The 143,092-nt window shown below is 47.9% G+C and overlaps 2 protein-coding genes and 1 long non-coding RNA gene across 9 annotated transcripts; 2 read left to right on the top strand and 1 right to left on the bottom strand.

Annotated features, from left to right (window-relative positions):
- Positions 1-1,758: 1,758 nt before the first annotated feature.
- On the bottom strand, positions 1,759-11,501 carry LOC110295559 (uncharacterized). The gene is made up of 3 exons (XR_002378096.3): positions 11,321-11,501; positions 9,655-9,728; positions 1,759-1,902 (listed from the first exon to the last, which is right to left on the bottom strand). It is a non-coding gene; the product is annotated as an uncharacterized LOC110295559 (long non-coding RNA).
- Positions 11,502-25,995: 14,494 nt separating this feature from the next.
- Positions 25,996-29,735, top strand: Figla (folliculogenesis specific bHLH transcription factor). Its single transcript, XM_085839648.1, has 3 exons — positions 25,996-26,208; positions 27,384-27,536; positions 29,497-29,735. The coding sequence occupies exons 1-3, from the start codon at positions 25,996-25,998 to the stop codon at positions 29,713-29,715; spliced, it is 585 nt and encodes a 194-aa protein (XP_085695774.1). The 3' UTR covers positions 29,716-29,735.
- An 8,702-nt stretch (positions 29,736-38,437) lies between these two features.
- On the top strand, positions 38,438-136,955 carry Add2 (adducin 2). Of its 7 annotated transcripts, none has more exons than XM_085840422.1 (16): positions 38,438-38,695; positions 94,241-94,339; positions 97,384-97,600; positions 98,488-98,626; positions 104,459-104,610; positions 105,023-105,103; positions 108,420-108,569; positions 110,305-110,448; positions 113,133-113,231; positions 116,461-116,637; positions 118,528-118,785; positions 119,818-119,937; positions 120,360-120,449; positions 122,189-122,342; positions 123,293-123,418; positions 131,053-136,955. In XM_085840422.1, exons 3-16 carry the CDS (start codon positions 97,418-97,420, stop codon positions 131,355-131,357), a joined length of 2,178 nt encoding a protein of 725 aa, XP_085696548.1. In that variant the 5' UTR covers positions 38,438-38,695; positions 94,241-94,339; positions 97,384-97,417; the 3' UTR covers positions 131,358-136,955. The 7 variants fall into 7 exon arrangements, with proteins under 7 accessions (XP_085696548.1, XP_085696547.1, XP_085696550.1 ...); XM_085840421.1 differs by having other exon boundaries at positions 94,238-94,339; XM_085840424.1 differs by lacking the exon at positions 38,438-38,695 and adding an exon at positions 38,825-39,010.
- The last annotated feature ends 6,137 nt before the right edge of the window (positions 136,956-143,092 follow it).

Here is a 143,092-nt window from a genome sequence, read left to right as displayed (position 1 = left end):
CTGTTGCATTGCGTAAATCATTACTGGTTTGCAGGTTGTGCCTGGGAACACAAATGGGAAATGACACAGAAAATGAGAGCCCGTTCACGGGAGGCCATGTGTACTGTGTTCTCCGGGAGGTAAAAGCAGGGCACTGTGGGTTTCAGAGTAAAAGGGTCACACCTTAGGGTGACGTATGATGACTTGTGAAAGAGGAGTCAAGAAGAGTTTCATGGGGGAGGGCTCAGCGACATGACCCATCAGAGCCATGCTCTCCACTGTCCCATGTGGGCAGGAAGAACTGTGGAGCTTTTGAGTAGAGTGAGAACTCTGCAGGTACCTCGGGCAGAGCAAGGCTGTGACCGAAGCCAGACTGCAGATGCTGAGATAAAGGAGCTGCACGGCTGGGTGAGGTGGGGAGGTCAGCTTAGGTCTGGGAGCTGCTAGCATGGAATGATGAGAGGGTGATGGGGACTGTGGGATTTCAGAGAGCCAGGAAATGAGGATAGAAGGTGACAGATCTGAGACAAGGCAAGCCTGGAGCAGGGTATCCTCTCAGCAGCGTGAGTAGGATGTCCAGAGGAGGTCGGCCTTTGGAAGCGGGCTTCAGTCCTAGTGTGTGGAACTTAAGAGACTGGTGCGATATCAGATCTGTGGAGCCATTGCTGGCAGCTGGAAGCAGGTTCTGGGGAGCCAGGTGAAAGTAGGAGAGGGACCTGGAAGGCTTCTGTATGGAGCAGGCCCAGGGAGCCTCAGAATGGGGAGAGCTGACTGCATCTGAGGAGGAGGTCTCTTGAGGGGAGCAGGGGACAGGGTGGAGTGACAGAGCATGAAGGCTGCAGAAGAACTGGTTATGAGCCTCACAGAAACCACACAGCAGGGACAGTGGGGATGGAATTCAGGATGGGACCCAGGGCCAGGCCCCAGCAGGAAGAGCATTCAGTTCTCCTGCTGGAGTTGGGGCTCATTGAGAATGCTGGCTTCATGAGTTTAGGCCATGGTGGGCAGAGACTGCAAGGTTTAAAGAAGTCATATAGGTTCCTGGGTGCACTGGTGCGCTCCTGGAATCCTAGCTCTGAAGGGTGATTTTCCTGGATGGTGACTTTGTTACCAACCTGTGCTACACAGGAAGACCCTCCCTCAAGAAAAACAAAAAAGTCATCTGATGGTTATTTCCATGGTGAAGTCTGTCCCGTCTGTCATTCTGAGGCTGGGTCTAGGGGTCGGGAGAGCGATGAGGCTGCTATGGGCAGAGCTGGGCTAGCCGTGCTGACACGTTGACAACTATGAAGTGCTTTGACCATGGTTTTGAGTTGTTCCTTTCCTTGCTTTTTTTTTCTCTTTGAATTGACTTTTGTTAACTATAGCTTACTTGTGAGTGTATACAGACTAACAATGTAGTTTTCTGACTCGCTGAGCAACCATGTGCATACACCAAAAAGAAGAAAACAGGACCCTGGCAGGAGCCTGGTCCACCTTTCCCACTTCCTTCCTCTGAGACTGATGCCCTCTTGCTCCCACCATCCCTTCCTCACTGTCTTTAGCGTTCACCCCCTAAGTGTGCCTCCTGCCATGATGTACTTCAGCACTGCTTGGGTCTCATCGTCTTCAGATACAATGGTTAGGTATGTAACTTCCTTGACTTAACATCTGCGAGGTTCATCCCCACTTGGACGTGCAGCTGTCTGATGGGTTTTTACACCTGGGGAACTGGGGGAGTGGGGGAGGGCAGGCAAGAGGGGTGAGATAATGTGACAGCAGTACAGTACCACACCGGAGGGCAGAGTCTTCTCTTCTCATAGGATAAACCACACAGGTCCCATGGGCAAGACTGAGGACAGGCAGCCGAAGACCCAGAGAGATGGTGGATCTCATGTTTGAAGTAGTCATGGTAACTCATGGTGATGATGGCATCAGAGTCAGCTGTTGGAGGAGGGAAGCAGAGAGGGTTAGGAGCTGAAGAACAAAGCTTGGAATGGTTTAGACATCAGGGAAAACATGGATGAATCAAGTCTTGTCCTCAGTGAGGGCCCAGGGAGGAAGAAACTGAGAGAAGTTCAGCTTATTTTGACCTCCATGAATCAGGAGGACAAAGCAGATCTCCCTCTCTTCCTTATCCACCTAGCAGACCAGAGCGTTTCCCTGGCGTGATCTGGGGAATCACGGTGGGGCCAGTTCATGAAGCTCCCTGGCCTGCCTTCCTTGGTGGATCAGGCATGGCTGGCTGGGCTCACTGGGAATCCTCACTGGGAATCTTTTGTCTTCTCAGACCCATCCATCCCAGACAGCCTTCTTGTCCAGTGTTGATTTACACACTCATCTTAGGTATCAAAGGATGATGCTGGAATCTATCCCAGTGGTGCATGCCTCCAAATACTAACAGCGAATGTGTGGAATTCAGGTCTGGCAAGTACAGGAACAAAATGGTCTATGGCTTCAAACTATTTAAAAGCTCAGTAATGTTCTCAGAGTGTCTTATCTGGTTGCCATTACAGCCTTCCTATAAGGTGCATAGTCTAACGCCAGCGGCTCTGAAAAGATGTGGTGACATCATTGCTGGGTTTCTAAGCCCTCAAGAAAAGTCCCAACTATTTGGTGCAAATGAAGGGACTTTGAGTACCAGAAGTTGTACACCAGGCACAGTATCTGAGTGCCATTTCTTTATATAATGAATGCTGAGATTATTCTAGAAGGGCTTTCTAGCAGGCCCAAGTATTACAAACATGGTGCCAACAGGTCTTCCCTCCCACACTTCCAATTCCTAGAGCTAGCCACCCAGGGCCATTTTCTCATTTGGCTAATTTCTTATGTCTAACTCATCCCTGAGGCTGGTTGCCAATGTCCAAGAATCAAAATTCATTATCTGGCTACACTAACATGTTGAATCAGGACTTACCAACTCACCTACCCCAGACTTTCCCTTTTGCTCTTTACAAGCCTCTCCTGCAGAGCCACCTGCTGCTGCCCTTATCCGATTCAGAGGCGGCCTCTCCCCACCACTCTGCTTGTCAAATAAAAATCTCCTTTGTGCTGAGGATTTGGTGTTGGAGTGTGTTCTGAGCCAACTCCCAGGACCATTCATTGGTACCATAACTCAGATGGGTCTACAGGAATGCCACTTAGTCCCCACCGACTTCGTGTACTTTCTGGAACATCCAGAGCCTATTCCCTTCAACCAACAGTGGCTAATTGGTGAGTTTGCCCTTTCTAGCCATCCTAAATATTCCCCAGGATATTGGCCGATGACCACTGTTCTTCTGGCATTCCAGTTCTGTCTTGTGGGGGTTGGGAGAATGCACCCTGCCATGGCCTTCTGATGCCATGACCTCAGATGGCCAGGAGGCACATTTTGTTCAATTTGGCTTGGTTGGCAATTTTTCCTTTTCACTTTTTGGTGACCTTTCTGCCAAAATCCAGTGTCTGTTCTTGTTTTGTTTTGTTTTGTTTTTCGAGACAGGGTTTCTCTGTATAGCCCTGGCAGTCCTGGAACTCACTTTGTAGACCAGGCTGGCCTGGAACTCAGAAATCTGCCTGCCTCTGCCTCCCAAGTGCTAGGGCTAAAGGTGTGTGCCACCACTCTTGGCTCCAGTGTCTGTTCTTAATCATCCAAAAATCCTGTCCGCAGGTCTCCTGGTATCTCCTCCCTCCCAGAGACCTCCCTATCTATCACTGGAGACCTGGGCTCTTGACTATGGCTCACCAGCCACCATTAGCAATGCGATCCACTCCCCAATCCCCATCAATTTGCCTCTGGGATGTATCTTTAAAAAATTGCAGGTGACTCGAACTCACACTGACATTTCTGGTCCATCTTAGCTCTCAAGAATGGCCCTTATACCCCCAGATCATCCAAGTGGCAACCTTTGAATTCTGTGGCCTAGGAAGATGGAAGGAGATCCTCTTTTACTACTCTCCCTCTCCACCTTCTCTCTCTGCAGATTCCGTCTCCACCTTCTGCTTGTTTCACGTCTTCCCCTTACACTTCCTGTTCCCCCCTCACATATTATTGGCCATCAAAACCAAATGCCTGTTATTTAAAAGATCACAGGCATTTTTCTCTCCAGCATGGAGATGGAGGTAGACAAGGGCTTTCAGGGTGTGCCTCTTCTCTCCCCAGGCACATCCAGAACCCTGCATGCAGAGGCCACATTTCCTTGGGGCCTCATGTGGATGTCTGTCTGCATATTTCTGTACATCTTACTCACTCTGGAGTTCCTTTGGACTCCTTGTGGAGAAAACGAGGAAGCACACCAAATATCAGACATCGGTCAGCACTGGGACAAGAAAGAGCATCCTCGGTGTGGGGCTTCCCTGTCTCTGGGGCTGACCTAAAGTCTCCAGGGCAGCACAGAGCTGCTGAGACAAAAGCCTCAGCTCGGGCCCAGTCATGGTAGCACACGCCTTTAATCCCAGCATTCAGGAGACAGAGCCATGTAGATCTCTGAGTCCAAGGTCAGTTTACAGAGCAAGTTACAGGACAGCCAAGCTTAAGCATTAAAGGATGTAATAGTGCGGAGAGCTTTTGGGGCCCCTTGGCAGGATTTTGACATTGGGCCAGGGACAAGGAAGTAGGCTTCAGGCAGGAATCTGACATTGGGCTAGAACAAAGAAGTAGACTTCAGGCAAGAATATGACTTTGGGCTAGGACAGGGAAGTAGGCTCAGATATCTTGGTCATCCTGATAAGCCCTTAGAAAAAGTGGCCTTGGGACTTGTCCATTGCCTTGCTTGTTCCTGGACTATTTGTGTTTTATCGTACTGCTTGACCTTATTACTTGCATGTAATTAAAATGGTATAAAAGCAGATTGGGAAAAATAAACCCGCCTCAGCTTCAGAACTGGCTGGGGGCAGACTACAATGTTGTCTAATTGTCTTTTTTTCTTTTAAATCCTTGCTCCTGCCCTGGAGAACCTGTTGACTGACTGAGCTGGCTTGGTCATAATAGAACAAGGGGTTCCTGTTCTAGTCCCAGTAAACGGAAGAACTTGGCAGCTTTGGCCATGTGGCTTTGACTTTAGAGTCAAGAGTAGAAGGGACAATTGATGCTGGTTAGCTGGAGCTAAGAAATTAGCAGTGATTAAGAAGAAACTAGTACCACTGAAGTGAAATCTTCTGGGGAGAGTTTTCTGAGAGCCCAGAGAAAATATTTTCCAGAGATAACTGAGGTTGCACCTCATGCTACAGCTGGACTTGATGTTTTGAAAGCATGAAGGGGTCATGGAGAGCAGCTGAGGCTTGAAATTGTGAGAGGTCAGGAAAGGCCATTGGTGAAATTGTAGCCTCAGTTGCAGTTGACAGCCCAGGACTGAAGGGGTCATGCAAAGAAGCTAAGGGTTGGTACTGTAAGACCCCCACCCCCACCCCACCGTCGGTCAGTGGTACTTACTTTGAGATGCCCCTGAGTGAGACCCCGAGAAGCAGAGCCATGCAAGAGCCAGAGGTTTATTGTCCGGTGCACTAGGGGTCACCCCTCCATCACTCCCTTGAAGCAAGTGATTAGAAGGTGACCCTGAATGGCTATTACAAGTAGTTTTTATACTTTTTAGGGGCACAGGTTATATCAGCAAGGTTACAGTTCAAACTTATTGGTTAAGCATATTGACCTTTAAATCTATTGGCTAGCAAGTATGACAAGTATTTGAACTCTACCTGGGACTTTCTAGAGGGTCAGGTAATTGTCAGTGCATTCTGAGAATTTTTCACTCAAGAATGTTCCTGTGGGTGGAGAATGGAACTTGGCCTAGCCTTGACTCCAGGCAGGAGGGGTAAACTGTAAGGAGGGTGTGAGATTGGGAAACCCCTTAGGGTCCTTCAGTACCATGAAGAGAGCCTTATGAGAGGCTATTGATGAAGCCTAGTTGCAGTGGAAGACCCCAGCATATTGAAGATGCCAGTACCATAGGGTGACCAAGAACAGAAACAGCAGTAGAGTGGATCAACCAGAGCTTGGAGTGCTACAGAGGGCAGAGCCGGAGAAGTGATGTAAGCCCTATGGTGAGGCTCAAAAGATCAAGTATGGATCAAGGAGCTGTGAAGTTGAAGTTGCTTTGGGTATCCCAGAGCTATGGGATAACAGTCAAGGAAAGCTGCTGACCAGGAACAAGGCCAAGAGAACAAAGCTTGTTGCAGTCAACAAGGATGGAAGGAGAGGGAGAGAGATATGAAGAGTCCTTTACCTCACACGTGGAGACTCGGAGTTTGGAGTTTTCCCAGATATTTTTTGGTCTTGCTTTGACCCACTATTACCTTGCTATGACATTTTGGAACAGTAATGCATATCCTGTGATGTTGGAAGTATGTGATCTGCTTTTGATTGATTTTATAGGGAATTACAGTTAAGAAGATTGCATGAATCTCAGAAGAAACTTTGAGCTTTGGACCTTTAAACATTGTTGAGACTGTTCTAGACTGTGGAGAGTTTTAAAATTGGACTAAATGCATTTTGCATCATGTTATGGCTAGGTATGGCCCCCATAAATTCACATGTTTGACAAGTCTATGGAGGCCAGGGAGTGCAATGTGGTTGTTTGAATATGCTTGGCACATGGGTCTTGGCCCTATTAGTAGGTGAGGCCTTGTTGGAGAAAGTGTGTCACTGTGGGGATGGGTTTTGAGGTCTCCTTCTATGCTCAGGCTCTGCCCATGCAGAAGAAAGTCTCTTCCTGGTTGCCTTTGAATCAGGATGTAGAACTCTTCATTCCTTCTCCAGCACCATGTCTGCCTGGATGCTGCCATGCTTCCTACCATTACAATGGACTGTGCCTCTGTAACTGTAAGCCAGCCCCAGTGAAATGTTTGCCTTTATAAGTGTTGCCATGGTCATGGTGTCTGAAGCAATGAATCCAAACTAAGAAACCAGGTAAGTCACCACTGGTACCTGACTTAGAAAGCCTTATGTACAAGTGGTCCTCACTGCATTTATGAGCCTGTGCAGTCAGCATCCCCACACTTCCAGATACAGGCGAGAGCCAGTTTCCCCCAGCTGTGAGGCTGTGTACTGGGCAGCCTGCTCACCTGTAAAATACAATGGAAGTTCAGGAGAAAATGCTCAGTTCTGCTCAGAATAAGCACAAAAGGAGTGACTGGTCCCAGTGGGTCTGGAGCTCTGTCCACTCTTGACTTTTGTGGGTCAGTACACCAGATGCTCTCCCAGGCCCTCTGAGGATGCCAGCTTTCCAGGCTACAGGGTCACATGGAGCACTCTGCCCTTACAGGTTCTCAAGGGGCTGCCATACTCCACGCTTTGCCTTAGAGGAGACCCTCTGTGGAGGCCTGCTCATGAGAACAGTCTCTCTGTCAGGCCCCCTGCTGACCACAGCATCCTTTGAATCTCCTCCGTGTAGCTTCTTGGGGCCCCACAGCTCTCAAGAGAACTGGCTAATCTGGCTGGGCATTTTCTACATCAGGCATTTTACAAGGGAGAAGCGCTGAGATGATGGTACCTGGCTCAGTTCACATCTGAAAAACACAGAACAGGGGAGCTACTCGTGTGAACCTCAGGCTGAAGCCTGAGGAGACCTGAGGATGCAGGAGCTCAAGTCCACAGCCCAGAGTCAGAGAAAGAACATGCATGTCCCAGGAGAGATGCAGAAAATCTCATTTTTCCCCCTGTTTTCCTCACGCAGCTCCTGCTGGCTGCATGCTTTCTACCTGTGTTAAGAGTGGACTTTGCCCACAGAGGCCAAGCACTCGCATACTGGTTTCCTGAGAAACACCTCATGGTTATATCCAGAAATAGTGCTCCATCCTCTCAGGTTGACACTAAATTCCATGATCATGACCTCCTGTCAGCTATAGTTGGTGGGTTGAAGAAGAGACCTTATGCCTTCAGACAAGAGAGTATCACAGGAGGAGTCCTGATGACTTAGCATTTTCTCATGTTCTTATTTTATAAGCGGACTTTAAAAATGAACAACTTATGGCTTTAAGGAAATGTTGTTCTGCCCATGCAGTGTGCCAGCAGCATAAGCGAGGCACACCTTTCTTCTCTGTACACTCAACAGGAAAAAAAAATAAAGGTCACAATTGCAGCCAGGACATTGGGATGATGGTTGGATTGCCTCTCCACAATGGGGTAAGAAAGATTATGTCTGGAGCACAGGGCATCTTTTAGGGCACCTCTTGGTACTGCCATGCCCTGAGATTAAAGTGACTTAATCTAGACAGGAGGACAAAGGGCCAGAGGAATGCTTCAGGAATGAAGGTGTGGATCACTCCTCCAGGGAAAGAGCCAAGACCTGCTGAGGTGCTTGCAGAGGGTGGAGGTAATACAGAATGGATAATAGAGGAAGGTAGTTATAAATACTAGTTGTGGGGGGGGGATTGACCAGTTGCAGAAATGAGGATTATAAGTGACATGAGTGTTTCTGCCTTATCTGGTTAAAATGTGTTTGTACAGATATTTGTGTTTTCTTTCCTTGATTTCTTTTGTCATGTCATGCAACATCAGTTAAGAGAATATCAGTGATTATCTTACTTAACTTGATACTAAAAGAATGTCTCTCAATGGATAATGTTTCTTATTCTAAATTTATAATGCACTGTGGTCATACAAGGTATAGTCATATCATGTTAGGTATAATGATGTCCTGGTTATTGTTTTCATTTGGAAATTAAGTAGGACATAAGGGGACATGATTGTTTGTCAAGCTGACACTTGTAATGGGTATTCTTGGTTCTGGAATTAACTAAATGTCTGGTCACACTGGTGACAGATGTACATCTGGAATTAACTAAAACTTAAATGTCCAGGCACACTGGTGACAGATGTTTTCTAATTAAATACTCTGACAAGGGAAGACCCAATTTAAAATCAAATCTTTGAGGTGAGAATATACACCCATAATCCAGATCTTTTGAGATGCAAAGACTCACCTTTTTTCTGCTGCTATCTAATAAAGGGCGTGGAAGGAGGAAGCTCTCTTCCTGCTCAGTCTTGGTCTAGCAAGTCCATTCCTTCACAGGCATTAGAGCCTAGGTCTTTAAAATTCCAGTGCTCACTGAAGACCACCTGAGACATCCAGCCTGGTGGACTGAACAAGAACTGGATTCTTGGGCTTTCCACTGGTAGACAGGCATTTTGGACTAGCTGGACCATAGCCAGAAAGCCATTCTAATAAATCCATTTAAGTAGATAGATGATAGATAGATAGATACATACATACACAAGTACCGATTCTACACGTTCTGTTTTTCTAGAGGAACTAGATTAATACAGTGTGTGTGTGTGTGTGTTATGTCTCATGTTTAGAACATCAACATTAAAATTGTTCCATTTATGTATACCTTAGAACCTAAACCAACTTTATAAATGGCCATTCTTCCTCACACTTCTAATTTTCAATGAATTTCCTATAGCAAACACCCTTTCTGGGTTCAGAGAGTATCGTCCTATTTATGTTTCTAGTGTTGTCAAGTCTACACATTCACACACTGAAAGACATCAGCATAAATTTAGTGTATTCGTTATGTTACAGTTAAGGCATTACCCTGATGTCTCTCCTAGGTCTACATGGAGGTAGATCCTACTGATCTCTGAGTTTCTTTTCTGGTCAGTTAAGTAATATTATATAGTCATTTTACTAAAAGAAGGGTGAGTGAATAATGACCTGGTTGAGAAATTCCTACAAGGGGAATTTAGATATTTTAAAGAATTCTGAACTAACTTTCACTTACCTTTCCAAAAAGAATTCTGAAAACAGCAAAATGGGTCCGGGGCACCCGTTGTCCACTGGAGCCAGGTTCTCTACCTGTTACATTGGATTGTGGTTAGCTGAATTGTGCGTTACCCTTCTCCTCAGGGAATGAAGGCGTCTTTATGATGGAAGCCAATCCACATGGCATTCCCTTTCTCTCTGCTCCATCTTTTGCTGTTCAACCTTTACACTTCCTAATAACTACCTCTATTTTCCCTCTCCCTATTTCCATTTCCTATTTCCTATTTCCTATTTCCATAACCTGAAATAGACACAAGGCAGCAGTCTCCACCAATAAGCAATGCCCCAAACTGGGACTGGACAGAACTTCTGTATCCCTGATAAAACTCAGCCTGGCTTCAAATACTAAGGTGACATAACCAGCAAGGAAGCAGAATGGGGACTGTATTCGAGGAAGAGTGGGTCTGCTAGGCTGGAGGGGGAAACAAGAGATAGTACTGTGGACAGAAGAAACTCAAGGGGGATCTACATTTAAATATATGTGCACACACATATATGTATATGCACACACATCCACATGGATGAACATGTAAGATGAAAATTTGGCTGGGGAGAAGCAAAGGATGAAAAGCTGAGCAGTGTGGGAAAGAACATGGTCAAAGTGGACTGATTCTGTGCACAAAAACAGAAGGGAACCCTGTGTTTTCAATGCTAACCATTAATACTAAGGAAAACACCATCCTAGTCACTGGCTAAAACACACTAGCTAAAGTGCTCACATTCAATACTTTCGCCACACGGCGGTTTCGGTTTCAGTCTTCTTCACACAGCTGATATCAACTCCATCAGGAGAAAGAAAGCCCAGAGGTCTTATGTGATTAGACAACCTGAGCCTCAGTCATGCCAGGTCAGGCTGGGGAGTCAGAGCTAAGCTGGCTTTTTTTTTTTTTTAAAGATTTATTCATTTATTATATGTAAGTACATATGTAAGTAAGCTATCTTCAGACACACACCAGAAGAGGGCGTCAGATCTCATTACGGATGGTTGTAAGCCACCATGTGGTTGCTGGGATTTGAACTCAGGACCTTTGGAAGAGCAGTCAGTGCTCTTAATCACTGAGCCATCTCTCCAGCCTTTTTTTTTTTTTTTTTTTTAAAGTTTATTTTTAGTTTTTAAGGTCTCTGGACTGTCTCCCCACCTCTACTCCAGTTCTAAAGAATTCACTGTATTTAGGGTTTCTTGTGTAAAAAATGTCTTGGAGGAAAAAGAGAGTGGATAATTGGACAAACGTCTGACTCTTCTGCACTAGGGTCAGGCAAGTTCTGTACTGGGATACTGAACCCCGAGGGAAGCTGCCGGACCTGAGGATACCCAGGAGATAAAACGCAGGACTTAGGCTGAAGTCTGGGGAAGGAAAGAGGACAGTCGCGCGTTGTGTCTGATTCTAGGTATTGCTCACTTGAGAATCTAAAAGGAAGTGCTAACCGAACGAAGCCCGGGAAAGGAGTTTTTAGGTACTGCTTGTTTAGACACAAAACTAACCGACTTGGATTCTGGGACAGGGAAAGTCCAGTCTGGCCACACCAGCTTCAGCGACTCCTTATTTGTGGAGACAAAACTACTGACTTTTGAAATCTGGGAAAGGGAGCAGACAGTTGCAAGAAGTAAAGTAAAAATTACCAACACCTGTAAGCAAAGTAGCAAAATCATCAGCAAGAACAGCAGAAACTCCCTCAAGTGACTCTCTCCGCCTCTAGCGTCCTGGAAGTGACAGAACATCTCCAGCTTACTGGTACCTAGGGCAGGGTGTCTTCAACCCAGATCTGACCCCTCATGCCTTCAGCACCCAAATAATGACCTGAGGATCGTTGGGCGCGAGCCTTCCTTGTGCGCATGCGCACTAGCCTGCAACCGGGGTGGGGGATGGGGGGACCGCGAAGGGTTTTTCCTCTGCAACTGGAGTTTGTATCCGCTGCGCCCTCTACAGGTCACGTCAGGTAGTGCGGACGTGCTAGGTGGTGCTTCCACCTCAGAATCTCAGTTTCTCAGACCAGGAGCGAAAGTTCAATTCTCCTCCCGCGCTGCCCCACATGTCTCTGTGTTCCTTATGTACATTTTATCATTGTTCATAATATTTACTTTCATGCATGTATATTCTCTTTCCTGACAAAATAAACACTATACATTTGCAGCATGTTCCCAAATGATGTGATGTGCATCTCTTTATATATATGCATATATATTCATATTCATTATTGTTATAAAAGCCTCAGAGAAGTTCACCGATTACAGTCAGTGTAACTAAAAGTGACGCCATTTATTTAACTGTTCAATATTTTGTGAACATATTCCTGTTTGGGACGTGTTTGTGTTTGGTTGGGTTGGGGCTTTCATCTTCTCTAACAGAAAATGCCTTGCCTTGAACATCATGAGAGGTGAACATGAATGTTCGAGACAGGGTTTCTCTGTGTAGCTCTGGCTGTCCTGGAGCTCACTTTGTAGACCAGGCTGGCCTCGAACTCAGAAATCCACCTGCCTCTGCCTCCCGAGTGCTGGGATTAAAGGCGTGTGCCACCACGCCCGGCGAACATGAATGTTTTTAACAATCCCATTGAACGGCCAAAAATGTTATCAAGCCACCCTTCTATTGAGAGCTGTCACAGACCAGGTGCCATGATAGCTATGTACTGTACCGTAAAAGGGCTAGGGAAACCTTTCTTGTCACCTCGCCACCAAAGCAGAGCCTTTTGTCTTCGGCTTCCCGCTGCTACACTTGTATTGGGGAAACCTTCCCCACTGGAGCTGAGCTGTAACACACGTTTGCTGTGACTCGGATAGACTCGCCTGGTGTCTTGCTCCCCCTAGTGGTCTGAGTCGTCCAGTCCACCCACAACAGACTCACCTATCGCTCAGCACCCTGTCCACCAGCTGCAGTTAGGTAAGCTTCACTTTCTTTGGTGTAAACATTTCCCTGTATCCGACGAAGTGACCCCTGGGTGTCCGGAAGGAGAGGTGACCCCAGCCACGGTCTTTAAGGCTGTGGCTTGCCCTGTTCACCTGCCGCCATCCCACCACCCTTAGGGCTATAATCCTGCAGCTTCTTCAGCTCTATCATGGGACTTCCTCTACACCCCCTATAGCCGGCCTAACCTCTCCCCCGTTCTCCCTTTGTGAGGGGTGGGGGTGGGGTTGCTGGGGTGGATGGCATGGTAAGAGCTTGTGTCTCCTTACTAAGTGATCTCTCTCAGGTAGAGGAGAGGTTGGGGTCTCACACCACTAATCCCTCTTTTATTAAAGAGTCCCAGTGTCATCAGCCTCACTTTCCATGATTTTTACACGATCCTCACCCGCAACCTTCTCTCCCCCAGCATAGACAGGTCTGGGGCCAGCCTAGGGCACATGTAGACAAAATCCACCAAACTAATGCTGCCCACCCAGTCTGGGCTGACAAAGAACCAGACAGGGATTCAGAATGGAACTACAAAATTCTGGGGGCATTTTAGCTATATTATATTTAACTTATAAATTTAATTTATATTTAACTTATAAATTGCCTCCTGCCCAGTCTCCACAAGGTGGTCAATTATAAAACAAACAAACAAACCAAATGAGCCCCAAGAGATCATCCAGGACAAACATGAAAACCTGTCTCAAGTTTTAGACCACCTTACAAATACACCTGTCTTACAGTATAGCAATCTGGATTCAGAGACCCCAGATGGAAAACAACTCCTTCTTCCAGAGTTTCTCCGATATTAGGGCCAAACTTAAACATCTAGAGAAAGGACCACCATTTTTGGCCTCACTCATTGTCTTACTAGTTTCTCTCACTTTGCTGCTTCTGAGCCAAATATCTCTACCACAAAAATTCTATCAATGACAGACCACCCTGGAAAGCTCTGTCCCCCACCTCACCCCCGCCGCCAGAAACCCTGTATAAACCCTCCCTTCTGCTCAGTCCCCTACTGCTTGTTGCCTGAGCAGAGGCAGCCAACTGATTTTCCCTTCCCAATAAATCTCTTGCATGAGGTTTGTTGTGCAATGTGACTTTGTGGTATTCCTTGGCTCCTGACTGCCAGCTGTACCACTTTCACAGGGGAAACCTTCCCCTGCCGGAACAGAGCTGTACCATTTTCCATGGGGAAGCCTTCCCCTGCCGGAACAGAGCTGTACCATTTTCCATGGGGAAACCTTCCCCTGCCGGAACAGAGCTGTACCATTTTCCATGGGGAAACCTTCCCCTGCCGGAACAGAGCTGTACCATTTTCCATGGGGAAACCTTCCCCTGCCGGAACAGAGCTGTACCATTTTCCATGGGGAAGCCTTCCCCTCCTGGGGCAGAGATGTAAATGCTTACATGCACAGCGCGGTTTTATGTTCTAGTAAACACCACAGAGAACAACAGAGGGCAAGATTTCCACAGCATTGAGCAGAGGGTCTGTGTCTCCTAGGATATCTCTGAATTCACCTATTGTGGAACTAAAGGACAGGACATCTGATGTCAGAGTAGTAGATTAAGTCCCAGGGTAGATTAATAAAGACCACGAATAAAGACCTTTTACTTGGTGTGTAATTTCTGAAAGTACCTCACGACCACTCATGAATGTTCACTGCATAAGCTGAAGGAAAACTCAAGAATTAGTTTCTTAAGAATGAGTGAATGAATGGGCAGATGGCTATTAGTTAAACTTTGAGTGACAGTCATATTTCAATCCACATGTGTTTATAATCATGAAAACTCAACCATAATGAAGAACTGATCAATATATATTACTAATTGGAAAGGTAAGAGGCATAAGTGAACCGAACAAAGTTTGCTTAAATTGAAGAGATTGTAAACACAAATAAGGCACATTCCAAATTGACATTAATTCATGCAATAGTTCTTTGGAAAATATAGAAAACAGTACGTGGCCCCAAGAAGAAAGAGGCACAATATAATATGCAAATGTGGCTTGAGTCTATCAGTAATGGAAAAACCCAAATGGATCTTTTACATCAAGTCTTCCAGAAAACACAAAGTTAATTTGAGGACATGCTCATCCTAAATTGACCCAAGAAAATTCAGACTTTTTTGATGGACTGAAAATAAAAATTGATCACAGAACACAATCAAATGGATTTGAAGGAAACATCAAAACAGTAATTCCATATGTTGAGATGAATTCATTCCAGAGATCCAATTTCGGTATACCCAAGCCAATGAACATAATACATCAAAGAAATGATATTTTATATGTATCATAATAAATGTGTGTATATTTATAGTGTGCATCATATTGCTGACCCTAACAATAAAGTGAGACATAATATCTCTGCTTTCTTCTGTAAAACATTATATAATTCATTATTTTTGTTTATTTCTGTAACTTCATTGTGTAGTCTTTTAAAATCAGACGATTTCACCTTATTTCTATGTGTGTGTGGATTTGTGCACGTGGGTTCAGTGCCTGTTGTGGTTAGAAGAGATGATCAGATGCCCTAGATCTGGAGTCAAGCGACTGTGCAGTGCCTGCTTCCCCTACAGAGCAATGGGTGCTGTTATACACTGTGCCGTCTCTGTCTCTCCAGCCCCATTGTGCAGCCTCAGGCATCAAATGCAAATAAGGGTCTCAGCTGCCTGTGGGGAAGGAAGGCCTTTCCAACAGAGCTGTTCAAAACACCTAGCTCTGGTTTGGATTATAATAATGTTTTAGGTACCACGATGTTGAAATAGAGAGTCTGTGCTCGCGTGCACACGTGCACGCACACACACACACACACACACACACACACTCACGCGCGCGCACGCGCACACACACATAACCTGGAACACCAGTGCCAATATTCCCAATGTAAGGAACTTTCCAAACCTGGCCATGATGAAACACATCTGTAATGCCAACACTTGGGAGTTGCAGCAGGAGGATCACCAGTTTAAGGGCAGTCAAGGCTACCTAGCCATTCTGTGTTAGATTGCTAAATCCTTCCAGCTTTGCCTGTCAAATATGGGCATCCCCTCAAGGACTATAAGGTCACCTTTACCATCTTGGTTGACATCATGACTCCAACACTGCAGTGAAGTTACTGGTCCCTTTTCACAGGACCAGTTACTGTATCACAAGTGAGTCTGGAAAGAATACGCAAAGATAATGGGGAGACACTGACTAAGACCATGAGGAGAACTGGGTGGGAGTGGTGGGTCCCAGATCCATTGCCATGGCTGCTGATGACATCCTGATCTCACCTATAGGCTGAGAGCTATCGGCCTTCAGTGAGTTTCTTGCGCCAGAGGCTGATGTGTGGGGACGTGACTCAGTTGGGAGAATGCTCCTATTTCAAGCCCAAAGCCCTGGGTCAGTTCCTAGCACTCCTGAAATCTGTCCTGGTGCTTGCCCATAACCCAGCACTGGGAGCCAGTGGCAGGAGAATGAGTTCAGGATCCTCCTGGGCTACCTAGGTTATGTGGTCTAGCCTGGGTCACATGAGTCTCTCTTTTAGTATACTATATAAAGTATGTGTTCTTTCAAAAAGGAGTTTTCCATCCCTTACCCACATTTTCTTTGTTCTTGTTGCAGGACTGCAGTCATGTCACCTCCCTGAGTAGCATGGTGACTGTCACAGATTTGTGATAAGCTGAATCCCACACACTTTCATCAGTGTGTGTGTGTGTGTGTGTGTGTGTGTGTAGATTCTGTGTATATTTGAGTTTGGTGTATGTATATATGTAGGATGGTGTAGATATCTATGTATATGTTCAACCTGTGTATATTTGAGTTTGGTGTATGTATATATGTAGGATGGTGTAGATATCTATGTATATGTTCAACCTATGTCACGTATGTTACATCTGTGTCATGTATGTTCTCTGGTGTGTGTGAATGGCATATGTGCCCATTCACAGAGTCCAGAGGAAGACACTGATGTGTCTCTATTAGTGAACCTTATTTCAGAGTAGAACAGTATATTAGGAGTTCATAGCAACTGGAAGTTGATTTTGTTAGGTGGTATATTTGCTAACAGGTTAAGATGGGATTTTCTAGCTGGGAACCAGTATGGACCTAAGGGCCCTGTGCACCCACTGCTGGCCGGCCTTGCCTACCTCAGGATGCCTGAGGACAGGTTGTAAGGTTTGTGAGGACACTCACAAACCCACTGAAGAAGGACAAAGGACTCAAAAGATCCCAGACATCGGCCTACATGACTGACTCTGCTCAGAGCGTTTCTGTGAGAGACAAAGTTTAAAAAGTGAGGCACAGAACTTGAACCCAACTGATAAACCATGTCAAGTGAAGTTTCTGACTCAGGTGAGCTTCGTTACTTTTTGCTTGACTGTAAGCCCAGATGCAATTTCAGGTAGAAAAGGAAGTTCCTGGTGCAGACAGCATGGTGTCTACTTTGTGAGATGCTTGACAGCAGGCTATGTGGTACCCAACACCATGGAAACTGGATCCTGTTGATGGGGATGCTCTGCCGGGCTCCCAGGAGAATCTTCCAGGATGCTGTTTGGATCTTTGCACTTTGATGATCACTGGCTACGGAAGCTCCAGAGTATCACAGGTCTGATAGGATTTCCGGATCAAAGTGGACCACCTCACAAGCTATGTGAGACAAGAGGAGATGACTGCAGCTCTGTGGACTGAATCAGGGTTGTCTCATGTGAAAGAGCATGAGGCAGCCCTCCTCCCCTCCTTGTACTCCACGTCAGCCCTTCAGATTGTCCAGTCCTGCAACCATGTTGTCCTGATGGCCAGTCATCCTGACTGAGCACTATGGCCACCAATCACAGCACAGTACACTATGAGTCTGTCTGGCCTAGAGAGGGTCTGCTTGCCTGAACATGTTTCCTGGAAGTCTGGAATTGCTTTGAAGCTGTAATGACCTTACTGCAGAAGGTAGTGCTCGCTTCTGTCCAGCAACAAAATGGGTGTCCTGCAAAGGGACGACGCGACAAATTCATCGTCAGCGGGAGACTACAATGCAAAGCTCACTAGGAACTGTGAGTGGGTGCACAGTCTCTTTGCTGCTTCTGCTAATGATGGCCTTGCCGAGAAGTGACGCTACCCAGAACACAGTCATTCTCCATAAAGCTCACAGAAACTCATGTTCTACTTATCTAAGTGCATTTTGAAACAGATCTGCAGTTTCTTAACAATGCTATTTAATTCTACAATAAACGTTGACTGGTGTGTCCTGCTCCTGGGTCTTCTCTCTGATCAGGCATCATAGACATGGTAACTGAGGTGTGTGACTGACCGCGAAGACTAGCAAGGTGCTGGAGGGCAGCCTTGGCCTAGCTGCTCACTTATTTCTCCTTTATCTCACCCCCCCCCCCAATTGTCTTTCTTGGTTTTGATTGTGACTGGATCTCAGTGTGAAGCAATGTCTGGCCTGCAGCTAGGTAGCACAGGCTAGCCTGGAACTTGCAAAGATGCACTTGCTCCTGCCTCCCAAGAGCTGGGATTAAAGACTTAATTGCTACTGTTATAAAGTTTAAACCTCATCCTTGGCGTTGTCTATAATGATTCTTGATTATATTTACTCCTCAATGCCCTCTCCCATGCTCCCCCAAATCTTTGCAAAACCTCTATCCTAAACACTCCCCTTCTGTCAAGTCTTATTTAAATGTACATTTATCTACCCCGTCTCTCTGAGTATGTATCTGCATGTGCGCATGCATGTGTGCTGTATGCCAGAGGCTTTGTGGGGTTCAAGATAACTTGCAAGAATCCAGTTCTCTTCTCCCACCCTGCGGGATCCTTGAATTAAACTCTGCTTGTCTGGCTTGTGTGGCAAGGGTCTTGTCCCATAATGCCACGTTGCCGACCCCATTTTCTGTGTTTGAACATCCCAGTGAGTTTAATTGGGATTTCTTGTTTGTGCATGCTTGTGGGATTCTATTAGGCAACTTCCCATTCTCTACACCCCCTAAGGAAAAAATGATTCCTGTCTCCCAAACAATCAATAGCTCCCTGCATGCTGGACTGCTGAAGGGCTCCATCTTGTGGAGCTTTAGTGGAAGTAACTGCAGTGGCTGGGTTTCATGAGTGCAATGGTCTTTACCTGTCTAGAAGAGAGGTTGTCACAGCACTCCTCCCCAGCCTCCATCTCTTACATTGTTTCTGTGCCATTTTATACCTCCTGAGCAGTAAGTTATGTGCAAGTGCGCGCGCGCGCGCGCGCGCGCGTGTGTGTGTGTGTGTGTGTGTGTGTGTGTGCGTGTGTGTGTGTGCGTGTGCGCGTGTGTGTTTGATATAGATATCTCATTTGGGGCTTATCACTCAATACTCATTCTCAACCCTTTGAAGAGTAAGGAGTTTATACATTAACCACTCCCCATGCAAAAGAAGCCCCTTTGACCAACAGGGAAAGCAGCACTAATCTATGGATTTACATATTTAGGAGGCAGTTTGTTTCCCTCTGGGCCTTTATGCCTTTTCAGAGTTCCAGATTGCATCCAGTGTCAGGGTTCAGTTGCCTAGACATCCACCCTTCTAAGGTCACATGCTGACTCTCCCAGGGCCACACCTAGGACGTCGAGTGAAGCTGAAGCCAACACTGAACTTTGCTTTATGAACTGAGCTGCTGTTCCAAGGTCGTCTAGACTTGTGCGACTAACATGACATCAATGAACTCCTTGGGTAGAGAATGATTCCTGATGGGACCCTCAAGGGTAGCCAGGTTAGCAAGCATTGCCTCAGTCATTCCTGCCTGAGAAAGATGAGCTTTCACCCGTCTCCGCAGTCAACACTCAACAAATGGATCTTACATGGGAGCCATCCTGACGACCAACCCATCACTACAGTGTGTCATGTTCTTACCACTGGCCCCGTGGATAGCTCCAGTACACGAGTACTGGAAGTCCATCTGTAGGTGTCCTCTCTGCGCATGCTCCCATTCCATCCCCGCCCTTGACCAGAAACTCTCTTTTTTCCACTTCTCCCATTCCGTCCTTCCCTATCATGCTCTCCCCTGCTGGTGGCTGGTCTGGCCTAAGTGAGGACAGAGGCGATCTCTCTTCACATGAAAGCTGGCCCAGGAGACACAGACCCTCCCCACTCCCCTGCTGCTGCTCACCACGCTGCTGGCCAGTACAGAGTGTTAGGAGAGGTTGCTCTGTTGGTACAGGACTGGGATGAGCATCCAAGGTCATCACTGTCCATGCTCCCAGATAAACAGATGAGAGGAAAAGAAACACTTCTGGTTTGCGGTGCTCTCCAGAGCATCACTTACTTTGAAGACAGTGCGTGGGCTCTAAGGAAGGCTCCGTGCTCAACCGTGAATTAGGCTTACCCGTGAGGATCAGAGTTCGAATCTCAGAGCCCACACGGTGGCTCACACTGCTCAGTGTTCCCTAGTTCCCGGGGATGTAACTCTCTCTGGGGACCTCAGCTGTCACCAGCAATGCATACCTACATGCAGGCCAAACACACACATAAAATAGCCTTCTAAAAAAAAAAACCCAAGAAAAATAGAAACCCATAAGTCCAGGGCTCTGGGAATGTTTCTGTGCACAGGTCTTGCTAGGTGTGCTCAGGCTTGAGGCGGATCCCTCTGCATTTCCCACACTGGGGGACTGACAACAACTCCAGGAAGGAGAGCTGAAGCGTCTGGAGTTCTGGTGGAAGTTGGATGTGCCTGGCTACCCCAACACAGCAAGACAGTGCGACTCGTGGGAATCTTCTCTAAGTGCACGTGGGTTTCCCCTCAGCCTTCAGCTGTTCCAGCCTCACACCAGACAAACACAATGGCACTGATTCTGTGGGAAAGCCTGCAATGTGTTGGCATTTCTCTCTCTCTCTCTCTCTCTCTCTCTCTCCCTCTCTCTCTCTCTCTGTCTTTCTCCCCCCCCCCCTTTCTCTTTTGTTTTTTTGATACAGGGTTTCTCTGTGTAGACCAGGCTGGCCTCGAACTCAGAAATCCGCCTGCCTCTGCCTCCCAAGTGCTGGGATTAAAGGCATGCGCCACCACTGCCTGGTTGTGTGTTGGCATTTCTGAGCAGACACTTAGTCATGGCTGTTTTGGGGGTGGGTAAGATTTCTATATAAGGCAGGCTGGTCTCAGACATTTGATGATTCTCCTGCTTCAGCTTCACTGAGCTTTGAACAGCAGTGATATTGATGTTCTGTTTAGACCAAAGCTAGAGATGCTCATATTCTAGAGTAGCATCTGAGGAGGCAGAGGTTCTTTCTCTAGCTGACTGGGGGAAATGAGTACCCACTCTCGAGTGTCTGCCCTGCATGTCTGTGACATGGATCGCTTGGTAGCAAGAGCCGGCTGTAACACCGACCACCACATGGTTTGTACTGTTGGTATTCTGGGTTCCCCAGCATTCTCATCCAGAGATTTCTGAAAGTGAGACCATAAGTGGACAGGTTTTGGGATCACACATGTTGTGATGGGAATCCAAGACAAGGAAAAAACCATAGACCCCACAGTCATCATGAAGTGACACCCAGACCTGGTCTCCTGGGGACAAGGGACAGTTTCTCCAGCAAAAGGGTATACACTGGAGGGACTGGTCATACTATTACAGAAACGTCTGTTTAAATGAGTGTGTATACACACCTTCGCACTTACAGGAGCTTTCTGCATTTGGGTGTGACTCTATGAGTGTGTATGCAGGTAAGGATCTTTATGAGTGTGAGCATGTACTTGTAGGTATGAGCATTCACGAATGTGTGCCCGTGTGTGTTCACAGTCATGCGTGCCTTTATGTGTAGATGTCGATGGGTCATGTACATGTGCTCATGTGTATGCAGACTAACAGGTGCCTGTTTTCAGGTCAGAGGGCATGTTTGGAGTTGGCTCTCTTCATCCAGCTTAATATGGGCTCAAGAACTGACCCCAGGTCATTAGGCTTGCACAGAAAGGGCCTTTACACACTTAACAATCTTCCTGACCCATGAACATCATTATTGGCGATAGGGACAGATGGGAGATAAGAAGTGTGTAGTGAGAATTCTGGAATTTTGGCTTCTTTAAAAAAAAAAACAGAAATATTATAAGAATGTGTTTTCATTTTTAATCCCAGGTGAGGGGTGGGGGGCTGCTTTGGACTGCCCACAGCAGCTGACCTTGGTTTGCCTCAGGCTCTAGCAGAAGTGTGTTTTTCCAGCTGCAGATAATTTCTGCAGTTGTGTGATGTTTGGAATTCTGGGAGCCTTTCAGGGGGCACATAAATGCTAGGACCCCGAGGGGCAGGGTCTGTTAGTTATTTAGAGGGATTGGTTGTGGTTTGTTAACAATTCTGCTCAAAGAAGAAACAAAAATAGAAATTAGATTCAGGGATTTTTCTAATTCCCCTCTCCCCTCTATCCTTGTTGCTCTCCTATCTAGTGTTAGGGGGTGAAGCTGGGAGTGGAGGTGGGGATAAAGGATGAGAAAAAGAACTCACAATGTAGCAAAGGCCAGCTACATCTGTGTACAGTATTCTGCCAGTCTCCACATCACTCCTCCATACTCTATGTGCTCCAGTTCTTGACCAGTCCTGATGTTCAGTCTTAGGACCGTCCTTCCCTGCCTCTGTGCCCTCACCACACCTAATAGAGGGGTCCTCCTACAGACTCCTCCCAAGAGTCAGTTGTCTAGGGCTCCACTGCTGCCCTGGGAGACTCTTACCACAGCTCAAAGGGCACTAGTGCCAGAGAGAGGGGTGAGGAGGCTGGGCTGCAGTTGGGAGGTAGGAGGGTCCATGCCCCAGAGGGATGCCTGTGGATTCACTCTGCAGCATGAGGCTGAGGGCTGCAGAGTCTACTGCCCAGCTGCTTCTCAACTCACTCCTCCGTGTGCTCCAAGCAGTTGTGCCCATTACTGTTTGGAGGTGTGCACTGTTGTGGGCACGGGTGCATGTGTGCCTAGCACATAGCTGTGGAGGTCAGAGGACAAACTTGGGCGATGTTTTTCAGGCATCTTCCAATTTCTGAGACAAGGTCTCTCAATGGCTAGAAACATTGCCATATGGGCCAGGTTAGTCACGGTGCCTGGCTTTTTCGTGGAACTCAGAGATCCAGACTCAGGTCTTCAGGCTCCTGAAGTTGAGCACTTTACTGACTGAGCCTTCTCCTCAGCCCTCCATTGCCTTCTGAGCCTCCCCAAAGCCCTGCCTGTCTTGCAGTCTTCCCTCTCAGATCTTCTGCAGATCTCAGGATGGCAGTCTTCATCCTCCTCACCACTGTCTGTGCACCTTCCATTGCACCTCTGGAAAAGTCACCTGAGCAGTCATGTCCCTCAGCCATGGCTCTCCCAGCTCTGAGAGACTTCTACACAGGTGCTCTGGCCAGCTTCTGCCTGGTCCTGTCCACCTGTCTGGACAACAGCAGAGCTCCTACATTATCTGCTTTAGAAACCGTCTTTGCTATCAGAGAGTCAATTTACCTCATGGGGCTGTGCCAGACAAGGGGATGGGTCAGCTCCATCTTAGTCTCTGTGGCTGGGAGAGCCAGCTTCTCGTGTCTGCTTCTCCTCTGTGGGATGGCAGTAGCTAGGGGAGACCCTCATGGGGCTGCTGTGGGGACTGGAGCCACTGCATAGGACCCTGCCTGGGCTCCATCAGTGTGATTCCCAACTTGGGAGTTGGAAGCAGAACTGGAAGCCATCCTTCATGACAGCAAGTTCAAGGCCAGCCTGGACTACATGAGACCCTCTCTCTAAAAGACAAGTCACTATATAGGATGGACTTAGAACCAAGTTTTCCACATAGACCCCATCATGCACGTGTCCTGTGCTCACTGTGTAGAAGATGGGCTGACTCCCTACTCACTCCACACAGAGTTCTCTCCAGCCTGGCCCTCAGCAGATGGGGAGACAATGCTGTGGAGCTTTACACTGTGCACACAGCTTAGTCCAGGCGTCTCTGGTCCTTGTCCTGTGCTGTGGCTCCCAGCCCTGCCTGAGTGGCAGCTCCTCTGCGGTCAAAGCACACACAGGGCCCTGCACTGGCATTTCCTTGTGACTCATGGCTCTGAAGGCCCACTGGAGAACAAAAAGGGTTTGACCTGAGGGTCCTTGTGAGGAAATGATCTCAACTGTTTCCTGGGGAGGAGACAGGACCAGCACCTGCGTGTCTGTTCCCTTCTCTGTCTCTGCAGAGATGCACTTTTGGCCCACCGTGAAGCTGCTGGTGTGGCCCAGACAGTCACCCCAGCTTGCATCTGGTGAAGGTGCAGGGAGGGCAGCTGGGGAGAGAAGGTGACTCTTTACTGCGTGCCTTCTAACTCCCAATGGAACGAGCAGCTCCCCTAATTTTACTTCATTTTTATTCCTCATCCCCAAGGTGTGGGTTGACCTGCTTGTGACTCTAGTGTTCTGGAATCTGAGGCAGGAGGATGACTTGTGTCTAGAAATTTAGACCTACTGTAGGCAGTACAGGATGAAATCTCAGATAAAAAAAAACCCATAATAATAATAATAATAATAATAATAATAAAAACAGTTACAATGGTTTGGAAAATGTAATGAAAGTGGAAAGCCAGGAAAGTAAGAAGACACAGTATGTAGCACGTGTGCAGCCTGAACAAGGGGAACTTCAGGTTCGGGCTCTCTGCTATTATGCCGGCAACTTTGCCTGCAGCCTGCTAGTTCAGGCCGGGGATGGAACCTAGGACGTCACCAGTGCCTCTTGGCACCTTTTGACAGCTTTGTTTTCAATGTTTACAAAGAATGTAAACATGTGTTTGTAGCTATGTGTGTGGAAACATTTGCATGCATTCAGGAACTCAGACCCATGAAACCAGAACCCTGGGCTCAGGCACCTCAGACAGAGTGTGTGTGCACGCGTGCGCGTGTGTGAGAGAGAAAGGAAACCAGCCTCCTTGGTGATTCCAGCTTGTGAGAGAACCTGAACTGGTGCAGCGAGCCAGTGTTCACAGTCAGCCCCTGGCAGGTGTTAGAGGGTTCCTCTGAGAGTCCAGCATGCTCAGCCCACAGCACTTTGGGCAGTGCAGGCAGGGCGAGAGGCATTTTCTCTCCTCATCCTCTGCGCTTTCACTAAGTGCACCAAAGTTAAAGTCCCTTGGCCACGGACTTCCGCCCATCCCAGGGACCTGGCGGTCAGGACTTGTGAGGTGAGCCAGGGGAAAGGATCTTCTACTATGGTCTTTCGTGTACCGACCTAGTCCTGCCCCTTCATCTTGCATGTGGAGGAGGCTGAGAAAATGTAGAACCTGTTGATCAAAAATCTTTGAAGGACCCACTGGCCCCTCCGTGGTACCACCCTTTCCTCTCTTCCTGTCCTAGAGTCCAGTGCCCCGGATGTTAATGGTATAAGGCCTCTTGATGGTTCAGAGTTCTATGGGAGCGCTCTGCCTCCCATCTCCTCGCCTGGCCCCAGGTGAGTCAGGTTAAGTCATTTCAGCACTATCTGCTCGAGGCTGACACCCCGCCTTCTGGTTTCAGATGCCCCATCTTGCCTCCACACGGGTGAAAGACCCTTGGATCAGAAATCTCTGTAGGACCCACCCAGGGCTGACCCTTCACAGGCCCCCTCCCCCCCCAAATCTGCTCCTCCCCGAGTCCTGCCTCATGCTCCAGGAACAAAGCCCGTAGACCATGGTAGCCCTCCATGTGCTCCGTCACTCACCCAGAGCTTAAGGTGTGACAGATAGTAGGCTTTTTTTTTTTCTTTCCATTATTTATTTGGCCCGAATGTATATGTGTGTGGGGTTGCATGCGCCTCAGCACATGGGAGAGAGGTCAGGGGATTCCTGGGAGTCAATCCTCGCCATCCACCATGGGGACTCCGGGAGGGAATTCAGAGGCAACTTTCCAGGCTCAGGTGCCTCAAGCTTTTTGATTGCAGACGTCCACGTGCCAGCCCTGGTGCTTCCTGCCCTCATCAGGCCTTGCAGGCCAGAGTGTAAGATCCTTTCATCATGGCCTCTCCAGGGGCTTTTCACCGCCACCTGCTCCCGGCAACCCCATCCTGACCCCTCATCGCGCAACCATGAGCAAAGGTGTACAGCCTTCTTGACCATAACCTCAGTTGCCTTGGCAACTCCAGAACCTCCCTCCTCCTCCTCTTACCCTCTCAGGGCCCAGACCCTCTACAAGCTCCTCCCATCCAAGGCTCCGCCTCCTCCGCAACCCACCTCGCACTCAGATGCGTCAAGTGTGTCTCAGTTAAGCTCCTTGTGCATGGGCCTCTCTCCCTACTCATGGCCTCCGCATGCCCCGCCCCTCCTCACCTCATGCCCCGCCCTCTCCACCTCATGCCCTCTCATGCCCCGCCCCCTCCACCTCATGCCCTCGCATGCCCCGCCCCTCCACACGTGCCCTCAATGCCCCGCCCCTCCACCTCGTGCCCTCTCATGCCCCGCCCCCTCCGAGCCTTGGAGCACCTGAGGCGCCCAGGTGCCTCTGCTGCCCATGGCCTTGACCATCATGGATACGGCACCTGCATCCCCAGAGCCCTTCCTGGTCACTCCGCAGGCCGAGGTGCTGGAGGAGCTGATTCAGGCCCAGATGGGGCCCCTGCCCCGGCTCGCCGCCATCTGTAGGCTCAAGCGCCTGCCCTCAGGTGGCTACTCCACCACGGACGACCTGCATCTGGTGTTGGAGCGCAGGCGTGTGGCCAACGCCAAAGAGCGTGAGCGGGTGAGGACCCAGGGCCACCTTATTGCCACTGCCATGCTCGTGGGTGCTCGATATCCGACAACTGTACATTTCCTCTCTGCCTTCCTGGGTGACTTCGTTTTCTCGAGGCTTAGCCCAGGTCCCCAGTGGCCTTGTTACAACTGACAACTGCACCATCATGTGGCTGCGCATTAAGGGCCATGAGAGTGGCTGTCTCTCCAGCTGGCCCTCCTGGACGGTGCAATTTTTTAAAAAAATTATTTTAAGTTATGTTACGTGTGTGTGTGTGTGTCGTGTGGATACGTGCACCTGAGTACGGGGGCTGGAGAGGGCCTTGGAGCTGGAGTTACAGTCAGCTGTGAGCTGGCTGATGTGGGTGGTAGAAGCTGACTGAGCTCACGTCTTCTGCAAGAGCAATACAGCCTCTGGGTTACGAACCACCTCTCCAGCCCTCATGGGAGCTACTTAAAGATCTGTCTGTCTGTCTGTCTGTCTGTTCTTATGGGGGAGTACGATTGTGAAGTATGGAGGACAATTTCGTGGAGTGGATTCTTTCCTTCAATCTTATATGGAATTTGGTGATCAAACTCAAGCTGTTAGATTTTACAGCGATCACTTTTACCCACGGAGCCTTCTTCCCCTACCCCCATAAATTGTAAAGGATGTAATGTCTCTTAATCTTCCCCCATTGCCGAACTAGGGTTTATGGTGAGCTGTGGTTACAGTGGCATCTGCTGGTGGGTTTTAGTATCTCAGCCAAAACTTGGCTTCCAAGAAGTCAAGGGGAGCTTGGGCTCCTTGGCTCTGCGTAATCTTTGGGTCTGGCTGTAGCAAAGGTGACCCTGGAACAGGACCTGAAGAGGGAGAGCGAAGAGCACCTTTAGGCCTAGTACTTACTCCCAAAGCTCTCAGCCCAGCACCTCAGGAACAAGGGTCTGGAAATGCAGCAGGGAAAAGACTGTGTGGGGCCGAGACTTAACGGAAGTTGAGAGAATGGCTAAGAATGGAGAAGACCCTTTTGCTAGTAGGCACTGGAAGAAGAACCCTGTCATGATGTCAAGGCTGCTATACACGTTTTTAAACTTTCGTTTAAAGAGCACAGTGGACAACGTGCACCCTCACCACCCTCCTCTGTGGTGTGGAGAAATGCCCTGAAAGCTAATGTATCAGTGAGTCACCGCGTCTTTGTTTTCTAGATAAAAAATCTCAACCGTGGCTTTGCCAAGCTGAAGGCTCTGGTGCCGTTTCTACCACAGAGCAGGAAGCCCAGTAAAGTTGATATCCTTAAAGGTGCCACGGAATACATACAGATACTCGGCTGTGTTCTGGAAGAAGCAAAGGCCTCAGAGGTAAACGGTTAAGAATTTAAAATAAGGCTGGGTGTGAGGCCTTACACCCAGGAGCCTGAGGCAGGGGCACTGCTATTATTTCAAAGCTTTTCTATACTACTGAGGGAGACCTTGACTCAAAAAAAAAAAAAAAAAAAAGAAAAGAAAGAAAGAAAAGTAATTTAGAACAGTGGTGACCACCATTTTCTCAGCTATTTCTATATCTCAGGTGCCATTCGAGGCAATTTACAGAAAATGATTAACGTTTGTTTTATTTGATCCGAACTTGGGGAACTCAAAATATAGATCATAGTCACTGAGATCAGAAGTGTCAGAACTGTGACCTCCCCAGCACTGACCAGGACCCTTGCCTGCAGACTGCTGGTTCCTTAAGGACTCTGGTGGCTGAGACACCAGGAGAGGCTCCCATCAAAGCTCTCTGTGGTGGCTGTTTCTTTCCAGATTAGCCACTAGACAGGATAGAAAGGGGCTGTTCGAGTATCTGCTGACCATGCTTAATAAGCCATGAGGCAGCAGAGTGCCACTAATATCAGAAGGGTCAGTCACCCAAGGCAGAAGGTGGATCTGGTTGGTTTCTGGTCTGTCTCATGGACAGGCCTGCAGGTGGATCTGTGAGAAGGGAGGGTAAGGTGTGCTGAGACAGAGGGCTCTACCTTGAAGCCTGAAGTGATGCTATTAGCCATAGGAAAGCCGCCAGGGAAGAAAAGAAACCAGGAGCTCAAGCTAGGGCTATAAAACTGAGGGGAGAATTTAAAAAAAAAAAACAACAACAACAGGGGTGGTGAGCATCAAAAATACAGAGACTGAGGAGGTGATGGTGGGGGAGAAGCCAGGCCTAGCCCTTGGAAGGTGGAAAGGAAGGAAGCTGCACTCCAGCTCTTGGAGGTAGTGGGGGAGTGTGGGGGGTGGTGGAGCATGGGCAGGAAGTATTGGGTTCAAGTCCATCTATCCTGGCAGTTTAAGAATGGAAAGAGGAGGTCAGAGGGTTAAAGAAAGCAAACAAGATAGAGTGGAAATGTTTTCTAAGTGCAGAAGAAGAGGGGAGGCTTATAGATGGGAGGAACATTCTGGAAACAAGTGTAGTAGAATTAGAAGGTTTTGGTGGGGGAGTTTTTGGGGTGTCTGCTGGGAAGGAAGATGCTTTGACACTGTGGGCATGGGTTATTCTCTTGGCCACAGTGGAGAAAGCACAGGACAGTGTTTGTGCCCTGTACTGGTTAGTTTTTTGTTATTGACGCAAGCCAGAGTTATCTGAGAGGAGGGACTGTCATTTAAGAAAGTGCTCCCATAAGATCAGACTGTAGGGAAGTCTGTGGGGGCATTATCTTGATTTATGTGGGAGGCCCAGCCCACTGTGAATAGTGCCCCCCCGCCTCACTCCTACGCAAGTGTTCTCAGGCTGAGTGTACCAGTTAGGCAATGATCCTCTGTGGCTTCTGCTTCAGTTCCTGCCCCGAATTACTTCAGTGGTGGAGTGTGACTTGAAAGTTATAGACTTTTTCCTGCCTTTGATTGTGGCATTTTATCATACAGCAGTTGAAACCCTGACAGGCACACATAGCTGGCTATCTTAATTTTTACCGGTGTGTTCTGTTTTGTTTTGAGACAAGCTAGCCTCAAACTTGTGATTTTTTTTTTCTTCCTCAACCCCTGTCATGCTGGGATAACAGGCATAAGTCAAGACTAACTCTAACTCTCCCTTGCATGTTAACTGCATTGCTGAAATGCTGTGTTTTGTGTGTTGCATTCCTTGCAAACTATGGGTTTTGTCCATACGCTTTGCCCTTGCATAGCACTGGAGGTTAGAGAACCCAGTGGGCCTCTTCTCTCAGTGCGAGTGTTAATTTTTTACACCTGAAATGAAGCCTTCAGATTTAGGAGTTTAGAATCTGTTGATTTAAATCTTAAAATTATTTCTGACTGACATGTTATACTGTTTGACCGTCACTACACTCTCTAGAAACAAAGCCCTGAGGAGCAGACCCACAGTGGCAGACCCTCTGACCCTCATGTGTCCTCGACTAGAGAGCTCTTGGGAAATGCTACCCAACCTACCAGCTGTGCGAGTGGCTTGAAGAAAGAAGAGGAGGGGCCTTGGGCGTATGCTGGCCATAGTGAGCCATTGTACAGCTACCATCAGAGCACAGTACCCGAGACTAGGAGTTACTTCACTCATTAGGAGTCTGATGAAAGATTCCTTCTAAAATAGTCATGTATAAGTTGAAAAGTTCAAAAAGCATTGCCAAGATGAGTATTTTTCATGTAAAATATAATTAAAATGAGATGATATGGGAAAGGAGTTTGCTTGCTTGGAGATGATTGTGTTCCCCAATCAATCAGTAGGCACCGTGGGGAGAGGGGTTTCCCACAGAGCCACACAGCCCACACTGAAGGCTTGTTCCTTCTTTTGTTAAAGATTTACGTGTGCAGTGCCCACAGAGACCAGAAGAGGGCATCCGATATCCTTGAGCGAGGATTACAGGGGTGGTTAGCAGTCCAAAGTGAGTGCTGAGATCTGAGCTTGGGTCATCTGGAAGAGGAGCAAATGCTTTTAACTGCTGAGCAGTCTCTCCAGCCCCCGTAGCTTCTTTCTTTCGCGCTCTTATTTAACATATCAGAAGGCTTTCTGGATTCATGCCCCTGCAGGTGAAACTGATGGGTTGTTTTGTTTTTTGCTGTCTGTGCTATAGACCGTCTAACCCACGCCCTGTAGCGAATATTGCTGCAATAAGAAAGGCTTATCACTGATTGAGTCGAGACAACCAGCACCTGCACGCTGCTCAGTGATGTGCAGGGGTGCAGTGGGTGCCTTGGGAAGCAGCGAAATGGCAGTTAAAAGTGAGCCTGGAGGCAGACAGCTGAGGGACAAATGCTTGTTGTCATTTGCTAGCAGCACAACCTTGCATGAGCTACTGAACTGATCCCTAGTTGCTGTATATGTAGAACAGAAGTAATGACTGTATCTATCGTGTATGTAGACTAACGGGGATTCAGGAGATGGCATGTGTCTGGCACCGTACTTGGCAGGTTAGTATCCACTTAGCACGGTCTTTGCTTGCTCCACCAAGCCACAGGAAGCTCAGCGCTCTATAGGAAGAGCCAGTGCTCTGCTCTAAAAGTGCCCCGTGCCTCCTGTCTACTCAGTGACCATGACTTCCATTCTGATTGGCTTTCTAAAGACTTCCTGGGTGGATGGGTGCTTAGCCTTGGTGTTCCTAGTATGGCCACTTGAAATAACATTCTCTTGGAGCTGGAGAGGTGGTTCCGTGGTTAGAGCACTGATTGCTCTCCCAGAGGACCTGGGTTCAGGACCCAGCATCCACATGGTGATTCACAATCACACGTAACTCCAGTTCCAAGGGGATCTGATGCTGTCTTATGGTCTTTATAGGTGCTGCATGCATACAACACCCATGTATAACTTGCAGGCAAACGCTCATACACAGACAATAAAATTAACACCCTCTTGCAAGTCCATGATAGCAAATGATTCCTGTTGTCCTGTAAGAGTAGGATGGTTGTGGTTGAGAGGGAGGGAAGAGGGAAGGCTAACCCCCTGTCTATGCTAACAAGCACAGTGCTCCCCAGGTGCATACAGGTAGATACAGGGTACCAAGGCAAGACTTGAACTTATGTTCAGTTCTCCTTGGACCTTGTGAGGTGGGTGACATTCTGATTTTCATGCCGTTCTTCTAGTCCTTTGGGCCTGGGTCAGACAAGAGTTTGGGTAGTGACGGAGCAGGCTGGGCTCAGCAGGACCACAGCAAATGTATATGCATGAGGTCTTTATTTTCTAAGAATAACAGGTCCTGAATTTTCTTCAGAAAAAGGGATAAGACTTATTTTTCTGGGTTTATTCCTTGGTTTTTGTTTGGTTTTGTTTGAGATAAGATCTTCTAGTGTAGCCCTGGCTAGCCTCAGACTCTCTATCCAGCTGTCTCAGCCTCCTGAGTTCTGAAATTTCAGACGCATGCCATCACACCCAGCCCTGTTAGGCCTTCTAAGCTAACCAAGAGCATGCCACTTCTATGAACGAAGACCATGCCTGATATTCACTGGGCTTATGGCTTCTGTCAGAGTTGACTTCTAAGCAGGCTTGTAAGTAGCACTGATTTTGTGTTAGGCACATTCTTGGGATTCATTCCTCTTATTTTAAGAACTTATTATCCACTGGTATTTAAAAAGAGGTGCTTGTTTGTAGACAGGATTGCATGCAGCCCAGGTTGGCCTTGAACTTTTGATAGCCTTCTTTCGTTGCCTGGGCATGGGCATTACAGATGTACCAGTGCATCCAACTTATGCAGTGCAAGAGGTCAAACTGGGGGCATGGTAGGCAGGCGCTGTACTGTGGGTTCCCCGCATCCTGTCTGTCTCCACCCCGAATGCTGGCTGCTGGGCATGCTAAATCAGGTCTTCATGTTTGCCAAGCAAGCACTCTTGCCTACTGGGTCACCTTCTCAGCCCCTAGAGCTAGCCTTGATTTGACAACAGGATGCTTAGAAGGTTTCCGTCTAGGTTATTCAAAGAGGTGACTATACTAAGTTCTAGAATATTGCCTGGGTAGCTTGACTGAACACTTTCTGGCAGCTATCAAGGTTCTCTACTGGGAAGTATTCTTTCAGAGGGCTCAGAATGTAGGTTGTGGCCTTGCCACCACGTCTAGCACTGCTAGATCTTTTAAGCTAACCAAGAGCATGCCACTTCTGTGAACTTTTGCTTTGTGTAGGTAGCACTTCTCCTTGCCTTTAGAGAGAATCTGGAGAGTGGAATCCCTGAGGCTGACAGTGATGGCATTTGAGGGGATTTAGAGCCTGGGTTAGAAAGGGCCGTGCAAGCTCAGCAACATTCCTGGAAAGCAGGATCCAGAATGAGCATGTGAGCATCTGCTGAGGTGGGGGTGAGGGTAGCGGTGGACAGCATTTCTAGTTTCTGGGACTAGAGCAGATTTCCCGGTGGAGTAAAGCCACTCGTGTGTGGACAGAGCAGGGCAGGAGCCATGAGAAGCCATGCACCTGGTCTTAGTAAGAATTGGGTTGATTTCAAGGTTCGAGAGAGATTTATTTGCAGGGTTTCTGGTGTGTGGAAGTTGGCATCACACTGATGGCAGTGTGGCAGCTGTCTTGCTGCTGTTTGCCATTTGTGATAGTGGTTGAGAATCTTAACAGCATACATGGCTACAAATCATATTCAGATTTGGCCCACGAAACTATGGAGATGGTATCTCAGGAAAATTCCCACTTTCAATTTTGGTGTGCAGTGGCACATTGCTATAACGGTGGATGGTTGTGTCTGAGGTAAACTGGGACAAATTCAGGAAGCACCCACAGTAGAACAGGAGAGACCTAGTGAACAGAAGCAAGCCCTGACCTGAGAGATTTGTGTCAAGCAGGTGACTGCTGTGAGACAAGTGACTGGGATACAGTGTAGAAGGTGCCTCTTGGAGCCTTTCTGATGTTCAGGGTGAGAAGCTGAATGCCCTGAAGATGGCTGCTGGACAGCAAGTCGGGGAACAGTGGATGTGGACTCTGCAGTGGTTATCTGTTCGCATATGAGTGACAAGCGTTAGAGCAGCCTTAGGGCAACGGTTTCACAGTTTCTGTGGGCCACTGATGAGTGTGGATGTGGTGTCACCTGGTCCTCTGCTTCTAGGTCTCATGGCATTAGCCAGGGACAACTCCCTGGCTCCGCTGAGAGAGGATCTGACTTTACACACACATGGTTGTTGGCAGGATTCATTTCCTCTAGGACTTTTGGAGCAAGGGTTTCTGCTAATAACTGGTGATGGTCTGATGTTACCCCCATGCCTGATGCCAGGCAGGCCTTCCCAATATGTCTACCTAACAAAAGGGCACATGCTGGGAAGGCAACCAAGAGAGTCTGCCACAAGAGAAGACTCCTATGACTGGAGCCGTAGATGGTGTCTGTAGTGGTTGGTATTCAACGTGACACAAGTTAGGGTCATTTGGGAAAAGGTATCCTCAGTTGAGAAAAGTCCCTACCAGATTGGTCTGTGCCCCCCCTTTTTTGATAAGTAATGTGGGAGGGCCCAGCTCACTGGGCTTGATGCCACATCTGGGCAGGCCGTCTGGGGTGGTATAAGAAAGCAGGCTGAGCAAGCCATGGGGAGCAAACAGGTAAGCAGTGCTCTTCCATGGCCTTTGCCTCCAGGTTCCTATTTTGAGTTCCTGCCCTGACTTCCCTAGATGGTAGACTACAAGCTGTAAGATGAAACAAACCCTTTCCTTCTCAGGTTGTTTTTGGTCAAGGTGTTTTACACAGCAATAGAAACCTTAAGACACTGCTGGCTGGTTTTGTGTGTCAACTTGACATAAGCTAGAGTCATCAGAGAGGAAGGAGACTCCGCTGAGGAAATGCCCCTATGAGATCCAGCTGTAAGGCATTTTCTCAATTAGTGATCAGTGGGGGGAGGGCTCAGCCCATGGTGGGTGGTGTCAGCCCCGGGCTGGTAGCCCTGGGTTCTATAAACAGACTGAGCAAGCCAGTAAGCAGCACCCCTTCATGGCTCCTGCCTCCAGGTTCCTGCTGCCCAGTTTGAGTTCCTGTCCTGACTTTCTTCAATGATGAGCTGCAATATGGAAGCGTAAGCCAAATAAACCCTTTTCTCGACAACTTGCTTTTTAGTCATGGTGTTTCTTCGAAGCAATAGAAACTCCAAGACTGACACCATCCCACCATCTTAGCTGAAAAGTTAGGTTAGAGGCAAATCAGTACTGCCAACAGCTCAGGATGAATCCCAGGAGGACAGGAACCCTTGAGACCATCTTAGAAGCTCCATAACAAAGTACTGGGCACCTGCTGCCTGCTGTCTCCCTTCCCTCTAGCCACTTGCTGACAGAGATGCTCAAAAGACTTGGAGTTGAGAAATTACCTTACTGCAAATCTGAAAATCAGAAAATCAACTTTTAAAGTGCATCTGTCCCCCTGGGGTTATCTAGCTGCAGTGTCCAGTTCTGATTGGGGTTTCCAGAGCTCTTCTGTCCCTGCTCAAGAAGGGCCAGGCATTGTTGGGCTTTCAGGGTGACAGCTGGCACCACCTCCAATATTTATGTGTGATTGGGTTTCAACATGAGTTTAGAAATTGAGTGAGCAAAAATGCCTGCAACATCAGTGGGATCTCACAGGCTGCCAATGCACAATTGATGCATTTCCTGCTTCCTGTCAGATATTTGAACAAGTCCCAAAGCCTTAGGAGAAGAGGGCCACATATATATTTTTTTTCTGCTTTGAAAATGCTGTGGTGGGTTAGGAGGAGGGTCACTTTCTGAGTGAGTTAAGGAGAGCTAGTCTCTCCACTTTGTTCTGCCACTTCTGCCTTTGGAAGAGGCGTGGCCTTGCATTTGATATACAGCTCAGGCTTGTCTCAAATGTGTGGTTTCAATCCTTCAGCAATCCACCTGCCTCTGCCCCCGAAGTGCTTGGCTTACAGACGTGATCTACAACAGCTAGCTTCTAGTTCTGCTTCAGAACACCCGTTCTTGTTCCTCTGGAAAGTAGAGGCCATCACAAGCTCAGGGGCCAGGGTGCTTAGCTTAGAACCCTGGCTCTGCCATGTTCTAGCTGTGTGGTCTTGGATAAATTACCTGTCTACTCTGTCTCAGTTTCTCCAGTGAAGAGGAGATGATAATACTGCCCATCTCTTGGAGGTCTTTTGAGGACTGGGTGAGGAAAATGTTGCATGAAGCCTTTGGATAGTGCTGGGGTCCGAGGAGGGTCTGCTGTTAGTTTGGGGGGAAACCAGTGCCCTAAAGGGAGATATTTCAATGTAATAGAGTTGGCTTGAGAGGCTTAAGGAAATGGTCCTTGATTTCCTGTTGAGATTCTGTTTAGGAAGGCAGCCTGGTAGGAAAGGAGCCTGCCTTACCTACCACTTCATGGACTTCTGAAAGGGGGCTCCCAGCTTCCCTGGAGTTCTGACAGAGAACTCATACTTCCTTGGTTGTGGAACTTTAGACATAGGTACCAGAGAGGCAAGAGGTCACCCTTGTGACTTGTTCTGTTGTCAGATTTCAGCACAGAGTAAGAAGAGACCATGACTGCTTCTGAGGAAGACACAGAAACGTGTGAGAAGCTGTGGAGGTGGAGAAGGTGTGGGGATCACGGTGTGGGTTTTGGGAGAACTGCAAAGAAACAGTCATCCTGGCATCTGAGCGGCATGCCTGTGGGCTGTTCTGGGCTTGTTGTGGTGGATCTTTGCACAGCGCAGCAGTAGCGGCTTTGGTTGAGAGACTATTCATGTTAATAGTCTCTGCCCACCCCACCTCTCTACTACTGAGTATTTGGACCTTATGTTTCTCAAGCAAGCACTCTACCACTGGACGAGCCCTAGAATGGCCATTCTCACAAGCCTGTATGCAAAGGAACTATCAGAGTACTTGTTTAAGCTATTTGAAGGACATAGCTTGTGCCGCAGACCCTCTGGGCCCCTGTGTCTGCATGGAATGGGTCTCTCGAAGCGGGTGGGCAAAGCGTGGATGAATGACAAACAGATGCACACAGGAGAGGTTGTGTGTAGAATCTGAATGTAATTTTACAACTCGAGCATCAGACTTTTTATACAGAAGACAATAAGGAAGTCAGGTGACAAACCCGCAAGGTACAAAATGAGGTAACCGGATGCTTAATGACTCTTACACAGAATAGAGGAATGGAAACGCAAAGACTGGCAGGAACTGGGCAATAAAATAACTGAGACAAAGTCAGCCCTATCTAAGGTCAGCTATAGTCTTAGAAGCCAGGTGTGAGAACTTTTCACTCCTAGGGCAAGGGCTTTCACACCCAAGTCATGGTTCTAACTAGGGAGTTCTGTTCTAGCTAACCATCTCATGAATAATGCAATACTCTAAAACCACAGCCAGATCTGCTTCCTAAACCATTGTAAATTCCTGTAAATAGGTGTAACTCAGCTATAATTCTAAGCATCTATTCTAGTTTCCCCTACGGTCAGAAACTTTTTTCTTCCTAGGTGATGGTAGATTCCTGTGAAGGGCAGTGACCTAACTTTTACTCAAAGAGATAGTGTAATACCAGGGGCAGTACTGATTTCCAAGCCCAAGGTCTTGCTAAGGACGAACTAGGACTGTTGGAACACTGGCAGACGGCTTTAGCTATGTCAGAATTCAATCTTAAAAGGCACTTATGATAGGAAAATATTGAAAGAGAGCATGAGGATCCATACACTAGACTGACGTGGGAATGAAAAATTACTGTATGGGTAGGGAATGCTAGACTCCAGGAGGAGAGCTTCCTTGAAACTCTTTTGCCTCATGAGTGACTTTTAAGCCTCTCGGCTTGTCCAGTTGACTCGACCGGAGAGCGTAGCAAGCTTGGTGAATGTTCTATTTCACTGTAGTACTATGACAAGCACCGTGACCAAAAGCAACCCAGGAGGGAGGAAAGGGTTTATTTAACCTACACTTCCAGATCACAGTCTATGAGAGAAGCAAAGGGAGGAACTCAAGCAGGAACTTGAAGGAGAAGCCGTGGAGAAAGGTTGCTGAATGGGTCAGTCAGGCTTATACTTAATAGCTGGCTTTCTTCTGCAGGTCAGGGTCACCTGTTTAGGGAATTGTGCTGGCTACAGTGGGCTGGGCCTTCCCATACCAATTAACAATCAAGACAATCACCCCACAGACATGCCCACAGGCCAGTCTGATCTGAGCAATTCTTCAACTCTAGATGACTCTAGACCAGTGGTTCTCAACCTGTGGGTTGTATAGCCCCCGTGGGGGTTGCATATCAGATATTTACATTATGACTCATAACAATAGCGACATTATAGTTACAAAATGATTAGGATGCTTAGAATCATTGCTTTAGATCGTGTCAAAACTCACTAGGACAGTGGGTAGGTGAGATGCTTGCTGGGCAAGCATGAGAACCTGAGACCTGATCCCCAGCGGGATGTGAAAGCCAAGCATAGCAGCACACGTTTCCATGTCTGTTCTACTGGTTGATCAGTCAGCCTAGCCAAGATGACAATTTCCATATTCAATGAAAGATGCTGTAAAATAAGGTGGAATGCTATAGGAACACCTGAGGTCAACTTCTCGCCTCTGTACATGCATGTACTCATGCGCACATGTACACATGCCCCCACCAATGTGTACACACATGTCCATTCCTGGACCACTTTGAGAGATTTGGGTACTGTGTTGGAATCCAAAGGGTTGCTGTTGGGAATGTCAGAAGAGCAGGGCTCTTCTTCAGTGGCCAGAGGTTTTTCTGGAGGCTGAATATTTTGACAGGCATATTTCTCAGAGCTTTGGGAGTGACTAACATGGAGTTGGAGGAAACAGGATGGAGGTGTAAGGCCCCGACTGCCTGCAACATCCTGCTTTCCAAGGGCTTTGAAGAATCCTGTCCCAACCATTAGAAAAGGCCCAGTTGACAAATACATTAGATCAGGTCATTTTCCAGGAGAGAACAGGCTCGCAGAGTTATCCTCAAGGTCACAAGGCTGGGGAGTGACAGATCTGAAGATTAATCCTGATCCCTTACTCGGCCATTGGGGTCTCTCCAGGGGAGTAGGGGGTAGGGTAGAGAAGTACAAGGGGCCAGAGGAAGCAGAGGCTGTCTAGATTACAGCAGTGCGCCCCCAGCCTAGTTGAAGATGGGGTCAGAATTAGAATCAGGATCAATCTATCTGGTTTGGAGTTTAGTCATCCAGTTGTCACTAGCTAGCAACACTGAAAGTTACCTCTCAAAGGCAAGATGTCCTGAGACCCTAAATCAGAATAAAATATACCCCGAGTGTAAACTCAGAGCAGAGCGTGTCTTACTGGGGGTTCTCCTGAGGGACAGGTCCTGCCTTTGGCCCAGGCTGCTGCAGGGCGCGGGCGGGGACGCTGCAGCAAGCCGGGCTCTGGAGGGGGCGCTGCGCACTCGCCCGGCCCTTTGTCATCACGCACTGCTGGGAGCTCACACTTCTTCCAGCCTCCCGCGGGCTCTGGACTTGACTCTGACTGCAGCGCCTGCCTCTGGGACGCGGATCTAGGGCCTTTGTCCCGAGCTGCGGGATGCGCGGGAAGCGCCACGCAGCGGAATAGCTGTGAGTCCAGGAAGCGGATCCCAGAGTCGAGGAGCGCTGCCCAGCCTTGCTGGGTGAATTTGGGGATGGATGCGAGACCTCAGAGTACGAGGTAGGGCACCAAAGAAGGAACAGGGTGGGCGCCACGGCAGGCGGATCCCCGGGGTGCTGGAGCCACAGAATGACGGCGAGCTCAGCTTCAGCCTGGGAGTGGCTGCGCCCGCGCAGGAGCGGACGCCTGGGTACACCTGCGGCTCTGCGGCTCTGTCACATTGAGCTCTGGAGATGGGCCTGCGCACGGACATGGGCATTCAGGGTCTGTGATGCCTGCTACACCGAGAAGGTGTACCCTTCTCAGAGAGACGGCCGGGCCGCCGCCCTGCGGGATCCACGCGGGATGTGCGCCTGCCCAGCTAGGCGCTCTGGGGTACAGATTCATAGGATGCGCCTGCTTGGCTGAATGCAATGGGGCTGGCAGGGCAGATGCGCAGGATGGGAGATTGATACCTGGGCACCCAGGGCTTGGGTTTTTATGTTATCCCAAAGCTTTGGGGGTGGAGTAGGGGAGGCCGCTGTCCCTGAGGAGGTGCTACTAGTGAGTTCATCTTTAGCGCCCACCTTTTCTTTCTCTTGCATCTCCTCCCCTCCCCCCCTGCACCCCAGGGAGGAACAGAGAAGGCCATTCTGGGTCCGGGGTCCAGAAGGCAGGGGTCCAGCAGTTACTTGTTTTGAAATCACAACCACAGCCTGCCAGGTGTTGGGGGAAGGGAGAGGATAGCAGGGCAGGGCAGGGCAGGGCAGGGCAGGGCAGGCTGCTTTAGGATGCCAGTCAGGCCTGCAACCGGCCTATTGTCTGGCTCTTCAGGCTCCTTTCCTTTCTACCCTCCATCTCCATCCTCTGCCAGAAGTGAATAGATAAACATACAGAAAGCAAGCCTCACCCACACTCTGTCAAATTCTTTAAAAAATTGTCTTTATGACACACATTGCCACCTCTCTTCATGCCCACTCCTCCTCTGGCAGTTCGGTAGGAAGAACTAAGTGCTTCAAATAAGCTTATAAATAATAGAAATCAAATCTCAGGTTTCTGTGTTGAGATTTCTGACTAATGGGTAAGAAAGGGCTAGTTCTACATCCTTCCTAGAGCAAAGGACAGGAAGAGAGTGGTTTTGACTGCATTGGGGCTGGCTGAGCCTGTCATGTGTTTAACGTGTGCCTTGAACTGTCATTGCATGGGCGGTGTTTAAAAGTTATGTTCCCCTCATGAAAAGAATACCTGGCCCAACACTTGGAATAAAGGTGCTTGAAATGAGTATGGAGGCAGAAAACAACCAAAATGTTAGACTTGCAATGCCCCTTCCTGCTAGCATGTGGATAACATGTTGGAGATTGTAGCTGGTGGTAGAGGGTAGGTCTGTTGAGTAGTTTTGCTCTCTTCAAATCGTTACTTTGCGGTGCTGGAGATGAGACCCTTGAACACACTACGCAGGTGCTGTACCATTGAGCGGCCCCCACAGTACGCCCGCCTTTTGTCCTTTGTTATGTAAAGTGGACAGGCGTTCTTAGTACCTGTGGACCAGGACCTCGCCTAGCTCCCTCTGTCCTCCCTACCTAAGGTACAAGGAGTGACCAACTCTTTACTGCGAAAGAGGCACAATACTTTTTGAAAACCCACAGGCTAGTCATTTTTTGATCCAAAATCTACAACAGTTTGGTTGCCAGCCCATGTTCTCTTTTTGTCCAGTCACCCAGTCTCATTAGACGTGAGCTTATCCCCAATACATTACCAAAACCATGTATGGGTGCTGTTAGTTCACAGGTTCTGAGCCCCGGGGTAGAACCCACTTCAAACATTACTATATTGTTGGAGACAGCAAAACTCAGCTTCTTAAAATTTTTTTTTCTTGGATAAGTTCTCGACATGTATGTATCCTAGGCTGGCCTCAAACTCACCATCCTCCTGCCTCAGTTTTCTGATTGATGGGATGTCAGGCTTGCACCACAAGGCTCAGATAAACTGCAGCTCTTTTAAAAGTGTACAGATGGTCAAGTGTGTGTGTGTGTATGTGTGTGTGTGTGTTGGCAGAGGATTTGTGTTAAGGTTTTAAATATATATGTGACATGGAAAAGTATATTTATTTAACTCCTACCTTGTTTCACAAGGGATTTGAGTCAGTTTACAAGGATTCATAAAATATAACAAGGTAACCTAGTGTAGAGAAAGGAAACAGGATAGAATTAAAGGCAGCTGAGGAACCTTCCAGAAACCTGGGGAAGGTAGCCAACCAGCCCAGATGTCTGTGTTTTATTTGTAAACATATTCGCTCATTGTTTATTCAGTGAATATTCATAAGAAGCTACTAGATGCCTGGTTTGATAAGAACTTTGGAAACAAAGAGGTATGACATAGATGGCCAAGGACTCCACCCTGTTAGCATTTCACAACAAAAGCAAGAAGCTTTTAGACACAGAGGAACCTCTCAAATGCATCATTACACGTTGTGATAAGCACTGTCCTAGAAAAACAGAACTCACCATTCATCCAGAATATAAAACAGGGCAACTTCCATAGAGAAGCAGGGGAGCAGGACGGCTCTGTACTCTGGGACAGGAAGACCCCATTCTCAGACACAGCACATGGGACGAAGCTTTCCATTCTCTCCTTGTCAGGCACAGGGTGAGCTTGGTAGGCCTGATCTGACCTCATGATCTCCCCTGCCCCTCGTGTTCTGTGGTTATTCACATGTCAAGGGATCTGTGTAGTGTCTAAAATGAATCACTTTATCCTAGTGATGATTTTAGCTAATAATAAGAAATGTGTTCCAGGTTGTTTTGGGGCTGGGCTTTGGTTTTGTCAGAGCGGGGCACAGGCCTGATGAGTCAGAGCTCTGAGTAGAATGCACAGGGGAGAAAGAGGCTGCTCTGCACAGGGCATAGGTTGGCCAGGCTCAGAGGGTCAGCTCCCGATGACTACTGCCAAGGGTAAGGAATGAGAGTGTTAGGCCAAGTGCACCCCCCATGGACCAGCTTGGAAGCACTTGTTAGTAGCTGTGGCCGCAGTAAGAGTGTGATATAGGAGTTGTACCTGTTGATTTTCAAATAACTGGACTAGATTTCCATTACTGCAGATGGCCTGACTTCTGTTAACTGCCTTCTACTCAGGCAAGTGGGTGTGGTGGTGGAAGTAGAGCCCATCTACCTGGTGGTAGAACTTACTATCGTAAGAATTTAGGCCAGTTAATTTGCCTCGTGGTTCTCCAGAACCCTTTGATAACAACTAGAGACGAAGCGTATGATGTTGTTTTCCTAAGAATGGGAGAGATTTACACGTGGCAGTCTTGGGACACAGATTGATATTCTTTATACTAACGTGACTATTTTTGTTACTGTAAAATGAACTGGCAGCCAGTTTATGTAGGCACTCCAGGGGTGGCTTGGTAGCAGAATTTTAAATTATATCTGATTATCTTCAAGTGGCTGTGTGTTCTGGGGCTATTAGCATTGTTTTGCAGGCGTGCTGAGAGCCATGCCTGAGCTGCTGTTGCCACAGTCAAGTGCAGAAAATGACAGTGAGGTCAGAAATGACCAGAGGCATCAGTTTTCCATTGTTTTTCTTTTTTGAGACCTTTTGCAGCATTAATGCCTAGAGTCACTGTGTGGCCCAAGTTAACCTCAACCTGTCCCTCAGTCTGGGATTACAGGCTTGAGCCACCATGCCCACCTTTCCACTAAAGCAGAACAGTGCTTTAGTTCTCACGGAGGCGCTAGTACTCAAAATCCTGTCCGATGGTGTGTGAGACGACTTAAAATGGACTGTTGTACTGTTTGTTTTCTTTTGTTGAGACACAGCTCCCCTGCACAGCTTCCCAAATGCAGGGACTACAGGCATGGACCATCACACCTGGCTTGTTTTGGCATTAAAATTCTTGTTGCATATATTTAGTGTGCCCATGTGATGTATGTGTCAGTGTCATAGGTGCCAGAGTGCACATGTCTAGGACAAAAAAGAGATAGTGGGAGTCAGTTCTCTTTTTTTTCCAACACGTGGGCCCAAGGATGGACTTCAGACCGTCACACTTGTTGCTTGGTGAGTGCCCTTACCCATTGCACTGCTTCGAAAGCCCTGCTGGCATTTTAGCAACTTAAGACTTATGAGAATATATGTATACTCAAGTTTTATTTTACTGAAAGTGCCAAAATTCAACTGGGCTGTCCCTCAAGTCTGTGAGAAGTCTTGTTTCCCTTCAAGATGAATTTCTGTCCTATTGAAGCCTCCTGAACTGTGTTCCAGGGCACAGCCAGGATTGTTGAGGTATAATTCTGAATCTCTAAAAGAGATTGCAATGCTTATATTCAGCCTGTCTACTGAAGGATTAGCCTGGAGGAATTTTAAGGCTGTAGCACCAAAAATGACTGCTGTCTTCAACCACCACAGCCAAGCCCCTCACACTCAAATGGTACCCATGGAATGACAAGGCCAGTTACCCTGGGCTTGATTCTCAGGTGAACCACACGGGAATGGCATGCAGATGTCATCGAGTGCACTGCAAACAACACACAAAGCTCAGTGGTATCAATTAAAGCTAATTTACTGACACCCTCATTCTTACCTATCTCGTCTGTAAAGTCATTATTTTAGTTATGGGTGATATTGCTGTGAGTTGCTCTATTTAATGGAGTGAATCACTAGTGAGTCAAAATAGTTGCTGTGTTTGCCTCCTGAGATGCCCTTTGATTTTTGACCATACACTAGTATGTGTCTTTGTGGGGCCACTATGGTATTCCTACGCGTGCTACTATGTGTTCTGGCGAAACAAAGGTAATTACTGCTTCCACCCTCTCATGACTTCACATTTGCTGCCCTCTAGCCCTGTCTTTCAGCTACTTGTGAAACTTGGAGTAGGTAATTGCAAGCTGTCAGTCATCCCTTATGGTGCCATGGAAACCAGAACTTCCTCCTTTTATCAATTGTGCTTGAAGTACCTGTTCCTAACCTCTTTCTAACCCTCTCCAGTCCACACATTCCAGCCTCTGAAAGTCACTATTGTGCATTCTAATTGTCTTTTTGAAGAGGCACCCAGGCCTGGGGAAGCGGCTCAGTTGACAGAGTGCTTGCCTAACATGCATGGAACCTTATGCTTGATCATCAGGTGTGGAGTGGTACATGCCTGTTATCTCAACACTGGGCAGATAAAGGCAGAAGGGTCAGTAGTTCAAGGCCACCCTCAGCTATATAGTGAGTCTGAGACTGAGGCCATTTTAGGCTACATGAGGCACTGTCTCAAAATAACAAGACAAAAGCAGAAGGAAAAAATGGAGACATCACGTGAGACTCATGAGAGAGAACAAGCAGGGCTTTCCCAAGTCTGTCTTATTTTATTCAACGTAATGCCTTTAGTTCTGTCCATTTAGCAGCAGCAGGCAGGTTGTCTGTTTTTTCACAGCTGAATAATATCCCAGAGTGTGTGTGCACAGCATTTTTTTTTTTTAGCTAGTCATCTGTGGTTGGGCATCTAGGTTAGTGCCATATGTTGGCCATTGTGATATGTGGTAGATATAAATGTGAAGTGTCTTAGGAAATGAAGGATACGCCACTGCTATTTTCTTTGGATCTGAACTTAGAGCAAGATATCTGGGTCACATGGTAGAGGCACAATTTTTTAAATATAGTCATTTATTTATGTGTGTGTGTGCCTGCATGAGTTTATGTACACCACATATGTACAAGTGCCCTGGGAGACAAGAAGAGGATATTGGATTTCTGACCTGGTCCTTGGGTCAGTCAACAGAGTCTGCAAGAGAGAGAGAGAGTGGGGACTGAGGGGCAAGAGATGTGAAGAATGGAGACAAGACAGTCTGATCAAGTCTCGTTTATTTAAGGGCAACTATGGGTATATATACATTTGCTGGGGAGTGCAGCTGCAAACACTTAACCATAAGTCCAGGATGTATAGGAGAAAAGTAAGATGTTATCAGAGTGTGTTCAGCTGTGGTGGGCTTCTTGCAAAAACATCATGCTAGGAAAACAAGTTTCTCTTCAGGGTGGAAAAGTTCCACCTGTAAGTAAATAGCCCAAGATGACTGCAGAGATGATAGCCGCTTTCTGCTAAGAGTCGGCTCCCAACAGATTTCCTGGAACTGGAGTTAAGGCAGGTGTGAGCTGACTAATGTGGGTGCTGGAAACCAAACCTGGGTCCTCCACAAGACTGTCAAGTGCCATCTCTCCAGCGCCAGTTCCTCTATACAAAATATTTCAGTGTGAGGTTGGTTGCATCTGGATGCAGAACAGTGGGCTAGTGGGTCATCTTGGACAACACACACAGTGCTACCAACAAGCAGGGCTGGTACTGTGCTGTGTAGAGCACTGGATGCCAAGCCAGGGGTACTATGTTGGGCACTGGCCACCCAGCTGGGGTTTCCTGGAAGGAGGCTCTCAGGACTAAGTCTGGGACAACTCCAGGAAACATAATCTTGACCCAAAACTTGCGATTTTCATGTCTTCAGTATAGACAGAATCTTTATCCTGAGTGTCCTTGTTCTATTGTATGCTCTGCTTTGTCTTCAATTTCACTGTGTGATAATGAAACAAAGACCCTGCCTTAAATAATTATTTCCCCAGTATGGTGCTTGTTATTTTAAATTTTAGAACTTTCTTCTTCCATGTCATTTTTTGGGGGTTGTTTTTAGTTTTGTTAGCCCAGGCTGGCTTTGAGCTAGCACACTTTCCATCTTAGCCTTCTGAATGCTAAGATGACAGGGGTGAGCCACCACACCTGACTCTCCCAGGTCATTTTGATTTTTGATTTTTGTTCCATGCTTAGCAATGAACCCTGGCCTCACCCATGCTCAGTACATACACTAGCTCCATGCTTAGCAGTGAACCCTGGCCTCATCCATGCTCGGTACATACACTTGCACTTACCTGTACCTTTGCTATTGTTTATTTCAAACAACACAATTGGATTTTTTCCTAGCCAATATTAATAAACATTAATATTTATTGTACATGGCAGATTTGTTCTAAACTTTTGCTTTACATTAAAAAATTGTAGACTCACTTGCTAATTTTAAGGTCTTCTTGTTCTTGGACTCAAAGATGTTGCATCTCTGGCTATTTTGCTAACTAGTCTTATTTGAAATTTATATACATATATATATACATATATATAATAAAATTATATGTAATGATATATCTTTGTGTCTGTTCTTTACCAGATACTGGAAGTCTTCCTACTTTAATTTCTTTCCTGCTTCCCTCACACTCACTTAACTTCTCACTGAAGGCATTTCTTGCCTTTAAGTTAGTTCATACCTGTTTGATTTTTAATATTAAATTAATTTATTTTTTACTTATTCACTTTGTATCCTGCTCACTTCTCTCCTCCCAGTCACCCCTCCCACTAATCTGTTTGACTTTTAATGCCTATGCTTCTATTTGGATTGGGCTCCTAACTGTCCACAGGGGTTAAATTCTGAGTTATACAGGTTTCGCTGCTTGCGTTCTTTTGGATTCCCCCCCCCCCCCAGAGAATGTCATGTCTTTTTGGTTCTGGCTTGTATAAAAATTAATGTTCTTTTCACACAATACTTTTGTAATTCCTCATCAAACTCTTTTCATCTTAATACTCTACATATTATTCGTCATCTTCTCAGATTCTAGAAACTTTCAAGTTCTGGAAGATATATATTTGCTGTCTGCATTAAAAACGAAAGAAACAACTCAGGGTGGGGAGATAGGTTGATGGAAAAAGCACTTCCCACATAAACATGAGAGTTGGAGTTCAGATCCTGAGAACCCGAGGAAATGCCAGATGGGTGTGACCCACCTGCAAATCCAGACCTGGGAAAGGGATTGAAAGCACAAGCTGGCCAGTTAGGTTACCTGCGTCAGAGAACTCTGGTTTCAGCTGGAAGACCAGGCCTCAGTTAACAAGGTGGAGAGCCATGGAAAAAGATTCCCAAATTAGCCTTGTGCACACATACCTGCACACATGTGTGTCCACACACTTGAAAACACTCACATACACCACATACTCACATGCAAAAGGAAAAACAAGCCACTGCTAGAAAGCCCGGGAAATTGTTAGCTCTTTTCCCCATGCAATGACTAAGTGGCTGATTGTTTTTGCATTGCACACACTAGGCAAACATTCTACCACTGCTATAGCCCTAGTTCTTCAGTGATGTTTATTTAGTCTACAAAAGATTTAAAAATCGGAAAACGTGGGAGCTGGAGAGCCGGACTTAGTAGTTGAGAGTTTATACTGCTCTTGCAGAAGATCCTAGTTCAGTTCCCAGCACCTACATAAGGTGATTGCCATCCTCAGGGAATCTGACGCCCTCTGCTGGCCTCCAAGGACATGGTTCATACATGCACAGACACACACTCATACACTTAATTATAAAATAAGAATAAACTTCAGACAAAAGAAAACACAGGAAAAAACATGGACTAAGGTACAACTTAATGGAGTCCTAAAATAAATGCCTGATTGACCACTGTGCAGATCATCAGCAACAAAGGGCCATGAGCCCTGTGTAGGGATCCCATCTCCTTCTGCCCAGAGGTAGCCACTCCCCGAATTTATAGGAATACTTACTTGATTTCATTGGGATTCTCAGTCAGAGCAGGTCAAACTTGCTGCTCGTAAGCTTTCATGGTTGCACCATTTTGTCTTCCTGAACTGGGGTACCTATGACATCACTGGGATGGCTCCTTCCTATATTGTGGCATGAGGTTATCAGTCTCTGGTCCTTGGGCATGCTAGGCAAGTGTTTTCATCCTGAGATGTTTCTCCAGTTCCATGGTTTTTGTGGATGGTACATGTGTGTGTTCAATCATACCAAGGCCAGGAGTCAACCTGAGCTGCTGTTGTGCATCAGCTTCTCATCTTGTCTTTTGAGACAGGATGTGTTACTGGCCTGGTGCTCACCAAGTAGGCTACGCTAACTGGCCAGTGAGGCTCAGGGGTCATCTTCCTGTCTCTGGCTCCTGAGTGCAGGGATTACAAACATGTTCCGCTACACCCAGCTTTCATATGGGTTCTAGGGGTTCAATACAAGTTCTGCTGCTTACATGGGACAGGGGATGGGTCTAGATGAGTACTATAGCAATCTACAGGTTCAGTGCTCTGTGTGGCATGGACAGAGGGTCAAGGGGGAGGGGAGAAGTCAATGAAACTCTTCAAGCTCTTTGGAGTGGAGAGGTGGACCCAGGTTTTGATAATCAGAGTTACAACATGCTGGGTTGTAACCTAGTAGCTGTGAGCAAGGTCAGTGATGATCACTTCAGCTGGGGAAGCCGAAAAGAGCAGTATTCATTAACAAATGATGCTTGGTGCAGGAGTAAATGTGGCTGACATGCTGGGTCTGACACGGGCCTTTGTCCCATAAGCTTCATGCTTCCCACCACATTTAGAACCCCAAAGAAAATCTCATGTAATAACCAGGGTGGTCTTAACCTGGGCCCAGCCTGGAAATGGCTAGAAAATCTTACCACGCTAGGTAGCAAATCCCTGTGGCTTTTCTCAATGGCAGCTCTGAGGACTAGCTCTGTGACACCCTTCACCCCATCTCTTGTGCTCACGGAGGCCAGTCATCTTGGGCCTTGCATGAAGAGGAAACAGTTCAACTGAGAAGAGGGGACATGCTGCAGCCTGGACAGAGAGATGATAGAGAGGGTTCCTTCCTCTTCCATGGTCTCTGGTCCACAAGGAAGACCCAGCTCCCAGAAGTGACTCTATGTCTAGCTCCCAAGAAACCTAGCTAGACTCTAGTTTCTATGCCAACAAGATTGCCTCCATCACTCTCAGCATGCTGGCTGAGGTCTCTTGGGTCTTGTTGAATCATGCTGCTCTTAGCTGAAGCATGAGACACTTGGGATATTTTCCCCACAGCCTCACCCCCAACTCCAGCTCAGCCTCCCTAGGTCCACAATTGATCTTTTGAAACAGAAATGCAATCTCTTCATTCCGATGTCCAGGGTGTATACCTGACTGCCTTCCTCCACCTCCACACCCCACCTCCACCTTTCCCCAGTTCTGCTCTCTCCCTAACAGCCCCTCCCTCACTTTGTGTCTAGCAAGTTCTCTTAGAGAGTCAGTGAAATAGACAAACTTCTGGCAAGGCTAATTAAGACAAAGAGGTGCAAATTCAGAATGCTGGAGGCAGCATATGGAACAATAGGGAAAAGATTTAAAATAGCAGGCAAATTATCTAATCCTCTCTGTTCCAGCTCTTGACAAAATGGACAATTTTCACAAAAAAAATGTGAGCTACCAATATTGACTTAAGAAATAGAATGTGGTGTTCCTGGATGGGAGGAACCCTGCTGCAAAGATGTCAGCCCCCACAGTTCCTGCCATGCTTCCTGGTAACCCGAAGGGATGGGAATTTGTTCCTATTTTTACATCCCTTTGGCAATTTTCTGTGGTGCTCAGAAAGGGGGAGTTAAATGCCTATGCTCAATTGTGAATCTTTTTATTGATGGGATAAAATCCATTTGAATGTCACCAATAAATTGTTTCTCTTGAAGGACAGAATTCTTAAGCACTGAGGTGTATGGAGACTTCATGAAGATAATTTCATTTAACCGTGGGCGTGTTTTTCCACTTGTTATTTTATGAGTGTAATTTTCAGCACTCTTTATTCAGCATGGGGCCCCAGAAAGAACTGGATTTTGATTTGAAGAATCTACAGGGGCCTGGGCGTATAGGCAGAGGATTCTGTATCCTACCACAGAGAGGCTTGCATGTCCCTGCTCTTGCTGCTCGCGTTCACAGAGGCCAGGAAATGGAAGCAGCCCAGATGTCCATCAACAGAGGAGTGGAGAGTGAAGTGTGGTGAATACATACAGTGGTGTGTTACTCAGCAGTGAAGCGAGATGAATGTGCAGGACAATGGATGGATCTGAAAAGTATAAAATAAGCAAGATGGCCCAAACTCAGGAAGGCAAAAGTGTTTCCCTCATCTGTGGGTCCCAGCCTTTAATGTCCACATGTATATATGGAAACAATTCTGAATGGAAGTAACGTCTAAAAACCCAGAAAGGAGATCAAGAGCGATGAGGAAGAATGGGACAGGGCAGTGGGACACATGGACCATGAAAGAGGAAGAGTGTGTGTGTGTGTGTGTGTGTGTCTGTGTGTGTGTGTGTGTGTGTGTGTGTGTATATACAAGTGGGACACAGTAGCAGGGGGTAGAAGAGGTGGGGAAGGAGACCCACAAAAGCACTTGGCTCAACAATATCACATGGTGTCTATAATCTTGTATGATTATTTAGAAAAAATTAAAAACATTTTAAATATCTGAAGCTGGGGATGGTAGCACATGCATTTAATCCCAGAACTCAGAAGGCAGATGCCAGTAGCTCTCTGTGAGTTCAAGGACAACCTGGTCTACATAGCTAGTTCTAGACCAGTAAGAGCTACACAGTGAAACTGTGTCAAAAAAAAGAAAAAAAAAAAAAAAGGAAAGGAAAAGGACACTACAGGGAAAGGCTCCAGGACCCTCCATGTGGCTGGGCTTTCGTCCACACTGTGTCCTGTACCCTTTATTTAGAATCTTCTCTCCTGGCAGCACATTTCTCCTCTTTCTCTTTGCTCTTTCCAACACCCTCACATGTGCTAAATCAGCTGCATCTGTTGCCATAGCTACGCTACACAGCAGCGCCTTAACCCTTCCATGCCAGGTTTGCTTTCTGTTACTTTAAAAGTAGACATTTTCTCCCTTTTTCACCTGTCCTCTCTCCGTCAGGCTGGCCTCAAACTCCCAATCCTTCTACCTCCTGAGGACTGGGATTACAGGCATACCTTACTATACCTGACACGTCATGCATACACAAGTGAGACAGGAGTGATGGTGTTGTAATATGGATCCGCTGTCCCTGCTCACCCCAGGTCCTTAAGGAAACTGTTAGATGTGTTTTTAAGTCTGCTGTTAGTATCTTAAAACAATCTATATATACTTCTACTTTTGAACTGCCCTCTTTACACAGTTACATAGTGGCTCTTGGCCATGGATGTCCAGAGTGAAATTTTTAATCTGTGTCTCTCCTCAGATCCATAATGCTACAAACAAGTCCTTAGGATATTTTCTTAACTAGTTACTGATGGGGGAGGGCCCAGACCCTTGGGTTGGTAGTCCTGGAGTCTATAAATCCAATGTGAGCAATCCAGTAAGCAGCCCTCTTCCATGGTCTCTGCATCAGCTCCTGCCTCCAGGTTCCTGCTCTGCTTGGGTTCCTGCCCTGACTTCCTTCAGTGATGGCTACAAAATGGAAGTGTAACCCTTTCCTCCCCAACTTGCTTTTGGTCATGGTGTTTTATCACAATAGTAACCCCAAGTAGGACAGCATATTAAAACTGCTTTGTAATTTTATAACACTCTCGTCAGAGACATCTAAAGTGTTATTTATTTTTTATTTATTTATTTATTTATTTATTTATTTATTTATTTATTTATTTTATTAATGGCAATAAACCTGGATAGAATGTAGGGAAGGGGGAACCTGCCCTCACTGCTGGTTGGGAGTGCAAACTAGAGTAGCCATTAGTAAAACCTCAAAAACTGAAAAATAGAAGTACCATAAGACCCAGCTATACCCACCTGAGGTGTCAACTCGGGGACTCTGTATCCTAGCACAGGACACTTGCTCATCAATGGTCAACTTTATTCTATTTGAAGTAGCTAGGAAATGGAAGCAGCCTAGCTGTCCAGCTGTTGATAAATGGATACTGAAAATGTGGTACATAGACCCAGCTCTAAGGAAAATGGCATCATGAAACTTTCAAGAAAATGAATGGCTCTGACAGCGTTCTTTTAATGGAGATGTCACAGACTCAGACAAGGATCACATGCTTTCTCTCATATGCAGATCCTACCTTTCACGTTTGTGTGCACGTGAGAGTGTGCAGACTATGATGCTGGACAGGAGAATGGGAGAGGGAAGCTTGAGGTGTCGAAGAGGAATGGATGGACAAGGAGCAAAAGGTCACATGTGACATGAAAATGCAAAGGAGGCTACCAGGGTGACAGGGTACACGGAAAAGAAAAGAGCAGAGATGTCCATCAACTTGTTTGGAATTTCCTATAATGAAATGAAATATGTTGTATGCCAACAAAAGAAAATAACTTTAAGAAGCAGGTGGATTTCTGAGTTCGAGGCCAGCCTGGTCAACAAAGTGAGTTCCAGGACAGCCAGGACTATACAGAGAAAGCCTGTCTTGAAGAAAATAACTTTAGCTGGGTATGGCTACTTTGTGCATACCTTTAATCCCAGCATTTGGAAGGTAGATGTAGACAGATCATTTTTGATTTCAGAGGACAGCCTGGTCTACATAGTTCCAGGCCAGTCGAGGCTATGCATACCCTGTCTTAAAAAATATTTTAAAACCTGGATCTCTAATACATTAGCCAGGTTCTTAAGGCTGGACACAGGCTTTGTAATTCCACTACACAGTTTTAGTTGGCCAAAGTCTCACACAGAGAGACTGTCTGTTCTAAAGACTGTATTTATTACACTCTGTTCCAGGCTGTGGACATATCAGGATTGAGAATATCAAGGAACTGGAACTCCACCTGACATGTCTACTATATTTATGGATAAAATGGCATAATATCTAGGACTTGTTTCAAAGCAATATTTTGTGTGGGGTGAGAAGTGACTTACAATGGACAGTGGGTTGTTGGGGCTGGATAGATTCCATCACCTACAGTGCAGTTCATAGGATGTTAGAACAGAGGGCATCACTGGACACTCCAGGGTAAACTGCCATCTTCTGAAGAACTGACAGGCCTTTAGGGTCCAGCTAAGGAACAACTGCTTAGAATAGTTCTTTAATAGTGTATATTTTCTAAAAATTTAAAATGTCTACTGTCTTCTTTCATTTTCTGTTTTATCAACATGAGCTTTCTACATTGAACTGTGATATTCAGCATTGCCAACTTTAAACACAATGAGAAAACAACTCGAGAATGTCATCAGAGGATAAATTTATTAAGTTGATTTATAATGAGACAAAATCCATAGCTTCTGCAACTGGGGCACGCAGCAAGCAATGCTCAATTAAGTCAATGACATGGGGGATCAAGAGCTGCAGCCTATGCAGAGCAGCTCTGCCTCTGCTGGGGACGTGGGTCCTGGGGGTATTTACTGAGGAACAGAGGCATCCCGAGAAAGACCCAGGTAGGGAAATGAGCTGGACTTGGGGCAGACTTACTGTTTCAGGGAAAAGAAGCTGCTGTCTGTCTGTCTGTCTGTCTGTCTGTCTTGGTCATGCATCCCTGTTTGAGACTCTCCAGCACTTCTCATCTGCTGGGATCTTCTTTTTCAAATGTGATTTTGACTTTGAGAAAGGAACATTATATCCCCCTCTGTAACTCCCGTGTTGCAGGGTTTCTGCTTTTCTTTTGTAGCGATACCAGTAAAGTCCTGGAGGAGGCGTTTGGATGGGGCGACCAGAATGTGACCTACCTTGTCAGGATGTCAGTCATTTGATTCTACCAATGAAAGGGCCCGGGTGGCTGTGGATTTGGCATGTGAGTGCCACTCAAGGTAGATCACATGACTCCTGGACTTGAGGCCGGGCTGCCGCCCCACTCTATAGCACTTGCTGATTCTGGTTCTTCTTCAGAGGTAGGGTGTAGCTGCTGTGGGCCCAGATGCTTGTAGTCCTAAGGCAATTTGTTCCTCTGCTCTATTGCTAACGGTTGCTCCTGTATCACAGAAACGCACTTTGTAATTTACATAGCTGGGCTTAATATGCCGACATCAGATTTTATCTTCTTTGGGTGTGCAGTTCTGAGAACTTTTTCAAATATACAGGATCAAGTAACTGCCACTTCAATTAAGCTTCAGGGATTCTCCTGTCTCTTCCTCCCCCCATATCATTAACACTAGAATTACATGCATAACTACCGTATCCAGCTTTATGTAGGTCCAGGGGATCCAAACTCAGGCCTCATGTGTGTGTGGCCAGCTCTGCATATACTGTGTTGTCACTTCGGCCCACTCATAGTTATTAATTGTTCTGAGATATGCCTTTAGAAGGAATACCACAATTTCTTAGAGATGGACCCATTAAAAGTCACATGGCCTGGGCAGAGGGGTGTGTGCCTATATAATGTAATGCTAAGGTAGGAAGATAGATAGTTCATTTCAGACCAGCTTGGGCTATGCAGTGAGAGAGTCTCAAAAAAACAAAAACAAAAACAAAAACATAAACAAAAACAAAACCCAGAGCATTTGGGTGATCTTTTTTAGATTTTATTTATTTATTTATTTATTTATTTATTTATTTATTTATTTGTTGTACACTGTAGCTGTCTTCAGACACTTTTTCTTCTCTTTCTGGCCCTACTTGTTCCGGCCCAAAGATTTATTTATTTATTATATTTACATATTATATGTAAGTACACTGTAGCTATCTTCAGACACCCCAGAAGAGGGTATCAGATCTCATTACAGATAGTTGTGAGTCACCATGTGGTTGCTGGGATTTGAACTCAAGACCTTTGGAAGAGCAGTCAGTGTTCTTAACCACTGAGCCATCTCTCCAGCCCTTGGGTGATCTTTGTTTTTGAGGTAGGAATGAAGCTGTTGTGGGTATGCACGGGAATCTGAGATTTCAGCTATCTGAGTCAACACCTTGATGGAGGCATGCATATCCAACTCTTACTGACAAATGCTTTCCAAAATGACTGTGCCATCTGACATTCCTACCAGACACTACTAGTAGTGTGTTCTCTCTTTCTCTTTCTCTTTCTCTTTCTCTTTCTCTTTCTCTTTCTCTTTCTCTTTCTCTTTCTCTTTCTCTTTCGCTTTCGCTTTCGCTTTCGCTTTCGCTTTCGCTTTCGCTTTCGCTTTCGCTTTCGCTTTCGCTTTCGCTTTCTCTCTTTCTCCTTCCTCTCTCTCAATGTGGCTTTAACTCATGCCCTAAAGATCAGCAACGCTGAGTGTCTTTCTGAATGTTTAAGCAGGACACTCTCCATAGGTCACTGGCTCTACCATTCTCAGGCAAGCAGGTGTGTTTCTTAGTTTCAGAGGGGCGGTGTGAGCTTGGCAGGAGGTGCCAGGGGAGTACATAGGGAGTGGCCTCAGAGGAAAGTGGCATTCAGACCAAGTCAAGAGCTGACGCAGGGTCTTTGGTCCGGTCCTCTGTGCAGGCTGCTGGAGGCTGGGCCCTCACTCTGGCAATGCATTCTGCTCTTTTAGTTCCCTCCAAGTTCTGTTTTCTATCATTTTAGCTAAGTAGGTATCTTTAGAAATATGTATCATGGCTGGGTATGGTAGTACACACTTCAAAGCCCATCTTTGGATTTGAGCCATATGTAACTCCAGCTACAGGGGATTGGATTTCATCTTTTGACTTCTGAGGCCACCAGGCACACATGTGGTACATATACATATGTGTAGAAATTCACACATACTCGTAAAAATAAATATTAAGAAAAAGGTATAGAAGGCATCCTGGCCTGAGAGCAGTCCTTAATTGACCTTTTGATTTTTGAAGAGAGTAGAACAGAGGCATGCAGGAAAGATGTCCAAGAAAATGAACATTTACAATTGCTCGGGATGTGCTAACAACAATAAGTGACTTGTCACTGTGGCCTGGCTGTGCACATCCATCAGCCAGTGGGTGGATGTGCACTGGACACCTGCATGCTGCTGTTGCCCCCGGTGTGGAGTTGTCTGGCAGAACAAGGCTTGATGCTAGAGTCAGGAGAGAGAGAGCTGAGTCTGGAAACAGCAGATAAACAGTGCTGGCAGGCATTTGTTCTGCAGAAGAGAGAGTGAGGCAGAACAGGGGAGTGACAATGAAAAGCTGTTCTTGGCTAAGTAGCCAGGATGCCCCATGCTAAGGGTATGAGGGGCCAACTCAGGTGGGTAGAAGAACAGGGGTGGCCACAGACACTTTAAATCTATCATTTGGGTGACTTCTTAGGCTTAGAATGGGGTGAGGAAGGTGTGGGACTCTGGGGACAAAGGCAGGGGGAGCTGATCCTTTGGAAGAGTCTATGCTGGAAGACAGACTGCATGGTAATGCAGTATCAGAAAGGGACAGAGGGGCTTCTGGAGCCTCCTCTCTGCATTTGGGGACAAGGGTCAGCTAGCTACTCATGGGAAGGTCAGGAGGAAGGTGAGAAGAATGGCCATTAGAGGCGCTGTGCCTGGGGGTTGACCCAGCTAAAGAAGAAGATGGGAAGAATAGAGCGTGGACAGCCAAGGAATAGGACACCGGCCTTCCTGTTGACTGGTCTTACAGATGATGCGAGACTCAGGTTGGGTGAGAGGCTGTGCCTGCATATGGGGGGGAGAAGAAAGCGGGCTGAGTCTGACATGTGGAGATGGGAGGCAATGTGGGGTGGCTCACTCTGTGCCTGTCAAAGCCATCAGGATGACCAGCAGGAACTGATGTCAATAGAAAATGAGAGCAACAGCTAGGAAATGGTGAAGAAAATCACAGGAGAGGGACAGTGTCAGCCAGTGTTGTGATAAAACACCATGGCCAAGGCAACTTATAAAAGAAATAGTTCACTTGGATTAGAGTTCACGACCAGTGATCAGAGGATGCAGACAGCAGGCATGTGGTTGGAATAATAGCTAAGAGCTTGCACCTTGAGTTGCAAGCAGGACGTAGAACTTACGGGGAATGGCTAGAAACCTCAAGGCCCGCACCCAGTGACATACTCCCTCCAGCAAGGCCACACTTCTTAAACCATTTTAGGCAGCACTAGCAACTGGGGCTAAGTATTCAGACATCACAGCCTATGGGGGTGGCATCTCACTCAAACCATAGTCTCATATATACTAAGCTGGCTTCAAGTTTGTTATATAGCTAAGAATTACCTTTAATTTCTGATCCTCCTGCCTCCACTTCCTGAGTGCTGGGAGTCAAATCCAGAACTTTGTAAGTGCTAAGCAGTCTCTCTACCAACTGAGTTACATCCCCAGTGTGCAGTAAAGTGTTGAAGGGAGCAGACATAGAGGGATATGGCTCTCTGGTGCAAAGGAGATCTTCAAGGAACCCTGGAAGCTCCCAGGTCCCTAGGATTGGGCGAGAGCATGGGCAGTTGCTTGCTGGGAAGATCAGGCCTTTAACTTCCTGATTCATACATCCCTAGAAGGGGCTTTGTGTAGCCGCATTAGGGAGCACGGACAGGTGTGATGGATGTGATGTTCGGCTTAGCAACCATGCACAAGCGTCTTAGTTATTTCTCTACTGCTGTAAAGAGACACCACCACCAAGGCAACTTATAAAAGAAAGCATTTACTTGGAGGCTTACTTACAGATCCAGAGGGCGGGTCTATGACCATTGTGGCAGGGAGCATGGCAGCAGGCAGGTTCTAGAGATGAGGAAGAGGAAGAAGGAGGAGGAGGAGGTAGAAGAGGAGGTGGATGAGGAGGCAGGAGCAGAGGACACTAGCTGGGCCTACTCCAGCAAGGCCACATCACCCAATCCTTCCCGAACAGTCCACTAATGAGGGACCAAATCTTTAAATATATGAGCCATTCTCATCAGTCCACCGTGGAGAGTAACTAAGGGGTCGTTCTGGGCTCGGTGCTTGTTCAAAGCTTGATAAAAGGTGACTGGTGAACAGTATCCAGTTTTGCTTACCTTCATTGTCTCCAAGGATCTCCTTGTGATTCTTGTGAAGTGCAGGAGAGGAGGAAAGGCAGATACCTGTCCTCGAGGCACCTGTGTTCCCCTGTAATTTGGGAGAGAAGCCTCCTGTGTCTCCTATTTCCATCGCTCCTCTGCTGAGCCTTGTTCTGCCCACTGGTGGCCCTTAATGAAACACATAGGGAATGATGGGCCCTGATGGAATGACGGGCACTGATGGAATGATGGGCACTGATGGGAAGAATGCACTCAGTGTCTGCCACTCAAGCCTTGGAGCATCAGCGCAGAGCATTCTAGAGAGAGGAAGCACTCCATTGGAAATTGTGGGGATTTACAACATGACAGCCAAAAATCTCCCCCAAATCTCCTTGTACCTCCTGGTGACCTGCGGCCTTCACTCTTCCACAAGTGACAGGTGCACTCGTCTTTCCTCCGAATCTTCCTCTTACCCCACTCCCACCCACCTTCTGGGTGTCCCTGGCTTCATTTGGTACTAAAGTCATGGTCTGGGAGCTCCAGGCTCTCCCACCACCCCACTCACTGCTATGGATGAGTGGCCCTGGCAGCAGGTCTGCCTGCCCACCCTTCTGGGCCAGACCCTTCCTTCACCTCAGACGCACCACCACAGCAGCTCTTCCTCCCATCAGGGCAGCACCCCCTTTTCCTGTTCTCTGTGACCCCCTTGCACTGACTTGTCTTCTCTGTGCCATCGAGGCTGCTCCGATCAAGGGTACCGTGTTGATGATGTCCACGCTTACAAACATGATGAAAATTCTCAGCTTTATCTTACTAGACCAGTTGGCAGCACTGGCACAGCTGCCCTCTTTCTAGAATATTCTCTCATGTGGCCACCAGGAACAACCCCTCCCTGTGTTCCCCTTGACCTCACTGGACATACCTCTTCCTGTTCCACCTTCCCGAGGAAGTTTAAATGTGAGTGAGCTACAGGGCTATGCCTAGTACCAGGGCTTCCCTGCCAGGAGCTCACCCAGGCCTTGGCTTTAGGCTCTATCTACAAGGCCATGGAGTTCACAGTCTTTGTCTCCTTTGAAGGCTAGCCCACTGTTGCCTACAGATTATATAGGGGAAATTGTTCTAGTGCAGATTCTGATTTTGTAAGTCTAAGCATGGCTTAAGTCTCCACATCCCCCAAAGCTCTCAAAAGGCTTGATATATTGCTTTTTTTTTTTTCCTTTCTTCACACACCGTTTAATACAGGGCTGCTGCACTGTGTGCTAGCCTCTTCCCAGACCTCTCTACACTGATGTCTTCCAGGCATCTCAGAACAAACCCAACACTGTCCTTGTAGAGTACATGGCTAACTTCTCAGCCAGTTTCTCTTGTGTTTTCTCCTGTCATCCTCCTAGTTGCTAGGACCGGAAAGGATGGGGCTGCTCTTGGTTTCTGTTTCTTTTCTTTTCATCCAACCTGCCAGTAGTGCTGTGGCCTCAGTCCTCCCAAACATACCCTGAGTCCTCCCACTCAGCCAGCAGTGCTGTGGCCTCAGTCCTCCCAAACATACCCTGAGTCCTCCCACTCAGCCAGCAGTGCTGTGGCCTCAGTCCTCCCAAACATACCCTGAGTCCTCCCACTCAGCCAGCAGTGCTGTGGCCTCAGTCCTTCCAAACATACCCTGAGTCCTCCCACTCAGCCAGCAGTGCTGTGGCCTCAGTCCTTCCAAACATACCCTGAGTCCTCCCACTCAGCCAGCAGTGCTGTGGCCTCAGTCCTTCCAAACATACCCTGAGTCCTCCCACTCAGCCAGCAGTGCTGTGGCCTCCACCCTCCCACTCAGCCCCATGATGGCAGCAGGGGCTGGTGCTCTCAGGAGGAACCTCCCACACGCTGGGCTCCGCTCACACCATGTGCTTACATTTATATGCATTGAAAATATAATCAGCACAGCACAGCTCCTTACCGGGAACATCTTATTTTTTGGGAAAAAAAAAAAAGTGTCCATGCTGGGTAAATGAAACTGAATAAACACGGAAGCTAAGGAGCTCCATTTAGACTTTTACGTTTATAACTTTAAGAAACAAATTTAGCCTGAAAACTTGGGGGAGAAAACTTGGGGGGAGGATGTTGGGGGGAGGAGGGTAAAGGTGCTTGCTGCCGAGCCTGGCAACCTGAGTTCAGTTTCCTGAACCCTATGGTGGAAGAAGAGAACTGAGTCCCTAGAGTTGTCATCCAATCGTCATGTGTGCAGAGGTGCATGTGTGCTCCTCATCCCCCAAATCTTAAAAAAAAAAAAAAATAATAACCCAGCCTACTGTTTTCTTTTCCTTACATGTAGCAGTCAACAGCACTATTGGAGTACTTAGGGAGTTAGGGAGACAGTATGTTATTGTAAGCATTCTGTGTCCTTGCTGGGCACAAATTATATTGCAAATGCCCACAGGTACATGACCAAGGGGTTTGAGCATGGCAGAACTGATGGTTTCTTTGACTTTTGACAAGGACTGTGTGCATTTAAGGCTCGAGAGCTATTTGTGTGATAATTACTGTGACTCACCCAATGGAGGCCTGGTGCCTCAGGCATCTTTGGGAGGAGTGGGGAGCAGGGGTGGGGTGGAAGTGGTACACCTGAGCCCCAGAACATTGTTCCTTCCCCCAGTTTCCCTCCCTCATACAGATGAGTTTAGGAGAGGTCTTCTCTGTGCTGCTCAGCAAGATTACAATTTCCTGGTTTGCTCTCTATTGCTGTGATACCAGAATCAAAAGCAACTCAGGTTGGAAAGGACTTAGTTCATCTTGCATGTTGCAAACCATCATAGAGGGACGCCAAGGCAGGAACTGAAGTGGAAGCCATGGAGGAACATTGTTTACTGGCCTCCTCAGCTTGAGTTCTTATACAACCCAGGACACCTGCCAAGGGTGGGTCTGCTTGTAGCTGGCTGGCTGGAACCTCCCATGTCAATCAATTAGCAATTAATAAAATGGCTCACAGACAAGTCCGCAGGTCAGTCTGGTGGAGGCAGTTCCTTAATTGCAATTCCCCCTTCTTAGATATGTCTACATTTGTGCCATGTTGACAACTGAAGCTAATTATGACACAGAGTATGTTAGTAAATGGTTAGTCTCAAACCAAAGCAACCACTATGGTCACAGTGCATGACCTAATTACAACAGCAAGAAACACCTCAATGAACTTGGCTTATTCACATTGCAGAGCTTGCTTTAAAGGAAATCATTAGTAAACCTCTTCATAAAATCCAGGTAGCTTGCAAATATATAAAAAATGATTTGATTTAGGAGTTACTATGGCCACATTGTATCTTGAGAGTGTATGTACCTTATTTCTAAGTATAGACACATATTTAAACGTTTCAGATGGACATGGAGTCTTGGTGGACACATTAAGCTAGTATGCCAAGTTACAGTGGTTCTAAAACTTCCAAGTTTTGCTAAGGATTTGTTTGCATATCCTAGGAAGGTGTGCTATTCCCTTAGTTCAGGGTTGAGATGGGAGATAGAGTGTCAAGAACCCGTTTGGGACTTTGGGACACATTGGTTGAACACTGTTCCCCAGAGAGGATGGGAGCAATAAACGGCTCAGAGGTCATCGGAATGTGAAAGACCACACTTGACCCCTCTCTGCCATTCTGCTATAGCAGACACAGCTACGGGAGACCTGTGTCTGCTCTTCAGACCCCAGAGCTGTTGTACTGGAAATAGTTAATCTGTGTTATACTCTATGTTAGCTAAGGTTTGTCTCCAGGCCTGTGGAACAGAAACTCAGCCACCGAGCCTTAGCTAAACAGGGGTTTCTTCTCTGACCTAGGAGGCTAGAACTTAGGAAATAGGCCCATCACCTCACAATGGCACTAACATGCCATGCTAATCTCTGTCTTGATTAGCATCTAATGGCCTTCCCTCCCCGCCCCCCCCCCCCCATCAAACTAAGCCATGCCCAACCTTTTATCTGCCTTCCAGATAAGGAGGAGAGGCCGTGTGAGAGAAAGCCAGTGGTATTCCCATCAGACTTCTGTTTGTACATTATTGAACCAGTACTATAGCAAGTGGTTACTTCCAGCTTTAGGGTATGTGGCGTAAGCAGTTTCTAAATGGGCACATTTGTCTCTGGTCTGACAAGACAGACAGATTCTCCTGGAGAGGCAGAGCCAGGGAGAACTCCTCTGAGGTATCAGCGTACAGGCAGGTGTTTCCCTGGCCAGCAGAAGTGGGTGCTAACAGCCACCCTTCTCAGGAACACACAGCCTCCTGACTTGTAGATTCCCAGTGTCAGGTGCCGGGTCTGACCCTGCCAAACATTTTAACTGAACACGACTCAGGCAGGCTGAGTGCTTCTCTGAGAGCTCTCTGAATTATTCAATGTGTGCTTATGCTCTGAAGCGTTTCTAATGTGGGCTAATGGAATTTGGAACTTGTCTCTCCACATACACACACACACACCTCCCCCCACCAAAGGTCCTAAACATGTTCCACCATGTTGAGCATGGTCTGCTCAGAATACATCTGAGGAGCTGGGCTGTGTATTCAGGATAGCATTTAAGGCAGTGAAAAGACATCAATGTCACCTGCTTAGACAACAGTCACCACAGAGTGTCTTCAGATCTTGCTAATGAGGGGATCTTCAGCAGCCAGTCACCCCCGGAGGGGCTGAGGAGCAAATCCTTGTTCCCAGGCAGGAAACACCCTGTCCTGTATCTAGGGTGGCCAGCCACAAGAGCCTGTTGTGATAAGAGCAGGTGACAGGAAGCTTCCTGACTTTTGGGTCCTCTCCTTTGTTAAAACAAAAATAAAAACAAAACAAAGCAAAAAACACACAAAAAACCAAACCACAGGCCAGGCAGGAGGACTTCAGTGAGTGGAGTATACCTGGTTTTACTCTGAACAGCCATAGAGTCAAGGATCATATGGAGAAATCACAGCTTCCAAGAGAGGCTCCTTTTTATTAGTGTTTGACCAAGTGACACTTTAAACTCTCCCCTAGAGACTCAGAGTAAAGGCAGGGCTTGCGTCCAGTCTGATAAGATCATTATGTCATCAAGCAAGATCAGAAATACTCTTTACACATGAAACATGATGCCATTGTCCATGGCTGCTGGGATTAAACATAAACTCTTCCCGAGATCCAGGGACAAGGAAAGCAGTCATTTCCCTGTCAGGAATATCATGTTAGGGTTTTTAAAGAGCCACCCCAATCTCACGTCGTTATGCATTTCCAAGAAAGCACAGGGCCCCCAGACTCCCCTCTAAAGGAAGCTGCTGCACAGAGCTGTCTCCGCCTGGCTGGATAGTTACTATAGCAACACTGAACAGAGTACCACCGAACACAAAGGAAACACCATCACTGAGCAGTAGTTCAAAAATGCCATTCTGAATTCTGAGTCGTTCCCAAGCCACTGATCCACAGATACTGACTGGGAGCCCAAGCTGTGTGCAGAAGATGGACAGGGGAGGGTGTGGTTCAGCAGGAGACAAAGGCAGGATGAGAGCGAGATGCCCAAGTAAGTCCTTCTAAAGGCTCTGCTCACAGCTATGGGCAGTGGTTGGGAGCCCAGGGAGGGGGGCCTGGCCTGCCAGTGAAGGTGCGTTAGAGCAGGGCTCTGGTAAAGAATGAGGATGCTAAAGGCCATTGGCAAGTGTCCTAGGGGAATCACCCACCAATAGAGACCTGACTGCAGGGTCTTGGCCTCCTGGCTGCTGGTCACCATCCTTCTTCTCTGAAGGTGACAGAGCCAAGCCACCTGAGTCAGAATCTGTATTGTCCCTGGTTACTGGTGGTGTGACTGGACACTGTTCTCAGCTCTCGAGCTCTGTCTTCCCGGTGGCCTACTTCCTCACAGGGAGGATGAGGATTAATGGTCTACGTTTGAGGTACCGACCTCATTCCCAGGCTTGTGAGTGTCGGTGGCAGCTGAGCCCTGCCAATGCATATTCTCCATAAACTCCAGAGTGAAGGAGGCTGAGCTGAGTGAGGGGCTGCTGCTGCAACCAGGGTGCCCACCAAGGTCACCTCTGCAACGTGTTCCTCTCACCAAGGGCTGCAGCACACGCAGGAGAGGCTTATTAATTCTGCCCCAAAGATCAGAGAAAATGCTTCAAGAGGGAGGGCACTGAAACAGGCCCATAGAAACCTAGACGAATGTCTGTCCCTTCCCAAAGACGCCTTTCAAGTGCAAAAGCCTTTATTCTAATTGGTGAGATGTGACAGGTGACTGTCATACCTGCCTGCTCACTAGCTTGTTATAATTTAACAAAGAGAGTGTGTCTTATTTACAGCTTTCCTCCCAACAATTACATTTTGTATAGCCTGTAGTTTGTACCACAATGAATTGAGATTAAATAGACCTTTCTTAACAACAATCAACAAGAGAGATTTGCAGGATATATACAGTCTCTGTATGGAAAGTGTCTGTTGTGCTTTCTCATTGAAGGAGTGGCAAACAGTAACAGCTGCTCTCCCTGGGGGACTGGAAGGCTGTCTGGCTGCCCTTCCCTCACCCTAGTATGAGGCTTTGTGCTAGGACTCAGAAATAAAGCCCTTCCCTCACATAAGACACAGGTCTTTAGTTCTGTTCTTTGTGAAGCAAAGAAAATAGAAGAACAAACCCCACAACCTTACATACAACAGGGGTAGGAGTGTGGTGTGATGTCTCATGCAGTTTACCTTGAAATTTGGGATTTTTTTTTTAATTTAATCAATTAATTTTGAGACAGTCTCACTGCATAACCCTGACTGGCCTGGGACTTGCTATGTAAACCAGCCTGTCCTCAGACTCACAGAGACCCATCTGTCTCTGCCTCCTGAGTGGATTAAAAACATACACCACCATGCCTGGCTCCCTCCTAGCTCTTAAGCAAGAGATGTTTATCCCAATTTGGATGTAAGATGTGAGGAACAGGCTCCAAGGCTTATTTAGGTTCCTGCTGATAATGCTTCATGCTAGCCACTGAGCAGTGCTGGACACACAAGATATGGGTGAGGGCAGGGCCGAGGCTGACCCCACTCACTTGGCTCTGCTTGTCACCACTGCCGGCCTCTCCAGGCTCCTTGCTCTGCTGGTATTCCCCTAGCTTTCTGTTCTAGTTTCCTTTCTTTTGCTGTGATAAAACACTGACCAAAAGCATCTTAGGGGAGGAAAAGATTTACTTGCCTTACCCCATCCCTGAAGAAAGTCAAGGCGGAACTTGAATTCTGCTTGCTGCCTCAGTCTTGGACTCTTAGCTTGCTTTCTTATGCAGTCCGGAACCATCACCCCTGGAATAGTGCCACTCATAGCGGGCTGGGCCCTCCTGCATCCATGAATGATCAAAACCATCCCCCACAGACATGCCCACAAGCCAGTCTGGTCTGGGGAATTCCTCAGTAGAGGTTTTCCTCTCAGATGACTCTAGGCTGTGCCAAGTTGCAAATCAATGCTGCCCAGGCACCTTCCTTCCCATGCTCATGTCTACCTGGCTCTAACCCAGCACAGGGCCTTTGCACATGCTGGGGCTTGGGTCAGTACTTTCCTCTGCTTCCTACTTACTCTACCTACAAGATCAGCTCACTTTCTCCTGGCTCAAGAAAGCCATCTACCTGCTTTCCTGAAAAAGCCTGGTTCTCCAACTGACAACGCTTAAATCGCTAGATATCCCATATACGTTGTTACTGGGACAAGGCCTGGGTACATACCAGGACACATTATTGACTTCATGTTTATGTACTCTGTGGTGTCTGCACAATGATGTAATCACCTAGAGAGATGCTGTTCAGACCATGTCCCCACCACAGGATCCAGGCGTGGTGGTGGCACATGCCTATTGACCCCAGCCCACCAGAGGATCATGGGTTTGAGGCCAACCTGAGTTAAATCCTGAGACCCTCCCCCAAAACCCAAAAGCAAGGGCACTGAGATGGATCAGCAGGCAAAGACATTTGCCACCAAGCCTTGCTATCTGTGTTTGAGCCCCAAGACTGACATGGTAGAACAAGGGAGCCAACTCCTATAAGTTGTCCTCTGACTGCTACACATGCACAGAGACTCATATTCACAGCACATCCATGTATACATGTGCCAGTACACACACAGACACATACACACACACACAGACACACATGGAGAGGAGGGAAGAGGGGGAGGGAGAGAGAATAAGGAACATACCTACCTACCTGTCTTGTTGACAGTTGTATAACTGTGTTAGTGTTCTAATCACTGTTGCCCAAACTAAATGGACTCCCACATCTGCTGGGAGGTTGCTTACTACTATGATAGCTTTGCCAGCTGATTTTCCCCCTCTCAGTAAGTAACTGCCAACATCTGGTAACAGTTCATTTCTTTAAAATAAATGTTCTGTTGTAGATTAAACAAGCATCTCTGACAATTAGATTATGTCTGAAAGAAAATCCTTCTTGGTGTATTTCTGATCCCATGAACTGTTCAACAGCAGTGTTAAGGCTTTTCCTCAGCTTTCACCACCGTCAGCCACCAGGGCTTCATAATTACCTCAAGTAGCTTTGCTGGGACTGTTAAGTGTGTTTTAATTCTCAATGCTCCATAACTTATGAGCGTGAATATTATGATCCTAAAAGGCCAAATTAGGAATTGTTTGATGTATTTTTAATACCCCAAAGATGTACAAAGCAGGTCACTCTTGTTATGTCCCATAGGTATTTATTTAGTTAAGACTTTCTCATCAGAAAAACAAGAATCTTCCTGTCTCATTGGAAAAAATGATCTGAAGACTTTACTTTGGAACAGCCAATAAATTTATACTAAAAAAATCAGAGCTAGGGGCTGGCAAGATGGCTCAAAGGGTAAAGGCACCTGCTGCCAAGGCTGGTGACCTGAGTTCAAAGGGACCCACTTGGCGGAAGGAGAAAGCTAACCCTGCAAGTTGATCTCTGACCTCCACATGTGCACCATGGCACACATGCACCTGCACACACACATATACACACTAAGTGAATAAATGTATTCATTCGTGCATATAAAAGAGAACTGCTCTTAAAAAAAAAAAACAACAAACAAAACCCCTTAGTTCTAGAATCCATCACCCAAAGTGGATGTGCCATTTAAAGCCAAGGTACTGATTTGCTTGGCAAATTAAAACTTACTCTGAAGAGCCTTGCAAACCTTCTGAGAATCCTCCTTTATCTTTAAGTGCCATCCAAACACAGCTTCTTGGGGCTGACACCCTGGGTTGTTTTTATTTCAACCCTGCAAACCATTCAGAGAGTTAATAGCTTTTTTTTTTTTTTTAATGTCACTACTTACTGAAGCCATTTTCTTCTCGTGTCAGGTCCAGGATTTTGAAGCCACTGTCCCCTTTGTGAATGGCTGATCCATGTGTGTGAAGTAGCTGCCTCAGTCATATGTACATGTACTGGCTAGTTTTGTGTCAACTTGACACAGGCTGGAGTTATCACAGAGAAAGGAGCTTCAGTTGCGGAAATGCCTCCACGAGATCCAGCTGCAAGGCATTTTCTCAATTAGTGATCAAGGGGGTGAGGTCCCCTTGTGGGTGGGACCATCTCTGGGCTGGTAGTCTTGGTTCTATAAGAGAGCAGGCTGAGCGAGCCAGGGGAAGCAAGCCAGTAACATGACCTCTGCATCAGCTTCCTGATCTGCTTGAGTTCCAGTCCTGACATCCTTTGATAATCAACAGCAATGTGGAAAATGTAAGCCGAATAAACCCTTTCCTCCGCAACTGCTTCTTGGTCATGAATTTTGTGCAGGAATGGAAACCCTGACTAAGCACCTGAGGGTGTACATCCAGCAAGATGGAGCCCAAATACACCTGCAGTCTCTCTGGCACACACCCTTCCACGTGTCGGACAATCTAGAGCAACTCGTGGCTACATACAAACCCGAACCTCACCGTCACAAAGACTGTCAAAGGATAGTTCTGAATGGTCTGCTGGATGGAGGTCTCATTCTTGTCCTAAGGTGTGACTTTGCCGTGATGTTTTGCTCGGCTGAGCCACAAGTCAGTAGAGCCACACCCTTGGTTCTTGTTGGACCGTGCTGCCCACAGCTGTCATAGCATTCAGGAGTTTGCTTCTTAAAATATTTTAAAGGTTTCTTTGTTTCACTTTTTACATATGACTGTTTTGCCTACCTGCGTGTATGTGCCATGTGTGTGCTTGTTGGACTTCCTGGAGCTGGGTTATTGATAGTTGTGAGTTATCATATGGGAGCTGGGAATTGAGCCAGGGTCCTCTGCAAGAGCAACACGTGCCCGTAGTCTCTGAGCCACCTCTCCATCCCTGGCAGTGGGCTGCTTTATCACACTGTTGCCATGCCTGTGAGAAAAGAGAACGTGTGTTTCCCCACGTGGGCCGAGTACAAGGAAGGTATGGTAGCAAACCTAAGCAATAGTGCATGGGTTGAATATAGTGTTTTGTTCTAGCTGCAGCCAAGAACCTCACTTTGGGTTCTCTAGAGCAGTTCAGGTGATGTGTGGGATGCGCAGATATTGTTAGCCAGGTTTCCTCAGACATGAGGCTGCAGTATATTTACAGCCTGGAAGAAGTCGAAGCCGGGGCAACACAGGTGGTGTCATGTGCTTGCCTGTTTTAGCTTCTGCAGCTGGACAGAGATCTCTGCTTTCCTGTTTTATGTCTGCCGCTTTGTTCCTATGTTGCTAAAATGTGTTCATAATTTGGTACCTTACCTTGAGGCAGCAGGTCCCATCCCATCCACAACTGGAGGGAGATGTGAAGGCATGCACTTCCCAGCTCCCTTCCTCTACTGGCCTGTGCATCTTACTGTAATTACTCTTGCTAGCTGTGACCCCACTAAGGCCTCTCTCTGATCAGGGGTAGCAGTTTTATGCCACCCTGGGATCTCCATGGTGCTTGAGCTCAGCAAGGGAGAGTGGGGATAAAGATTTATTTATCGATCCATTCATTTTTAGTGCATGTATGTGCATCATGTGTGTGCAGAGCCCATGGGGGGCAGGTCAGAGGAGGCATTAGATCCTCTGGAATGGTTATGAGCTGTCCTGTAGGTGCTGGAAACCAAACCCTGGCCCTCTGCAGTGCTCTTAACTGCTGAGCATCTCTCTCTCTGTGCTCATATTTTATTGGTCATAAGCTGGAAAGGATGGGGACTTTGATCCTCAGTTGTTTGACACACACTGGGACGGGTTCACACTCTCCTTAACCATGCACTGGCTGCACCTCTCCTCAGCCCTCACATCTCCTGTTGCTTGCCTGTCCGCAGTTAGGTCATCACTTAACACTTTTTGTTACTTTTTCTGAAGGACCAAGTTCCTGTGATGCAGTTGTTATTTGAGTCAGGGTCATGTGTCAGGAGCTAGCCTCAAACTCGCTATATACTCTAAGGTGACCTTGAACTCTGATCTTTGGTCTCTACCTCCCAAATGCTGGGATTCCAGGTTTGCCCAGCACTCCTGGTTTATGCAGTGCTGGGGGTGGAACCCATTCCTTTGTTTAGCACCTTCTATGGTAAAGCTGGGGATGGCTTGCAAAGGAGGCAGGAACTCACTATGTTTATATTTAAGGGCAAACAAAATACCCTCAAACAAACAAACAAACAAACAAAAAACCTTAGACAAAAAAGGAATTCAAACAAAATCCCATTTCTCCCCATGGACAAATACCTTTTCTAGAACGAAAAAGCATTAATAAAATGTTTATTTAGTTGGCATTTTCCTTGGCTAGGTGTTGAAATTTCTTACTATAATGCCAAAATTCACTATACATCTTGCTAAGCAATCTGTCAGCTGTTTGACGTTGTCCTGTGAGAATGGAGGTGATGGGGAGTGGTTTTAGTGGTTAGTCAGATCTGTACTGCCCCTCCCCCCAAGCTCTGTGATTCTTGAAGGGCTGACAAGCATGTTAATGTGGTCCATTATCTGTGATTGTTATTTCTCCTCCCTGATTTTCCAATGTGGGATTATGTGTACAGCCAAACACTAAATTAATCTGGTATGTAATTATTCAATTTTTATTATAGGATTTACTTTGGCGGGGGCAGGGTTATACTTTATAGCACTATTAGCTTTGAACTCATAGCAGTCCTCCTGCCTCAGCCTCCATAGTCCAAGGACTAGAGGTATGGACCATCTGGCTCCTTTTTGTTTCTTGGGTTTTTTTCTTTTTTCTTTTTCTTTTTTTTTTTTTTTTTTTTTGAGAGAGAGAATTTTTACTATATATCCCTGGCTGGCTTTGAACTAGAACCTACTGCCTGTGCCTCCCAAGCACCAGAGGACAGGCTTGTACTAGCACATCCAACCACAGGATCTAAGCTATGCTCTGATACAGATCTTGTAGCTCAGAGTTTAGCTTCGTATTTATCCAGCTGATCATTTGTAATCACATCCTGTGACTTCACTGTGCTCCGTGTGAACTCTGTCTTCCTCCCACATCCCTCTTGTCGCAGGCTGTTCTCATTAATGTCGTCAGAGATGTGGCTACAATAGAACCTGGGTGGGCAGCCCCATCTCTCTGTGGTCACATGACATGACAGACCCTGCAGTCTTAATAGGAAGGGGTGTGAGAGACGGGCTCAGAGATAATATGGCACAGAATGCTCTGGCTTTTTAAGGAACAGCTGCCTCCTCATCGTGGTGGGAAGTGGCTAAGCTCTCTGATGGTGAGGCTTTGAGCTGGGAGGCAGGCTGGGGGTAGGTGAGGTGGGGGTGGGAGCAGACAGCTCCCCTCTCCAGCCGGGAGCTGCCCCTTTGCTGAGTGGGGAAGGATGTGTCTTTTCAGATGCTGTCCCCACCCCTCCTTCTATCTCCTGTATCTTGTAGTATTATCCTTTGTTTGCCATTTGGCTCGGAGGTATACACCAGTCCTTATTCCTGGAGTTATCCTGAACTGTGCTTTCAGGGTGCGAGCTGACATTGGGTTTTGACTGAAAAAAATCTGTGTGTGTAAGGGGTGGGTCATGGACTGTCATGAGTTTCTTAGACCATTTGATTCTTTCTTTGTGTTTACACTTATTGAGAATGTCTCTAACAATGTTTATTTTGTTTTTAATTTTTAATTTTACCCTAGTTTTAATTATATGTATGTCTGTGTGTGGATATATGCACGAGTGTCCTGGTGCCCCTGGAGGCCAAAGCTGTCAGATTCCACTGGAGGTGGAGTCGCAGGTGATTTGTCAGCCACTGGATGTGTATGCCAGGAACTGAACTCAGGTCCTCTGCAATAACCACTGAGCCACCTCTCTAGTCCCTGCAGTGCTGATCATTTAAAGGCTTCAGAAGTTACAGAAACAACTGGAATTAGAGGCCAAGCTTTGCACTTAGAGGTGTCAAGCCCGGGCCTTCAGCCCCACTGGCTATGGTTCTGATCAAGCTGCTGAAAGGCTGGGCATGGGCCTAAGTCCCCTTGAGTTCTGCTTAGACCTCTGTTCCAGTGAAGCTGAGATTCTTGGCTTTGCCACAGGAAAAAAAAATTCAGGATAAATTATTGTGAATAGAGTTGGAATTTATTAAGAGATTCTCAACATGGATTTAAATAGAGGTGTGAGGGGGAGTCAGGCCCTTAGAAAAAAGCGTGTGCACACTGTAGTGTGGGTGTGGGTTTCTCAAGATACTGTGAGTGTCTTAGCAGTGATTCCAGAGGCTCTGAGAGCACATCGTCAGAGGGCTCCTAAGGTCCTCATCCCAATTTTATCTCATTTCTACCCTCCCAGTGAGTGAGGTTTTAGAGCAGAGATACCGTGGAGAAGATTGCAACTTCATAAGGCAAAACCATGGGCCACAGAAGTGGAGAAGAATCCATGGTTAAGAGCATGCGCTGCTCTTGCAGAGGAATGAAGTTCAGTGAGTTCCCAGCACTCCTGTTGGACAACAGCTCCCAACTGCCTGTAACCTTAGGTCCAGGGAGAGAGCTGAAACCTCTGGCCTCCATGGGTATCTGTGCTGCGCACGCGCACACACACACACACTCACGCCACCCTCCACATACACATATTTTTTAAAAAAGATTCAAAATGAATCTTTTTCAAAAAATAAAGAAGTCATGGGTCATATGGATTCCACAAGGGTTTTAAGATGTGTCATTTACTGCAAATGGATTCCTGTGAGACTAAAATGGAGTGTGTGAGGGAGGGGGACTGGGGGGGGGGTCATACTCCTAGAAGGTCATGTGCACTTAGGCACAGTTCACTGTTCGAACATTCTTATTTGAAACATCTGTATGGAGAAGCCATGTTTTCTTCATGTTAGCAACCATCACAGCGGGTGTCAGTTGTGCTGATGCTCAGCTGGTGACTGCGGGGCTCCTTCTCCTTTCTTGTCCCCCTTAATACTCTCCCCATCTCTCTGGCTGCCCCCAAGGAATATACCTCCTTAAACACAAAGGGCAGCGTGGAAGGATAATAAAGACTGGCAGTGAGGGCAGAGACCACCTCGGGCTAGCTAACTGGGCCCTGGTCTCTCTGGGTCTAGAGGAGAGAGCCAGCATTCTCAGGAAGAAGAGGGGAGCGAGCAGTCTCCTCAGGCAGACAGGATCAGAGCAGGGAATTTTGAGGGCTATGGCCATTTCAAGTCAGAACCAGATACATATCATAGGATCTGTCTCCTTCTCTCCTGACATACATGCCTGTATGCATTTTGCTGGATAGTTTTATGTTAACTTGACACAAGCTAAGATCATCTGAGAGGAGGGAACCTCAAGAAAATGCCTCTGTGAGTTGGGGCTTCACACAAACCTGTAGGAGGTTTTCCTGATTCATGATTAATGGGGAAGGGCCCAGCCCTTGGTGGGTGGTGCCATCCATAAGCTGGTGGTCCTGGGTTCTACAAGAAAGCAGGCTGAGCAAACCATGGAGAGCAAGCCTGTAAGCAGCACCCCTCCTCCGTGGCTTCTGCATCAGCTCCTGCCTCCAGGCTTCTGCTCTTACTGCTTTTGATCAGGAAGTGTTAGGTGAACTGTGAGTGAATTAACCCTTTCCTGCCCAAGCTGCTTTTGGTCATGGTGTTTCATTCATCACTGCAATAGTAACCCTAACTAAGACCGCATTCTAGGAGACTATCAACCCTGTGTACCTTCAAAGTCATGTTACTTAAGTAGTTACTCGTGTGTATGTGTGTGTGTGCGCGCACACGCACGCGCGAGTGCGCGTGCACGCATGCATGTAGGCTATAGGTTGCCACCAGGAGTCTTCCTTAGTCACTTTCCACTTTTTATTGTGGCAGGTTCTCTTGCTGAACCTGGAGCTCCCAATTGCAGCTAGTTAAGCTGGATAGCTTTCCCAGAGACCGAAGCCCTGTCTCTGGGGTTCTGGGGTGAGAGTCTGCCACAGTTCTGGGATCTGAGACCAGTCCTCACGCATGCAGTGCTGATGCTTTGTCTACAGAGACATCCCCCAGCTCTCAATTAAAAACAATTAAGAATATAGAAAAATAGGTTTTCTAAATTAAGGGATGCATTAATAAGATCTTCAGGTCTGGACAACTGCTACAAGTTATACAATAACTGATCTGTCTATGTGGTGGCAGACATCAGAAAACTGCCACGCTTACATCATAAAGCTAGAGAAAAAAATTTACAAAGATGCTTAAAGATGCTCAGCTTGCCTAGGTAACTGGCCTTTTCGGTCCTCTTGGCTGGCATAACACATAATGTAGTGCTTGAGTGGCCCCCAGGGAAATGGCTCTTGTTTTATTTATTGAGCTGCTTTGCTCCACAACGATCCAGCTCCACCTGGACCGCCGCCCTCTGATTCTGTTTCATTCCTATCCACTTCCTTTCCACCAGAGGCTCTCAGCATCTGTTTGACCACTCTCTGCCTCTCCACTCAGTACTCTGGCTACTTTGACATCGACTTGGCTTTGTGCCCGTACTCTGTGCAGGTCCTGCGTCCTGGAGGAGGAGGGCTGTGCCTGTCTTGTGTGGTGGAAAGTGCAGGAATGGAGAGAAGACAGGGAGGGAGGCACTAGGAAAATGAGAAACTGGATGAGCTTTTGACATTTACTTCCCTATGTTGAGGTTCCAGTAGGACCAAGCAAGAAAAGGAGAAGAAGGAAAGTGTGGATGGGTCCTATGGTGGACAGAGGGTTGGAGGAGGGTCACAGCTGGGGTAGGACCCACGGGTAGCTGGCTCTGGAATGCCTAGCTTGAGTGGGAAATGAAAAGGAGATTGTCAAAAGCCCTGCCTGCTTTCTGTTCCTTGGAGTATTGTAGCTGTTCTAGCAAAGGATTCGAGCTTTTAAATTTTGGGGTTGCAGCAACCATGTTCCCATGACAACGGCATCCTCTCAGGACTGATCCAGGTGCATGTCTGCCTAATTAAAGTCTAGTCCTACTAGGCAAAGAGTCATTTGATTTTCCATTAATCATTATGCAAATTTCCTCCTAGAGCCCTGCTGCCAGCGGGGGGAGAGGGGGGGAGACCCCTCCCTTCCCTGCTCAGGTGTGTCTCTGGTCTCTGACTTCTGGTGCTGACAAAAAAAAACAAAAAACAAAAAACAAAAAACGGTATTTTATTTATTAGGAAAAATAGCAAAGCAGCTATGGCATGAGATGCTCTGGGAAAGCTGTGTAGTGGCACTGGAGAGACCTGCACAAATATGTTTAGCATTCTAGAGATGAAATTGTCAAGTTATTTCTCAGGACCACTTCCAAATTCTGCATCACCTCTCCCTCCTTCCCTCTCTATTTCCCTCCCTCCCTTCCTTTTCTTAATATCTCATGGAGCCCAGGCTAGCACCCACCCCCTTTTTATAGTTTTTGGTTGGCCCAGAACTCAGAGATCCTACTGCCTGTGCCTCCAGAGTACTGGAATTAGAGACACATGCCACCGTGCCAAGCTGAGCCTAAAGTTTTTTTTTTTTGATGTAGCTGATAATGATCTTGATCTTTTGATCCTCCTGCCTCCACTGCTCTGGTACTGGTATTATAGACGTGAACCACCACACACAGTTTGTGTGCAGTGCTGGAAATTGAACCCAGTATTTCATGCATACTAAGGCAAGCACTCCACTAACCAAGCTACAATCCTAACTCCAAAACCTGAACACATCTGCAGGCAACGTCTCATTGTCTAGAGTAGGAGTTCATATACTCATAAAGACTTAGGAAGCCCAGTCAGCCTCCAGTGCTTATTCTTCCAAAGTTGTGTACTATGGAAAGATGGGTCAGCATGGGATTTTTCAGGGCTCTTGGCATAAAAGGATAGATGTAATGTGTATCACAATGGGCCTAATGTAGGGCTGAGGGCCCGAAAAGGAGACCCTTTAATGAACATTAAAATTCATGGTAAAGAAAAAGACAAACACTGCCTCAGGATGTTCAGAGGGCAAGTACAGACGTGCCACTTAGTGATGGGAAATGATCCAAGAAATGTGCATTTGACATGTTTGTCACGTGCCAGCATCAGACAGCATACATATGCATACCTGGACAGTACAGTCTGCTAATACCTGGGCTGTCAAGCAGCCAACCTGCGCAACATGGAGACACCACAGTACTGAACACACAGTGCTGAATACCTGTGTATCTTGACCATAGCATAGACCTGATGTTTGTTACTGATAGAAATATGACCACATGGTGCACCATTGTGAGTTCCCCTGGGGTTCAGAATCAAGCAAAGACCTTAAGAGGCGTCTTCTTGTAGCCTCCTTTACCTTCTCCCCAGCACCTACATTTCAAGAACACATTGCCTCTCTTGGCTGCCAGCAGCCATCTTACCACTACCTAGCCCTCCAGTCCTTTCCATCTACCTCCTCCCTCATTGTTATTAGTAACACTGGTGTTTCTCTCCTTTCCTATTGTATCTTCCACTACCCCTGAATCTCTGAGAACCTCTCAAGGGGATGGTGTTTTGATCTCAAAGATCTCTCCTGGCTACACCCTCCCTCCCACAAAGCAGTGGGTTCAGCCCATTGGTAGATGCTGTGGCTAAGGCTCCCATTTAGGGAGTGTAAGGCTGGTGTTTTGGAGAGAGAAAGTTGGGCCAGTACTGAGTGGTAAATCCTGTTTCTGTAGGTCCTGGTTCCTGCACTGGTAAAACTTGGTTTTCAGACTCTTGCCTTTCTGTGTAACGACATTCATTTCCTAGTGGGCTGTGCGCAGCCCATGTACATGCCTGCTAGGCTGTCACAGGAGCTGCTGCTCCTGCAATATGCTAGGGCTTTTGCCAGAGAAAGGGTCTCAGAGTGCAGGGGAGCAGTGGTGAAGAGAGCGCAGGCTCCATCAGGAAGGGTGGGCGGAGGCCCAGGCTTTCTAATTCTAGAGCTAAGAGCAGACTGGTTTCCTTGACAACAGAGCTAAAGTCTGCTCATCTGCTGCTTGGGATGAGCTTTTGTGTATCTACCCAAAGCTCTGGGACTTGGGGACAAGAAGCAGCCATTTCTGGAGAAGTGCCAAGCCTTTTGTATTAACAATATTTAAAACCTTCCCAGGTGGCCTGGGGACATCAGTTATATAATCTGTGCATTGGGAATCTAGGCACAGAATCTTTGTTTCTTTGTACCACAGAATCTTTGTTTCTTTGTACCACATTGCCCCTGACCCTTAATTTTATTTATTTATTTTTTTACCATGCCAGTCACATCTTTTTGATCTCATGCTTACAGTGTCACTCACCAAAAGCCTCTTCCTCTTCCTCAGCTGACAATAGTGTGTATGACAAACAGCATTTGGCAAGCTGGCCTGGGCTCACACTTGCACTTTTCAGGTGGCATCCTCAGACAAGACTTAGGGGGCCAAACCGTCCTCTTTGATACAAACCAGAAGTTTCAGGCACCACACGGCCCCATTAGCTTAGTTGGAGGTAGGGCAGTGTAGAGGTGGCACATCTTGGGAAGTGGCTTGGTATTTGATTCATAGGTGCCATCCCTTTCTCTCCTATGCATTATTAAAGCCTCTTTCAGAAGCATTCAGGGATCACAGGAGGAGGCAGCCAGCAGAGATTTCATACTGCCTGCAAGGGCAACATCTGCTTCAGGGAAATCTTCTACAGACTGTGGCAAGACTCAAAATGACCTCAGACCGCGGGCTCAGAGCAGGACCATTTGTCACACGTGTGTCATGTTTCTTCTGTGTCGGTGTACTACATATTTGAATGTCAAATGACACAGATGAGAACTGTAAACAAGTGGCCACGATGAGAGGGCAAATAATTAGCTGGAGACAGTGGCTTCTGACAAATGTGTCACGAGCAATGTACACACCAAACCAGAACCTTCTCCAGCAGGCCTCTCAGGGAGTTCTGCTTCTTGTGACAGCCCCAGCTCCAGGGCTCGAGTGTATCTGATTCATTACTGGAGGTTGGATGACCAAGGCATCTAAAACCCTTCACACAGTTCCTTTGTCCCTTCACATTCCAGAAAGCTCAAGAAAAATATGGGGCTTATTTGCTTAGATGGGGCTTGAGTTGGCAGTGTCCTTTGTCTGGAAGAGGCCCTTAACCCAGGGGCTCCGCTGATCTATTAGACAGGACACTGCCCACTATGTCACCTACTGCTTCCCTGAGAGCCATTTGAGGATGGCTCCCAATAGTCTATATGACCCATTCCTTTCCCCTTCCACAAAAGCTTCCAATTGCCTGCTTGGCACCCTGGGTCAATGGGACATATGTACACCCAAGTCCCATGACTCTGAGTTGGACAGAAGTCAGTCAGTCACTCGGTGATGCTGGAAGGCTGTGCAGACAAGCGTGTTGGTGGTCCCTGGCTAAACCTACAGGATAAATGATTTTGCAAACTGTAAAGACCCAAAAGCCTCACTTTGTATGTGTGTGTATATGCTGCTTCAGAACAAGGTTGCATATAGCACTCTGTTCTCCTGCCCTACAGAACTATGGCTGCCTCTCACTGCAGCCTGCATCTTGCCAAGCTCTGAGCCCTGTGAGACAGGAAGACACGACAAAGCATATCAACTCAGGGTACTGGGTCTTAGGGAATATTAGCAGTTTCAATTTGCCTATAGTGATTCAGAAATGAGGAGCTGAGAACCTCCTATGGAGCTTTGTGCTGTGTCTTCCAGTATGGAATCTGTGAAACTTAAGGCTTGTGGTGCCTAGGAAAGGCACAACATCAGGCCACTGACCAGACACTACCTAATGAAGAAAGGCACTCAGGACAGCAGAGTCAGTTCAGCAGAGCCTGGCTGTGGGGTCTTCCTGCAAAGGCCCATCCATGACTGCATGGGAGGGAGGTCTCGGGTGCAGCAGTGTGATGAGAGGGACCTTGAGACATCCTCTCCTCATCAGGACCATCTTTTTCATTAAAGCAGTTCCCAGTGACTCCACTCTAGGTGCCAATATACCAGAAGACACCATGGGAATCGATGCCAGGTGAGCCCTGCCCCCTGAGAACATCTAGTCTAACATCAGCGACAGCTCGTTTTTGTTCTCAGCTGCTTTTAGGAGTTTCAGTGCAAATGTTTCTGCCACATTCTCATGGTTACAGCCCTCTCCTGCTGTCTGCCCACATCTCCTCCCACAATGAGGAGCTCTGTTGAAATGAGAGTAGGTGGTCGCAGCCTGTCCCAGTAGTCTGCCCAGACAGACCCTTCTTCATCTTTGATGGTTATCAGCTTCTAATAAGCTCATTCTCCCCAAGGTCCCTTGTACCATTACAGTAAGGAGACCTGTATAACCCTCCATGTGTCTCCCTAGCTATAACATGCTGCTGTTCCCCTGTCACGCTGACATCAGGATGTTAGGAAGAACACTATCTCATTGGGTCACATTGATGTCAGAAGGATGAGCAAACGTCTAGCCAAGTCTCCCTAGGTACTGGCTGCTATAAAGAAGCAGTATGTGAGCCAAATACACCTCCTCATGCTCAAACGGCAGGCAGAGGGAGAGAGGGTTGTGTAGGTGGCTTGATTATGTCCTCAGCAGTAGGGGCTGAGACGGACATAGGTCTCTGCTTCACCAGCTACCCCCTGGGGAATCTTGTTCAGAGATTTTCACGCTAGTGAAGCAGGCATGTTTGACCTTGCCTTGCTCCTGAAAAGAACTTCAGGAGGAGTCAGCACGAAGCAAATTGTAGCTTGTTAAGAGAGTTTTAACCGAAAGTTAAGCATAGGGGTAAATAGAGAGATGGTTAGGAGAGATCAGACACACCCCATATGGATGTGGCTTCTCAAGAGCGCATCCTCCGTGACAGCCTAGCAGTAGCCCTGGAGACTACTTAGATGCTTTCCAATGTTACATAGTTCAAAGTGTGTCTCAGTTTTTCTCCAACACCACCTCTTTCAACTTTCACCTTCACATTCACCACCACCACCACCTCCTCCCCCCTCTTCCTCCTCTTCCTCCCCCTCCTTCTCTTCCCCCCTCCCCCTCCCCCCTTTATCGTCTCCTCCACCTTCTTTACCTGCTCTCCCTTCCTTTGGTAAATGATATCACAGGGTGGTTTCTGAAGTACCTTTAATAGGATTATAATTTCAACAGGTAAAGGCATGGCTCACAAGGCTACAGGGGGGTCTTTTATTATAAATAGAGATTTTCATCTTGCTTGTGAGACTCTGTCATAGATGTTTGGGCCTTAAGCATTGCTCCCTGCTGTTTTAACAATCTTATCTAAAATATCTTTCTATAATAGAGATACTGTCTCTGTGTAGGGGTCATTCACAGCAAAGCTTGTTAATTGTACTGGAATCATTGACTCTGTGGAGAGATTGTCTCCTCTGGATTTTAGGGTCAAGGGTTCCTTTTCCTTCCCATGTCCCCGCACTTTTCCTGGCCTTTAATCCTACCTGTGTGGTGATTGGATGACATGTGTCTCCTGTACTTGATCCCCAGTTGATGGTGCTGTTTGTGTAGGCTTGGGAGGTGTCCTTTACTGGAGGAAGTGTGTCACTGGTGGTGAGGAGGGCTCTGGGAGCCTCATGTTACTTCCCATTCACTCTCTGCTTGTGCTTGCATTTGAAGATGTGAGTTCTCAGGTTCCTGCTCCTCCATCATGCTGGCCACTTGCTGCCATTCCCTAAGGACTTTATCCCTCTGCAATTATAACTAAGACATCCAATGAGATCTAGAAAGATTGTTCACTACTGCCTTCTATGCCTGTGGTCAGCTTGCCTGGCTGAACCATGATGCTTGCTGCCCTCAGTGCCTATATGTGCATTTGCATGTGAGTATGCACATGCATGTGTGTGAGCATGCATGTGTGTGTACATGCATGTGTATGCATGTATGTGTGCACACATGCATGTGTGTATGTGCATGTGTGTGCACATATTCTTGTTAGTGGCTGTTTAACTTCCTTGCATTCTTGTGATTGTCTTGGCCATGGGACCACAGTGGGGGTCTGTCTTGAAGAGCATCCATGTCCATGACCTGATGTGATGTTTTCCTTATGAGTCACCCCAACTGCAGGGAGTCACACTTGACTTTTCACACTACTCGTTCATACAATAGGCAACACTGAGATAATTCACATTTTCCATCCCAGAGCAACTTTTCAGAAAAGAAACAGGATTTTTTTTTGACACTATCTTGCACTGGTTACAATTGGTAGCAATTGCCTGTAGGACTCTTGAGAAATTACAAAGTGTTAATTAGCAGAAGCACTGTGTATTTAAAATGCACGGCATGTTTAAATAACTATGGAACAAACCTACTTTGCAACGTTGTAAAACCATCTGGTCTGAAAATCTGAGGACTTAAATTTTGCTGCATATATTAAGAAACTTGTCTGGGGCCTTCTGGAAATGGTTGTTTGTGGCATTTTTTAGTTCCTTGGATATAGAAGCAGGCTTGGAGGCACGCCATAAGCTGGTGATGGCTACGGCCTGGCAAGCTTGGACAGCTCCTCGTGTCTGGAAGCCCGTTTAGAAGATTGAATGGCAAGGCTGAGACACTGTATGATCGATTAACATGACGCTTACACATGGCTACATCCTGTGAGCTTACACTGATGTCACTGCTGTGGCCTTAAAAGTGGGCATGTGTGTCCAGAGAAACTCATGGTGGCAAGTTAAGGTATTATCTTTCTTAAATATGAAATGGGAAACAAGTGGTCCACAGCAAGATTCCTCATACGTCTATTTTTTTGTATTTTTGTTTCAAAATATATTACATGGAGAAAATGTATCTTGATTATATCCACCTGAACTCCCTCTCCCTTCCTCCAACTCCTCTTAGCCCCTCAATGCATCTCCCTCGAAACTTCATTTATTTATTTTTAGGTAATAACACACTGAGTCCTATTAGCTGCTGCTCAGTGCACATAGGTGTGGGGTCATCCGCCAGGGCATGGGCCATGTACCAGAGACCACCCCTCAATGGAAAGTGAATCTCCCTCCTCCAGAAGTCATCTTCTGCCAGAGCTCCTCTGTTGTGTAGGGCCTAGAGACCTGCCCACTGGTCTCTGTTGGCTTTTTAACTGGGTTGATCTTGTGCGGGTAGCCAAAGCTGTGTAAGTTGATGTGTACAGCATCCATGTCGTGTCTAGAAGAGAACATCTCACAGCTCTCCTCCCTGCTCCCTGGCTCTTACATTCTTACAGCTGCCACACATGGGCTGTGGTTGGTGTAGGAGTTGATGTAGATAACCCATCTATGACCAAGCATTCAACAGTCTCCTGTTCTCAGCCATCTTGACACCTGTGAGTCTCCGCATCAAACACTGCCCACTGCGGAAGTTCTCTGCACTGGGGGAGAGGTGCATAAACCATAAATATTCAGAAGGCAGCTCGACATCATGACTGTTTAGCAAAAGACATCAATAGGTTCTGTCCTAGGGCCCATGCTTCCCTAGCTGTGGTTTTGATCATGTTTTAGATGCCAGGTGTGTATTCCTTCTCTTGAGGCCGATAACTCCCAGTGCATGATAGCTGGCACCCGATGGCTATGGACATGGCTTTTGTGAAGCATTTTAGAGATAACACCGTGTATAATGGGATGTCCTGGGAGGATTGGAGGAAACAGTCTGGGGAGGCGGGAGGGGGAAGTGAGCATGAGCAGATGGTTCATATCTGCTCACTTGGGTTCCCACTTTGGGAGAGTAACGCACAGGCTATGACAGCTGAAGCCACTCACTCCATCTCAACCTGCAACCTTATATTGGGGGTTCTCCTCACCCACCCTGCTCATCACACTTAGAGCCTGGTGCCCCAGGTGTCCGAGTGCCCAAGCTACAGTTCTAGTCTTCACAGATCAAGTGCTTTGCTTATTTCTTTTCTTTTCAAAAGCTCCATTTGTTTATTTGTATGTGTTCTTGTCAGGTGTATGGGCATGTGTGGGATCAGACGACAAACTGCTGGACTCAGTTTTCTCCTTCTACCATCAGGGTCTTAGTGCTCAGACTCAGGTCATCGGGTGGCATATGGCAAGTGCCTTGACCTGCTGAGCCATCTCAGTGGCCCAAGTGCTTTCACTTTACAAAAACATTAAGGTGGTTGATTTCATAGTTATTTATGGGTCAAATCAAGTTCATCAGAATTAGGAATGTAGGCTCTGATTCTCCTGGGAATTCTTCAGGCCTCCAGGAACCAGGGGCACAGAAGTTATTTTAAAATCTTTTCTATCAAAACCAAAACAAGTGTAGTGGAAGTATGAAAGCCTGAGCAGGGTGCTACTGCTTCAGAATGGACACGCTAACCACACAGACGTGTGCCGATGGGACGGACATGCTAACCTCACACATGGACATGCTAACTGCACAGATGTGTGCTGATGGGACAGCCATACTAACCACACAGACGTGTGCTGCTGGAACAGACATGCTAACTGCACAGGCATGTGATGAGGTGTATAGAGTTTTGTGTGGGCACGCATGTCTGAGTGGCTTCCTTCTAGCTGTGTAATGTTTTCATTTGGGAGTTCATTACAACAAAGTGGTTTTATATAAAAGAAAGGAAAAGAACAAGCTGCCTCTAGATTGACTTGCTCAAGGGCAATGAACTAGAGCTGTCAGGATCCATTAGCACTTCCTGGGTGAGCTGATGTTCAATTCAGAAATATTGACTGAGCTCAGGGACAAGTGCCACCAAAGGTCAGTGACGTTCATCCACATGCTGAGACCCTGGCCTAGAACCACGGCCGAGTGGGTCCACAGTGCTCCTTAGTTTTCATATCCTCTGCTATAAGGGTGCTTCAGGGTTGTTTGTTTCTCTGGTTCTAGGAAGTGTATCCAGAGCTCTGCACATGTGTGTGTCACTCCAGTGCTCTACTGCTGTGTCTGCCACTTTCCTCTTTGCGGTGACAAAAGCAGCTTAGGGAAGGGAACATTTATTGTGACTTACAGTCTGTTGTGGTGTCAGGAACTTGAGGCTGCTGGTCACTCTGTCCACAGCCAGGAGCAGAGAACTGAGTGCTGGTGCTGACCCACTCTCTCCTTTTTGTTCAACTCAGGACCCCAAGGCAGCTAATGATGCTATTCACAGTTAGAGTGGGTCTTCCCAGCTTAGCCTAATCTAATCCATTTCCCCTTATAAATTATAAATCCAGTCAAGTTGGTAATCAATACTAATGATCACAGCCTCCGTGGTTTCATAACCTTTCCTCTCTGTGTAAACCAGTTCTCCACTGAGGACTCTGGTCATGGTATTTTTAGGATCCAGCTCAGTAATCCAGGATAATCTCATCATGAGATCCTTAATTGCACTTGCTAAGACTTTACCATGTGAGGTAATGTTCACAGTACAGGAAAGCTCACAAATGTTTTGTGTGGATGTAAGAGTCAGGGAAGGGGAAGACGCAGATGCCTCAACTATACCCACCCTTTCTTCAGAGCTTCTGAAGGTATTTATCACAGCAACAGGGAGAGTGGCTACAACAGAGGCTTAGATAGCTGATGGTTCAGGAGCTAAACTCTATGGACATCCTGCACCAAGGAAGCAGACACAGGCAGAGAGATCAGCCAACTCCATCCTTTGGATAAGAGCCGTCTCTGGAGATTATGACCTAATGTAAGTCAGTCATAAGCATCTTGCCCTCCTGATCCAACAATCTCCCGAAGGCCAGCCTTCTTAGTACTACTGTCATGGCAGTGAAGTCTTAACATGAGGAAGGGACACTCTGACAGCAGCACACCTCAGAAGGGAGGGTAGAAGACTATTAAAATGCACTGCAGAACAGAATCCGGCCACAGACACTACCTGCCTAATTTCATTTAGTTCAGGCTCACAATTGTTGACTTTCCCTTGAGGATGTGGGATGGAGCAGCTGGCCCAGACTAGTGCTCACTGGTATGAAGGAGTCTGGGCAGTGATTTATATTTTAAATTGTTAGGTTGTCGGTAAATTACACTAGGGATGATTTAACAATAGCCCCTAATCCCTGTACAAAGTCAGAGCTTTCTGTGTGCTACCTCGTATAATCGTACCTGGGTCTTGTCCACACACAGTATATGAATGAAGAAACAGAGGTTAGAAAAAGTAAACCATTGGGCCAGTGAGATGTCTCAGAGGGGTAAAAGCTTTGCCACCTGATGGCAAACGAAGTCAGTCTAATGACCCGACTTGGAGCTCCAGAATCCATAGGATGGAAGGAGAAAATTGACTCATGCACGCACGCACACATGCACACATGCACACATGCACACACACACGCACACACACACACACACACACACACACAGAGAGAGAGAGAGAGAGAGAGAGAGAGAGAGAGAGAGAGAGAGTGTTTAGATATTATTTCCAGGGTTATTGGGATTACTGCCTTGGCCCTGACTGCCCTAACAAGCCAGGCTTGCCACTTGCCTTCAGTAAGCCGTTTTAAGAGACAAATTAATAATATAAAGCAGAAAACAGGTTTAGTCAATGTGACCACATTGGGAAGAATTAAGAGGCCACAGATATGCATCACTAACCAGTCTCAGATGAGTTGTCTGTCCTAATATTGACCCATCATAATCTCTGCCTCAACTCCTCCAACAGGGTAGTCTGACAAGTTGTAAGAGCTGTGCAAGCTCTCTCCAGATGACGAGTTTCAACTCTGCCTGGCCTTTTCTTCTCAGAATGAGATTCCAGGAGAAAATGCCAATTTCTTGGGGGACCATTGTTTCAATAGTCTTATAGCCAAAGAGACAGGAACAAGAATGTCATCAGGATGGCCATGGGTACTCTGGGTCTTCCTGTAGAAAGATAGTTTTGGAGTATTCCAGAATTATTTACCACCCTCTAGAGACCCTCATTTTCTTTATTCTATCCCCTAATTGGGATTATGCAGGACAGAAATGAATGGCAGTTCCCAGAGGGATTTGGAATGGAAACTGCCCTTGATGGAGCCTCTGATGCATGCTGGTCTCCTCCCTTCTCCTCGCTCTTCCATCCTTCCTCCCTGTGCGTGTGCGTGTGCGTGTGTGTGTGTGTTTGTGTGCATGTTTGTGCGTGTGCTGCATGTGTGTATGTGTGTTTGTGTTCATGCATGTGTGCTGCGTGTGTGTATGTGTGCTCCTGTGTGTGTCCTTATGCATTTCAGGCAGCTGTGTCTCTAGTTCCTCTTGTGTTTTCATCAACTCAGCAAATCAGAGGTCTGAGTGGTGGGTTAGTCTCCTCTTTCTTCCCGTACTAGGCTCTCCTCGCCTGTGACATTGTATTGCTATTTCATAGAAGATTAAGTGACTTCCTCATCTGAGGACAGATAAACAAACCTGTGTTTAACTTAAGCCTGGGATCTTAAGCCTGCCCTTGTCCTTGACCTCAGGACACAGCATGGAGCAGAGGCAGATATTGACAGACAGGCACCCATGCCTGCTTATAAGGCTGCTTAGGACTGCTAAAGCCTTCCTGGTCTGTTTCTCTTTTGGCATTTATTCATCCTTCACCTAGCAATGACATGCTTCCCACCATGGGAATATGATGACACTAATTTCTTTATAGTATGTGTGCTTGCACTTGTATAGATATTATGGTATGCTCAGAGGCCCAAGGTTGATGTTGGAAATTATCCTTAACCACTCTTCCACCTCATTCGTTGAAGCAGGGCCTCTCAGTCAAATATAGAGTTCCCTGCTGTGCCTCATCTCAATAGCTAGCCTGCTCTGAGGATCTTGTCTTTGCCTTCCAAGGCTTGAGTTACACATGGGGTCCCAGCCCCACAAGCACACAGAACTTATTGGAATCTTCATGCTTGGGAGGCAAATGCTTTACTTGTTGCGCCATCTCCATGGCTCTAATGACACTGGCTTATGATATGGATTTCATGCCTTATCTATTCTGAGACACATTTCCCCCACATTTAAATAATCTCTGAAGCTAGGATGTGTCTTCTAACCACAGGTAATACATAACCGAGGGTGTTTTCTCTCTCAAGCTGTGATGTGGATGAGCAAGGTCGGGGGAATGGTTATTTTTACAGCTCACCCTCATACCAGATTTGATGCCTCCCCTACATTTCACCCCTACATCCTCCCCCACTTCTGAGACCAGCATCTGTGCTGGCCTGGGTGACTCCCCTCCTGTTGTTTCCTCAGACAGGAGATATCCCAAAAGTGAGGCTGACTTGAGTCACAGCATCTGCAGCCCTCAGCTTGTGCTCCCTACTATGGCCTCTTGTTTCTTCCTCTTTTTATCTTATCAATAATCTTATGGCCTCTTGGGAGTTAAGACAGAAGATTATAGTTTATGATTTGTGGCTTCGGCTGGTTATTTATTCCCTTGAGTCTGCTGTTAGGAGTCCAATGCCTCCATCAGTACAGATGAGCTCAGCTGAGGTTAACGTCTGCACAGATGGAGCTCCCGTTTCTAAGCTGCCAGTGGGGTGGGCTGGCTCCTTCATTCGAGTGCCTTCATGTCTCCACCCCATGTGGATTGGTCATGAAGTAATTGCTGTGGCCTTGTTAGAACAGAAATTGAATTGCCCTGAGGTATAAAAGGTTGAGATGATTGTGTGGACATCACTGTCATTCCCAGGCTCCCTGATAACTTTTGCTAGAAGCTATTTCCCCTTAAGGTTGTATCTTTGGGGATTTGATTCACCTTATCTGAAATTATAATAAAAGAAAAACAAAAGTATCTTGAAGGGCATTGAGATGGCAAGGAAAATATCAGTGCCACAAGCAGGGAGAGAAAAAGTAAGGACAGAGATTCCACACATGGATCCCTGGGTCCCAGTAGGACCCCGTGGTCGAAGGAAGGAAGCAGAAGCCTGCAGCACACAGGAACCGTCTCTCAGAGAGAAGGGAGCACGTGAGAGCATTGGTAGGGTAGGATGCCTGCTGAAACAGGCTCGGGAGCTCCAATCAGCTGCTCCTCTGTCTGCCTTTCTTCCACGTGCTGGTGGCATCCATTGCCCAGAGTGTTTCCTCTGTCCTCTGCATCCTGCAAGGAAGATGACATTTGAGAAAGAATGAGCATTCACACCTGGACTCTCAGTAACTGTTAGCCTGCGTCTGTAACTGTGATTAAACACTTGAGATCAGTCAGCTTAAAAAAGAAAGAAAGAAAGAAAGAAAGAAAGAAAGAGAGAGAGAGAGAGAGAGAGAGAGAGAGAGAGAGAGAGAGGAAGGAAGGAAGGAAGGAAGGAAGGAAGGAAGGAAGGAAGGAAGGAAGAAAAGAAAGAAAGAAAGAAAGAAAGAAAGAAAGAAAGAAAGAAAGAAAGAAAGAAAGAAAGAAAGAAAGAAAGAAAGAAAAGCTTATTTGGGCCACAGCTGTCAAAGATTCAGACCATGGCTGAATGGTCCCATTGCTTTGGGTCTGTGACAGCACCATGGCATGAGGCATGACAAAGGAAACAGCTTGCCTCATGACTGGGTACAAGAGAGAAGACATACCTGACATCCCACAATCCCTTTTAAGAGCATTCCCCATAATCTTAAAACCTCTCACCTCTTAAAGGTCTTAATACAATTTTCTCTTGTGCCATTTGGTAAAAAAACAAAACAAAAACACCACACCCATCGCAAGCCTTAATAGAACAAAAGCAACTTGACAATTATGACCTCCATGTATTAAAAATGTATATCATTCCACCACTGGTGGCTGGGGGTGTTTGCTGTGTTCATGCAGAAGGTGTCATGGGAGCTGCTCCCTGGAGCTCTTGGCTGGGAGGAGGGAGGGCTATGAGATAGAACCTCAAGCAGAGATGTCACCCTGGGCCAACATAAGAACATTGTGATGTTTATACTCGTTCAGGTTAACCATTTTCAAGGTTTGTTTCCCTGGGCTCTTGCCTGAAGGCAAAGGGTAGACAAGGTGACTCCCTCCTTAGGGCCTGGATGGATTGCCAGACAGTGGAGGTGAGAAATGGTGACTCAGAGGGCAGTCAGCCTCTGTTGTTATCTACCCATCGCAAGGTTGCGGACCTCTTCCCTGGAGGGATCATGAATGAAGAGCCAGGACCAGCCAGCCAGTCTGCTAGTTTCTCCCAGCCTCTGTGAACTCAGAGCTTCCTATAAGCCTCTCTTCTCCCTCACGAAGGCTTGAAGGCCACTTGGTTTGGGGATCAATAGCAGAGGTACCTATTGTGCAGGTTAAAGCCCAGTGTTGGAGCCCCAATGTCAGGAACTGTCCACTTCCACACCACCAAAGATGCAACTGGCCCCATCCCAAGAAGGCCTTTTGAGAGCAGAGACAGTGGAGTCTGCTACTTACGTCTCTAGCAGTTGTGCAGAACCTGGCACGTGAGAGGGGTTTCTGAGTCCAGGTCCAGCAGAGCCCTACCTTAGTGACCCAGAAGTCATGGAAGTATGTGTTGGGTGATCAATGGCCACCTCCCAGCCCTGCAGACCACATTATCAAAGAGAGTACCAGAGGTGCCTCTCTGACTCTTGGCTCCTAATGGCTACTTCCTCTTGAGCTGGAGCCAGCTTACTTCTGAGCCTGTTTGCCAGGAGTGGGGACCAGGTTCCCCTTCCCAGGCTGAATGCTCAGGGCTTCTGTCAAGGATACAAACTGAACTTTGGGCTGGGGCCCTTGGCTTTTTTCCATATTCCTGTCACCATACTGCCACTACCATTCTACTGGGTTTGTGGCATATATTCCTCCTCATTTGAGCGGGGTGGGGATTGGTGAAGGAAAGAAAGAAGCTGTCAGTCATATGTGTTCAAACTCAGGCTCTTCTCAACCAGCTCAGAGCTGCAGATCTAGTCACTCAGGTACCCAAGGCCTTAGCTCCACACCTGGAAAACCAAGACACTGGCTCTTCATTGCAGGGCTTATAGAAGGCCTGGCCCAGCCCCTGCAGCTTCTGAGCTTCACAGCTCCATGCATTGAATGATATCTATCATTTAAAATCTAAATCAAGACCTTGATTCTCATAAAAGTCCATAGCAGCACTGAGCAAGGTCTGTTTCCGGTCAGACCTGGCCTTCCTTTCCAGACCCCATATCGAGATGACCAGTTGACTACATGTCAGCATTCATGTGTCTCTGTTTCTGTGTCTTATATGCACCCTCATTTTCAATGAACACAGACTGACTATGGCTCTTTGGATGACTGGGAGATGCCTCTCCCAGTATCTTGCTCTGGTGTCCAGTTCCTGTTCCTGGTCACTCCTGGCTTCTGAAGCTCCTGACCAGACCCATTGCTGCACAGTGAGAGGAAAGGAAACCAAGTGAGTCTAGCCCTGTGGGAGCAGCACTGGCTGCTGTTCACACTAACAGGTGAATGGGAAACTCATCTATTGGCTCCTTGAGTGTGAGGTCCTGAGCCAGAAGCTCTTAGCACTCCCCTGAGTCTCTCTAGAAGAGCACACATCAGGAGTACCCAGAAATCAGTACTCGGGTGCATGCAAGGCAGGCAGCAGTGAAGAGCTTCCGGCCAGCAGGGTTTCAGGAGGCTGACATTGATTTTACCACCTCTTCCGCCCCTCCTCTTTTCTTCTTTTTAAAAGTACTTTGGTCCTAAATGACCACAGTGGTTATTACATGAGATGGAACATGGAAGAATGAAGAATCATGTGGTGTGAGAGACTGTGATAAGTGTCCCCCACGATCCTGCCTTTATCTGAACATGGCAGGCAGGGTGTGGCCGAGTCTCTTGTTTAACTGCCCACACCTATTCTGAGTAACAGCAGCAAGGCCATAGCCACTGCCTCTTCCATTTGTGGGAGTCTTCAAGGATGGAGGATAGGTGAGTGTGGGTTCTGACGCTGGGCACGAGGCTTGCAGCAAGTGCCTGTGGCTGGCCTTGCCCATAACTGACCTGGGAGGAGCTAAGGCTGGGTTTTCAAGCAGCTGAGCCAGTGGTGTGGTGACCTGGAATGTGAGGGCAGCTCGTGGCTGTCCAGGCTCTGCATGCCAAGCATATAACTGTCTGTCCTGATCTGGAGATGCCCCAGTGACATGGTTAGAGATGGTCACCCACCTCTCAAGCCACACAGAGCTTAATCTTTAGATGTTAGCAATGTCTGGCTATATAGATGGGCTCCTGTCTGTTTTTCTTGTGGCTGCTCAGTTCTTTCCAGCTTCAGGGAGCCAGTGCACCCTCCAGGGACTGTGGGCGACTTTCTCTTAATGAGGCAGGGAGGAAAATGCCCTTGGCAGTGACTTGCAGCACAGCTGTGCCTCCAGCCTTCTGGAGCCTAGAGCTGTGGAGGGCAGAGCCAAGTCCTGGTCACATTGGGAAGGGCATCCAGGGGTCCAGGGCTTCCTGAGGGAGACAAAATTTGGGTTGGGGGCTTTTAGAGAGCAGGAGGGTTGAGGAGTGTGGGGTGGACATTACTTGCTTCTTGGGCCCCTGGTGTCAGTGTTGCGTGTGACTTGGACTTGTTTGGCAGGATGTAGGGTGGGTGAGTGTGGGTTCTGATGCCATGTCTGAGACTTTCAGCAAGTGCCCAAGGCTGGTTTTGCTCAGAGCTGATCTGGGAAGAGGCAGGGCTGGGCTTTCAGGTAGCTGGGCCTATGGCAGTGGCACCCAGCAGAAAGACAGCTCACAACTATTTTGGCTGTGTGTACCCAGCATAAGACTCTTCTGGTCCAGAGACACCTCACTGAAGTGACAGATCTGCTGGAGTTTGTACCAGACTGGCCTTAGGGGCCATGCTCTGGGCTGTATATCAAAGGAGCACAGTCTAGGAGGTTGTGACTTATCCTCAGGGTACCTGTCAACCTTTCCCTATAAGGAGCCTCTGTGCTGTGAGCTCCCCTTGGGCCTGGGTGGACCTGGTTCTGCTTTGTTGATCTGACCCTACTTCCATTAGTGACACCATTAGTCGCATGTCTGCTTAGTCAGTTAGCATTTATCCAGCATCTACCTTAGACCAGCCCCGTGTAACTTCTAGAACAGAAACGCACCAAAACCAACTTCTTCCCCTTGCTAGGAACTCTGGGTAATAGCTGTTGCTGTTGGGTTAAAAGAAGAATGAAAAAAATTAAGGGAAAATGAGTGACAGCTGAAGACTGGGCAGACTCCCCAAAAAGAGGACCCCCAGGTGTCAGGAGGGGGTAAAGAGGAATGAGTGTTCCTGTGAAACCCCACTGTCCCCAGAGAGTCTGCCAATGAATTATGAGTATCTCAGAGCATGAGGGAAAGGAGTGGGACAGATACAGAATGTCACCTCAGGGTGTGATTTTATTCTATTGGTGGCCTCCCTAAAGAGGGAGGAGTAAAAGAGGGGAGAGAAAACATGGCTTACCACGCTTGGTTTGGGGCATGTCAGTGAGTTTGCATTTGGTTTTAAAAAGCAAATTCATAATTATAGTTGGATACTTGGCAAGGGTGAAAGAAAGGAATGTCTGCCATTTTTGTAGTGGGCTCCCAATTTGACTAAGTTTTGACTGAAAGAACAGGACTTAAAGATGCCAGTTCAGTGCTCCGCTTGAATAACACTGGGTTTCAGCAGGGCCATGGCAGGCAGGAACTGGTTTGCAGAGACTCCAGCAGCCAGTTGGACAGTGGTCAGGAGACAAGAAGGGTTATACAGGCCACCCGCCATGGACGGCAAAGACAAAGGGACATAAATCTAGAAGGTTTCTGTGACTGAAATCCACAGGGCAAGGAGAGGCAGTCATCAAGGTTGATTCTAGTCTACTTGGGACAGTTGCTGGTAAGACAGAGAGGTGGGCCCAGCCTAGGTATAGCCATGTCATGTTACGACTAACCAAAGCCACAGTCCATCGGGCAGGCTGACATTAAGACTGACATTAAGACTGGAAAGGTTCTTTAGCATTTTTTGTGTCTGAATGCAGACTGGAATCCCCTGTGAGACTCTTGGTGCCTTCATGCCGGCTTGGTGGCATACCTAGTGTGGGTGTTGCCCTGGGTGCCATGTGTTTTGGCTCTCTGAGCCACCTCGATCTGTTGGGATGTCAAGTGTCTCTTCTTCCCAGCGTGACTGCTACAGCCCATGCTGTCCTTTGCTTCCCAGCTCTTTGGGGGCTGGAAGCTAGATGTAGAGGTGTCTGAGTTGGTTTTATGTCCACAAGGACATAAAGCTAGAGCCAATTGCTAAGACAGGCTCTCAATTGAGAAAACACTTTCATCCACATTGCCTGCAGGCAAGTCTATAGGATATTTTCTTGATTAATGATTGATGTGGGAGGGCCTAACCCACTGTGGGCATTGTTAACCCTGGGCTGGTGGTCCTGGGTTGTATAAGAAAGCAGGCTGAATAAGTCACTAAGCAAGCTACTAAGCAGTGTCCCTCTATGGCCTCTGTCAATTCCTGCTTCCAGGTTCCTGCCTTGAGTTTCTGCTGTGACTTCCCAGGTGTTTTTATCACAGCAGTAGAAATCCCAGCTAAGACAGGGGAGCTCTTGAGGCATGGACTGGGAAGCCACAGGAGCTGGTGCTGCTGAAAGTGCTCTGGCCCATGGAAAGCCATTTTAATTGTGCTGATTTCCTGCCTGTTCCAGCCCAGTGCAGCCTGACTCTGCAGTTTCTGCTTACACTGAGTTATCACCCCAGAGTAGTTGTAAGAACTCTAGGGCCATTTCACTCCAGTCAGGGGTGGCACAAAGCTGGGTTTACGCGGTTCCTGTGGGAGACAGAGGTCTACCTCCTCATCAGATCAGTTCTGGGGTGAATTCTTTACTGTGTATAGGATATTATTCAGACCCGGCATTTCAAATCCTGTGAGTTCTGACCTCTGAGGCAGTACTAGTTCTTAGGAAGGGCATCAGAAGTTTAAGCAGCGATATCACAGGGTCAGTAATGAAGACAGGGCCATGGAGGGCGGCATAATAGTGGCTATGATCCTGTTGTAGCTAAAATAATTAGTAAATGAAAGCACTGTTTAGCAGTCACCAGCAGGTGCTAGACATGCTAAACACAAGGCCTGGCTTTTGGAAACATCCCTAGTCCCTGAGGTTGCAAGATGAACTTCAAGTCTGGCCTTGAAGACTGTAGGGTACTGAGATGTAAAACTCCAGGCCCACTAGGTAAGCTGCAGAGGGGGCTGTCTCAGGGAGCATAGGCATGTACACCCCCAAATCCATTCTTCTTGCTCCTCATTGAGAGGCCAAGTTCCAGATGGTCGCTTCTCCACCTTCAGGACAGGGAATGAGCAGGGCTGAGCCTCAGCCATGGGTGGGGGACATAGGGGAGGTTGGCCCTGGGTGAGACACCAAAGCACCTGGGGACTGGGCAACAGGACATCCAGGGATGTGTGTGTGTGTGTGTGTGTGTACACATGTCTCACACACACACACACACACACACACACACACACGTCCTGCTCACCAATCTTCAAGAACCTTTGGCTCCTGAGTGTCTTCCCCATGTCTGTTGAATGTCAGTGACTTTCCCCTTCCGAGGATCCCACCCACACAATCCTAGCTCGGTTCACTCCATCCTTTCATTCTATGCAAAATTCTTTCTAGTCCAAGGCTTTCCCACCTTCCTGGGGTGTGGTATTCTTCAGGATGTTTCTGTCTCTGGGGAGTGATCCTCAGACTTCTCACCCTAGCACCAGAGTACAGTGGCTGTCAGTAAAGCGTTTTGGGAAGCCTTGGGCAGGAGTTCTCCTGGTAACATACTCTGCTTTTCCCGCTCTCAGAACAACTATAGTGGCTCCTGTAGCTTCCTCCTGCTCCTCCCTTTCCTGCTCCTCTCTCTCCTTTTCCTCCTCTTCTTCCCTCTCCTCATCCCTCTCCTCCTCCCCCTCCTCCTCTTCCCTCTCCTCCTCCTCCCTCACCTCCTCCTCCCTCTTCTCTTCCTCCTCCTCCATGTCCTCTTCCTCCTCCCTCACCTCCTCCTCCCTCTTCTCTTCCTCCTCCTCCATGTCCTATTCCTCCTCCCTCTCCTCCTCCTCCCTCTCCTCCTCCCTTTCTTCCCCACTTCCCTCCTCCTTCCCCCCTCTGCAGCTTCGCCTCCTTTTTTTTTTTTACCTCTTCCCTTTCTCCTTCTGCTGTCTTCCTCATCCCCTCTTCCACACTTCCTTTTTCCTCCCTCCTCCTCACTCCTCCCTTCCCCCTCCCTTTCTCAGGCCTTCCCTCCTCTCCTTCTTCCCTGCCTTCTTTTTTTAAAATATTTTTATTAGGTATTTTCCTCATTTACATTTCCAATGCTATCCCAAAAGTCCCCCATGCCCTCCCCCCCCACCCCCCTACCCACCCATTCCCACTTTTTGGCCCTGGCGTTCCCCTGTACTGGAACATATAAAGTTTGCATGACCAATGGGCCTCTCTTTCCAGTGATGGCCGACTAGGCCATCATTTGATACATATGCAGCTAGAGTCAAGAGCTCCGGGGTACTGGTTAGTTCATATTGTTGTTCCACCTATAGGGTTGCAGTTCCCTTTAGCTCCTTGGGTACTTTCTCTAACTCCTCCATTGGGGGCCCTGTGTTCCATCCAATAGCTGACTGTGAGCATCCCTTATGTGTTTGCTAGGCCCCGGCATAGTCTCACAAGAGACAGCTATATCAGGGTCCTTTCAGCAAAATCTTGCTAGTGTATGCAATGGTGTCAGCGTTTGGAGGCTGATTATGGGATGGATCCCTGCATATGGCAGTCTCTAGATGGTCCATCCTTTTGTCTCAGCTCCAAACTTTGTCCCCTGACTTCTTTGTCTCCTTCCTTTCCTCTCTCTTCCCTCAGCCTGCAACAAATGGGATCTTAAAGGAAGTTTGGTTCCAGTTATAAAGGCGATAGAGTCTTCTTAACATGGTAATGGTAGTGATTAGCTTTTAAACACTCATTTCTAGATCATTTCTAAGTGGGTCCCAGCAACTGTGGATGAGTCAGGTAAAGAGCTTCGCCTGACTTAGGTGGTGATTAGTGAAGCCGAGGTACTGATGTCTGCACTTTTTTTTTAGCAGTTCCTACCCGGCTGTGTGAAGTGTGGCTGTGCCAGCCCTCCTAATTGTGAAGACCTGTCACTGAAGACAGAGACTGGACAGGCCCAGTTCAGCCTACTGGTAAGTGGTCGATGGCTTTTGGAGACCATAGGGGAAGTTTACTGAGAGCGATGGTCTAGACATTCAAGATATTGCTCTGAACTCCCATATCAGACTGAGAGATACATAGAATATTGTTAGCACTCCATACCCGGTCCCATCCTTAGATGTGCTGGAGCCCTTTGCAGCACCCAGAGACATTGACTCCAGGAAAACCAGATAGCCAGTACTCTGTCTCCCTTTATCAGCTGTTCCTGTTGGTGGGAAGTCCTTTCTCAGGCCCCCCAGGAAAATCTGTCTGTAGTTCCCCTCTGCCAGTTGACTCCCAGACCAGGAAACTAGCCTAAGCTCTCATCCCACAAAGTGGCTTGCTATGTGTTTGGGGGCAGTGGGAAGGAGCAGAGGAGTGAAGGTCTGAGCTAGACAGGGTTCCAGCTGAGTAAATGCTGCCCATGAGACCTCATGAGGTTAGGTGGCCTCTCAGTGGATGTCTGAACATGAAGACAGTAGCACCCACCAATAGAGAGGGCCTGGGTATAAAAATCATGGTGGAGAAGAGAAGTTGCTGGGACCTACAATCTCATTTTGCCAAGGAATCAATGCCTAAGATAACAAGACCCTTATGGGCACTTGTGGAGCCCCAAACCACCTTCACGCCTGTATGGCATGGTTAGAAGCTTATGAAGAGGGGAGGGAATCCTGTAACCCTTCCTTAGATCCAATAATTTATTGGAATGACTCTAAAACACACCAGAAATGCTTTGTTTGCAATCGTGGTTTCACTATAAAGGCACAGAGTCAGGGATAGCTGGTGGAAGAGATGCACACACAGGGTCTAATGTGGATCATTGCTCCCAACATGTGGTCCTGGTCACCACGCCCTGGTGTACAGAGCTGTTTCCTAAGTCAGGGAGCTTTAACATAGATGCGTGGATCATTTGTCCTTTGACGGAACACAGTCTCTAGCGGGGAGAGAGGGTGGGGGTGGGGTGGGGAGAGAACGAGAGTGTGAAGATGAGAATGTGTGCGTGCATCTGGCCTTTCTGAGTGGCCAGACTCTCCCTGAACGCTGTCTGAGGAACCACAGGGCTCAGCTATTTTAGAACAAACTTGGGTTTCCTTGAAAGGAACTCACGATGAGTAACAGAAAGTTCTATCCTTCAGACATTTAGCAAGTTGCAAAGGAGTTTTGAAGCTTAGTACAGAAACTGAGGCAGCATCTCTGAAGCTTGCTCTCATCATGTCTAGCCCAGAGATCTAACTTAACAGCCCCGTGGTCTCTGGGGTGATGTGTCATTTCCCTTGCTATGCTCCGTGTGTTAACAGAGCTCAAGACTGAATTGGCTTCTTGAGCTAAAACACTTCATTATGGTTATTTAGTGTGCTTCTGCTTATGGATGAATCCCAGACTCTCCTCATGAAGTTCCTAATAGCTGAAGATTGCACCCCCTCAGTGGCACCTAGTAAGACTAAAGATGAACACACACACACACACACACACACACACACACACACACACTCACGGACACTTTGCTTTCCTTTAACTGTTGTTCAGTGCAGTTAGGTGAATTGGCCAAAGACCACGTAGCTTCTAAGTGGTGTTGCTGAAACTTGAACCCAGGTGGTTTTACTTCAGTATTGCTCCCTTATCCACTAAGCCATCTTTAGATAACTAGTCACCACCAGCACTGTGGATGGGAGTTGCAGAAAGGATGCCTTGCTTTACAGAATCCCTGTCCCGTGGGGACAGAGTTAGCCATCCTTTTGAAAGCACATGTAGAACCATGGCCAGAGTCATGGCAGGGCAGCTATGGCCCAGTGCCTTTCTGTTAAACAGAATGGACTAAAGTCAGGAGGGCTCAGGACCACACCATCCCAGGCACGGGGATGCAGAAAGCTTGGTGCTTCTGGAACTGGTGGCTTAGAGTCCTACAAGGATGTGTGTTAGGATGTAGGTAGTTCATGTATCCATGATCATACCAAGGTACACACAAGGCAGGGCTGCTTGGTTCTATTTCAAAAACATTCAAGGTTCAGGGCTTTGAAAGTGCTGTGGAGATTGCCTTGGTACCAGGGAGAGCAGTGCCAGCTGAGTGGGGAGGATCCATGGCAGAACTTCTGCTGCCCCATCCATGTCTTCACAGCTTGGATGGGCTGTGTCCTCTGCACCTGTCTTCTCATTCCTTCTTACCCCAAAGGTCCAGGATGAGCTGGCTTCAAGCAGCATGGATGCACAGTGTCCTTGGAAGGAGCCCAGTGGTCATTCTGCTCACCCCTCAGTGAGAGATAGATAAGATGAGGCAGAGAGGGGAAGAGACCCACTGAACACCTGCAGGTGTCAAGGGACAGAGCTGTTCAAAGTATAGAACTGACTTCCAGTCCAGACCTGCTCACCTGAAATGGGCCCCAGCCGCAGGCCTCTCTTTCTCCATTTAGAATATACATGAGGCCTGGACAGCACAGGCCCAACACGAGGTCATAAACTTACTTAAAACACTCTGAGTTTTTTTGTTTAGGGTGTTGGGTAGAGTTGTCTAGCATGTTCCACACTAAATGAGATGCTTCCCCTGTTCCTGGAAGTAGTGTTCTTTTGCGAATTTCTGGACCATAGCTTTTGAGGAGGCCTACAAAAAGAAAAGGGCGTTTATATAATTTGGGATGCTGGGCACAGACACCAGACACAACCTGGGTGAGCAAGTACTTTTCACTATTAACTACACCCTGGCCCATCATAGCCCTCTACATCCTTTTACTAAAGTACCCATGTGTATCTGAATGGCTCCTGCCTGACTCTGTAAGAACTCAATACAGAAAGACTCAAAAAGGTTTGCAGCCCACATTTACACTCCACCTAGGAAGTCTCCTCTGACATCCAGTGGATCAATTAAACTGGACACTTGTTTGAATAGAACCTGATGGTGCATTAGCAGCCCCTATGGGTTATCATCCCAGGAGGTGACCTGCCTTCTCACTTGGAAATAGCCACAGGACATAGTGAGTCACACCACCCTTTGCTTCAGCAAGCAGTTGGCCCACTGGTAGCTCACCCTGTCCTTCTTCTACAGGGTTCCAGGAGTGGATTGAAGCCTTAGCAGGACCATGAGCGAGGACACAGTCCCCGAGGCGGCCTCCCCGCCACCCTCTCAGGGGCAGCACTACTTTGACCGGTTCTCTGAAGATGATCCTGAGTACTTGCGACTTCGCAACCGTGCAGCTGACCTGCGACAGGACTTCAACTTGATGGAGCAGAAGAAGAGGGTCACCATGATCCTGCAGAGCCCTGTGAGTGGGCAGGGCAGGGAGGGCTGGTTTCCCAGAGACTCAAAAGACCAGTGGCTCTGTCTCCCTGTCCCTCACGCAGGGTCTTGACAGTTTAGGCTTGCTGAACAGGATGGGCCTGGCCACGTGGGTAGTTGATCTCTTCTCTGTCTTAGTTAGGGTTGTACTGCTGTGAAGAGACACCATGACCAAGGCAACTTTTACAAGGGCAGCATTTAATTAGGGCTGGCTTACAGGTTCAGTACGTCACAGTGGCAGGCACCCCAAAGCCCCTCCACTCCTTCTCCCTCTCCTCCTAGCCAATCAGTAAGAATCCAGATGTGTGAGAAGAGCCCTGGGTGTGCTAACATGTGGGGCGGGGGGGGGCAGGGGAGGGCATACTTTCTCATTCATTAATTCCCTCTAAAGAGAAGTCCTGCCATGACTGGTACAGCCTTGGCTGTGGCTCAGATAGGAGGGAGCTGGAATCTGGACTAACCGCACAAAAATGGGGTCCAGGTTCTTTACCAGTGTCTTTTTGAATACCTACCCTGCAATCTGAAGAGGCACCTGGGCCCTAGTGAACCTGCATCTGGGGATTCCTCAGGGTCCTTGGCCGTTACTGAAGAGCTGGAAGAGCAATCTCCTGGCTACTTGCAGGACCAGTCCTCCTGTGAAGGAGTTGCAGGAAGGGAGTGGGTGGAGATCACCCCCTGTGCAGCGCTCAGGGACCAGCCCCTCTGAGCTTGCTGTGCCCTCAGCTCCTAGGAACCTGCAGGGGTCCTTAGTTCTCCTGCAAGGAGCTGGGCACCAATCCCTGGGGACCTGTAGGGCCTCGCCATCTTGTGAAATCTTGCTGGGCTCTTGGCCCTCCATGAGGAACAGGGCACCAACCCCTTGGCCTGCTGCAGTCTTTCAGGGAGGAGCTGGAAGGCCTCATCCAGGAGCAAATGAAGAAGGGCAACAACTCCTCCAACATCTGGGCCCTCCGACAGATCGCGGACTTCATGGCCAGCACCTCCCACGCAGTCTTCCCAGCTTCTTCCATGAGTATGTGGGTGCCTGGGTGTCTGCCAGGAGCAGAGGAAGAGGGCTGTGGTTGGGAAGGGAGGAGAAAGCTCCGGAAGCAGCTTGGTTGCTAGGCAATAGCCAAGCTGCAGTTGCATTAGCAGGCCTGGGCAAAGAGATGCCTGGCTCTGCTTCTGATATTGCTGTGAAATAAAGACCCATGGGAGAATTGCTCATGATGCCAGGGGTGGGAAGGGTGGAGGTGACTTCAGGGCATGAGAAGAAGGTGAGTGGAGCCAGGAGACCAGCCAGGATGATCATCATTGAGCAGTAAGAGGAGCTGCGACTATGTGTGTGGGCTCCCTTCCTGAACTGCAGCTCTGCCCACAGCCTGGAAGTTGCATATGACTCAGATGTATAGGGTGATGACCACAACTAAGGACGCATTTGAGAAAGAAAAGCCAAAACCTACTTCGCTGTGTTTTGAGAACTCCAAAAATCACTCTTAGCAATATTTTGATGTATCTTTTTTGGTTTAGTATAGATAGATGATTGAAAGCAGGAAAAAGATATATTTTAATGGTATACCAACTAAATTTTTGCATTGTACATAGGGTTCTGCAGTAATTTTTGTGGCTGCATGCTGATGAATTAGTCATTCCTTCCTGGAGTTTTAGATTGTGTTCATCTCTTTTCTATTATGAAGCACAGTGTGGTAGGCATCCTGGTAAATAAATGTGATGCTACATGCACAACTGTCTTCAAAGGATAAATTATAATAAGAAAATGGTGAAATGCTTGGACTGTCTTCTGAAGATAAATGGTAAGAATGGCTGAAAGAATGCAAATAGGAGCTAGGAAGCATAGCACAAAGCAGATTCTGTCCCTTCACCATCCCGGAGAAAGAGACTTGCCAACCTTGCTCTCAACAGAGTGTGGTGGGCGTGGCCCTGCTTCCACCTCGTCTCAGACTGTTAGTCGCTGTTCCTCCCTTCCCCCTGAGACAGGCTGTACCTAAGCCTTCGTCTGTGCTTTTTAATAGCAAAATGTCTGTTCCCATGCTTTGTCAGTTTTCCTATTAGTGTGCTGTGAATAGGTTTTTAAAATCTTTATAAATTTATGCTATTTCCCCACAATCTGTCGAAAATATTACAGTCATTTCTCAGTTTCTCTTTTGACTTTTAATTTTGCTCATAGCATTTGTTATATTGTAGAATACATTGTTACAGAACAGAGCTTCTGTTCTTTTCCTTTGTGTCTTCCACTGCTGGCCACCTGCCTAGACAATAGGTCAAAGGGCCATAGTTAATCACCAATTTATCTTAATCTCTTAGGCAAATTTATTCTATAAAGTAATTTTGGAGTTACTTTGTCAAGCTCTATTCTCCTCTGCCTTAAAATAATCCTTCTAGGATTTTGATTTGAGTTGTGTTGGGATTGACTTGGTAGAGGAGTTGGAATTCTTTATTTTTATTTTAGAATATAGTTTCTGTGGGGGAAATGTGTATGGTTGGTTCTAGAATATTCTACTTAGTGTGTGGGAGATAATTTTAAAATATTTTAGAAAGCTGATTTAGAATATTGAGAAACAAGGTATGTTTATGCTAGTCCTATAATATCCACCTGGAAAGCTTACAAGTTATTTTCATATGATCTGATGATGTCTTAAGCCCATCCAGAAAAAAATATATAATTTGGTTGTTATAAATGAATCTTTATGCAACTTTTTCTTGAATATGCATATACACATTATCTAGAGTTTTAAAATCATTTTATTATTTTATTTATTTATGTGCATGCGTATGTATGTGTGTATGTATGTAATCATACCTATGTTTGTGAGTATATATATATATACATATTTATATATATGTATATATGGAGGTCAGAAGTCAGCCCACAAGAATTGGTTCTCTCCTTCCACCATGGAAGCCCCTTGACAGCAAAGCACTTTCCCCCTCTGAGCTATCTTTCTGGCCTTGTGTTTTTATATATAGAAAAATCACATTGTCTGCAAACATTGACATTTTGCCTTAGTCTGCCAGCATTTTGCCTTTGGCCTTATTTTTTCTAGTTTTCTGGTTATATCCCCTCAGGCTTTGGAATGACATTTAATAATTTAGAGAGTAGTCATCCTTGTCTTGCATCTGACTTTAATGGAAATTCTGTCATCATAGAAGTTGAGATCATTATTCTTTATCACGTTGAGAAAATGTCTTTTTTCTAGCTCATCATAGCTTTCTGTTCAGAAATAGATTTTGAGAAATAACATTATGCATTTGGGGTACTGATCCCTTTATGTCCCCTTGAGCAATTGTCACAATGAGTTATAGTGACAGATCTCGGAATACCAGGTTCTAAATTATCTCTGGTTCTGTGTGTGTGTGTGTGTGTGTGTGTGTGTATGTGTGTGTACACTCAAGTTCACATATAAGCACATATGCATGTGGAAACCAGAGTTCAATCTTACAGGTTGATCCTTCAGAGCAACCCACCACATATTTTGAGAGAGGGCCTCTCACTGGCCTAGAACTCACATCAGCTAGATGGACAGTCCCAGAACTCCTTCTGTTTCTATCTCCCCAGTGCTAGGATTACCAAGTGTGTCCCAAGATACTTGGCTTTTTTTTTTTTTTTACATGGGTTCTCTGGTGATTGGTGATGAACACGGGCCCTCCTTCTTGACGGCAGCCTCTTTACCAGCTGAGCCATCTTCTTGGCTCTAGTTCCTTATTCTGATACGCTGTTGTGGGTTTTACTGTTAGACTTCTGTTAAGGATTTAAGCACATATATTCTCATGTGAGGGTGAGCAGTCCACTCTAGGGCAATCAGCCATGACTTTAATCATGAGCAGGGAGACTCCACCTTTCTCCTTGCCCTGATGGAGTTTAAGCAAAGCAGGAACATCTCTCTCAAAGGCTTACAGCTCACTTTCACAGTTATCCAGATCTAGAGCATTTCCAGAGATTCTTAATGCTTACCCCTTCAGTTCTTACCTGGCATTTAAAATTTTATTTTGCTGCTGTGTTGGTAAATTTTGATCATATATTTTATATGAAAATATCTATGTTGATGGATTCTCTTTAAAATGAGGTGACTTACAATACACCTTTTATTTTTAGGTCTTGTGCTGGGTGGTGGCTGGGTTTTATGCTGGCTTCTACTGTACTGTGTTCTCAGTTTCCCTTATTGAACAAATCATATTTATTTATTCATAGGTTTTACACACTAATTCTCGTATTTGTTTATCAGTTCTTAATTTTTTCCCCCGATTACTAATTTCTTTTCCAACAACAGGGATCAAACTCAGAGCTTTGTACCTGCCAAACAAGCACTGCTTGCCCAAGCTATAGCCTAGGCGTTAGTGGGAGGAGACAGGGAGCAGAGTCGAATCACATAGTTCTGATTGGCCAAGACGTTAACCCTCATGCCTTCACCTCACAAGGGCTGGGGTTATACATGGACTTTACCACATCTGGCTGGCTTTGGTTTTGCACTTACTATTTTCCACACTATTTATGTTCCAGTTTCTTATTGCTATGTTAAACACCACAACCAAGAGCACTGAGAGCAAAGGGTTTATTTGGCTTACATGTCAGAACATCATTGAGGGAAGTCCAGGCAGGAACTCATCGTTGAAGGGCAGGAACTAAAGCAGAAGTCACGGAGGAGGGCTGCTTACTGGTTTGCTTAGCTTGCTTTTTGAATAACCCAGGACCATCAGCCCAAAGGTGACCACGCCCACAGTGGGCTGGGCCCTCCCACATCAATCATTAAGCAAGAAAATGTACCTACAGACATGACTGAAGGTCAATCCGATGGACACAATTCCCCCAGATAAGATTCCCTCTTCCTGGATATGCCTACATTTGTATCCATTAACCACAGCTGCACACACACATGTTTTGATGGGCTGGCAGTGAACCACAGCTGCACACACATTGTTTTGATGGTGCTGCAGTGAACCACAGCTGCACACACATGTTTTGATGGGCTGGCAGTGAACCACAGCTGCACACACATTGTTTTGATGGTGCTGCAGTGAACCACAGCTGCACACACGTTGTTTTGATGGGCTGGCAGTGAACCACAGCTGCACACACGTTGTTTTGATGGTGCTGCAGTGAACCACAGCTGCACACATGCCAGGCACGCACTGAGCAGCAGCCCCCCTTGGTCTGTTTTTTATCCCTTGAGCTGTCTTTTCTCATTGCCAAGCTATTGAATGCTTATTCTTCTATAGATCGGTCAATGTCAGCCTTCATAGAATTAGAAGTTCTTAAGTTCCATGTCAAGGGTTCAGTGAGAGCTTTTTGCAACCTAATATAATTATTTTAAAATGATCTATAGTTAGAGGCAGTCTCTAGGACACTCAATTTAATTTATATCTCCATTTTCATTGGATTTTGTCAAAAGTGAAGGTTGGTCCATCCACTTCATTATTGTTCATTTCTCTTTGTGCTTAGCATATGTTTTACTTCACGTTTTGTTTGTTTTGAGATGGGCTCCCACTTTGACATCCTGAGTGCTGGAATTACAGAATTACAGAAACATTTTACCATACCCAACCTGGTCCTGACAAAATAATACTTTGATAATGGTAATATGACCTTTAAATTTTTTACTTAACCAGTGGACTTTTAAAAAGAAAATGTGGTGTGCATGTGCATATGTGTGTGCATGCATGCATGTGTGTACATGGCGAGTGTATGTGTGTGTGTGTATAAATGTATGCCCCTGACATAGGTGCTGGGAACTGAGCTTAGTCTTTGCAAGAGCAACAAATGCTCTTTACCGCTGATGTCTCTCGAGCCCTTAGCTTGTATATACCTTCCTCTGCTCCCCTGAAGCTCATAGGCAGTAACCATCATGGTTAAGGGAACAGACTGCCCATAAGCTCAGACGTCAGGGGTGCCCTGAGGATAAGATTGCTAGCCCCCTCTCCCAGGGGCCCATTTCCAAATCTCTCAGACTTTCCCTCAATTTCCTAGAGAAAAGTGACACATGATTGCATGGCTATCTGTCCTAATAGAAACAGACACACGCCACCAGACATTGCAGCTCTCTAGCCAGACTTGGCTTCTGGGGTCTGAGTCTCTCAAACATGATTTGGGGGAAAGTTGAGAAAATGTCTTCATGGTTGATGTGGCTTTCTATGTGCTTTGTTTCCAAGCCACAGAGGAAGTTCTGTTGCATGGTCACTCAAAACACAGCGACAGCAGGCGTTCTGTCCAGCACCTCTGACACCTCTGCACACTTCCACTCAGAAACCATTCTGCAGTTACCTGGTCATTCTGCAGTTACCCAGTCATTCTGCGTTTACACAACCAATGCTCCTCTTTAGGGTTTATGGCAGCCTTGGCATTCTAAGAACTCTTTGTTCATGGCTTTGAGCCTTGATGTGGCTTTGTTTATTTTGTTTCCTTAAGACAAATTCTCCTATAGCCCAGACTGGTCTCAGACTTGGTCTTTAGCCCAGGATAATCCCTAACTTCTGGTCGTCCTGCCTTCACGTCCTAAGTGAGTGCTGAGTTACAGACGTGCATTACCACCATGACTTTTTGCAGTGCTAGGGGTGAGCCTATGGATGAGTGCACGTTGGTCACACGCTGAACCACCTGAATTATTGGCTTTCCTCCAAAAGCAGCACCAGTTTCAATAGAGGAGAGGGCTTTGCAAGAGTGGCATGGCCACTCTACAACCTTTCTTCCTCTAGGTGTGAGTCAAGGGCTGTTTGATCCTCTGGCAGGTGCAGATCTTTTACCATGGTAGCATTAGTCAGTGAGATCTAGAGGGGCACAGGACAAGGACCAGGCTGGCTGGTGGGGACTCTTGTCCTCAGGGAGATGCACTGTCCCCTCCCATCCCTGCAGACTTCTCCATGATGACACCCATCAACGACCTCCACACTGCCGACTCCCTGAACCTGGCCAAGGGGGAGAGGCTTATGCGGTGCAAGATCAGCAGTGTCTACCGTCTCCTGGACCTCTACGGCTGGGCGCAGCTCAGTGACACCTACGTCACGGTGAGGAGCAGGTGCCCTGTGTCCGTTTGCCCATCCTCCTATCCCCACAAAACCTAAAGGGAAGACTCCTGACTCTTTAACCTAGGACCAAGCACTGTCAGTGGCCCTAGGTTAAAATCCACTCACCTCTTCCAAGATTGCTAACCACAATGGACATCAGGAGAGACAACCCGCCCCCTGGGTGCCTCTTTGGATGGGAACCAGCTCTTGTATCCCGGGCCGTGCCTAACTCTGGAGGCTCCATTTCCACAGTTTAAAGAAAGACTAAACCTCCTCATCTCTCTGGGGAGGAGGGTTCACTAGAGGAAGCCTTGGTGCAGTGAGTTCAAGGAGAAAAGGATTTAAACAGCCTCCGAGGAAGTGTCTGTTTTCCCTCTCTGTTTGGCCCTGAGTCTCTTATCTGTCTTCCCAGCTGAGAGTGAGCAAGGAGCAGGACCACTTCCTGATCAGCCCCAAGGGAGTTTCCTGCAGCGAGGTCACAGCCTCCAGCCTGGTAAGTGTGGTCCAGCAACAGTGCCAACCTTTACTAAGATGACAGTACCCATCTGACCATGGAGGGACAGGTCATCTCCACGTTAAAGCCTACTGCTCTGTTCCTTGAGGGACTCGGCTCTCCCTGGGCAGAGAAGATGCATGGCCACAATGGGTTCCTAAGGCATGATGTGGTTGGGGTTCAGGCCACAAACACAGCGGGAGGGAGGACAGAATGGGCCTGGGGTCCCGGGTAGACTCTTGGCTTCAAGTTAGAGCTCATGTCATGAGGAAAGCTTCCTCAGATTGGGACACACTGTTCTCAGAGCAGGAGATTAAGAGACTTGCAAGCATGGCTCAGCATTTGGAATCTGGAGGTGGAAGCAAGGCAATCTGTTTTCTTTGTTCACGGATTGTCTTAAACAGAGGTGTGGAGGCCAGCAGACATCAGGACAATTGCAGTTCTGGGCTTGTGTGCTTAGTGGGCCTGCTGATCAGCTGGGCTGGCGGCTGAGGTTGAGTACCGAGAAGCTGGTGGGGGGTGGGGTGGATTCCCTGGGGCAGAGGCAGTTGGTATTGTGATGTGTTCAGAAGTGGGAATCACAAGCAGGAGGTGGTCTGAGGTATGGGCAGACCCTGCAGGCTGTGGAAGTCACTCCTAGGAGGTAGTGTAGGGTGTGGACCAACCCTGGGATGCTGTGCACGGAGGTACAGCTCCTACCCTAAAAGGGGGGAATGTGGTTGGGGAGGAGGAGAGGAGCAGGTGAAATCATGAGGTGCCACTCCCTGCAGTGTCTCACGATGCACTTCTTTTGTAAATGTGCACAGCAGCAGAGCCCAAGCCTGAGCTCTGGGGAGGTCCTCAGGGTTCTCATCTCCACAGAGGCACCAGGTGGACTGGCCACCGTCTCACTAGGTTGTGGAGATTCTTGAATGACCCAAGTCACAGGTGCATTGATGAGATAAGGGACACAGGAGCCACTCAGAGGAACAGGGAACCAGGCTGAGCACGTGCATTTGTTTTAAGGATCGTGACCTGGAGGAGTTGTTGTCACACCCAGCCAGCGTCATGCCACTCCTAACCCAGGAACCCACTCCACAGAGAGGTTTGCAGTGGGCCTGTTGGATGCTGCTCCTGTGCTATTAGCACAGAGTACAATAGTGTGCCCATCCCCATACCACGATGTCACTGCCCTTTAGTCCCTCTTTTGTCTGTGGAATTTGGGGAATGGGGTGCGAGAGCATTTGTGGAGCTGCCTTCAGTGTTAGAGTCTGGCTGTCATAGGTGCTTCCTGTTTTGAGGGCCAACTTAACAGTGATTTTCCTTCTTTCCCCATCTCCCTCTCCTCCCCCCCCCCCTTCTTTCTTTCTAAGAAACTAAAATCTCACTAACGTGTGTAAAGTGTAATCATATTCCTGTGAGCCCAGGGCAGCAGAGTGCCTGAGAACCAGAGCGCATGCTCGCCAAAGTGTCAGGATATCAGCTCTCAGCCTGAGCCATGACCCCGTATCAAATATATACATTGCAATTCATAACAGCTGCAAAACTATAGTTTTGAAGTAGCAACAAAATAATTTTATGGTCGGGGGTGACCACAACATGAAGAATTGTACGAAAGGGTCACAGCGTTAGAAAGGCTGAGAACCACTAGGTTAAGAAAACCTTGCCTCAGAATCTAGGTTTCTGTTGGGTGATTTGGGTCTTTGTGGGGTGGACCTTGCAATGTGCTGCGAGGGTTGGTGGGGACACCTTGAGGATGAAATATCTTACCATTTCTATGCAGAAGGTCACTGTCTTGTACCAGTCAGTAAAAGCCCTTCTGTGTGTGATGTTGGTGCTTTGTGAATCCATTTGTCCATTTGTTAAGTAGGAACACTAAAACCAATAGCAACATATTTCTCTCTCTCTCTCTCTCTCTCTCTCTCTCTCTCTCTCTCTCTCTCTCTCTCTCTCTCTCTCCCTCCCTCTCTCTCTCTTCCTCTCTCTATCTCTCTCTCCCTCCCTCCCTCCCTCCCTCCCTCGCTCCCTCCCTCTTGCTGGCTCCTTGCTGGCAGGTCCAGGTGAGAGGAGAGAGGTCCCAGTCCTGTGGAGGTCTCTCTGGGGCTGAGCAGGATGGCGAGTGTTGATGGCCCAAAAGAAACACACCTGGGCTGGGAGTCTGTCAAAGCAGGAACTCAACTTTATGGCGTCAGCCTCTCAATTACATAAGTTTGGAACGTAGGAAGGGGGATTTTTGGTGGGGTAAGATGATGTAGGAGGTGGGGAAGGGTGACAAAGGGTATGGAGTGACTGACAGGGCCAATGGCAAAGCTCTACATTGGCAATGGCTAGGCAGAGGCAGGGCCAAACAGGTCTTGCTGAGTCACCCGATATGGAAGTGACTGAGACAGGTCTGAAAACTTAAGCCAGGCTTGGGTTTGTCCTCAAGGTCCAAACCAGAGCCAGAATGGGGCCCTGCACCCTCTATGTGGTGTGTGTGTGTGTGTCTGAGTGCATCTGCGTGTGTTTGCACATGCATGTGTGCATATGTGTGTGTACATATACACATGCATACATGTATGTGCTCTTTCTCCTACCAGCACTCACTGTATGTGTGCCTGTCTCTTTCTCTTGTTTGCTCATTTGCTCTCTCACCCTCTCTTACTCTCCTTTTTCCCCCTCCCACTCTAGTCTACCCCTCCCCTATCCCCTTTCTCCTCCTCCTCCATTCTCCCTTACTGTTTCTTCATGCACATGTTGTGTGTGGCATTTCTTAGCCAAGCCACTTGCTTGTCTCTTGAAGTAGAAAACAAGCTAAGAAAGGGACATCTTTCCATTGGTCCCTTTTCTGTGACAGGTGAAAGGTGTTCAGTATGTCATTCTCTTTACCTTTGTATATTAAGATGTTTCACAAATGAGGTGGCTCAGCTTAGACATGACTTCCTCTGGGAAGGTTTCTGCAGGCATTCAAGATTCTTCTTAGCGGCTTCTAGAGGACTCTAGCACTGATTCTCTTCTAGCTCATTACTGGGAGTGGGTATGTGGGCCACAGCCTGGACATCATTTGGGAAATTGCTAGAAGTATCGTTTTTTCTATGTTTAGAAACTATTTTGACAGTGTCTGAAGCAATGCATAATAAAGTCTGAGAAACGGCCCCACCACTTTCCCTGCAGAATCCACCTGCCACCCCTTAGGATTCACCACAGGCAGGACTCCCTGTTGCTGTACCCCAGCACCAGGGGTACCCCAGTCATTGCTCCTGTTGTCTGGAGTGGTGAACGTGGGCCAGGGAATGCACTGGGCCCATGTGTGGAAGAGGGCAGGAGCCCTGAGTCTGGTCTCTTCTTTACTGCCTAGATTAAGGTGAACATTCTGGGAGAGGTGGTGGAGAAGGGCAGCAGTTGCTTCCCGGTGGACACCACGGGCTTCAGTCTGCACTCAGCCATCTATGCCGCCAGGCCCGACGTGCGGTGTGCCATCCACCTGCACACGCCTGCCACCGCAGCGGTGAGTAGTGCCTGACTTCCTGTGGCAGCCAGCCTGGAGTGCCTAAGTTTCTCCCTGAGCAGATATCATCTGGAGTATAGCCATGTCATCATCTAAAAATTCTGGAAAGGGGGCAGAGAGATGGTTCAGTAGTTAAGAGCTGCTCTTCCAGAGGACTTCGCTTCCATTCTCAGCAGCCATATGGCCGCTCACAGCTGTCTGTAACCCTAGTCCCAGGAAATTTGACACCCTCTGTTCTGGCCTTTGCAGGTACTGCATGCAGGTGATGCTCAGACAAACATGAAGGCAAAACACCCATACACATAAAATAAAAAATAAAAATAATGATAAAAAATGTTTGTAAAGATCTGGAACTCAGGCCAAGAGGGTGAATTCTCAGCTTAGGACTTTCTATTCCAGCCCTCTTTTCATTACCAAGGTCTCGGTGAAGCGTGAAGGGGGTGGGAATGTGTATTTCACAGACTCCCCTCTGCTGTGGCTACAGCTGAGAACTCAGCCAGGCAACTGCACCTTCCAAGTGTCCACCCACGTCACTGTGGTTGGGCTTCAGGCTGCCCTGTCCCGGCAGGACCCAGCCCTTCAGAGAAGCGAGTAAGCTGGTGGGAAGTGAGCCTGCAGACTTTCCTATAGTTCCGGGCAGCTCAGATCTGGGGAAGGGTCCAGTAAAACGGGGAGAGGACAGGGCACAGGTAGCACCTGAGGCCAGCTCTTCAAGTGTGTGGAGGACGATGCAGTGTCACTTGGAGAAACAGTACACACTGGGCATTGCCTTGGCTGTCATCCTCTGCTGGCACCAGACCTGTAGGGTCGGAGCACATAGCAGTAGCTTGTTGATTTCTGAGGGAAACACACAGGTCATGGGGTATAGACATCCCTGAACTGGGACCAAGACACAATAGGGTGTTTGTGTTGAGGGTCTCTGAAATCTCGGGCTGATTTGGGGCAGTGAGGCAAGATCAGGAAGGCCCTTCCACACCTCACCATGCTATTCGTTTTCAATGATAAATGAGGTAGGGCTCTGCGTTGGTTTACTTTCCTGGCCTGAATCAACAGGGATCCAAGAGCTTGTTTTAATCTTACAACCTGCAGTCTCCATCATTCAGAGGAGTCAGGGCAAGAACCCAGGGTAGGAACCTGGAGGCAGAAACTGATGCAGAGGCCATGGAGGTACTTTGCTTACTGACTTAGTCCCCATAGCTTGCTCAGCCTATTTTCTTGATAGCATCCAGGGCCACCAACATCAGAGTGGCATACCCACAGTGAGCTGGGCCTCTTACATCAATCATCAAAAAAGCAAACGGCCCACAGGCTTGCCCAAGGGCCAACCTGGTGGGAGTATTTTCTTAATTGATGCTCCCTCTTCTAAAACGACTCCAGCTTATGTCAAGAGTTTTAGCCTGGGTCCTTACACTTACCCTGTGCCAGGGCTATACTCAGGGGGGAAACGTTTCTGCCAATCCTACCTCCTCACAGAACAAAGCTGGGACTGGGCTAGTACCCTCCTTGGTGTGCTCTGCTCAGCTGTCCTCACAGCCTTGGAGTGATGTGCAAGAGAATGAGAAGCCCTTAGAGTCCTCAGTGAGAAAGGCCTGGGTGGTACAGGCTTCTTCCTCCCCATGACCATCCCACACTCCCTGGCCCCAGAGCAGGGCTGGCGTGCTGTGCTCTGAGGAGAGAGGACCAGGGCACCCTGGTTCTGGGCTGCAGTTGCTAGGCAACTATTGTTTTCCTGTAGGTGTCAGCTATGAAGTGCGGCCTCCTGCCGGTCTCCCATAATGCCCTGCTGGTGGGGGACATGGCCTACTATGACTTCAATGGGGAAATGGAGCAGGAAGCTGACCGAATCAACTTGCAGAAGTGCCTTGGACCCACCTGCAAGGTTTGTTTCTAGGGGCAGGGGTGTTGCTGTGGAGTGGTACTGTCAAATGCTGTCACAGAACTGGGGGAGACAGCTCAAAGGATAAAGAGCTTGCTGTACAGAGCCTCAGTTCCATCTCCAGTACCCACATAAAATACTGGGTGTGGCATCCCATACCTATAACCCCAGTGCTGGGAGGTGTATCCCCGGGGTTTGTGTGGCCAGTTTGAGTGCATCAGTGAGCTCCACGCTTCAAAATTGGGTGGTGAACAATTGAGAAAGATGCCCAGTGTTCACCTCTGGTTCAAGATGCAAGCCCACGCACGCGAGCGCGCGCGCGCGCGCGCGCACACACACACACACACACACACACACACACAGACAGACACAGAGCGTTAGCATCACAAAGGCATCATGTATTTATTGGAGAATATTTGTTTTGTAGACTTTTGTTTTGTTTGTTTGTTTTTTGTATAGTCCTGGCTGTCCTGGAACTCACTTTGTAGACCAAGCTGGCCTCAAACTCAGAAATCCACCTGCCTCTGCCTCCTGAGTGCTGGGATTAAAGGTGTGCGCCACCACGCCTGGCCCCTTTTGTAGACTTTTTTAAAAGATTTGTATATGTGCAGTGTATGTGGAGGCCAGAAGGGGGCATCATATGCCCTGGAGCTGGAGTTGCAGGCGCTTGTAAGCAACCTGACATAAATGCTCAGACCCAAACCTGGGTCCTCTACAAGAGCAGAAAGCACTCTTAACAGCTGAGCCATCTCTCTAGCCTCCAAATTTTACAGATAATTTTTTTTTTTAGAAAGAAAACTTTTTGAAGCTACTTCTCCCACATTGCTCTGAGATGTTGATGCATTCTCTAAGGCTTTTCACATATATTTATAAAACCAGAAAATCAGTTCTCCCTCACCTAGCAATGCACACTAAATGGCTTTGCATGTCTCTGTTCTCTCCATCACTCAGAAGTCCCCTGTAGTTGAGCCTTCCAGGGGTTGCTTTCCACCCCAACTCACACCACCAGGTGGAAATCTTGCCAGCTAATCCTTGGGGCTTGAGGAGGCTCCCCTAGACACTTCTAGCGGATACACTTTTGAAGTCTGACTTCATTTTGCCCAATTGCCTCCCTAAAAGGTCGTCCCTTCTGCTTTCTTCCCTGTGTCTAATATATGGGTTATTTCTCTACAGTCTCTCCAAATCCATGTGCTGTATTAATCAACTAATTCCACTTATTAGTTACCAACTAGTTAAAAGAGAGCAGAGCTGCAATGTTGCTTGGCTTAAGTCTAAGCACTGTTTTCTACTAGCACATGTGACTAGAAAAGAGCTGTGAGGCAGCCTCACTTCTCGTGAGCCCCTGCTTCCCCAGCTCTGCTTTGGAGGAGGAGCCCTGCTGCTACTTCTGCCCCAGCAGCCCCAGCAGTGTTAGCTAATAGCACACCTTTGTGGGCTGTGGCAATCTAAGGGAGGGTGTTCCCTGTGCTTCTGTTTATGCTCTTGAACTCTGAGCTCCTTCTAAGTCTCTGGCATTAGAGAGGAAAGAACTTCATCTATTCTTAGAGAGGATGTGGTGCTCTGAGTCTGAGCCTGAGCCTGAGCCTGAGCCTGAGCCTGAGCCTGAGCCTGAGCCTGAGCCTGAGCCTGAGCCTGAGCCTGAGCCTGAGCCTGAGCCTGAGCCTGAGCCTGAGCCTGAGCTCTCTGCAGGGAAGCTTGAATGCATAGAGCTTTGCCTCAGTTCCCACTTGGCTTTGTCTGATTTCAAGCTTGCTGAGGGTCAAACCAATCATGAGTATTTCTTTCAGGGAAGGAAGTAGAACTTGACCCTTGGGGAATCTTGATCTTGATCAAAGCATCTTTCTGGTCTCTTCACCCTTTTTACTCACTGGCCCAGCCAAATCAGAAACTTTCCCCATGAGAACCCCAGGTCTGGTCCAGAGTCTGTCTCCAGTTGGCCAGGAGAATTTCCATTTGAAAATGTTCTCATTTGAAAAACCGATTTGAGGTAATCTGAGGATGTCAGAGCCAAGTCTGTGGAGCAGCACAACCCAGAGGTCCAAAGAGAAGATAATACGGCTGCCTGTTTCTGCAGGGTCACCTCTCAGAGCGCATCCTCTTGGATGTTACCAAAGTCAACTAATTTACTGGCAGAGGCTGCCTTTGAGGTCCAAGCCCTTAACTCAGCATTAGATGAGTGTGCTCACCTAACACTCAACAGCCGCCTCTGAGTTCTCTAAGCCACCAAAGCATTGCCCCAAACAGTCACTCAAGCTGCACTTCATCGGTTTAAAATGCCTTTTCTATCTTCTGCAGTTGGGAGCTCTGGACTCCAACCAGCCGTAGGTGAGCAGTGTGGTTCTTGGTTAGAGGAAGAACAGTAAGCTTGTGGAGGGGCTCCAGGCTGGGATACGGACTTGGCCTTAGTAAGATGAAAGTCTCTTAGGAGTAAAACTTTTTTTTACTTTATTCACTTAGTTTGTGTTCCTGGGTAGGGGAGTTAGTTTAGGCTGCCATGGCTCATATTGAGTTCAGAGGACAATCTGCAGGAATCATCTCTCTCCTTCTACCATATGGATTCCAGGGACTGAACTTAGATTTTCAGACTTGGTGGCTGGTACCTTGCTCCACGGAGCCATCTTGGCTGGCTGGTGGATGGGGGTGGGGATTTCAAAGCCAGGTTTGACTGGTTCTTTCCTCCTCCACAGATTCTGGTGCTAAGAAACCATGGCATGGTCGCCCTGGGTGACACCGTGGAGGAAGCTTTCTACAAGGTCTTCCATCTGCAGGCTGCGTGTGAGGTACAGGTATGTGAGGTGCCCTGGGAAGTGAGCTCAGGAGCTGGCTCTGATGGGGGCCCTGGGAACTGTGGGCCCTGCTCAGCTGTTAGGTCCTGACCTCCTAAACTGCTTTATCACCCTGCCTGTCACTGCTTTCCTTACACTCCTGCCGTTTCCTGCTTACAATGGGATCTGTACTCTGGAAAGTCCATCACAACATCTAATTGGCACTACTCAAATCTAGGGGACCTGAGATCAGGATGGAGGAAACCATCATCAGGCACATAGAAGCCACACCTGGTCATCTGATGTGGCTGTTACACCAAGCTCTACTAGGGGACACAGAGAAAGGGTGCTCTCGTTTCGCCAAGGAATGGGATGGAATGAGGGCAGGCTGTACATGGGCAGGCATGGGAAGAGGAGCGACAGTGAGCCAGTCAGTGTTGTCATGGCAACCCGAGCAGCCAAGCTACCCTTTAAAGGTATATAGGGAGCCAGCTCATATCTCAGTCCCCTCACTGGGAAGGGACAGTTAGTTGGGGAAGGTCAATGACCATGGAGCCCATGAAGCTCCAGGAATGCTGGTTTACAGGCAGCTCTGTGGTGAGGGTCAGCCAAGAGCATGCACAATGTGGTGTCCGAGTTGGTGGGATAAGGGGTGTGCTTATCCAGCCCTGGATAGACTCATGACCAGCCCTGGCTGTGTACCTTTGAGGCAGAGATGTGCCCTCTATAAGCCGATTGTCTCCATGTTGGCATGGGTCAAAGCTGGCTGGGAAGAATGGCCTCTCCAGGCTAAGAGAGGTGGTGAAACTACAGAGGCTATGGTTCTAGGACAAGCCAGCTCTCTGCAAGTCCCACGTGATGCCCTCCTGCCTTACTCTGGTAGGCCAGGCAGAACAGCACTGAAGGAAGGTCACTCCTTCCCTCAGTGTCACTTGTGGTCAGCTAAGCCCCGCCACATGAGGGAGGTGGGAGAGCCCTGTGGTACCCTTACAGTGGAGTGCTGCAGAGACGATTGTAAAGTCTGGAGATGAATAAATGTTACGTGGAATGGAGTGAGTGAGGCGCCCAAGAAACAGCAGTGTTCAGAATTAGACTCTGAGGCCTGGATCCAGGTCATGTCTCTGATGTGGTACCTTCTCCCTCAACTAAGAATTCTGACTGACCTGGCTACTGACTGGCATCAGAACTGGCTGAGCCTTCATGATCAAGGGAAGACTCTCTCTGCCTTTCCTCACACTGAACTGCAAATGGCTCCTTAGCACACCTTTGCAGACGCTTCCCTGAGAAAACAGCACACAGGAAAAGCTCTTCTCTGCAGAGCTATCTCAGCGCTCTGCACAGATGGAGAGTCGCTGCTGTGTCCCCTACACAGTGAAAAGTCTTCTCCCATTTCAGACCTCAGAAGTGGCCCCTGGGCAGTTTAACCCCCTGACCTGTAGCCATTGGGCAGAGCTGTTAGTTCTGGTCATAACAGCCTCCTGGCTGCTGTCACCTGCTCAGGGACAGCTTGATGTGTCTTAGCTCTCCCACATCCCTCTGGCAACCAACCCAGGAAAGGGCCAGTGTCTCCTCATCAGTTTTCTGGATGGAGAGGCTTCTAGAGGGAGGGGATGGACTAGAAGACATGGAAGAGCAGAAGCAAAGACTAAGGCATCAGTGAGCGCAGGGTCAAGGCCTGCAGCTACCACCAGGATTGCACTCTGGTAGCCAGCTCTGAAGCTCCATGTCCACCAAGGGCCCTGATTCCTCCCTCAGTGACCTTGGTGGACAGGGGAATGTGACTGTGGCCATGTCTGTGGTCCAAGCCTAGGTGCCTGCTCTGCTCTCCTGAGCACAGTATATTCTTTGCCTATTGGTTTAGAGTTCTGGAAAAAGTGGGTCATTCCTCACTGAGAGGCAGATGGGAAGCACAGGCAGTTCTTCCCCATCTGCTACCCATCGCCATGGAAACTGCTGGAGGAAGAGATGGAAGGAGGCAGCTTGGACAAGGCTGTGGGTGCTCTCTCCATTAACAAACAGTCCCAGGGAGACTGCCTTTCATTATCTGAGTGTTAAATTAGCAGTAGCATCCATGTGCTGCACCCGAGGCTGCAGAACATTATAGATGCTTTACCATCACCTTAAGAGATTCCTCACAATGTAGAGCATCGCCATATTTACTTGATGGATATGGAAACTGAACACAAAGATGCTAAATAGCTACCCAAAGTCACAGGGTGAGGAGGTGGTGTAACACCCAGCCAGCCTGGTACCCACTCATGTCTATCCTTTACACACACCCTAGCACTGTCTCTCCAGGGCATCAGGGGACAGTGGGGACAGTTAAAGACATGCATACATATATCCTGAGTACAAAGGCACTGGGAAGTGTTGTGGTGTCCTCCTGTTCCAGGGTGATGGGGTTCGCCTGAGGAAGTCTGATGAGCTGACTTCCATTAAGCAGGGTTAGGGCCGTCTATTGGTGCAGGAGAATGCTCAAAGCTCATATGCCTGCATCTGTTGGTAAACTAAATGGATTCCTTTATCTCTGGTCAAAACAAACACCACCAAAACCACAACCCAAACTCTCAACCCATCCTAAAACATCAGGCACTGCAGATTAGATCATCGGAGTATGGCTCTGATAAGTGAGCTTGTGTGCAGACATCGTCTTCTTGGATGTGAGGGTGTGAACCCACTGCTGTGTCAACATGGCTTAGCTCTACCTCTCTCTTTCTCCCCAAAACCCAAACCTGACTCAGGACATCTGAATGGTAGGGATGCAAATTGGGAGTGGAGGTTAGATGTGTGGGTGCTTTTAAGGTTAATCTAAATTGCCCACATTGTACACACACCTCTGTCCTAATTGTTAAGTGTGTTGCCTGAAGTCACCTGCACTGCCCCCTCTTCTTCTCTGAGGCATTATGACCTAGGTACCATTTAGTTCTCTGGGGTGCTACATCCCAGGTAGCATTTTTCTTCTCTGGTGTGTTGTATCTGGGATGATGAATATTCGGTCCTCTGTGCTGTCTCATCCGGGGTTTTAACACTTGTTATTTCTTCCTCTCTGGGTTCTCCGGAAACCGAGCCCACAGAGGGATAACTGACACTGTGCTCCATGATAATGAATGCATGCTCCGCAAGTGTTCAGATATCTTCCTCTAGTTCCCTAGGCCTTTCTGGAGCCTGAGTTCTCTGTGACCCACTGCCCTCTGGTACACACCACAGCAGTTTCATGGACTCCACACACCCGTGTGCTGATTCTCTGCAGGTGTCGGCTCTGTCCAGTGCTGGGGGCACTGAGAACCTCATCCTCTTGGAGCAAGAGAAACACCGGCCGCACGAGGTGGGATCTGTGCAGTGGGCCGGCAGCACCTTCGGGCCCATGCAGAAGAGCCGGCTGGGAGAGCATGAGTTTGAAGCACTCATGAGGATGCTGGACAATTTAGTGAGTGTCTTGGTGCTGTCCTTCAGACCACTCCATGGAGGCTGAGCCCCCATAGCCAGACATCTGAAAGCACTGGGGATGCACAAGAACCACCTCTGTCATGGTTTAGTTAGTGAAGGCCTCTGAGTTTGTGTTCACTTGAACAATAGCTGCACTTTCTCCAGCACTTGCCTTTTCTCCCTCTGCTAAGTGCTCAGACATCCTCACGTCTGCCTATGCTCTCCATGGGAAGTCGAAGTACCTGTCCTCACATCCACAGCCCATCCCCATCATCCTATATCCATTAGCCCACTCCTCCTCTGGAGTTGGTCCTGCCCATCCCTAATGTCACAGCGTCAATGCTGAGATCCCATCACACAACTAGCCCCCTTATTCCAAGCATCAACGTTACATTATTCTATTGCAATAACCTAACCAAACCATAAGGGTGGGATGGGTCATTAAAGGGTACAAGAGGACAGCCTCCTCCTTCTGGGAGCTAATGATTGGGTTGATAACATGGAAAATCAGAGGAAATGCTTCAGGCACAAGAGGTAGGGGAGGGATGCAGTGAGGAGCAAGTTCAGAGGTGAGAAATGAAACCTGTCTTCAGAGCAGTCCTGCTTGGTTACCTTTCCTCACCCTCAAGGCCACCTGACCTAACCATGTCAAGGTCATTGCAATAATTAATACTTTCCCCCCTTTCAGTGCCTCCAAGCCATGTTCACCCTGTTGCTAGGGTGACCATGCAGATGGCTTTGCAATGAGATGTGCTTTTGGTGGTGAGAGGGGACTCCTGGCTCCGTGTGCTGAGTCATTGTTCTCAAAGGAAGCACCAGGCCTTTGCGGGTAGCTTCCATAGGAATTGTTTCAGAGCTTTGAGAGAAGCAGACAATTCTATCTAAAATCTCAGAGAAGAAAGAAAGGAGGGCTCTCACCCGATCAGACTTCACTGTGAACGTTGGAGAAAGGTGCTGTGAATGAGCCAGCACTTCCAACAGCTCTGTACAACCTCAGGGTTTGCTCAAGTTACTATCCTAAGGATTTTGATTTTTTTTAAAACTAATGTGTAAGGTAGCATTGGTTTCCTCGTGGCAATATCACGCATGCATAGCCTTCTACACAGTTCTCATTCCTCCCAACTGGCTACTGGCCCCACCCATTGTCCCTCTAGTTGTCCCTCATCCCTCCTCAGTCCCCACTTCGGCTTTCACATGGCATTATCACTCTCTGTGTCTTGTTCCTTTAAGAACTCTTCCTCCCCCAATCATGGTCCTTTTTCCAGTTTTATGACTTGCAAGCACACATACACATGTGTACACACGCACATGTATATAAGGACACACACACTTATGATTTTAAATCTGTTGTTTGTATCTTAATGTTAGCTACTTTAAAAACATATTGGACACTGGAAGTTTAGCCCAGTATAGACTGTCTGGTATTGCATGATATGCTAGGCCCCAGCACTGCAAAATTATACATCATCATTATCGAAAGCAATACTACTTACAAATTCATCAAAATCATGAGCATTGAGCAGACCTCATTATTTTTTAAACTTTTGTGTGCTGAGGATTAAACTCAAAGTTTCACATGTACCAAGCAAGCATTCTACCAAGGAGCTATACTGCCCAGACTTTTTGTTCACACTTTGAGACATAGGCTCACTAAGTTACCCAGTTAGCCTTGTGCATGCTCTGTAGCCCAGGCAGACCTTGAAGTTGTCATGCTCCTGCCTCAGCTTCCTGAACAATTGGGATGACAAGCCTAAGTGACTAGGCCCATCTCAACTTGAACGCCCTGTAACCTAGGCCTGGCTGCTCAGTTGTCTGGTGGGTATTTGGGTTGACCAGTCTGGGTGTGGACCTCTGTCCTCTCCAGCACCTGGTTCTGGTTCTGTCCTCTTAGGGCTACAGAACCGGCTATACGTACCGCCACCCCTTTGTCCAAGAGAAAACCAAACACAAAAGTGAAGTGGAGATCCCAGCCACAGTCACTGCCTTTGTGTTTGAAGAGGATGGAGTCCCAGTCCCCGCCCTGCGCCAGCACGCCCAGAAGCAGCAGAAGGAAAAGACCCGCTGGCTTAACACTCCCAACACCTACCTGCGGGTGAACGTGGCTGACGAGGTGCAGAGGAACATGGGCAGTCCCCGGCCAAAGACCACGGTAAGAGGGAGGTGGGGCTGGCCTGAATGGGGAGGGTTGCACTGATGGGAGGCAAGTCACACAGTTTTCATCCACTGTCCTGAACGCTGTGCTCAGGCCCAGGGCCCCTAGCGCCCCTTTCTTGTGCCCCTGTATTGAGGTTTAAGGCACAGGAGCAGATTTCTCCAGAGGGTGACAGGATTGGGCCACTTCCATGAGCACAGATTCAAGAAAGATTGGGGTCTCTATTCCACCCCATACCCACAGGGGGCCTCGGGACATTCCTGGGCAACATGCCAAACCCTGGGCCTGAGGTCTGGCACAAACCTAGGAGAAGGACAGGTTGATCTCTTTTCTCTTTCCCTTTTTTCTCGCTCACACCGATCTCTATTTGATTTTTTTCTTTCCTGTTTTTCATAGATAAATGTTTTTTTGGGTTTTTTTTTTTTTTGGCATGTATGTACATGGGTTCCCATGTATGTGACTCAGGTTGATATATGGAATCATCTTCCATAGCTCTTCTATCTTATTCTTTGACAATAAGCCTATAGCTTGCTGATATTGTTAAACTCACTTAGGATCCCCTAAATGTGTCTACCTTCTGAGTTATGGGTGAGCCACCACACCCATCTGGGTTCCTGGGGATCCAAACACAGGTCCTTGTGCTTGAAGGGCAGGTTCTGTAACCACTGGGCCATCTCTCCCAGACCAACTCTATTTGATTTTTTTTCTTTAACAAAAAAGTGGCCACAGTCAATCAGAATAGGCCTCCACCAAATGCAAATCCAGTTACCTGAAAGAAACTGGAGCCCAGCCACAACCTGCCCAAGCTTCAGCCCTGGTTTGTGTGTGTGTTGTTGTTGTTATTGTTTTGTGGCCCACCCGCCTTCCTTGATGTCTGCGTCATCTAACACTCATCTTGGCTCTGACACAAGAGATAACTCTGAGCGACTTGTAGACCTTCAATGCTGGTGGGTGGGGCATACAGTGAGAGGACCTCCCAGTGGGAGGGGCCCCAGTGGCCCACACCCAACTCCTTACTTGCCTTGTCAGTGGATGAAGGCTGATGAAGTGGAAAAGTCCAGCAGCGGCATGCCCATACGGATCGAAAACCCAAACCAATTTGTGCCTCTCTACACTGACCCCCAGGAAGTTCTGGACATGAGGAACAAGGTGAGCCTGCTCTCCTGCCTGATTTTCTGAGGGACCCTGGGGTCCCAGAAGTACAAGTCAAGTTCCTGGGTTAGGGGAACTGATCAACACCCCTGGTGTGAGACTGTATTGATGGCATCCTGGGCTCAGTGCCTTGTGCAGGATTTACACAGTCCTGTGGTCCTCTGTGGCCCACTTATGGAGCAGGGCACTTGCTTTACACATTAGGTGTGTCTAAAAGACATGTCCACAGAGTGGCCTTTTGTGAGCTCAGAGTCGCTCCAGGCCAGGTATGGAGGCAGCCCTCAGGAGGGCAGATTGTATTGGAGCAGAGAGGATAGACTGCTAACCATACAAGACCTTATTCAGACTCATCACAGACCTCACTGGACACCAGAGAGCCCTTTCATGCTCTGACCCCTTTTTCTCCCCTTTCCACATAGATTCGAGAGCAAAACCGACAAGACATAAAGTCAGCCGGGCCTCAGTCTCAGCTCTTGGCCAGTGTCATCGCCGAGAAGAGCCGGAGTCCGGTACAGCAGAGACTGCCCCCAACCGAAGGGGAAGTGTATCAGACTCCTGGGGCTGGGCAGGGGACCCCTGAGTCCTCAGGCCCGCTCACCCCATGATCTTGGGTGCTGGGCTCTTGCTGCATAGTGAAGGGCCACCACACAGGTGGCTGTAAGGTCCAGGGAGGACAATGTTGGCTTGCTCCTGGGTGCACTGGATAGGGAGCAACAAGGAGCAGCCCATCTGTTCATAGGAAGGCCTCTGGCCGGCCCCACACCTCCCACCATGGGACTTCAAGAGGGCCTCTCTCAGTGTCCTGCTGAATTCTGGTGGCCCAAGTGTTTCTGACCCCTGGGTTGGATATAGCATCATCAGGATACAGTGAGGGGGTGTGGCCAGGACCGCTGTGCTATGGGGTGGGAAGGGTAAAGAGTAGCCATACAAACCTAGTTAGAGTTAGAAAGCATGACGTCACTGTTTCTGTGTTTGATGGGATGCCATCTTGTCTAGGGCTTAGTAGCAGATGGCATTGCAATTCTGCCTTGTGTAACATCATGGCTGTTCATAGCTTGTGGCAAAGGGTGTGACACGTTCCTAGACAGTGTCTAATGGGACATGCAAAGGCCCATTACTCGCTGTAGAGCACGTCAGTGTGATATGGTTGCAGATCAGACAGCAGCAGGCTGCGCCCTCACAGCTGCCTCCTGACCTCCCACAACTCAGCCAAGTCAGTGAACCCTGAGCACGCACGCCCATAGGGTCAAGGTTAGAAATGGCCTGTGATCCAGAGGGATGAAAGATGGGGACAGAGCAAGATTGTCCAAGAGCAGCTCTATCCTTCACAGCAGGAGCTCTCAGTGGAGTCTCTCATCCTCCTTGGGATCTATCTTAGGCTCACTCACCTTTGACTCTGAAACCCGTTGCGTTAAGCCTATGGTTGTTTCTGAATGAGTGAAACCCATACGCGGTGACCAGAAATCCTGGTTGCGCTGGGCTCACCTCCTCTGAGGTCTCACTCTGCTCTCCTCCCCCGAGATTAAGTGATGCCTTCAGATAGGCTTCAGTAAGGACACTGGAAAAGGACAGCAGGGTCTGTGGTTCAGTCCTCCATTGAGCAAGAGGGACCAGATGATTCAGAGCCAGGGATTCAACTGAGGCGCAGAAAAGAGGTTCTGTCAGTGCCCCTGCCAGGGCCTGCAGAACGAGTAGATGAAGATCCTCGATGCAGGTCTGGCCTCTTGGTCACCGTGACTCCAGGATTCACTACTTGGACTGAGAATGCTGAAGCCCCTGTATCTTGTTGTTTTACTGCTGTGTGTTGAGGCTTGCACTGCTGTTGGGGGACAGGGAGGGACAGTGTGGGAGAGACTGGCATGCCGCTTGCTTGAGCCAATGCTATGCTTGCTAGACTGTGTCTGACTGACTTTGGGCCATCAAATGTATGCACAGCCATGGCTTGGAAGTGTCCGTAGATGGGAATGCAATAAAGGTATGTCTTCTGCTTGGGAGCATCTTTTGATTTCATTTCAAGGGCAGAGGGTGGACCCCTATATTCACCAGGGCAGGTACAGAGTCTAAGTGTTGGGAGGATATAGCAATGGAGAGAATGAACAAACCCTACCCCAAGGCCCCAAGCTTGGTTCCAAGGAGCTACATGTCACTCACTCCTCTAGCAAGACAGCTGACTGCCACTTGAGAGAAGCTCCAGCTTGGGCCCCAGCACAGCGGTCAGAGAGCAACACACACTTTGGTTGACTTTCAGTCTACAGAGAGCCAGCTGATGTCCAAGGGCGATGCAGATACCAAAGATGAATCGGAGGAGACGGTGCCCAACCCCTTCAGCCAACTCACTGACCAGGAGCTGGAGGAGTACAAGAAGGAGGTGGAAAGGAAGAAGCTAGAACAGGAGCAGGAAGGTAAACCTGTATGAGCCAGAGCTGCAGGGTCTGCCAGCACCAAATAGCATGCCTGCTAGCAGAATGTAGTTAAACATGATCTTAGCGCCTCATAGTTACACAGGCAGGCACCTTCATGATCTCACTGGCCTGCTCACTGGCTATGAAGGAATTAGTGCTCGTAAAGTATTTAGAATTGTGCCTTTGATCATGAGGAACCTCAGTAAACAGGTCAATGTTGGCTTCAACGAGACTGGTGTGACAGTCACATAAAGTCTAGAGTGAGTCTACCAGCCTGGTAGCCAGAAGTCTATCAGCTGATACCCCTCTCTTTGCTTCAGAGTCTTGAGTTCAGCCAGTTCCTCTGTGTTGAAACTCCTGGTATCTTGATGTGCTGGATCATGCTTTGTTCCCTTCTGGGCTAGCCTGAACCAAGTGATCTATATCTCAGGCTCTACCTCAAATCTCTCTCTGCCTAGGAAGGCAGCCTCTCATCCTATCCACTCTGCCCAAAGGAGCTGTCTCCTCTCCTTGCTTCAAGAGCACTCAGGACCTGAAACCCCAGGGGCGGGGTGGGGCCCTCCACCAGCACCTCGTCTCAGGAAGTTGCAAACTAGCTGAGTTAACTGGTAATCTAGCCCCTGAGAACAAGCCCCAGGTGACCCTATGGAGAGCCAGCGGTGGAGACTCTGCCTCCATCTGTGCTTGTGTTGCAGCACCAGGTGCTTGTCCACACATGTTACTCTCCTGATGCCTTACTTTCTCATGGGGGCAGCCGTGTGGTAGACAAGACACAGCATTACTCTGATTGCCCCCTTTTGGCCTCCCAAGAAGGGGCAGAGGTAAAGCTGAGCTAAGGAGAGCCCAGTAACTCTCCAGCCAGAAGTAGAAAAGCACTGGGTTTCACATTTGCCCCTCCCATCTTGTCCCTCTGTGACGTGTGTGCTAAGGTGGGTTTCTGTTACTTTCAGGGGAGAAGGACATAGCCACAGAGAAGCCTGGTTCACCTGTAAAGTCCACACCTGCATCCCCAGTGCAGAGCCCATCAAAAGCCGGGACCAAGAGCCCAGCGGTCTCTCCTTCCAAGACTTCGGAGGGTGAGTGGAGCTGAGCAGGCTTCAAAAGGTGCCTGTGCGGGAGACAGAATGGTCTGTACACTGCAGAGAGCTGCTGTTAGTTGGTAAGGGTTTGTCACGGGGAGGACAGCCTCACTCCCATGGGGGACACTTCTTCTCTGATAGCTCTAAGCAATCTGCTCAAGATTCAATGTGTCTTACTCATGAAGTATGCTAATGTAGCCACAGCCCTGCCAAGCAGAGGTAAAGGGCTGACCCATAGCTTCCCTGCCCCTGCTGGCCAGTTGTCCCCCTTCCCTAGCTGGCCAGTTGTCCCATCTGGTCCTCAGATATGCTGATGTTAGGAGGATCTCGTTAAAGATGAAGGTTTTGCTCTGTCTGGTCTGAAATGGGGCCTTGAGACTCTGCATTTCTCAGGGGAGTGACACCTAATGATGTCACCATCAATCTTGACTGTGCATTGGAATCCCTTGGTGAACCTAGGTGGTTCTGCTGCCTGGAGCCCACTGTCAGCCTTTCTCTAAGGCGATCTAAAATATGAACCAGCTGAAAACATAACAGAGGCACTGGTTTAGACATTGGAATTCCAGCCCAACCAAACCACTAGTTTTAGCAATTCAGAGACGCCCATCCTTGCCTCAGTTTCCCTGTGTGTCAAATGGAATTATTAATGCTTTCCCTAGTCGCAGTCCTTCTGTGTCTATGGGAGTATTGAATGGCAGCATACTTTGAAAGACTAAGAGCATAATTTGAACATAGGCTCTAATTATGATTGAGACACACATAGTGACAATATTGTGTGGTCCCTCACCACCTCCAGGCTGCTCTGCTGGGTCCCCTGAGAAAGAGTATGCCCTGTGACCCAGAGAACAGCCTCTGCTGGGATGCTGGGATCCCTTCCTCAGTGAATGGTCACATGTGTGATTCTGGTAGCACCTCCACCCTGAGCTTCTTGAGTATAGACCTAGCCTTGCTGGAGAAAACCAATCTGCTTGAGGCCAGAGCTCCAAGTGGATGTCCCTCCCTCCTCTCCACTCTCCACTGGCTGTGTGTGTTCATTGTGTCTCATCACGGTGTGTTGTCTTCCTTTCTCTTCCCATTTGTGCTTTCATCAAAGGACTTTCCTCCGAGTCTGAATACTTGTCTCTGTAGTAAGTATAGAGAGGCCACTTCTTAACTCACCTGGCACTCACAACAGGGAGGGAAGAACTTTTTTTTAAAAGAAATCTGTTTCTTCCTGGGTTTTCTTCTTGCATCTCACAGCCCCACCTTTGGGAAGTCTCTTAGATGTCAAATTCATGACCAATTCCACCTGTGCTGTGCATGGACTAGGCTTCCTGAAAGGTACATGGACACACACACACACACTCTCACACACACAACAAATTTCATAAGGAGGTATAGGGAACTTCAGGAGAGTGTCATGGTTAACAGGAATTAATCATTGGCCCTGCTTTGACACCTCTAAGGAGCCTCTTCTAGAACTCTGAGCAGAGCCTGGATTCTCTCTCTCAGGACCCCAGAGATGTATGCAGAGGATCTGGGCTGTCTGTCCATTAGCACAGGTATGTAGGCCTCAGGAAAGAAATACAAGGAGAGCCTGAAAAGGGCTCATAGCAGAAAGGGGACAAGAGGAGAGTCTGTTCCTGAGAGGCATGAGTGTGGAAGGATGGGACTGTCATTTACCCACAACTGCGCATCACACTCACTGTGGCTGGAGTTCCGGTTCTCTGTGGTGCAAATCTACCCCCACTGTCCTTGGATTATAGGATAACAAAAGTCATAGTTTTCTCTAAAGATGCTTTCTGAGCCACAGACAGTTAGGAGCAGGGCTACCTTGACACAGTGTGATGTAGGTGTGAGCTGCAGTGCGGGTGGGGCTGGGTGTCCTGGACCAACTCCTTGGGGTACACAGGATGGACTCCTGCACAGCAGCTATGAGCCCACACATGTCCTATCATTTAGATCAAGGGTGACTGTTTCCAGCCATCTGTCACTGTGCTCCAGGTCCTCTCCTGCTGTGTCTCTGTGATGTCACTCCCATCTATGCTCCCAATCTTAATCCAGCACCATCAGTCTTTCTAAGCCCCTCCCCATCTGCTCACCAGGACACTTCCTGCTCTTTGACTGAGTCCTAGCTGATGCTATCCCTGCTGACCCTCCCCACAGGGAATACCCAGGACTACAGACTGAGCTGCAGAAAACTAGTTCATGTTTCATGTCAGATAGTCACTGATGAATCCATTGTTCCAAACAAGCCATTCAAAACACTTGAGAGGGCTGGGAAATGGCCCAATGGATATAAGGGTTTGCTGCACAAACATGTGAAATCCAACCAGGCACAGCAGGCCCTATAATCACAGAACTCAAGAGGCAGAGGCACAGGAGCCCCTGGATAAACTGGCTAGTTGATCTAGTCCATCAGTGAGCTCTGGGTTCAATTGAGAGACCCTGACTCAATAAGTGAAATGGAGACCCATCAAGGAAGACAACTGACATCAGCTGTGGGCCTCCACAGGAAAACAGAAGTAGGGTGGGGAAAGGGGAGAAAATGACCAAAATTTCCATGTGCTCACATAAATCCATTCTTACTATGGACTGTGTTCTTTGAATTCCTAGTCCTTGATGCTGCCAGCCTCCAAGACTTGGACAAGTTAGCTTGGTAGCATCAGATCACTATCCAACCATGGTCCACAACGAGAGCTAGTTCTGTGGGTTGGCTGGAGTTGACTGGGCTTAGACTAATGGGTCTTCATCCCTGCGTGGTATCAATGAAGACCATAGTCAGCTATGAGCATGACTGGGCCAGGACTTCCAAGATGGTGCACACATATGGCTAGCACCTTGGCAGGGACAGGAGGAAGCAGGCTCAACTGGGACACTGTGGTAGCTGATTGGTCTCTGTCTCTGCCTCACTCTCTATTCACCCTTCCTCTCTTGTGTGGTCTCTCTACATTTCCATTGGTGTCATTGGTCTTATCCATGGTGGCCTAGGTCTCCTAAAGCTGCTAGGCAGAAGTTTCTAGACCTTCTTGGGTCTTTGGTCTATAGCTCTGAAGTACTTCCCTGTATTCTGATTGCTACCAGAAACCTTGGGGCCAACGGGGACAACATGAACCTGCCAATGCCTAGAGGCTCCGCACACTAGGACCTGAGCTATCCCACATGTCATCAGTATATCCAGTACTGGGGGGACTGATTCTCAGCCGAGGTGAAAGGAGCATATTCTGAACCCAAATGTCCCACTGTGCTGCCAATGGTCCTTTTATGTCAAAATGGCCTGATGACATGATTTTACACACATACACACACACACACATACACACACACACAGAGGAATTTAGAGAGGTAGGGGTGTAGCTCAGTGGTAGAGCACATACCTAATATGTGTAAGGCAAAATAACACACACACAAACAGAGGAATTTGGAGAGGTAGGGATATAGCTCAGTGATAGAGTACTTACCTAATATGTGTAAGGCAAAATAACACACACTCATACACACACACACACACACACACACACACACACACACACACTTTGTGACCCACCGACTGCCTCAGGGACCTAACATGGAGAAAGATTGCATTTGCACAAGTTGAATCTGGATCCTTCTTTCAGACACTGATATTCAGGAATTTAAGTGAGGACAGAAATTGGTGCAGAGCTCTGTGGGCCAGCCTCCTGCTCACAGAGCCTCAGAGGCAGATCTTCATGCTGGCCTTCTGCCCCCTGCTCTGTGCTCTGAGTGCCTCGTGGGCCTTTGTGATCCTTGCAGCATGGTACCCCAGCCCTGTGTCAGCCCCGATCATGAATGATCCTTACCCCCCTTCCACCTTTAATGATCCTGTTCTTTGGCTTCTGCATGCAAAGGTGAAGAACATTCTTTTCATTAGGGACACATGAACCATGCATGGCAGTCACCAGTCCTGCATGCACTGGGATGTAGACCAGGGTTAGTCTGGTTAACCCTGAGTTCAGCAAAACCCACTTCCAGGTCTTCCCATCATCTATCTCCCTTCCTGCTGCTAAGTGGCAAGCCAGGCCACTTGTCTGTCACGCGTCAGGTGAAGTCATGTGTCTTCAGTCATGAGCATATTCCTGAGGTTAGAAGAGGTACAGACTTCTCCACAGACATGCCAGCGCTGAGGAGAGGCCAGCTATCCTCCATGGAACCTGTGCCTGACCTCGCTCAGAGGAAGGCTCAAGCATGTAGTTCCTGATCAGGAGACCTCTGCACTTAAGTGAGAGAGATTTGTGTTCCGAATGGAGGACAAAGTCAGCATGTGCCTTCTGCCCCCTGCTCTGTGCTCTGAGTGTGCCTCGTGGGCCTTTGTGATCCTTGTGAGCACACGGCAGTGGGCTTGAGGAGGGCAAGTTTGTTGTTAATCTCAGTGGAAGTGTAATTGAACTCAACTTTGGGGAGATATGTACTTGGGACAGTTGGGCAGAAGTGGGCTGGGTTGTGTTGGGGTGGAGGCCAGGAAGCTGGGGGATGGGGGAGTGAACATTCCTGGAAGGGGAGCCCTAAGCGAGTCTCTCCAGCACATCAGAACCAATGGGACATGTGTAGCTATGGAAGGGAGGACATTGCTTGATGGGACCATGGAGGCTGCATATTCCGCTATAGTGTGTAAGCTGCAAACAAGGAAATCTGGTGGTTTCATTCATCCTCAGCCAGAAGGTCTGAGAACTGGAGTTTTGGTAAAGCAGAAGACAGATATCATAACCCAAGAGGCTCTCCCTTCTCCTGCTAGTTCTGTTGGGCCAGAAATGTTTTATTAACTCTTAAGTTATTATTCCTTAACTCAGCCATCATAATATATAAAGCCATCACAAGGCCACTGGTGAGAGATAAAGTGCTTGTAAGCTGTGGGTAGCAAGGAATCAAACCCAAAAAGTAGAGTCCAGGGTAGCTCTGTGCCTTCCAGCAGCAGTCTTCTCCCTGCCCCTAGTCTCTGGAAGCTCTGCAACTCTTTACCCTGCAGCCCACCCTGGTCTAGGAGTGGCCTCCCCACTGTCCTGAGCCCAGATTTGCCCTGAATCATTCACTCTCCCTATTCCTCCTTTTCCTCTCCCAGTTTCCTGGTTTCCTCTTTAGACAGAACTTGTAACTTTATAGTCTCTGTCCCATCTACCAAGTGTCCCCTGTTCCATGAGCATGCCCACTCAAGCAAACATGAGTCCCACTGCACCCATCTCTTGGCATCTCTCCCAGCTACTCTTTAACTTCATTTTCTGGAGCTGCTCACAAGGGAAAGACTTGGCTCTCAGAGCCAGTCCTTGGTGTTCCCCAGGTGCTTGTACCTGCCCCACCTCTCTAGCCAACTCTCCAGTGGTCTCTGTCCCTATGGGGTTGGGTACACTGCTGTGCTCTATTTAATATTGCTTTCTTAAGACAGCACACACACCAGAGGCTGGGACTGTAGACCTGCTTGATATAGGTGAAGAGACCTGGACAGGGACCTGGGAGAAGGCCTGAGTTAATAGCAAGGATATGAGTCACCATGAGGGCAGCAAATGAGAGTTTGAGCAGAAAGTAGAAACCCTCTAGCACACAGTGAGGATCATCTTATGGGATAATATCCATGCTAGGGGCTTGAGAAATGTGTCTACAGTATGTCACCCAAGTGATGCTCCTGCTAAAGAGTTGTAAAAACAAAGGGGGGTGGGGTGGCTAGAGAGCCAAGAAGCTGAGGTGTGTGTGTAGGAAGAGTAGGTACAAAGGATAGCACTTGGGTGGGCAGGGATGTTTGCATGTGTGGATCCAGCCTGACTTAGAAGACTCTCACTGGGATGGATGTGACAGGATAGGGGTGATGGTGTTCGAGGTATTCAATTGCCAAGTTCACCTAGTCACTCATGCATTCCGCCATCTGTGGATTACACAGACATTCCCCTGGTGCCTTCCAGGGGCTAGGCTGTGATCAGTACAGCCTCACTGTTTAGAATGGAGAGATGGTTTGCTCAAATAGACAGGTGTGATCACCTCACCGTTGAGAATAGAAGTCTCTGTGGTGGATGCAGAAAGGATGGAAGTGGGCATAAGGTCAGGAAAGACACTGAGGGAGACCAGCTATTCAAACACATCTGTTATATAAGGTTACACTTGGGGAACAGAGAGGCAAGAAGGGCCTTCTCCAAATAGTACAACCTGGGGTGACCAAGAAGGGACGAGGAAGTTACAGTTGAGGAGACCAAGTTGAAGGTTGAGGTGAACCAGGAGAGGGAACAGAGAGGATTGCGCCCTAACAGATTCATGGCTTCGAGGTACATTGGCAGGTGGCAGTCATAGAAATGCACATGGAGATGAGGGGACCAGAGCTCAAGCTCTGGGAGTCAGGACTATAAAATTTGACAGGCTCTAGTCTTGAAAGTTGGATGGATGAGAAGCAGCAGCTAGTCTCTGAAACTAAAAGGGGACACACCCTTCAGGGGGGTCTAGGAAGAACTTTGGCATGCCACCTTGAGGAGTAAGAAAGCACCTCACTGTAAGGTCTTTTCCAGGTTGTTAAGCCAGCTAGTCCTGACTGCTTTACATTCACCCCCATCTGCATAGATTATAGTCACAAGAGTCCTCTGTGGAGTGAACTCTAGGATATTTTTTTCTTCAACTACTACTGTAGCATTGGCTTCACCTTCCCCTGTTGCACACATTCCCTTATAGCAGGGCATGTGCCAATCCTGGTGGTGATGTTCCCACTCAAAGGTGCCCATGATCATACCACACACATGTATACAAACCACACACACACACACACACACACACACACCTACCTCACAGATTACGTACATGCATGCATATATAATCTATACCAAACTCAAATGGTCAGCTCTCACACACCAGGAGGCCTCTCAACCCAAGGATGAGAAGCACGTGGAGGGAGAAGCCCAGACCTGAGCCTGAACTGTGCTGCTCTCTGTTCTGGCTGTGAAATGGGGAGGCGGGAGCCAGGCAGTCTTTAATTAACTCTCTATATTTCAGAGTCTGTGTCATTATAGTCCCCCTTATTCCTCTTTACACAAGATTTTCAAAGTCTGCATAGTTGGGAAGAAGGGACAGCTGGAGACTTTAGTGCCTGGGGTCTGAGCATGCTTCCCTTAAGTGTGGGACCTGGTGATCCCAGGCAGAATAGAGACCTGAGCCCTGGCAGCCACAGAATGAAAGGACCTCCTTGGACTGATGATCCTATTATGGAAATGTTGGATCCCTCCTGTTTCTCCTCTCTGCCCCTGGGCAGACACTGGGTTCATAAGCTCCCTGCTGCTGTTTAGGTATGAAGACCTGTGATCACCATGTCTTGATTGGTGCAACTGGGCTGCTTATCACAATGCTTTCCACTGAGACAACCATGCTGCCCCTAGCTGTTCTCCTCTCTTGGGTGGGCCTCCTCATTCACACTGAATTAAATGCTTGTTCAGAAACCAACATATATTTCAAAATGTAGACAAGGACCCAGAGTTACCACCTGTACAATGGGTGTTCCCCAGGCAGGTAGTGAGAGGTGAGAAGGCCATCCCTCCTCTGTTCCAGGATCCTTACTCCCACCCCATGCCAGCCTGCACTTCCCTGGCTCCAGACCTCCCTAGAAGTGGTTCTGTTGAACACTCGCCTTCATGAAATCTTACAGGTTGGGTCTTCTGGTCTTTTCCTAGATACCAAGAAGACAGAAGTCAGCGAAGCCAACACAGAGCCTGAGCCAGTGAAACCAGAAGGGGTGGTGGTGAATGGGAAGGAGGAGGAGCCGAGCGTAGAAGAGGCCCTCAGCAAAGGACTGGGCCAGATGACCACCAACGCTGACACTGATGGCGACAGCTACAAGGACAAAACCGAGTCAGTTACCAGCGGCCCCTTGTCCCCAGAGGGCTCGCCCTCTAAGTCACCCTCCAAAAAGAAAAAGAAATTCCGAACCCCCTCGTTCCTGAAGAAAAGCAAGAAGAAGGAGAAGGTGGAATCCTGATTAGTGGCTCTGTGGGTCCTGCTGCATCCCTGCCCTCCTTCCTTACCCTTCTCCCAACTCTGCCCCTGGAGCATAGGGCCAAGGAGGGATGGAGGAGGTCCTGGGATCACACTCAGAGGGGAACTTAGAGCCTGCCTTCCCAGAGCAACCAGGGGTCTTGTCCATAGTCACAGTTAGTTGGCAGCAGAGCCTGCCCTAGATTTGAGCTTCCTGATTCCCATGGCCATGGTCATGCTCTGCCCTGTTTTCAACACTGCCTAGTCTGGGCTGCCTATGTTAGGACACCACCTGCCCACCTGAGCCCAGGGTAGGAAGGCCAAACACCAGGCAAGGTCATGGATGCTCACAGACCAAGGTTTCTTCTGAATAAGGTCCATCTCTTCCCAGGAATCCTGCCTCCTGCTGATGGAGCAATCTCCACAGCAAGAAGCCATGCTTCTCTCTTCCATTTTGGGTCCCTGGCCCCCCATCCCCCAGCTCAAAGTAACCAGGCAGACTGATATGTCCCCACCAATAGAAGTTAATCTTTGATCCCCAGGCTGATGGCTTAGCTTGCGCTTTTCCAAACACTAACCCTGAGCTTTCTCCATGGAACCCATTGAGTGAGTGATGGATGGAAGAACTCTAAGAGCCAACAGATAGAGGGCAAGCTAAGTCAGCCTAGTTGGTGGTGGTGGTGGTGGTGGGGAGTCACCAATCTATGAGCCCAGGAGCCTGATCTGTCTGTATTGTGCTTCTCACAGGCTGAAAAATTAAACCCAGCTGTAGTTTAAGAAGTCTCATGCTCAGGGAAGAAATTCTGGGACATCCAAATCTGTTGTTGCTGGCATTGAGTTGTGTGAAGAGGTCAGATACCCCTTTGGCTTTGCATGCTATGCAGGGCTGTACCTGCCTCACTCTTGCCTGGCAGCCAGGTGTCCCTTGGCCTTCCCACATCCCCAAGGGTTCTTGCCCACAGACCAGAACATCTTGCTCTTGGCATCTTGACCTTGGCTCTTTGGGTCCCAACTCTGAGTCAGAGGGTACAGGAGAGGATGGTCAGAAATGAGTCCTTTGGGGTTAATTCTCTCTCAGCATCTCTTAAAGACATGGCTGACATTCCCAAGCCCATCACTCTCTTGCATCCTGAAGCTTAGCAATAGGCAGAGCTGTTATTTTAAATGCCAACACTGGTTTCCCCACCCATATCCTCCCAAGGAGGAGTGTTGGTTAGTGAACACTTCTGGCTCCAAGACAATCCATCTTCCTTAAAGCACAGTGTCTTCAAAGAGCGTTTCTCTTTTTTCGTCCTGATCATTGTAAAGGTATTTTGGAAGTTTCTTAGCTCATCGGTTTTCACTTTGCACACACGTGTCTACAAGCACTGCGAGGGCTTTCCCTTCTGCCTTCTCAACTGAACCCTTTCAGGGATAACTGACTTGCTGAGCAGGATGCGAAGAAGACTCAGTTTGAACCCAGGACTGCGAGTCCTGCCTCTTCCCAGCTGTGATGAATGGACAATGGCTTTGGCCCATTAGCCATCTCTGCAGTTGGTCTTGGCTGTGGAGAGTATGAGCACTGGAGATGAAGGTAGAGAGGCCACCTGTGGTCACTCTCAGTGGTGCAGTCAGCTGTGGATGGTGGGATGTCTCTGCCTCTGACAAGGGAGAGCTGAGCCCTCTGGTTGAAGCAGGAAATCCCACCGCAGTCGGCTGTCTCTTGAACAGAGCTGAGAGGCCCGTGCAGATCTGGGGCTGCTGCATAGACCCTGTTTTGCTCTGCTTTCTGGCTGGGTCAAGTCTAATGACAGACAAATCAGTGTTGTTGTGTACAAATGCTCAGAGACTTCTACCCTCCTGTAGGAGATGCCTTCTTAAAAATAATATTTCACATCCATTCATTCATTCTCTCTTAGCATTCATTAGGCATCCATTTTATCAGCTACTTTAAAAAAGATAAGAAGAGTTGACCCTGCAGAGGCGGCATTTGTGTGAGCCGGTGCTGAGAGATAAAGCTGGCCCGTGGACTCTGTCCAGTGAGCTCTCTTTACCCATCCCTTTTATGTAGCACCGAAGCTTGCTTAGGTTAAAATGTCAGAGCTTTCCCTGAGCATCATCCTTCCAGATCATTGATGGCTGATTTGGTTTTTAAAAAAGAGAGGAACTTCTGGGAAAAAAAAAAGTCAACAGAGGCAGACAGATGTGGGAGTGGGGGACTCCACACTGTGTCCTTCTGGGCCATGCCAGAACATTTTGTAAAAGGTGACAGGGATTGGTTCACATCCCGGGTGAGCAGGCCTGGGTCTTAAGAACCCTTGTAGACAGTGTGAGAGATCTGAATTTTACCACATTCTGGACACTGAGGACTGTTAATTAGGGTAGAATCACAAGTGTGTTGTAGGGTCCCTTTGGTGGCTGAGGGAGTGTGTACAAGGGAGGCTGCTGGCCATCTCTCAGGCTGTATTCTCCCCTACTGCATGGTTAATACACCTGAAGAAGTTTTTATTGAGCTAAAATGCTGGGTCCTCAGCCTCAGACCCCAGTTTTCTTTGGATCACCGGAGAAGTGTAAAGACATTTTTATCAATTTTCTTCTTCCCTTGCACATAAAGGATGTGGTGTGCACAGCCTTGAGGACTGTAGAAGTGGCTGTGTTTCCCACACAGGACATTCCTTTGGCTCTGCAAACACTGGTTCGAGGTTTGACTGGTGAGGAGGGATCGTATAAGCTAAGGGTTTGCCTGTCATGGGCTTGTTTCCCATTGAGCCACTGTAGTTCCTACAGAGAAGGGTCAGAGGGTTGAACTGGTGCTACTGTGTGACCAGCTGACGGGAAGAGTAAAGTGGCTTCCACAGCCTGTTTTTACACACTGTAGAGTGCTAAAGAGAGAGACAAGCCTGGCTCCTCTGACGTCATACACTGGGAGTGGTTGTGATCTGCGACTATCCCCCAAACTAAAAAACAAAAAACAAAAACCCCTGCCCAGAGGTGTTCTGCACCACAGCCTGAAGCTGGCCTGTTCTCAGCTGACCCAAGGTCTGTTCCCTCTTAAACCTTGGGAAGAGCTGGCCAACACTTGGGAATGAGTGTGAAGTCCTTGTTCTGTGGACAGGGGGCGTGAGGGACATGGGTGAGGACCATGAGTCTCTCACATTCCCCATTGTAAGGCACTGCTCTGAGCCACCCAATCATGAGACAGTGCCTGAGTCTAGCTCCTGTGGGATGGCATGTGACCAGGTGACAGACGCCTGGCCTTGTGCTAACAGGGCCTCTGCTCTGGTTGATGTGAGCAGAAATGCTGTCATGGATCTGTAAGAACCATTCTATTTGCTCCTGTGATGTGAGTGTGAATGGCTAGACCTAAGTTTGGACATAGTAGGGAAGGTTTGTTTAAGGACAGGACACAGCCCTATTTAGACTAGTGTGCCAGGCCTTTTCATAAATGTGAATTGTATGTCTTAGTTCTGGGCCAAATGTCATGAGTTCTTGACAGCCAAACAGGACTATTGAAACACCCATCCCCGTGCTCGTTTTACACACATTACTCCACAAATACCCATGGGCTCCTGACATAGTTGCCATCCACTGAGGACAGAGGGACCATGAGGCTTATGTCCTTGCTTGTCACTAAGCCCAACTGAACACTCTGTGATCCCATATAATTCAGAAAGATTGAGAAATGAACGAAATGCTAGATAACCACTCTCACTTCCCACGGAAAGGACGAGGCGCCTCACAGCTTAAAGTGCAGTAGGGATTCATGCCTGAGATGGGGGCTTTAACATGAGAAGGAAGGGTCCAGAGGCAACTGAAATCCATGAAACATGTGTATGTGGTTTTTGCATGCACACCTTCTTTCTCCAATGTGAAGAGGCACCTATAGTACTATGATTACTTCCCAGAGCCCTAGCTAGCCAGGACGCAGTGCTCTTCCTGTCAGAAACAAGAGGCCACATATAAAGCTCTGTTCCCAAGGCACCCAATTGCCCCTCACTGGGGAAGCCACCTTGTCCAGAAGTCTGTGGGGATCCCACACAGTGGGATTTACTGCAGTGGACAAAGTGCCTTTTTATTGTCTTTGCACTGATAGTGCCCTGGAGAAGGCAGGCTTCTTTTCATAGGAACAACGCGCAAAGCAGTATTTGGGTGACCCTAGAAAGTATGGAAGAAGCCACATTCTGCCTCATTCACATGTGGGTGACATTAGACTTTTGCCAAATTGACTTTTGTGCTGACCTGGGTGAGGACCGTGAGTCTCTCACATTCCCCATTGTAAGGCACTGCTCTGAGCCACCCAATCATGAGACAGTACCTGAGTCTAGCCCCTGTGGGATGGCAATGTGACCAGGTGACAGATGCCTGGCCTTGTGCTAACAGGGCCTCCGCGTTGGTTGACGTGAGCAGAAATGCTGTCATGGATCTGTAAGAACCATTTGCTCCTGTATTCTCCAAGATTCTGCCATAAATTGGGTGATCAGTTTGAGGACGTAGGGTCAGAGATAGAAGAGGCTCTTGGTGCTGGGAAGGCTCAGGCGCAGGCTAGCCTGAGAAGGCAGTCTTCCATGGGAGTCAGGTCCTCAGCTCCTCCCGTCACTCACCCTGTCCTAACCATCCCCCCCCCCCGGGGGTGGGGAGGCTGGACCCTGAGGGCTCTTCCCTAGCTCTTGGGTAGAAATGACATCTCAGGAGCTGAGGGGATGGTGAGAAGGGTCTAACCTCTCCTCCCTCCACAAACCATCCTGTGTATCTTTTAAGGACCCCTTTAATATGAATCAGGGTGGCAGTTGGACTTAAACCCAGGGGGTGACAGTTGAGACACATCAGGAACCCTTATAAGATGGTAATGCATTTGGGGATGCCTCATTTCAATGCCATCTTGCTCCTGTGGGTCTATGTTGGTGAATCATACCACAGGATTGTCCTCTATAAATTTTTGAGCTGCTGGAAGTGATGAGTCCCCAACACTTCCCGAAGTGTGTGACCCATCTCTGTTGGATATTTGGGGCTCTTGGGGAGGTGGGAGTTAGAAAGGGGGCTTGGGTACCTTACAGGACCCATGGGATGCAGGGTCACAGGAACCCAGGCTGGCCAGGGAGTGCAGTGTCTCGTAAGTAATGCTGTGGGTGGTTTTGGTGAAATGTCTGTCTGACAATCGTCACATGGGCGTATGACTTACTGTCTTCCCTTGTACATAGGCTGTCTGTGTTTGGCTTTTCCTAGTACTGTGAGGTTTCCCACAGGGATCCCATGTAATACTCTGTGCTGTGACAATGCCACTCTCCCCCAAGATCACACATCATCCCCACAAATGGTTCTGCCTTTCTCTATGCTAACACATGGAGCCACTGATATGCAGTTGGGTGGTTAGGCTCTTGGATTTTATTTTGCAATTTTATATATATACATATATAATATATATATTTATGGGTTGGTTTTATATGGTTTTCTGTTTGAATCTATGAGCAACAAAGCTTCCCTTCGATTTTCATGAGAACTTTCCAAAGGCCTTTTGCTGCTTTGGTGTCTGACTGTGTTTGGGGTGGACTCTGCTTGTGGGTTTCTCTGTGTGTGCCGTTATTTCACCTGCAGATCTTACCCTAGTAAACCAGATGTGCTTGGCTTCCCAATGTGTGTGACCCATCTCTGTCGACTACTCAGGGGCTCCTGGGGAGGTGGAAGTTAGAAAGGGGGGCTCATGTATGGAAATGTAGGTCACACTGGGAACTTAACCTGTTTTCACATATAGAAAGCTGACACATGTATCGCTGAGTTCTGGTGTGGGAGGGGAGGCAGTGCTTCTGAGGAGGAGACTAGATGGATTCCAGCACAGCTGCAAGAGCTGCGTTGCAGTGGATGGGGGCGGGGGGCAACAGAGACAGCAGACCCTGCGTTTGCGGGTGTGAAGGCCAGAATGGAGGAAGACATGACAGTAGCAGATGGTGAGGGAGAGAAGGAGCACCTCTAAAAGAGTGAAGGGTGTGAAGCTGGGATGGAGAGTGGAAGAGAGAAAACATCATTTTGCCCTTTTCTACCTCTACTAAAAAAAAAATACAAAAAGGCTCTGGAGAGATAGCTTCGTCGGTGAAGTGTCAGCCACACATGAATGAGGACCTGAGTTCAATTCCCAGCACCTACATAAGAAACTGGGTATGGCTAGGTGTGCCTGTAACCCCTAGCACTGGGAAGGTGGAGATGGATTTTGGGGGGCTTGCTGGCCAGCCAGTCTATCTGAATCAGTGAGTTCCAGGTTCAGTGAGAGACGAGACCTCAGAAATGAGATGAAAATGGTTGAGGAATATGCCTAATGCCAACCTCCAAACTACACACATGCACACTCACGCGCGCGCACACACACACACACACACACACACACACGCACACACACCAGGGGCGGGGGATGCCCAGCCCTTATTGAGCATCCACACACATAGGCCAGGTACTGTCTGAGCATAGCATCTCCTCTTAGCACTGTAAGCCCAAGGGCGAGTCTGCAGATGAGTTTACAGATGAGGCCATGGGCTCTGAACAAGGGGACTTGCTAGGTCTCAAAATTCACATCTGGTAAAGCCCAGATTCAAACAGAAAGAAGCCTTGCTCTTTCCGCTACATCCATGGTCCCAGGACCCCAAGTCATGCTCCACAAAAGTTACCTCTGTCCTCAGCCCAAGCCTCTGCTGCAGGCAGGTCTATTCCACACCCGGCACCCACAGTCAGAGTCTGTTGTGTCTGGCCAGCAGATCACAGCCTGGGTTCTAGCCTGGAAAGGCATTTTGGAAACCTGGAAGAGAAGAGGGGCTAGGCGGCGAGAGAAAGAAATGTAGCTAAGACAGCATTCTGATCAAAGCCCAATTTTACTATTTTCAGACACTCAGTTATAAAGGAAGGGGGAGGGAACCCAATTTCCCGCCAAGTAACTCGGGGTCCAGTAGCAGGATGAACACGTGTGTGGCTCTAAGCAGCAAAGCGACAGGGTCCAGCAGTAGGCGTGGCAGAACGAATGAGCAGGAAACTCCACCCTTGAGCCAGCAGGTTCCAGGCTGGGGGAAGGGAGACCACAAGAGTCCCTTCTTCCTGTGTTCCCATCTGGATACCCTGAAGCTCCCCATCCATGGGCTCCTATGGACCACGCCCTCCTGCCCCAAGTCACCCTGAGCAGGTAGCCCGGGGCGGGGGGGGGGGGGGAGATCCTGTTCCCATAGCTATGGCCATTGATTAGTTCAGGGTCAATGGTCATGCACCACTCCACTCTGTAGCGCTTGCTGTGGTTTAAGATGGTGACAGCAGGACTAGAGTGATCGCTGTGTGACTAAGAGCATGTGCTCCCCCTCCAGAGGACTCACATTTGGTTCCCAGCACCCACATCAGGCAGCTCCAGGGGATCTGACATCCTTCCCTGGCCTCTGTGGGTACCTGCAGTCATGCCTGTACCCACACACATGACTTAAAAATAATTAACCATCTAAAGATGGAGACAGGGACCGCTTCCTCCTCATGCTTCCCCCTGTAGTTACTGGATGGGAACAGAAGGGGAGCAGGTGCCCCCTACTGACTAAAAATATAAAAGTGAAGGGGCGTGTCCAGTGAAAGACAGAGTCTTCAGGCATCTTACTGCAACCTTTGATTAAAATATCCACCATGTCTTAAAGCAGGACACAGGCAGTTGATCATGAGTGAGGAAATCATAAAGTATGTCTAGACTTGGGTCCCAGGGCCACCTATGAACACCAGCAACTAGAACTCACATAAATGAAAAAAATCAGTATCAACAACCCAGCAATTAAAACTAGTTAGTGAGCAATTAAATGTACAGCTAAGTCTAATGTCTCATTCACAAACCAAATGCAGACACTTTCAGAGTAGGTATTAGAATAAACAGAAATGATAACGTGGGAAAATGGAGGTAAAACATGCTAAATTTCTCATTGAGAAAGGATTTTTTTTTTTTTTTTTTTGGTTTTATGAGACAGGGTTTCTCTGTGTAGCCCTGGCTGTCCTGGAACTCACTCTGTAGACCAGGCTGGCCTCGAACTCAGAAATCCACTTGCCTCTGCCTCCCAAGTGCTGAGATTAAAGGCGTGCGCCTCCACAGCGAGAAAGAAGGGGAAGCTTAGGGGCTCAGTGGGCAGAGCCTCGGAGACTGATGAACTGGGTTCTATCGCTTGGAACCCATGCGGTGAGAGAGAAAACAGGCAAGTCGTCCTCGGATCTCCACACATACACTGTGGCGCTCCTACCCACAAAATAAATGTTTTTTTTTTTAAATGTGTTTTTTTTGTAATGAAGGTAAACTAAATGAGAATGTAAAGAAAAAAAGGGAAATCACAACTTTAGAGGAGAGGTTTTATGCCTTTTTATCCCTACACCAAATAGATAAAAGTATACATTAATAGGTACACACGCCTGTGTGTGAATATAGCAGGTTTCATTAACAATAAAAACATATTGGCTTAATGGATGTGCAAATAGTCTATAAATCAGAATGCACATTTCTTTCAAATGGCTGTGGAGCAGTTATAAAAAGATAGAAGGAAAAACGGGAGGAAGGGAAGGAAGGGAGGAAGGGAGGGAGGGGGAAGGGAGGGAGGGAGGGAGGGAGGGAGGGAGGGAGGGAGGGAGGAAGAAGGAAGGAAGGAAGGAAGGAAGGAAGGAAGGAAGGAAGGAAGGAAGGAAGGAAGGAAGGAAGGAAGGAAGGAAGGAAGGAAGACATGAAGAAAAGAAGGAAAAGAAGAAAGAGAGGAAACAGAAAAATGGAAGGACCAGGTAAGTAGCCCAGCCCCTCCCCCATTCAATTCACTACCACTTCCCAAGATCCCCACCAGATGGCAGCAGCTCCTTGCTTTCTGGTTTGTGTGTGTGTGTGTGTGTGTGTGTGTGTGTGTGTGTGTGTGTTTTCTTTTTTTTTTTTTTTTTACTCAGTAGCTTCCAGCTAAGCTCTCTCTTTTTTTCCTCACTAGCAAAAGGACTAACTGAAAACTCTGGGCTTCCTCACTCACCTCAGAGCACACCTGAATACCACACATTACCGGGTACCCACTTGAGGACAGCCACCCTAATGGCTTTAGCTCGATCTAGACAAGGTGCAAACCATTACACAGGAGCCGGTCTCCAGAGGCATCTCTGGTATGGGATGAGCTCTTAGGTTGCCTGGGTTAGGCCTCAGCTGCTTCTTCTGTACAACAGAGAAATAATACCTAGGATAGTCAGAACATGGGGGACCCTGTGCAGAGACCCCACAGCTGCCCAAAGCCCTGGAGGAGGCCAGGTCACACTCTGGGAGTTAAGGAGAAGGGAGTGAGTCTTTCCAAAGCTTGACCACATGCTTGCTGCTTGCTGGGGAAGTGCTTTGTTGTAGGGAGAGAAGACAATGTCTGCCCCTGCCTTCTCTGATGTAGGACAGTCAATTGGCAAAGAAAGCTCAGAGCCTGCTGATTATATTGATATTATTATACTGATCTACACATACCAGGAGTCACTACCATGATCCAAAGGTAGCCATGGCTCTGGATCCTGGTCACAGTCTTCATGGTGAGCCATCTAGATCTCCCTGGTGCTGGCTGAGGATGGGTGACTGCACAGATGAGAAGCAGAGCTGGGTCGCCCCTGACTCTATTGTTACTGCCCTTCTCTTGCTCCTTCCTGGAGGGTCACACAAATGCCTGTCATGTCAGCCAGGGTGACCCAACCCTTGGATACATTTTCCCCCACAGATTGCATTTGAGAATACTACTCATGATGGTCCCCACATCACGTAGGTTGGCCATGTCCCTGACACTGGGCTTGCTTCTGAGAGACTGTTGGAGGTCACGGTGGCAGTTTTTGTCTCTCCCACTGTGGGTAGTGGGGTTTGCTGTCATGGCCTCTTGCTCTGGCCCTGCAAAATTCTTCTCCTATCTATGAATATTACCAGACCAACCACTGTCTTCCCTGTTAAGCAAGGCTAACAATGGTTCCCATCTCACTGGGATTTTACTATACCAAACACACTGGGCTGTTCTGAGCTCACAGGATAGAGTGGAACAGGAAATGTGTGTTAGTTATTGTTATTATCATACCACAAGCACCCCTGGGTGTACATCAACAAAGACTCAAAAGAAAAAAGGAGTCTGGGAGTCCTGCCGAGCATTAAATTGCATCTGTTCAAGCCTGGCTCCAACCCTGCATATTAACCACAAAAGGATTTTTGAAAAATCTTATCTTCCATCTTCAATTCTCACTAGCTACACAGAATATTCAACAGACAGCAATTTGTCTTGCAGAAAATTGACATAATGGGTAAAACTAGCTCTCGTGCCCAGTGAATGGGACAAACTTTGCTACCATGTATGAGGGAAACAGCCTTGTCCTTGGAGAACTCATTGCACTGCCTCCAGGGGGCGCACTCACCCATCCATGCAGAAATGTCCCCAAAGAAATGTTCATTTCCACACACCTCTCACATCACATGCCTTGCAAAGATATCTTTTGGATCTGGCCTTAATTACCTAGTCAAGCCCACCTGCTGGGCTCAGGACACCATGCTGCGTCCCACACAGCCTGTGTTTCTGTGTACCATTAACCTACCCTTTGCCTGACCCTCCTATATAACACAGCCCCCTTTGGAACTGCCTCCTCCCAGTGACCTTGAAATGAGTGTGGAAGCCCCAAGAACAAGTTTATTCACAGGCCGGCCTGCAGGGTGCTGCCCACCACACATTACTGTCAATCTTTTCAAAAGCAAAGAAAGAAAAGACTTCCCGTCCTAGTTGTCCCCCCCTCCTGCCCCTCAATATTTTTAAGTGGCTGTCATTGTCCCTGACCAGACTGAGGTTAGAACAAGTTGGCTTTCCTAGACAGATCTCAGAAACCACTGTGAGGTTTCAAAAGGATAATGTATTAATCTAGGACAACCTATGCTGTTCCTCCCATGCTGTCAAGTCCCCAGAAATCTCGACTAAGCCTGGGCAAGCACCACTGACCAGGAAGTGAGGCTCAAGGTGTCACAGCCCAAGGGCTGTCCGGGAAGGTAGGATGGATTCCAGGGACAGGAATTTTGTTATAATCCCCATTCTACTCCCCATTCTATGCCACCTCACATTCTACTTCTGTAGAGACTCCTGAAATCTGTGGCTAGATGTTTTTACATGTATAGGAGCTCCGGCTAGCAACTTGTGGGCTGTCCCTGTGAGGCATGGGCTCTCTGAACCTCAGCTAGGCTGGAAGCCAGTGAACCCCAGCCATTCTCCAGCCTCACTCAGAGCTGGGGTTCAGGCTTTTGGGGGGATGCCTAGCTTGTTATGTAGGTTCTGAGCTCCAAACCCCTATCCTCATGATTGCAGAGCGAGAGTCTAACTGCTGAACTGTTTCTCCAGCCCTCATTTCTTCCATTAAAAAGGAAAAAAAGTTACTGAACTTTATTTGGGGCAGGGAGCACGTGCCTTGCTGCATGTGTGGAGGCCAGAGGACAACCTGCTGGCTCTCTCCACCACGTGAGCCCTGGAGATAAGACTCAGGTGGTTAGGTTTGGAGGCAAATTGCCTTTATCCACTGGGCCATCTGGCCAACCGCAGTTCTGTCATTTTTAACATAGTGAATTCAGGATAAGGAACCTTCATAAGAACCGCACTGACAGGGCTGAGGGTGGACCCCATGACACTCCTGGTTCTAGGTCAGTGTTGGTTCTTAGGGAGCTGAGATGCCCGGGTAACAAGCACAGGCTCCTCCTCCCAGGGCAGGGAGGGGTAATTAGTGTGTCTAGGAGATTCTAGAGATTTGGATGAA

The sequence above is a fragment of the Mus caroli genome, unplaced genomic scaffold (genome assembly GCF_978045245.1).
Source record: "Mus caroli unplaced genomic scaffold, Mus_caroli_1 scaffold_7, whole genome shotgun sequence".
NCBI lineage: Eukaryota > Metazoa > Chordata > Mammalia > Rodentia > Muridae > Mus > Mus caroli.
The sequence above is the reverse complement of the archived record's forward strand: the minus strand, read 5'-3'. Positions and strand labels throughout refer to the sequence as shown.

Excerpts from the sequence above, each read along its gene's own strand:
- Add2 (XM_085840422.1), top strand. The coding sequence starts at position 97,418 with ATGAGCGAGGACACAGTCCCCGAGGCGGCCTCCCCGCCACCCTCTCAG. Across the intron at positions 108,570-110,304 it reads ACACGCCTGCCACCGCAGCG|GTGTCAGCTATGAAGTGCGG; the intron begins GTGAGTAGTGCC and ends GTTTTCCTGTAG. Across the intron at positions 116,638-118,527 it reads TGAGGATGCTGGACAATTTA|GGCTACAGAACCGGCTATAC; the intron begins GTGAGTGTCTTG and ends CTGTCCTCTTAG.
- Figla (XM_085839648.1), top strand. The coding sequence starts at position 25,996 with ATGGATACGGCACCTGCATCCCCAGAGCCCTTCCTGGTCACTCCGCAG. Across the intron at positions 26,209-27,383 it reads ACGCCAAAGAGCGTGAGCGG|ATAAAAAATCTCAACCGTGG; the intron begins GTGAGGACCCAG and ends TTTGTTTTCTAG. Across the intron at positions 27,537-29,496 it reads AAGAAGCAAAGGCCTCAGAG|AAACAAAGCCCTGAGGAGCA; the intron begins GTAAACGGTTAA and ends TACACTCTCTAG.